The sequence below is a fragment of the Marmota flaviventris genome, chromosome 7, assembly GCF_047511675.1.
Source record: "Marmota flaviventris isolate mMarFla1 chromosome 7, mMarFla1.hap1, whole genome shotgun sequence".
NCBI lineage: Eukaryota > Metazoa > Chordata > Mammalia > Rodentia > Sciuridae > Marmota > Marmota flaviventris.
Genome location: NC_092504.1, coordinates 61,981,964 through 62,126,142, shown reverse-complemented (window position 1 = coordinate 62,126,142; position 144,179 = coordinate 61,981,964). Strand labels below are relative to the sequence as shown.

At 35.4% G+C, this 144,179-nt stretch overlaps 1 protein-coding gene and 1 non-coding gene across 3 annotated transcripts; one reads left to right on the top strand and one right to left on the bottom strand.

Annotated features, from left to right (window-relative positions):
* Positions 1-52,424: 52,424 nt before the first annotated feature.
* Mrpl1 (mitochondrial ribosomal protein L1) lies at positions 52,425-136,823 on the bottom strand. 2 transcript variants are annotated; one of them, XM_027939856.3, is made up of 9 exons: positions 136,567-136,814; positions 128,523-128,637; positions 117,852-118,110; positions 114,575-114,658; positions 113,319-113,390; positions 109,787-109,898; positions 96,124-96,230; positions 53,966-54,047; positions 52,425-52,619 (listed from the first exon to the last, which is right to left on the bottom strand). In XM_027939856.3, exons 1-9 carry the CDS (start codon positions 136,595-136,597, stop codon positions 52,501-52,503), a joined length of 981 nt encoding a protein of 326 aa, XP_027795657.2. In that variant the 5' UTR covers positions 136,598-136,814; the 3' UTR covers positions 52,425-52,500. The 2 variants fall into 2 exon arrangements, with proteins under 2 accessions (XP_027795657.2, XP_071470457.1); XM_071614356.1 differs by lacking the exons at positions 52,425-52,619; positions 53,966-54,047 and adding an exon at positions 86,958-87,779 and having other exon boundaries at positions 136,567-136,823.
* LOC114096379 (U6 spliceosomal RNA) lies at positions 98,673-98,775 on the top strand. The gene has a single exon (XR_003583418.1). It is a non-coding gene; the product is annotated as a U6 spliceosomal RNA (small nuclear RNA).
* Positions 136,824-144,179: the final 7,356 nt, after the last annotated feature.

The following is a 144,179-nucleotide window of genomic DNA, read 5'->3' as shown; positions in this document are numbered from 1 at the left end:
GGTTCACTTTTGCAAAATTGCCCGATTTTTCACAGAATTGAATAAAGTGAACATAATCTTTTAGTTATAATTCATTTGAGTAGGGAACACAGTGCCAAGGAATTCAATCTCCAGAGATGGGTATATGATCCTAGATTTGGGAAGTAATGAGGTGCTAGGAATTTTTTCTTTTACCTGGGGTACAGTTTTACACTTGCATTAATAATGTTTATAATGCCACATCTCCTTGGGTCCCACATCAAATGACACCAGTCCATGGAGGCCTTCCATAACTCTCCTCTCTGGAGCATTCCCCATCCCATTACTTTCTATTACATTACCCTGGTTCTTTCCATATAGCATTCATCACAGTGTGAAACTATTATATTTATTGAATGTCTTAACCTACTGGAGTGTAAACCCCTGAGAACAAGTGACTTGTCACCTTCTCCATTTCTGTATCTCCAGGGCCATTTCTGTGAGGGTTAAACAGGCTCATATTTGAATGTTATTGGGTTGAATGAATAAGAAAATAAACTTAAATTTTCTGCTACCCATTCAGTCTTTTTGATCTGGATCACAATATTGAATGTCTCTCCTTTGTTCCAAATCCCTCTTCTTTCAAGAATGTTTTGGTTTTTTGAGGATTTCTCCACCACCACTTGGGTACCAGGTATAAGTTCACTTAAAAACAACTACAGTCATGAGGTTAACCAATTATTTGCCCAAGATTTGAGGGTATTTGAGGATATGGGACTTTATGTGCTAAAACCATTAAAGTCCAGGAAAAGCCAGGACAAATTTCTTCCTCTACAGCTCACCTCTCACTCAATAGTTAACATTAATAATTTATTTTATTTTTCAACCACTATTTTTTGCATAAAAATTTCAGTGCATAGACAATTTTGAATTCAGTCCTTTCCAATTAATTTTATATCATAAGCATTTTCCCATATGATTAAAATGTTTCTTTAACATCTTTTTTAAAACTATTTAATAATCTACATTATAGTTTAGAATCAATGTAATGTTATTAATGTAATTAATGACTTAAGACCATAGACTCTGGAGCCAGATGGCTGTGTTCAAAATCCAACTCTGCCTTGGGCCTTTTACTTATCCTCCTTATGTCTTAGTTTCCTTCTCTCTAATATAGGAACCGATAAAGTATGCCTTATAGGGTTGTTTGGAAGATTAAATGGTTTCATATTTGAATGTTATTAACACTAATTATCTCTGTTTTTCTTGGTAGACTGTCATGGAGTGTGATAGAACATTCATAACATATCTAGGTCTTTGTTAGAACCTGCTTTCTCCCTCTATCTTTCAGAGGCATTACTCCCAAATAAAACTGTTGTATTCCTAACTCCACGTCTGCATCTTCTTCCCAGAGGACCCAAACAATACAGAAACTTTGCTAATCTGATATGAGAAAAAAGATATTTCATTATTTTAATTGCACTTCTTTGATTAAAGATACAGTTGAACATTTACTTCTTATCTTTATTATGTTCTGAAATATCTTCTTTTATTTTTGTTTTTCCTTCAATACTAGAGGTTGAACCCAGGGCCTTACATGTACTAGACACTGAACTACAACCCAAATCCCTTTTAAAATTTTATTTTGAGCTAGTCTCCCTAAGTTGCCCAGGCTAGCCTTGAACTTGTGATCCCCCTGCCAAGGTCTCTCTGATAGCTGGGATTACAGATTATACCATACCTGGCTGAAATGTTCCTCTTTTTGAATTGACTGTGTTCTTTACCCATTTTTGCTATTGGGATCTTGGTATTTTTCCTTGTCTGTTTGTCTGTATAAGCTCTTTATATAGAAAAGGTGTTAGCCCTTTTATGCTATAACTGGTTTTAATGTACAGAAACTTTACATTGTTGTATAGTCAAATGATAAATTATACTTTTTATCTTTAATCTAAAGCCAAGAAAGCACATTTTCTTCCAAAGATCAGAGTCACTTATAATCTCTCCTTATTTATTAAGAGTTTATATGTAGGGCTGGGGATGTGGCTCAAGCGGTAGCATGCTCGCCTGGCATGCATGCGGCCTGGGTTCGACCCTCAGCACCACATACAAACAAAGATATTGTGTCCGCCGAAAACAAAAATAAATATTGAAATTCTCTCTCTCTCTCTCTCTCTCTCTCTCTCTCTCTCTCTTTAAAAAAAGAGTTTATATGTAGGGCATCTAGAATAAATTTTCACACACAGTGAAATGAAAATCTAAATTGATTTTTTTCTATCTTACCACATCTCTCCAGACCATTTAGTGGACGATCTTACCCTCTCTGATTGATTTGGCGTATCTTCTAATACCATTTATTAAAATTTTATATATGCTGGGTTCATTTCCTGTTACATGAGTTTATCTTTTTGCTAACACTATATTTGCTAAATGACTAGTTTTATTATCTGTTTTAATATTTGCTACGTTGAGTCTCAATCAATAAACTTCCTAGGCTTCTGTACTTTTTTCCAAAGTGCAGTTATGGCACTTTAGATTGTGTCTATACAAAATCACTTCATCTTTCTCTTACTGTCCCAAGATTAGAAGATTTGTTATTGCTGAGGCTAGTGGCGATGATAATAATATAGAGAATCTCATAAAGCCTCTCCATAAAGGAGGAAAAACTAATTTGTGGAGCAGAGCTGTTTAAAACACGATACAAATGTGATTAGAATGGCCTCTTTTGCTTGTATAGGAGCCTGCCTGCTTCATCTTATTTTCTAGTGAAGAGCAATCCATGAGTCCATGGCCCAGAATAAAATAATAAGATTCCAGGACCATGTTATGATAACATGAAGCAAAGCTTCCTGGCGAACTCTGTAGCCAACAACATCACCTGTTCTGGACAAAGAATGCCATCAATATTCATGGGGGGAAAAGTAAATGGAAAAAGGATTATGGACGAGATTTGTTTGGTAACTTGTGTTGCCTCCACCACTATCTATTCATTAATCCTGGCCAGATTGAGCTCAGGAGGAAAGAGGAAGAAAGGGGAAATGACAAGGTGAACAGTAGGCAGGGGGATGCTGTTGAACCATGACGCAAAGGAAAGACCACCAACTCCAATTTTAAACCAAATTAAAGCAAGCTTCTATTGTGTACACAAAAGAGCTGATCAGTGACTGCTTCACCCAAAAAAACAGGGCCAGAGGACAGCGTCTGGTCTAAGGGCAAGGTGGGGTGTTATAACAAAAGTTACAAAGGTGGGTGTCTTGGGAACTTATAACTGACAGGGTTCAGGCAAGCACATTACAAGGGCAGATAGCAGGTTAATGATCTACATGGCTTAACATCTCAAGGTAGGGAGAAACTCAGATTCCAACATCAGAGTTAATGAGGAGCAGCTGGGATTTCAGGGAGGGTTGTTATCTGGTCAAGGAGAGCCGGGCACGGGTAAATTCAAAGCAAGGGCAAGAATCTCAAGCAAGTTTTTGAAACATCAAAGGTATGGTCAGGCCAAATAGAAATCTTAGTATTTTACAGTAAAACAGAAATGAACTTTTAATGACTTTGTGATGAGATGGCTCCCAATCTTAAAATGGAATTAGGCTGGGTTCATCAATGCCAACCAGCAGCCTGGCATGGATCCTAAATATTTACCCCCAGGAAAAATACTACCAATGAAAAATAAAAGGTGGAAGAGCTTGAAAGGACTTTGAAATTCCATTGTAACAAAAATCACCTTAGCCAACTGCAATTGTGCAAATATATTTTCATTCAAATGAAATCTGCAATTTAATTTGGGATATAATTAATGCTTTGTATTATAACTGGAATCTTCTATAACTAAATTTTTCTGTACTTCTATAGCAAAAGATAAAAGATGGTTTTCTTTTTTTTTTAAGATGGTTTTCTTTCTCCCCCACCCCCCACCTTTTTTTTTTTTGTCTCTGTTGCTTTTGTGCCTTTAAAATGAAATTTTTTTAAAAAAATGTGCAACTTTCAATTCACTCATATGGATAAATAAGAAAAGGGCAAATAACTCTTTGGACAATAAACTTAATAAAAGCAGAAATAAATATGTATCTGAGGCTCATAAAGTGAAACAGAATACAAGGTAAGGCTCTGTATTAGTGTTCTCCAGAGAAACAGAAACAATAGAATATCATAGATATATTACAGGAGAGACAATTGTCTCACAAAATTATGGAGTCCAACAGGTCCTACCATCTGCTATCTGCAAACTGGAGGACCAGAAAAGCTGTTGGTGTAATCCAGTCCGAGTTTGAAGACCTCAGAACTGGAGAAGCTGATAGGGCAACTCCCAGTCTCTGTCCAACACCTTAGAAGCAGAAGCTCCAGTGTCTGAGGTCAGGAGATGAATGTCCCAGCTCAGAAGAGAGACTGAATTTGCCCTATCTCTTCCTTTGTGGTCAATTCCGGCCTTCAATGGATTGGATGGTTCCCACCCATGTTGGGGAGGGTGATCTTCTTTACTCAGTCTACTGATTCAAATGCTAACCTCTTCCAGTAATACCATCACAGACTCATCAGAGATGTTTTACAGGCTCTCTGGACATCTCTTAGTCAAATCAACACATAAAACCATCACCCTGTGGATGAAGTTTTTTCCTTTTAACCAGCAATTTTTTTCCCTACCTGAAACAGCCACAGTTTTAAAACTCAAATGTGAAGGTAGTCCTTATGAGAAAGAGATACTCTCTGCTCTGGTTAAGGATCTTCCAGCATCCCCCAAGACTGTCAAGATCGGCAGGCTGCTGTAGGGTTGGGCCACAAAGCCACTTCCTTAAAACAATCCAGGAAACAGCTAAGCTCCAGCCTAGATAAAGAATTTTTTTGTATATGACTAGTGAAAAGTGATTAGACTTTGAAAGATTGCGTGAAGGTGGCATATTTTTATAACATAGGAAAACTAGTTCAACTCCTAGAAACAATGAGGCACCACCACCTCACCTTCTGATTAGATAATAAATTCAAGCCAAAGGAAAAATTACCTAAAAACAATTATTACAAATATTGCTTAGAACAGGAAGGGATGTTAGTCCTAGGTAAAAGTGATGTGTTTGAAAACATAAGGCATGCATTCTAGAAGAGGCAAATTAGCATAGTAATTCACAGCACAGATCTTTTTTTTTTTTTTTTTTTTTTTAGAGAGAGAATTTTTTTAATATTTATTTTTTAGTTTTCGGCGGACACAACATCTTTGTTTGTATGTGGTGCTGAGGATCGAACCCGGGCCGCAAGCATGCCAGGTGAGCACGCTACTGCTTGAGCCACATCCCCAGCCCAACACAGCACAGATCTTGTGGTCGCACAGACCCAGAATCTGTTACCTTAGGGCTCTGGACAATGAGTTTCTTCAGCTGTGAAGTGGAAATGCTAATTTTCTTACTTCACAGGCTCATTTTGAAATTAAATGAGATAGGCCTGTGAAGCACTTAGCCCAGAAGCAGGCCCTTTGTAAGTACTTAATCAATGATAGATATTATGGTCATCAGCCAAAGACCAGAGGAGGTAGAGAGGTTTTCTAGTCTATCCATCTGCTTCTAATTTGGATCACATTAAACACTTATAGAAAACAAAATGAATCCCTCTTATTTTTAAAGATAAAAACTAAAGAAAAGGAAAATACCTGTTGTTGTTTTTTTTACAGGAATTCTTTCTTACTCAGAAATGTTTTTTAGTTTTTCCAAAAACCTCTCAAGTTACAACTTTAGCTTATTTCTTCTTGGCTCTCATTACTAAGGATGGAAATCAGTCAACACTCTCTTTTGTGATCTAGATACTGTTCTTGACCAAAAAACGATCACTTGGTTCTCTTCTCCCTTTCTCATTCTCCTACTCTCCATCCCAAACTTAGAGCTAACTACCCCACCACTATCAACTCTCTGAGAGAAAATAAAGGAAATAATACACTTATTATAATAGGATTATAGTTTATAGTAGGAACATTCATTAATCCTAAACACTAGACAATGACTCCCAGATCTGTTTTACAATTTATCTAGGAATTGACCTGTACCACGAAGAATAATGGCAAAGTGAGCAACCAACTCAAAACAACAGGTGTTGGGTGTGTGGGAGACCTTGCCTTTTGGTTTTATTTCCCCCATCAGGTTTCTCTCTGCTGAAGTTAAGTTTCTGTCACATAATCCCTTACCCCTGCCCCTCCTCTCTGAAGAACCAAACCAAAGGGCGCCAAAGTCAAAAGTTTTCCCGACCAATCCCAGCAGGACACAGTGTCTGCTCACCCGTTCCTGAGTCACCCTGCCAATCAGCACCCACCACATCGCCTAAGCAACCCTTCTTAAGCTGAAGCTTGCAGGCTCAGGCTGCTGCTCTCTTCCTCTCCTTTCTTCCCCTTTGGGCAGCCCCCCAATAAAATCTCTTGGTTGAGTTTCCATCTCAGGTGAGTCACTCTCCTTTCAGTAAGGACAAAGTCAGACACTGAAGTGCCGCAGTCTGGCTGGGCAAAATAACCAAGGGGGGGGGGGGTGACAAGCAACTTGTTGTGAAGGTTGAAACAGCGGAAGCCACTTTATTATGGGACAGCAGAGGTATATATACTTAACTAATTACACACAGCTTAACTTAATTAACATCATCTAGATACAGCAGTCAGTCATTAAGGAATCCTCATCATCTTAATGACTCGCTGGCGTTACTTCACAAACCACTCCTCCTGGCAAAGTGCCAGGCGCCATCTTAACTTGATTGTGGCCCTCAACACTGAAGGAAGCTGAGTGTTATGGTTTGGATCTTAAATATCCTCCAAAAGCTCAAGTATTGTCCACATGGTCTTCAATATGGCAGTGTTCAGAGCGGGATGTGACTGGATCGTGAGTGCTATCATCTTATCAATGGGTTGATCTATTGATGAATCCATAACAATGGGACATTGGGAGGTGGAGGGAACTTTGGGAGGGGTCTACTTGGAAGGAATGGGTCACTGGGGAACTGTCCTTGATGTTTATATTTTGTCTTTGGCCTCACCTTTCTCGAGCCTCCTGGCCACCACATGTTCCACACCATGATGACTCCAGAGAAAGGAGTGAAGGTGGAATGCACAAAGCAAGGGAATATTATTCTTAATCATGAATACAAACAGACTGGACTCTTTTTTAAGGGCATAAACAATATAGTCTATAAGGTGAGTGTATCAATGTAAGGGAAAAAGAGAAGAAGTCATAGAAACAGTGTCTTAAGGGCAGCTGTTGTTATGAAATCTCTGGCTTTCCTTCTTCAAGGTATTAGATTTATTCATACCATAGTGCAAGATTTTCTGATTTTAAAGAACAGTCATTCAGATAAGTTTGGGCAAGGATGTGCAGAAATTAGTTAGAACCCTCAGATACTGCTGGTGAGAATGTAAAATGGTCAGCCACTTTGGAAGGCAGGCCAGCAATTCCTCAAAATGCTAAGCATGTAACCCAATAATTCCACCCCTAGGTATACACCTAAGAGAAGTTAAAAAATAACTATATTCTCACAAAAATGTGTACAGGAATACTCACAGCAACATGATTCATAATAGCCTAGTAATGGAAAAAAACCCAAATGTCCATAAACTGGTAAAAGGACAAATAAAACATGACAGACCCACACAATGGAATATTAGGCAATAAAAAGAAACAAAGTACTGGTGCATATATGGATGAATTCTAAAAACTTTCTAATAAATGGAAGAGCCAAACCCAAAAGGACATTTATATGAAATTTTTAGTACAGATAAATCCATAGAAAGAAGGCAGATTAGTGGCTGTTAAGAGGTCGGTGAGAGAGAGAGAGTGAGGAGTGACTACTAATGGGTATAAAGGGGAGTGATAACAATGTTCTGGAATTAGATACTGGTGATGATTGCATGACTCTGTGGATGTGTTTAAAAAGAACACTAAATTGTACACTTTAAAGGGTGAACAGTATGATGTGTGAATTTTACCTCACTAAAGCTGTTATAAAATGCATTTAACTTTAAAATAAGTTCTATAATACCATTTATGGGATGTGATGCAAAGCAGGAATAGAATAAGAAAGGAAACAACAGGAAGAGATAATTCATTGAAAAAGTAACAACAATTGTTATTATAACTTCAAAAGGCCTAGAAAGTATTGTTTTAATTCCAATCATCAAAAACTGGACTTGAAGGACAATGGAACAGAATAGAAGACACAGAGACAAACACACATGAATGCAATTATCTCATACTAGACAAAGGAGCCATAAACTTACATTGAAGAAAAAGTAGCCTCTTTAGCAAATGGTGCTGGAAAAACTGGAAATCCATGTGAAACAAAATGAAACTAGACCCCTCTTTCCCATCCTGCACAAAACTCAACTCAAAGCAGATCAAGGACCTAGATTAAACCAGAGATTCTGACCCTATAAGAAAAAAGTAGGCCCAACTCTCCATCATGTTGGCTCAGGAACAGACTTCCTCAATAAGACTCTTAAAGCAAAAGAAATAAAATCAAGAATCAATAAACGGGATGGCATCAAACTAAAAAGCTTCACAGCAAAGGAAACAACTAAGCACATGAAGAGAGAGCCTACAGAATGGGAGAAATATTTACCACCTACACCTCAGATGGAGCATTAATCTCCAGGATATACAAAGAACTCAAAACACTTAACATCAAAAACAACAACAACAACAAAAAAAAAAACCAATAAACAAATGGGCTAAGGAACTGAACAGACACTTCTCAGAAGAAGAAATACAATTAATCAACAAATATATGAAAAAAATGTTCAATGTCTCTAGCAATTAGAGAAATGCAAATTAAAACTATACTGAGATTCCATCTTACTATAGTAAGAATGTCAATTATCAAGAACACAAGTCATAATAAATGTTGGTGAGGATGTGTAGAAAAATGTTTACTCACAGTGCTGGTGGGACTGCAAATTGGTGCAACCACTTTGTAAAGCAGTATGGAGATTCCTCAGAAAAACTTGAAATGAAATCACCATTTGACCCAGTAATCCCACTCCTTGGCTTATACCCAAAGGACTTAAAAACAGCATACTATAATGACACAGTTACATCAATGTTTATACCAACTCAATTCACAATAACCAAGCTATGGAACCAACCCGAGGTGCCCTTCAACAAATGAGTGGATAAAGAAAATCTAGTGTACATATACATGATGGAATACTACTCAGCCTTAAAGAAGAATGAAATTATGGGATTTACCAGTAAATGGATGGAACTGGAGGGTGGGGAGGAGAAGTATAGAAATTCATTGGATTAGACAAAGGGGAATGAAGGGAAGGGAAAGAAGATGGGGATAGGAAAGACAATAGAATGAATCAGACTTAACTTGCCTGTGCTCATATCTGAATACAAGACCAGTGCATCTCTACATCATGTACAACCACAAGATTGGGATCCTAATTGGAATGGGTTGCACTCCATGTATGAATAATATGTCAAAATACACTCTACTGTCATGTATATCTAAAATCAACAAATAAAAAAAAAGGTCGGACTCTATCTGAAAAAGTGTCATGGAAAGGTTTCCAACAAATTAGAACTTATTTTTTAAAATATTTTTTTAGTTGTTGATAGGCCTTTATATTTTTATATGTGGTGCTGAGAATCAAACACAGTGCCTCACACATGCCAGGCAAATGCAATATCACTGAGCCCCAGCCCCAGCCCAGAACTTACTTTTTTAATAAAAGGAAAGATACCTTAAGAGAGGGAGCATGGGAGGAATAGATGAACTCTGGATAGGCCAGAGGGGTGGAGTGAAAGGGAGGGGGCATGGGGTTAGAAATGATGGTGGAATGTGATGGACATTATTATCCAAAGTACATGTATGAAGACACAAATTGGTGTGAATATACTTTGTATACAACCAGAGATATGAAAATTGGTGCTCTATATGTGTAATAAGAATTGTAACGCATTCCACTGTCACATATAAATTAAAAAATTAATTTTAAAAAAAAGATACCTTAAAAGTTTTTTCTTTGTCCCTCTCCTTTTTCTTTGATTCAGGTTTGAAGTTTAGATTGGCTTGGGTAAAATTTGCCGAGATCTAAAATATTCAGAAAAATTAATATTTGTCAAAGAGTATCTTTTATAAATTGCTATGTGTGATATGTAAAATCTCAAGAAATAGAAGTGGGAAATAACCATAGAATGGGGCCAGAAAAACTCTGCCTTTCTTGAAAATAGAGAGGCTAATTTTACAATGCTGAGTTTGGGATCTGGAATGCAAAACATCTCAACTTGGCACGTGGAATACTTTCTCCACCCGAGCTCATCACATTCCTTCCTCTATCTTCATGTTAAGGCTGGGTGAAAGGTTCATCAATTCTTGGACATTTCCCAAATTAGACTTGGATTTGTACCTAGGAGAACTTATAATCTTAGTTGTGCTTAGCTTATATCCAGTTCTCAGAACGTACAGCAAATCACTGTAACATTATGATAATGAAACACTGGCAGGTATAAAGAAGTGTCATTTGTTCTAGTCATAGTAAATATTTTAGAACAAATTATACCTGTTTTATGAAATTTCACTGAGAGAAAATTTTGTAAAATCAAAGGTATCATTGTTACAAATTTAAATAAACATCCATATCCACCACACTCTTTAGAAATAAAATCTACCCCAGTTCAGGACACTGGTTCCAAGACAGATCATCAGGAAGCATCCTAAGACCACTAAATATATCGGAACCAATTCAAATATATTCTGAAAAAACAAAAAGCCACAGTGGTGTAAGTATTTAGAGAGCAAATTTAAAGACCAATACTCCTCCAGCTGTACAAAGGGTCTAATTACTATGTTTCTTGGATCCCTTTCTCTGTTTTCTTCAGAAAATGATGCTCAGAGTGATTAGGTACATTGATCAAGATAATAGGGCAATGACTAGACTAAATTTAAACTCCAATTTTTAAAAAAATTTTATTTCAACTTCAGTATTTTTCTAGTCACCTCCCAATTGCCTCACATTATTTCATCTCCCTTTGTGTTTCCTTCTAGGGGACTCCTTGAATTCACCCTCAGAAACATCTTTCTTCACAAAAAGTAAATAAAATTGACCAAATTTATATCTTTTTTTCCCCCAAAGTGATATCTTAATAGGCAAAAAGGAACATGTATATTTTTTCACATACCTAAAAAAGGGTGGCCCATATTAGTTAAGCTAAAAGAGCAAATGGAACCACATCAGCTTTTAGGGAATAAATAAGGACCAGATGGTGTAATTGGGCTGCTGGGCAGAAACTGATATGGGATTTTTTTTCTTGAGTGATTTATTTTAATCTTTTATTTAAACAGCCCTTATTTTTAGATTGTTTGATTAACAGCCAAATTAGAAGCTCAGCGAATTTCTTATTGGGCAAGTTTAACTTTCCAAAAACGTCCTTGCATATCCACCACACTCTTTCGAAATAAAATCCACCCCAGTTCAGGACACTGGTTCCAAGACAGATCATCAGGAAGCATCCTAAGACCACTAAATATATCGGAACCAATTAAAAAAAAATTCTGAAAAAGAAAACAATAAAACAAAGTCTATGCTTCATATTGGCTGCTCTGATACACTCTTCCTGTTCTCCTAGTTTACTTTTCTTCTGTTTGTCAGTTAGTCAACTCCTGAGTTAGTTATTCCTAAACAATATTAGTCAACTGGCTGCCTCATATTCTTTCTCTTCCAGTTCATTGTTGGTGTTCATAAATTATATTGTAAGTCTAATGAGAATGAGTTTTTTTAAAAAAGGAAACAGTGGTGGTTTTATCAAAACCTTAAGCAACCATGAACTTTGGCAGACAAGGCAGGAGTTGAGCTCACAGAGAAATCAGCACTCAGATGGAAACTGAATAGGGCCAGAAGAAAGGGCAAAGATGCCCATCAAAGGCAAACTTGGTGACTATGGATGGAAAATCTTGAATGTGAAAAGGCAGAGGAAGTGGGAAAAATCTTTGGCTCCACCGTCACAGATTCCTGGAATTCACAGACAAGAGTGGAATATAGGCTGGCTCTGTGGCACACACCTGTAATCTCAGCAACTGGGAAGCCTGAGGCAAGAGGATCACAAGTTCAAGGCCAGCCTCAGCAACTTAGTGAAGCCCTAAGAAACTTAGAAAGACCTTGTCTTAAAATAAAAATTTTGGGCTGAGGATGTGGCTCAGTGGTTAAGTGTCCCTAGGTTCAGTCCCCAGTACCAAAGCAAAACAAAACAAAACAAAAAAACCATGGGATATTGCCTCACTTTCTAGTGGGTTAATGTCATTTCACTTTCTATGATCCAGACCTCCTATTTTGAGATAAGAATGCAGAACATACACATATGTAGGATTCCTCCTTACCTCCAATAGGTATGGATGTGTTTCTAAAGAATTACATTTTCACTAAATGCAAGATCTAAGCCCATCTGAGCATTCTATCCCTGGGACACAATAACTGGCCAGGCCAATCAATACCAACAACCCCAAGATCTGTCATCTCTCTTTGAGTTTTTAGGGGAAGAGGACTACCCCTTTGGTTGGACTCCTAAGGGAAACCAAAGCTGCTAATGAGGACATCCCATAAAGCCTAAGAATGGAGCTAATTAATATGTTAGAGAGGAGCTCAGGACTGAAGATGGAGAGGAACTGAATTCTGATAGCATTGTTTCAGCCTCAAACTCTACCCCAAATGAAGTCTCTGAATTTTTCAGTTTGTGGACCAATGAATTCCCCCTCTCTGATAAAAACAATTAATTTAGGCTGTACATCACAGGCAACAGAAAGAGTCCAAACTGGTATACACTTCATTTACACCAATGCCTTTGTGTAAACTGTAAATTATTCATACTTTCATCCCCTTCTGTTGGGAGATAACTTGCTGAATCTTTTGAACTAGTCATTGTGAGATATATAAATCCAGGCAAATGGAAGCAATTATTCACTTTGTGAAAGGTGAAACTGTGACGCATCACCTCGTCGCACCAGAGCATTTTTACTATCAGAACCCCTTCACATGCACATCCTTGACCACCAGTGCAACCACAAGTGAATTCAATCAATCTGAGGTCAGCAGTGCCCAGACTGTCACAGGCAGAGAGTTGTTTATTTATGTAGGCAATCAGAATGTAGTAATTAAGCCAAGCTGTAGATGATGTTTCACTTTATAGGCAATGTGAATCCATTTAGGAGTGAAAAATGCCAGTGATTAGGGACTAATAATGAAATAATAAGGTTATAAAAAATCAGAATGGAAAAACACCAGAACATTTGATTTAGGTCTTGAAAAAAAAAAACAGAGTCTTCTATTAGCTTCCTGTATGGGCTTCCTGTCTTAACTTTTTTGTTTGTTTGTTATTGTGGTGGTAATGGGTTTGGGAATTTTGTTCTGCTGAGGGTCAAACATAGGGTCTGATGCATGCTAGGCAGGCAATTTACCACTGAGCTAAATCCCCAGTCCCCTGTTTTAAGTCTTGATCACTTTGAAGACATCACTGGTGGAGAAAAAGGAAAGGATGTTTCAAAATATCTGTTAATTTATCAGTTAGGAAGCTTTCTGTAGCACAAACACAATTTAAACTGGCTTAGAGAATAAGGGGATTTATTGACTCATGTAACTAAACTTTTGAGTCAGTTTGAGGCAAAGGCCTGTAATATCATTATGGCCTTTGCTCCTTTCTCCTCTACCCTTAAGTCCCTTGGCCATGCCCTCCTTCTTGTATCAGTTTTTCACTTAGGCTGACTTTGCTCATGGTAGCAAGGTGGCAGAACTAAATTCTTTCTCATTTACATTGGGGGAAAAAGGGCTTCCCTTCAAACCATAAAACCAAATTATTAAGCTTTGCCCTGACTGGACTTTCCCTCTCTGAAGAAAAATTACTGTAGTCTTGGAGGTCACGTACCACAGTAATTTTAGGCCTGGGAAATAAGCCCATGGCTGACTCAATAACATACTGAGGGCTACACTAATGAGAAATCACCTGTAGAGATAGGGAAAAAATTGATCCCATTCAGCCACATAGCTTCTATCTAAAGTAAGATAATAAAATGGATATTGTAGAACCAATCACAATATATTCTATTACCAAATACCAGACCCAAGCTGAACGACAAGGTAGGCTAGCTGGGCAGTTTGCGTAGAGTGCCAAACTATAGGGAGTTTTCCCTGGAAATTCACCTAGAAGAAGAATATTTAGAGAGCTATCCCTTGTGAGAATCATGTTCCTTAAGCCTTGCATAATTCCAGACTAATTTTCCCACAAGAATAAATGGAAACTAGAGATAAATTCTCATAGCACATGCATCACCTGTCATTATTGCCTATTTTTACTTTAATGTTTGCTTTATAGTTTCTCAAGTTTATTTTTAGCATTTCATAGCATGAAATACTATACATATACAGTTTCCTCCAAAATTCATAGCCCAATGTGTTCAGGTGTTAGCATGTCTGACTTCTATTCCAAAGATACTAATTTTCAGGTCCATTTTCTTGTCTCAATCATTGGACCAAATGAATGCTTAGATGGCATTACTATTGAATACTAAAAACATTTTAAGTCACAATAACAATGAATGTTAAATTAAAAACAAACATCTGGCAATTCTATAATCCCAACAGCTTGGGAGGCTGAGGCAGAAGGATCGTGAGTTCAAAGCCTGCCTCAGCAAAAGCAAGGCACTAAGCAACTCAGTGAGACAATGTCTCTAAATAAAATACACAATGAGGCTAGGGATATGGCCCAGTGGTCTAGTGCCCCTGAGTTCAATCCCCAGGATAAAAAAAAAAAAAAAAATGTCTTCTCATAGCCAACATATTTGGTGTCTTGGATCACATCCCCTTAGCCCATTTCTGATCTGCAGTGATAGTCACAGTGTATATATATAATCTCTGCTGCTAGTTCCTGGCACAAAGATCCTAAAACCCTTGTAATTTTCCAATCAATAGGAGTGCTAGTTATATATTTTGTTCTACTGTTTGGTCTTTGACCATAATTACTGACACTAAACTCTAATCCCTTGGAATTTCCTGGGTGACAGGTATGTCTTTTATTCAAGCAAGATGATTCTTGGTGGGCTGATAGATAGGGGCAGTCACCAGAACATACTTAGAATCTTGGAACTTTGAGCCTCACCTCTCATCCCCTAGGAAGGGGAGAAGGGCTGGAGATTGAGTTAATGACTGATCATGCCTATATGATAAACCTCCACAAAAATCCTAAACTATAGGGCCCGGAGAGCTTCAGGGTTGGTGAACATGTGGTGGCACTGGGAGGTGGTGCACCCAGACAGGGCATTGAAACTCTGTGCCCCTTCCTAGTACCTTGCTTTATACATCTCTTCAAACTATCTGGCTGTTTCTGAGGGAGATATAGAAAGGCTTAGGCAGCCAGGACAAGATGGTAAGTGAGGAGGTTGGGGTCAGGGCCAGAACAAAGTAGCCTGGAGAGGGTCTTCTGATGAGGTCAACTTCCTGGCTAATGAAAGCACTCATAGACTCAAGTGAGGGACCCAATTAGGCAGACACTTCTACGCTCATGCTCCTAAGCAGGAGATCAATAGAAAAACTAGAACTGATGCATGGACAGATGGGGACACCAATCAATAATAGTGAAGAGGGCTTGAACAGGGGAGCAGATAGGAAAGGAGGAAATTCCAAAGACCATTAAAAAAAAAAAAAGGCCAAAATCCCACCGGACTCTCAGTTCTGGGGCCCTGTCTCTTCAGAGAAGTCTGGCTTTGTCACTCTGTCACAGTAAACCTGCCACTTGCTTGCTATCTCTATATCCTGTTCTTCAATTCTTTGTTGAATGGAGATTAAAAAAACTCAACATCCCTAGACAGTAAAATTTCTAATTTATTCTTAGGAAACCAGTAATCCAGTAAGTATACTGTTTTTCTGAGTTCTTGGGCCAGTTGAACAAATGATGGATCTAGGAGGAGATTGTGGAATTTCCAATTTACAACCAGTTGGTCGGATACATAGGTGACAATCTGGACTTGTGATTGACATCTAAAGTGGAGAAAGTCTTGTGGGATTGAGTCCTCAACCTAAGGGATCTAATGCTACCTTTGTTTAGAGTTAGAACTGACTTGAATTATAGAATACCCAGGTGGTGTCTGCAGAGTATGGGAGAATTGCTTGGAGTGGGAAAACCCCCTATGTGTGTCTGGTGTCAGAAGTGAGGTATTAAGAGGTGAGAGGAAAAGCAATGATATTTTTTACTTCAAACAGTGTGGCCTGTCTTCCCATTTTCTGTCTCAGATTCCTCTTTGAAATATGAAGCTACAGGTACCTAATTGGCCTAAAGGCAAAGAAAGTCAGGAAATTTAGTAGACAATAAATATTTGTTGCATGAGTGAATGCTAGAGTATAATTGCCATTTGACAGCCTTGTCAGTACATGAACAGCAGGGTTCTTGCTATGCACTAAGGGGCATATATATTTGGAACTTGAATTACTTGGGATATAACAGTGTTGCCCAGTAGAACTTTCCACAATGATGAAAAAGTTCTCTATCAGTTCTGACCAGTACAATAGCCACTGCCCACATGTAGCTCTTAGACACTTGAAATATGACTGATATAAGTAAACAACTAGATTTTTAAATTTTATTTTAGTTAATTTGTACTTTAAAGAGCTAGATGTGTCTGATAATTACTATAGTGGACAGCACAGGATAAGAAATGGCAAATGCTTCCACAAAAGTCCTCTTGCTCCTTGCCACATTAAGCTAAAAAAGTGTTTATTTAGTAATGGTTTGCAGGTACACAAAAATATCAGCCTACCTGGGAAACACATATTCGCCTAGAGCAGCCCCATGCTGGTGCCATACAAGGATTTTCTTTTGACTCAGAGACAAGACCTAGACAAGTCCTAAAACAGGCAGGTGGAACCAAGCATTTGTTCCTTGTGTGATTATATTGGTGTCTGTTTATGATGAGCTCTGAGCAGGCTTCACTACTGAATTTCTCAGGCTTAGCTTAGATAGAGGATGTGATTAGAAATGCATGTGACAGTTTAAATCCAGCCCTTTCAGATTCATTTACATTTAAATAAGAAAAAAATGCTGCTTTAAAATAACCATTCATGTCCAGGAAAACATCTTTAAGTCCTTTATTATTTGAAAAGGTCCTTTTTACTAAGAAGAAAAAGGAATATGCATCTTGTGCGGTTGTCAGCCTTCAGGTTGCAAAGACTGAAGCTCTGGTTTCAAAGGAGTTTCTAAACTTGGTGACCCCTGCTTCCCATCACTAATAATAAAAAATGCTTTGTGTGCACACACCTTGCTCTGTGTGGTTTAGCAGATAGGTCACAGGCAGGCATCAGGTGCTCAAAGGTTCTATTCTGAGCTATCTCACTGATTCAGACTCTGACCTCAGGAAAATTGGTGTAGATTTAAAACCAAGGGCTCCTGAGTGTACAATCAGACTGTGTGCATGCTACCGACTTTGCTTTCCTTCTCGAAATTCTCATATCAGCACTTCTGACTTGGCGTTCATGAAGCAGGTTGGAGTATAGCCATATATCATCTTGACCAGCTCCTGAGGCTTCCCAGGGACCACTTTCTGATATCACTTCCCAAGAGATACATCATTTCTCATTTCTCCTCTCCCATCCTCCCTTGCTTTCCCCATACTTTTCCATAATGATTGCTTATCGTGTACAGATTTAACCAGACAGATTTAATACCAGGGTAGCTGTGGTATCATTTCAGATCTTGAGAGTGCAAATAATTGCAGTTATGGAAGTCTGGAATACACAGTCTCATTCATGAACCTGCTTGAAGCAGCTGAACACACTGGTGACACTGTTTGAAGGAGAGGATATGATCCCTGCACAACTGCAAATGCCCCAAGGGCACAATGATACTTTATGTGCCAGACCCAAATCCTCAGTTTCACTGCATTCCCTACAGTCCCTCCAGGTTGCATCTGCTTATGAAAGTTTCCTCTCCTGGGCCCCTTTCTGGATGAAATCTACTATAGGTTTCCAGGTTTGTTATTGGGATTCATTTGGGTCCTAGGGAACTTAAAAATGAAAAGGCCAGTGTGGCTGACAGCAACAAGGAAATTCTGTTATACTTGTGCAATCCAAAATTCACACAGGAGTCAAGAACAAAATGGTTCTTATAGCCAGTTTCCAAGGGCACATTTTTTACATTTAGATTTTATAACTATGGCTTTCACTCTGTGTGAATGAGTTGCTACTGGAGGGTTTTGGAAGAAGAATGACAAATTAGACTTAACTTCTAAAGTCCCTCAGAGACCCAAACCCAAAGCTGCTGGGTTTGGGTCACTGAGTACTATTCACCCCTATATTTCCCATTGCTGTTTCTGGCAGTAAACTTTATTTTTGCTCTGCCTGCTGGGTCCACTTCCTCTCCTCACCTCCCACAACAAGCTCTGCTCCTCCATCTTTGTCTCCATATCCCACCTTAGTCAGGAAGGCAGCTATACCTGCTGACATAAGCATCTCTCCCTTCTTGGCCTGTCTATTGCAGTGAACATAACCACACGTGGCTGACTCCTAATCAACCTCAACAGTACATTAATACCTTATTATCTGAAATCAAAGTTGGACTCTGTATTTGTTTGACTTAGTAGGGAATTTTCACTATTTTCTCAGAGATTCTCTGGCCAGAGTGACCCCAATCTGTGAGTATTTCTCTCACACTGGTATACCTTGACCTCTGCTGAGCTTGTCAAACTTGCTTCTCAAATTTACATTCTCTCTTGACAGATAAGGATGCACCCATAACTCTCTGTATGTAAAAACGCCCTTTTGATTTTCACTTAGGGAAAAATAGCTGAAATAATGAATTATTAAAAATTACTCTAATAAAATTATAGAAAACCTAGAAAATACAGGTAGGCTTAAATGGAAAAAATACTTGTAAACATGTATACCCACCAATGAAATGGAAACACATTTTCCAAAATACTATCTATCTACACACATGTATGTATTCTGTTTTTTTCACTTCCTATATAAAATGAGCATTTCCCCATCTTGTTAAATAAGTGATTTTTAGTGGCAACATAGGATTCCACTATGTGGTTATATCATTATTTAATCAATCTTCTACTTAAGTATTTTGACTGCTCACAGGTTTTTGATCTTGTAACCATGTTAAAACAAATCCTATAAAACAAAGCGTAAACACATATATCTGAATAAATTTCTGATAATTTCATTCTATTAAATTCCCATAAGTGGACTTACTGGGTCAAAGGATGAAAATATATTTAAGACATGTTGAGACTCTAAATGAAAAGTTCAAATCCCAGGAGGAGCGAAAAGAGTCAGGAGAGGATTGATCAGTTCCTCTCATGATCTCCTGACCAGGGGCAGGAAGTGAAGTTGAGATAGGTTCTAGAAGCCCCTAGGTAAATAAGGCCTTTAATCATTTCAACTGATTTCTAAAGACCTGCACCTGCCAGAGCATATTAATCAGAGTTGATGAAGCAGCTTCAGCTATTAGGGGCAGCAGATGGATAAACACACCTGGCCTCACACTGTTGCTGGCTTCAAGTTCTCCTTTAGAATGAGCAATGGGCTTCAGGCAAAAATGTTAATTGTCTTCCATCCTTCTTGTTCTCTCAGTCCATACTGTGAGACACCAATTGACCTTTGCTCTGATTCCTAATTACATTTTAAGATTATACTATACCAAAGAACAGCTATTCAATGGAAATGAGAAATCTGTAAAGCATTTATATTATATAGATCCAGGAATGGGTGGGAGTAGCAGATTGCTCAGGTATTTGCAACATCAGCAAAACAAGGGGAGTAGGATTTTATGCAGGCATATCAGAGCAGAGAAGCAGAGGGTGATTTTTTTTCCTGGAAGTTTATATGACAATCACCTTATGAGCAATTATTCTCTTACTACCATATATTGATCTTCATAATACACCTGTGATGTAAATCAAAAATACTTGCTCTTTTCCAGATAGGGCAAAGCACACAAACAGATTCTTTTCATTTGTCTCAAATCAACTATGTGTGCAAGGTTCATTTCCTTTATTTGATTGCCTCCTATAAGCTAGACATTGTGTTTTGTTGATTTGCAAAGGTGATAAAAACAGAATCTCTTGACCTTAAGGAAGGCAAAATCTTTTCACGGAAGCAAAGTTCTGCTAATGTGTCCAAACGTGTTTAGAGAGTAATAAAAGCAGCAATATGTTAAGAAGGAAGTAAACTAAACAAAGCCTTGAAATCAGCATTTGTGTAAACAAAAACACCAGATAGACTAGGAGGAAACTGATATCTGAAAAAATGATACAAATGTGGATTGAATGCATAAATCCACTCCTACTACTGAACTCTAGCGATCAGATGCATTTACACCCAAATCAAAGCTTGTAAAGTTGAGTACTCTTTAGATCCTCTTCCAAAGCAATAATTACTCTTCATAAAAGCTCACAGTAAACACCAATTTCCATGTAATTAAAATCAGTGTCTTTGTTTGCATAATAGGAGAATGAATGCCACATCATACATGATACTGGTCCAAGAAAGATTCAAATGAGCAGATCTGTTTACAATTATAAATGCCTTAGGGAAATAATCAACCCTAGGTAATGTAGTGATAGACTAAAGAGTTTGTGGATTATTTAGACAATTTTCCTCCTCTCCTTTTAATTCCCCATGCTGCTTGGGGCTTCCCCAATAGCTATTTACTACTTTCATCTGGGCCTATAAAGAGGCAGAAAGGCAGAAGTCCAACATCAGTTTTGCAACTCTATAATGGTTCTGATGAAAGAGTTTGTTAGGAGACAATATTAAAGAATATATAATTGTATAATTTTAGAAAAATATCAGAGAATTTTAATGGTCATGATAGCTCCAGGCCTTCTGCCCTGGAGAATGGAAATTTAGCTGTTGCTATCATTAAATATGTATAAGTTGTTTTCCAAATTTTTAAAATGTCTAATCACTACTTAAATGTAAGCTATGTGTATTATATTTTTGTGAGGAATCCAGACAGTTCAGAGCCCATGCTTAAAGGAAACTGAATGAGTGTCACTGTAACAAAATATTTTTATGTAATAACATTCTCTCTACTGGAAAACAGCTGAAGCAAATCCACTGATGAGAAATAAATGGGGAAACAAAGCGGTATGGTATTTCCAGAGCTAGAAACACTGACTCCTTTAAAGCCCTCGGTCATTCTGACTTTGTTTCTATTTATCAGGAATGAGTGTTGAAGAACGAATCATGTTAGTCCAATAGATGCCTGCAGGATCAATAGGCGCTTTTGCACCGTACTTTTACTTGATGTCTATTGTCAGAGAGGCTGGCTTACACAGCAGAACCATGGCCAGAGTAGCACTCCTGCCATTGAGAAGCAGTCTGCTCTGGCTGGATTATATATCTTACATTAGAGATCAGTTTTTATTCATCTTCATCTCTGATGCTATCTCTGGTGGAAGAAACAAGGCTCAGAAATTTGGGATTCCCTAGCCATCTGAATTGGCTGTCACTGTGGTGGTATGAGAGTTTCATATGTAAGCAGATGCTTGACTCCTTCGAGAGATTGGTTCTTACAGTGCTTGATCAAAGTGAGTTACTATGTCCACACACTGATTGCCAGAACTTAATGTACCATGACTCCATTCACATATCCCATGGAGCCATTCACTTCATGCTGGCTGACTGTCCATCCAAGAAAACAAAATCCCTGCCTCAGCATTGCCTTGTAAAGTAAAACCTGGAGTGTGGGCTCCCACTTCCCCCTTCACTCATTTTGCAATCTTAGTAAAAAGGAAGGAAATGCATTTCCCTTTCCCCTAAACTGTCGAACTCTGACTTTACAGTAAACCTACCATGTTGTCATATAATTCCAAATGTCTCAAACTCGCAAAGAAAAACCACTGCAAAAATCTTGGGGGTTGGGGAAGAAAAGGGACTTCCAGAGAAGTCCTTATAGCAGACCTTCATGTTCACCTCTTCCCATTTCCCTTCTCCCTTACCTTTTCCAGCCTCCCTTGCAGCATGGTGAGGCTCAGTACTGGCCAATGAGACCTAGAGGGGATTTGGGGAAAGCTTTCAATTTCCTCATAAAAGGAACAGACATGGCTGGCATAGTGTTCTTTTCTTCTTGCCTTGCACTTGAGTGTGATGCCTATAGCTACAGAAGTATCTTGTGAGTACACATAAGCTGACATTAAATAATGATTGCGTGGAAAATACCTGGATTTGTTGATGACATCCTTGAGTCCCTGCGCCAGCCATGGATTCTCTTTGGTTTATAAAGAGAAAAATAAACCAGTTTGCTTAAGTCACTATGAGTTTTTTTTTTTAACCTGCACCCAAAAGCATACCTAATTGCTGCAGTGCTGAAATTAATGGCTTGCTAATAAATCAGACAAGTCCATATTAAAGTCTTATAGCTAATCCTAATAGTAATAATTCTAGTAAGGGGCTAAGGGATGCACCTCAGTGGTAGAGTGCTTGCCTAGCATCTGCGAGGCCCTGGGTTGAATCTCCAGCACTAAAAATTTACAGTGTCAATAATAATAATTTTAGTATGTTTATTTGGGTGCTTTAGTTTTCCTATCAGTGAGCATTCTAATACACCAGTCTCTTAGTCTTTCATTTGCACTATGTTAATAGCATCTACCTTGATTCCATGAGTGCTGGCAACCATGGTGTATGAGTGTTCTCAACATAAGCAGCTTCCACCCTGCGACTCCTGTGAAACAAGCTAATCTCCCATCTTCAACCCTGCTCCATCTGGGCTATTGAGAAATGCTGATAAAAATAACCCAGCTGTGTAGTGGAGCCACTGAATATGTAGAGCATCTGTGTGAGGTATCCTAGCTCACTCACTAGCTGCCCTTTCAATACTGCTCAGCAGTTCTGCTAGTTATTCTTGATCATTTTTTTTCCTGCTTTCTATATCTACTCTTTCAAATCCTCATTATTCTCAAGCTCCCATCATCTCTTTACATTTTACAGAGAAAACAAAGGTTTTCCAGAGGGAGGTCCCCTCTTGTTCAATTCATTATATGAGGAGACCCTGCTAGACAGAGCTACCTATATGCGTGTGTTCTGGCTCCCAGCCTTTCCTTAGCACAGCTGCTCTCTATCTTCCATCTCTTCTTCTTTGTTGAATCTTCTAGACAGACTATAAATATGCTTAATTATCTTAATAAGAGAATATAAGATGAAAGAAAAGCACCTCGCTTCACCCCGCCTCTCACCACATGCCTCTTCTTCCTCCCAACGTCAGTTTCCTGGGAAGTACATCCCATGGTAGATATTCTCCCTGACTAGACTTTCCCAGCATTCCTCTGCTCCTGTCTAAGCTTTCCAGTTTGGGGTTCAGCCCATTTCAATGCTTGCAGGGAGCCTTCCTATGCATTCCCAAATGCAGGCTCATCCTCCTTGCTAAAGTAATGAGTTCAGATAACCCAGTTTAGTTGCAATTGAAATTTCCCTGGCCACAGGTCAGAAATTGGATCAAGATAACTTTTGGTTTTCATTCTTTTAAAAAAATCTCCAGGGCTAGGGATATGGCTCAAGCGGTAGCGCGCTTGCCTGGCATGCGTGCGGCCCGGGTTCGATCCTCAGCATCACATAAAAACAAAGATGTTGTGTCCGCCGAAAACTATAAATAAATAAATAAATAAATATTTAAAAAAAAAAATCTCCAAAAGGCCACCCACACACCCTCTCCCTTTCTGGATCTTGTGGTATTGTGAGGTGAAGTCTGAAAAGGAAACCAGTGAAACAACACTATGGAAGGCAGAATTATGAGATGAAAACAAACATTTTAAATAACACTGTTCAGCATAACACCTGTCCTCTGAATCTTCTAGTTATGTGAACTAATGAACTCCTTTTTATTGAATTCAGTTTTCTGTTAATGGAAATCAAACAAACTAATAAACAAAAATCTTCCATTATAATGTCTTGTCTATCGTACCTCATATTTTTTTCTGCTTCCTTCTCTCCCTGTGTCAAGCTTTATTGGCCTTCTGCTTAATTTTACCATATGGCAGTTAGCGAGTTTCTTGGACTTTAATTTCTTTTCTATTGAATATGTTGATTACAATGCCATTAGAATGCTAGTTGTGGACTGGAGATGTAGCTCAGTGGTAGAGCGTTTGCAAAGCATGTGTGAGGCCCTGAGTTCCATCCCAGACCTGCAAAGAAAAGAATTCTTGTTGTAATATGAAAATTGAATCACCTCAGTCCTCTGCTTAGAATGCTTCATGCATCCCCATTGTACATGAAATAATATTTAATCCCCTAATTCACAGTCCCAGTCTGGCTCTTGTTTGCATGTCTAGACATTCTCACCACTCTTTCTGGACATACTACATTCTCACAATTTTGAATTACATGTATATAGCTTCTGTTTTAGTGACTCCGCATCTGCTATTCCCTTTATCTGGAATCTAGTACTCATTTCCACTAGGTGAATCCATATTCATCCTACCCCAAATTTTTTTTTATGCAGCTTACTACAATTTCTCCCCATTGTCCACACATAACTATTTCCACACAAAACCAAGTTCTTCCAAGGCAAAGACTGTTTAATTTGCCTTAATAACCTTTTGCTTAGCAGTGTCTGACATGATAGGTCCTGATGTTGTTTGAATAAATAAATAAATGAGTGAGATGTGAAGACTGAAATTTTACTAGATTATTTTTGGATCTTCTATGTGATAAATAGTTAATTAAAATAATCCTTAATATGTTGACTAAAGCCCTTCAGAAGTCTTCTCCCTAGACCTTAGTCCTGTGAGAAATTTCATAACTACCACAGATCATTGGTTTTGACTGACTGGAATGCTTTTCAGCGACTCCACTTTTTTTCCAGGATTATTCCTTGACCAGAGAGGAAGATATGCAATCTATGTTTGTTTCCACACACATTTTTTTTTGGCAGGGGATGGGGTGGGTCACTCCCAAGAATTAAACTCTTGAGCAGATACACTTTGAGAAGTGTTTTTTTCTGTGGTATTAATCCAATAGTTTGGTAGGACAAAAGTCAAGTAGAATTGCATCAAATGTATGTGGTTAATTGGGCAGATTTAAAAGAGATTACTTAGTCATTTCTGTCAAGTAGTTGTATTTTTCATACCCAGCATGCCCTAATGCAAGCCTAAGCATATTTTCGGCCACTTCAATTCTTTCTAGAATTTGAGGTGAGTAGATAAAAATAAAGGACTGATTTTCTGTAAATAATTTACTAATGATGGTAAAGAGCTCCTGGAAGTTCATAACAAAGAAAAATTCTAAAGTTTAAATACAAGGTAACTGAGGGTCTAATAAAAGATCATCTCTTGGAAACAAAGTTTAAAAGACAAAGATAATTTTTCAAGGCATTTATTAAAATTGAGAAAAGGCACAAATTAGGTGGGTTTTTTTCCATTATAAATTGCTTATTCAGTTGAAAAAATATGCAAACTCTTAGAGTTCCTTTGGTATGTTGACTCAAAAAATAAGTTGGGTAATAACACAACCTGTAAGAGGCAGCAGATGGCATAATAATTTCCCTTACTTAGCAACTAATATGTTATCCACCGTGGGCACTGTCAAGATTTCCATACTAATGTACAGTACTAGAACATTTAGCAATAGGAAGCCCCAACTCCTACAGTCAAGGGCCTGAGTATAAGTGTCAGGTGTTACATAAATAGCAGCAAGCCATATTTAAACAAAAAGAGTTCAGACTTAGTTTTAAATTTTCTTTAGATTTAAGATACTTTGAAATGCCATGGCTTTTAAAACCCAAGTTATGCCATCATTTTGTATTTATGCCATCTATTTTACAAAAGATGTTGAATCTTTTTTTGTTGAAACTGGATCTTCTTGTTTTTCTCAAAAACTTCTGCCATGATAGAGGGGAGGGAGGAAAACGTAATGGGAAAAGCACCGGACATGAACTATCTGGTTCTTAGGCTCGCTAGCTGGGTGACCTTCAGTAAATACTTAACTTCACATAGTCTCTATTAGCAAATTAATAAAAACATCAGTCCCACTCACGTCACAGTGTTGTCATGAAGACCAAAACAAACAAGTTTCACTAGAATATTAGTTACATGAAAGTCAAGATTTTTATCTTTTATGGTTCACTGATGTATCCTTAATACCTAAAGGACTGCCTAGAACATACTAATCTCTTGACAAATGCTATCAAAATGTTTTGAATATTATAAAGATGTAATGAATTATATTTAAGGCATCATTATTATTCTCTAAGCCAAGGAAGGCAGCCAAGACTGAAAGAGTGAGATGATTTGCTCAAGTAATTTAGTAAATCGGAATGAGGTTAAAACTGAATTTGGAGGCAGGTCTCTTGATATTTTATTTGGTCATTCAACAAATTTTTGAGGTTAAATACTATATGCCAAGTGTAGTGCCAGGTGCTGGATACATGGGGGTAAAAATATATACATGGGAGTTGGACATGAGACTTAGACATTAAATAAATGAACACAGGAGTGAATACACACAAATAAACTGTAATAAGTGCTATAAAATTAGAAGAATATCTGATGAGAAAACAACAGGTGAAGGTACCCTAGTTTACACCTGGACTAAAGGTTTAAGTTAAAATTAATCTTTAAAAAGCCAGTTCACTCTTTTGATGTGATGTGTATTTTTAGAGAACATTCATTCCTTGTTTTATTTATTTATTTATATATATATATATATATATCATTATTTCCATCATCAAACTATGGAAACAACAAAATTATCTAGAATTAATCACCAAAGACACATCTATTATAATTAAAATTTGGAAAAACAATAACAGCACTAGTCACTCATCCTTGCCATTACAGTTCTCACAACTAGAAGCTCAATGATTATTGACCTTTATATTAATATTAATATTTTATAAAACTAAATTCGATTATGAATAAATTATATTATTTATACATATAAATTATTTTTATTAATTATTTTTGACCTTTTTATTATGACCTGTGCCTTAAGTTTCAAAATATGGCTTTAAAAATATATATGATGGAAGGCAAGATGGCAGAGTAGAGGGTACTTTCCAAGCTGCTCTGTGGCACGAGACCAGGAAAGCAGACAAACAGCTTCTCTTTGAGGTCAATGAGAAAAAAAAAATACTACTGAGATTTAACAGTGGACTCTCAGAACAGCCTGTGGTCAGGTCGGAGAGGGGTCTAAGAAAGCCTGCATTCCAGGAGGCACCGTGGCATGTCTTGAAGCAGAGAGAATGGTGATAAGGAACTTTGTCAAGTGAATCCAGAAGGTGAGGTGCACTTTGTTTTCACGTTAGAGGGACACTGCACATCACCTGGTGCCCTACAGAGAGCTGAGACAGCTGCCATCTTTTCCGGTTGAGCAGCCCTTGAGTGTGTGTAGAAATCCAGGCACCAGACCTGTGTAATTCCAGCTGGGTTGGAAAACTTGACCTGACAGAAGTCCTTCATGTGACCCAAAGTGTGACTAGAAAACCAGGTGAAATTCAGGCATGGAAAGTGTTACACCCAGGGAATTAAAGACACTCAGACCTGAGAGATCCTGGGTACCTCTCCCAGGATCTCTTGCTGTTCACAGGACCAGTTGGGGACTGGGGGTGGGGGTGGATGTCACAAAGGACTGGCTCCTCCTTGCCCCAGCAGAACCTAGGGGAGATTCCAACCATACAGATGCCCAGTGTGAATCAGAAGCTGGATTCTGGAGGTGTACTGATTTAAAAGCTTCACCAAACACCATGCCACAAAAACACCAGGAGTTTAACTAGACCAAAACCCTGCCTCTAGGAGCTCCACATCTGGGAACCCCTTTCATAGAACTCTGTAGCCACCCCTCTATGAGAGGAGGAGGCAACACCCTCCAATCCACCCCACTTCATACTGCTGGGAAGGGGCAAAACTGACTAGTTCCACAAAAGGAGAAAGGAATTGACAGCCTTCAACAACTACTCTGGTGTGCAATACATACTTCAAGAATAAATGGAAAAAAAGAATGGAATAGATTTCCCGATTTCTCTTTTAGTTGATTCATCACTGATGTGGAAGAACACAATTGATTTATGGGTGTTAATTTTATATCCTGCTACTTTGCTGAATTCATTTATGAGTTCTAGAAGCTTTCAGGTCATTTTTTGGATCTTCTAGATATAGAATCATGTCATCAGTAAATAGGGATAGTTTGAGTTCTTCTTTTCCTATTCATATCGCTTTATTTTCTTTCTTCTGCTAGTTTCTCTGGCTAGAGTCTCAAGGACTATGTTGAAAAGAAGTGGTGAAAGAGGGCATCCTTGTCTTGTTTCAGGTTTTAAAGGGAATGCTTTCAATTTTTTCTCCATTTAGAAGGATGTTGTCCTTGGTTTGGCATATATAGCTTTTACAATATTGAAGAATGTTCCTACTATCCCTAGTTTTTCTAGTGTTTTGAACATGAAGCGATGCTGTATTTTGTCAAACGATTTTTCTGCATCTATTGACATATCATGTGATTCTTTAAGTCTATTCATGTGATGAATCATGTTTATCAATTTCTGAATGTTGAACCAAACTGACATCCCTGGGATGAACCCTACTTGATCATGGTGCACTATCTTTTTAATATGTTTTTGTATGCCATTTGCCAGTATTTTATTGGGAATTGTTGCATTGATGTTCCATCAGGGATATTGGTCTGAAATTTTCTTTCCTTGATGTATCTTTGTCTAGTTTTGGTATCTGAGTGATACTAGATTCATAGAGTTTGGGAGTGTTCTCTCCTTGTCTATTTCATGGAATAATTTGAGGAGGAATGTTGTTAATTATTCTTTGAAGGTCTGATAGAACTTGACTAAAATTCTGTCTGGTCCTGGGCTTTTCTTTGTTGGTAGGCTTTTGATAGAGTCTTCAATTTTATTACAAGAAATTTATCTGTCTAAATTTTCAATGTTTTCCTGATTCATTTTGGATAAGTCATATGTCTCTAGAAATTTGTTGATGTCCTCAAGATTTTCTATTTTATTAGAATAAAAAAATTTCAAAATAGGTTCTGATTATCATCTGTATTTCAGTGGTATCTGTTGTGATATTTCCTTTGCAATCATGAGAGAAGTGTGTTAATGCCACCCAGTATTATTGTGTTGTGGACTATTTGATTCTTAAAACTGAGAAGGGTTTGTTGGATGTACATAGATGCTCCATTGTTTAGGGCATAAATATTTAGGATTATTATATCTTATTAATGTATAATTCCCTTATGCAGTATGAAATGTCCTTCTTTGTCCCCTCAAATTAACTTGGTTTAAAGCCCACTTTATCTGATATGAGAATAGAAATCCCTACTTGTTTACAAGCTCCATGTGAATGATATTTTTCCCCATTCTTATAAGTTTAGCCTGTGGATGTCTTTGCCTATGAGGTGCATCTCTTGGAGACAGCATACAGTTGTGTCTTATTTTTTAATCTAATCTACCAGTCTGTCTTTCAAATAATGAATTTAGGCCAGGTATTTTTATGTTATTGTTGAGAAATCATTTTTATTACCAGTCATTTTGATTATGTCTGGTTTTTATTTCAAATTAGTTTGAATTAATTTCTCCTTTGATTGACTATTCTTCTAGTGTAGTTCCTCCCTTTGCTGGTTTTCACTTTTATTTTTCATGAAATATTTATTGAGTATGTTTTAGACAGTGCAGGATTTCTAATTGTGAATTCTATTAGCTTGATTTTCATGTAAAGTTTTTAGTTCATTATCAATTCTGAAGATTAATTTTGATGGGTATAGTATTCTTGGCTGACATCCATTTTCTTTCAGAGCTTTTAGCTTTGAGGATCTGGCTTGAGAAATCAACTGAGATCTAGATTGGTTTCCCTCTGAAAGTAACCTCATCGTTTTTCTCTGGCAGCCTTTAAAATTCTACCCTTATTCTGTATGTTAGGCATTTTCATAATAATGTACCTCGGTGCATTCTGTTGTGATTTTGTATATTTGGGGTCCTGTAAGCCTCCTGTATTTGATTTTCCATTTTATTCTTTAGGTTTGGGGAATTTTCTAATATTATTTCATTGAAAAGATTATGCATTCCTTTGATTTGTATCTCTGAGCCTTCATCTATCCCAGTAAATCTTAAATTTGGTCTCTTCATGTTATCCCATATTTCTTGCAAGTTCAATTTGTGGTCTCTTAACAGCTTTTCTCCATAATGAACTTTATTTTCAGGATTATATAGTCTGTCTTTATTGCCTGAAATGCTGTATTCCAAGTGGTCTAGTCTGTTGGTGATGCTTTCCAATTGTACTTTTTTTTATATCTTCATTTTATTTATTTATATTTATGTGGTGTTGAGCATCAAACCCAGTGTCTCATAAATTTTAGGCAAGTGCTCTACCATTGAGCTACAACTGCAGCCCTTCCTTTGGATTTTTAATTGGGTTTATTGATTCCTTTATTTCAAGAATTTCTGCTTGATTTCTCTTCATAATCTCTCTTTATTAAAGTGATCTTTCACTTCCTGTATTTTTGCTCTGATTATACTTCTTACATCATTCTTTACCTTGCATATCAGTTTAACTATGTACATTCTGAAAGTTTCCAGTAACCCACCATTTGGGGGGAGACAAATAATAACAAAAAAACAGTGCAAACAATATAAGCATTAAATAAAAATTCTTGTGTACAAGAATTAGTTGTCACAATAAATAGAAATTATATGATCAGTTATTACCTACAATAAAAATAGTCTTTTCAATGTTAGTTGTCACAATAAATAGAAATTATATGATCAGTTATTACCTACAATAAAAATAGTCTTTTCAAAGAATGGCGCTGAACCAGAAGGATGAAGTTGGACCTGTAGCTCACACATGCAAATAATTAACTAAAAATGGATCAAAGACCAAAATGTAGGAGCTTAAAACTAAAGCATGCTTAGAAAAAAACACAGGTGTTAGTTTTCACTACTTTAGATTAAGAAAGGTTTTCTTAGATAAAACACACAAAAAAAGAAAAATCAGATATCACCAAATGTAAAAATGTAGGACTGGGGATATACTCAGTGGTAGAGTAATTGCCTAGCATATGCAAGGCCCTATGTTTAATTCTCAGCAGTGCAATTTAATTTTAAAAAAAGAAAAAGTAAAAAACTAAAAATTTTTGTGCTTCAAAAGACACCATCAAGACTGAAAAAGCATAGGGTGGTATCTCAAAGGTAGAGTGCTTGCCTAGTGTGTCTGATGCTGTGGGCTTAATTCCCAGAAGCATTTTTTTTTAAAGTGAACATATTAATTCTTCCAACCCATAGACATGGGATATTTTCCCACTTGTGTCTTCTTGGTTAAATTCATTCTTTAGTATTGTTTTTATGCTATTATAAATGGGATTGTTTTCTGATTTCTTTTACAGATAGTTCATTGTAAGCGCATTGTAATAAAAATGCTACTCATTTTTATATGTTGATTTTTTCTACATTTACTTATAGCAATTTCTTGTTGATGTCTTTAATAGAATTTTCTGTATATAAGATCATGTCATCTATAAATAAATACTATGTTACTTTGTGGGGGTACTGGGAATTAAACACAGAGATGCAATATTACTAAGTTACATACCCAGTCATTTTTTGTTTTTATTTTGAAACAGGGTCTCATCAAATTGTTTAGGGCCTTGCTACATTAATGAGTCTGGCCTTAGACTTGTAATCTTCCTGCCTCAGCCTTCATTCATTGAGATGATCATACGATTTTTATCCTTCATTCTGTTAATGTTTGGTATCACATTAATTAATTTGTTTATCTTGAATCCTAGGGATAAGTCTTACTTGATCATAAAAAAATGATATATGGAGTTTGGGGGGATAGCTCAGTGTTTGAGTGTTATCTAGCATGTGGCAGGCGCTAGACTCAGTTCTCAGCAACACATTCCACATATACACACACTCCACACAAATTGTATAGAATCATTTCAACATGCTATTGAATTTGATTTGCTGGTATTTCATTGAGGTATATGATACTTTTAATATACTCTTCAATTCAGTTCACTAGTATTTTGTTGAGGATTTTTGCATCTTGTGTTTTGGGGGATATTATTTTGCAATTTTCTTACATTGTCTTTGCTGGCTTTGGTATTAGAGTAATGCTAATTTCATAAAGTGAATTTTGAATTGTTTCCTCATCTTTGATATTTTTGGAAGGATTTGAGAAAGATTGACATTCCTGAAATGTTTTGTAGAATTCAGTGATAAAGGCAGCAGGTTCTGGGCTTTTCTATTTTGAGATTTTTTCCCCCTAATTCAATCTATTTATTCCTTATTGGTTTATTCAGATTTCTGTTTCTTCATTCAACCTTGGTAGGTTGTATGTCTCTAGGAATTTCACCATTTCTTATTATTCAATTTGTTGGCATATAATTGTTCATAGTAGTCTCTTATAATTCTTTGTATGTCTGTGGCATCAATTGTAATGTTTCTTCTTTCATTTATAATCTTGTTCATTTGAGTCTTCTATTTTTCCCCCTTAGGCTACTTAATGGCTTGTCAATTTTTGTCTATCAAAACAAATTCTAAGTTTCATTGCTATTCTAGTTTTCTAGTTTCTACTTAATTTTGCTCTCCTCTGAACTTTAATGTTTTCTTCCTTCTGCTAACTTTAGGTTCAGTCTTTTCCCCCCTAATTTCTAACGCTATGTAGTTAAGGTATTTAATTTACATCTTTTTTTTTCTTCAGGTAGGCATTTATTACTATAAACTTCCCTATTAGAAATATCTATATTACCCAATGTGATCTATATATTCAATGTGTTCCCTGTGAAAATCCAAATAGCATTTTTCACAGAAAAAAATGTTCTCAAATTTTTGTTTTGTTTTGTTTTAGTAACCACGTATGGCTGTTTATTTCATACAGGGCTCTCTGTACAAAATATTTACACATATTCTTTACAGAATAAATAAGTCACCTGAAGGTAAATAGTTAATGCTTTCTCCTCAGTGGCTAGGGAGAATCCTGGTGTGAGCAAAGCTGCAGCGCACACTTTCTCCTTAGGCCACAGCACAGGCAAACATTGCTTGCTTCCTGGGATCCAGAGTTGTGGCCTTGGGTGGTCAGCAGCTCCTGCACCTCTTGCCATCGCTGGGTTTACAAACAGGCTTGCGTGCTGCAGCTAGAAGCACAGAGCTGTTGCCATTTGTAAAGATGGCAAGAGGGCAAATGTCCTCAAATTAATATGCAATCACACACACACACATACACACACACACACACACACACACACACACACCCCAAATAGCCAAGATAAAATGAGCCAAAAGAACAAAACTAAAGACATCATACTACCTAATTTAAAAATATATTAAAAAGCATAGTCATTAAAACAGCATGGTATGGTAAAAAAACAAACAAACATGTAAGTCAATGAAATAGAGAGCCCAGAAATAAATCCTTGCACTTAAGGACACTTGATCTTTGACAAAAGTGCCAAGAACACACAATGCGAAAAGGACAGTATCTTCGATAAATGGTACTGGGAAAACTGAATATACACATATAGAAGAGTGAAAGTAGATCTTTATTTCACACCATACGTAAGAATCAACTAAAAATAGATTAAAGACTTAAATGTAGGTCCTGAAACTGTAAAACTTCTAGAAGAAAAAACAAATGGGGAAAAGTATCCTAACACTGCTCTGGGCAATAATTTTTTTGGATAGGACCCAAAAGCATAGGCAATAAAAGTAAAAATAGCCAAAACAGGATTGCATTAAACTTAAAAAAAAAAAGCTGCCCAGCAAAAGAAGCAATCAATGTTTATAGCAGCATTATTCAACATAGTCAAATAAAAACAACCCAAATGTCCATCAGCTGATGAATGTACAAAAGGTGATGTATCCATACAATGGAACATTATTCATCAAAGAAAATAAAAGAAGTTCTGATACATGTTACAACATGAATGAACTTTGTAAGGATTATACTCCATGAAATAGTCTACATATTACCTGAATCTTTTGTGTAAAATGTCCAGAAGAGGCAAATTTACAGAAATAAGAAGTGATTTACTGGTTGTCTAGGGTTGGGGATGGGTCTATTGAGAAAAAAGAAAAGTGACTGGATAGGGTTTGTTTTTTTTTTTTTAATGGGTTACAAGATTATTCTCAAATTCATTATGATGATAGTTGTACAATTCTGACTATACTAAAAACATTGACTATAAACTTCAAATGGGCAGATTGTGCAGTTAAGATGTATAGCTGAATTTTTTTTGGTCTTTTACTTTGCATTTATTACTTATATCAATTCACTTCCAGAGATTAACACACATCCAGGAAAGAGTAAAAAGGTCTCATATCAGAGAATGTGAAAAAGAAAATGACAATGCTATTTTAAAATAACTATAGTTACTGGGAGAAATCTAAACACCCCCTCTAGCTTCACTTGCTCTTGGTTGATTTATCAGTTGTTGAACTTGAGGTCTCATGGCTGGACAATATATTGTTAGTCTCCTATTAGCTTTGCTGTAGATAACACCTCCAATGTGTGGGATATAATGATAATGGTTGCCTAGGTTACTCTTCAGGAACCTGAAGGCCATTTTTGCTGAAAACACTGACTTTTTTCAATTCAGGCCTGCAGATGGATTTGGCATCTCTGTCTTGTATAGCTGAATTATATCTTTAACTACCATAAAGTTTTTGGCTAAACAGAAAATAAATAATAAATAAAAATCAGTAAATCAAAGCTGCTTTTAAAAAATTATTGATAAAGTAATAAATTTCTAGTGGGACTGGCCAAGAAAAAGGAAGACATGAGTTACCAAAATAGAAATAAAATAGGAGCATCACAATAGCTATTATAGATATTAAAAGGATAATAAAGGAATATTTTAGACATACTAATTCCAATCAGTTTGACAACATACAAAACAGATCAATTTCTTGATAGTCAAAAACTATATAAAAGAAGAAATATTTTTAAAAATCTGAATGATTCTGTATCAATTAAATAAATTGAATTAGTACTTTAAAATATTCCCACAAAATACATTCTACTTCCAGAGGTATCACTGGTGAGTTTTATCCAACATTTGAGTAAGATACAATGGTTATCTTACAAAAGTTTAACAAAATAGACGTAGTATTTCCCAACTTATTTTGAGGCTAGTATTATACTGATACCAAGTAAAGCTATTACAAGAAAATTAAAGATCAATATCTCTTTTGAACCTAACTTTAAAAGTTTCCAATAATATTATCAAATCAGAATTAGCAACATATAAAAAGAATAATGCATCATGATCAAATGGAATTTATCCCAGAAACAAAATCTTGGGTTAACCTTTGAAAAATAAACAATATAGTTCTCCATGTTTAAAAACTATAGAAAAAAAATCCCAAACCAACTGTTCCTATAAATAGATTTAGAAAAAACATTTTATAAAATTTAACACCTATTCAGGAAAAAAATTCTGATCATATTAAGATACAAAAGAATTTCCTCAACATTTGTCTCTCTGAGAGTCATTAAAGAAGACCCAAATAAATTGAAAGATATACTATCATGGATTAGAAAAATCAATATTGTTAAAGTATCAGTTCTCTTTAAATTCAAATATAGGTTCAAAGAAATCTCAACTAAAACTATTTTTTGTAAAAATTGACAAGCTGATTCTAAATGGTATTAAAGAGTACAAATAACCTAAAATAGCCAGAAAAAATCATGAAAGGAAAGTTGAAGTGCGCTTATTATCTGATATCAAGACTTACTATAAATTATGTAATCAGGATTGTTTGGTGATAATATAAGCTTAGGCAAATAGAACAGTGGAACAAATTAATGAATTCAGAAATCAACCTACATATATATGTTCAAATGATTTTTTTAAACCAAGATCCAAAAATGGAGAAGTAGATGGTCTTTACAATAAATGATGCTGGGACCATTTGTATATAGTTTGATCATTAAACCACTGAAAAATTTTATATGAAATGCATCATAAACCTAAAGTAAACATTAAAAGTTATTAAAAATATAATAGATGAAAACATAGAAGAAAAATTTAGTAACTTTGGAGAGGGAAAACATATCCTAGATAACACAAAGCGCTAAGTATGCAAGAAATATTCAAGCAGACTTTATGAAAATTATAAAATTCTGCTTATTTAAAGATAAAAAATGAAAAGTAACAATTAGAGGAGAATATTTGTAACATACATCTTTGACAACTGACTTCAAATCAGATTATATATAAAGTATTCTTGCAATTAAAAAAAAAACCAAAAATTTTTATGAGGGCAAAAGATTTAAATAGACATTTTACTAAAGGAAAGAAAATAGCCAATTAGCAACCCTCCCCCAAAAAAGTTCAACATCATTAGCCACCAGAGAATTACCAATTAAAATCACAATGAGATGCCACTGTACACCCACTGGAATATCTAAAATTAAGCTAAAAATTCTAATTATTTCTGAGGATATGAAATCATTTCAACTTTCATATGTTATTGGTGGGAGTGTAAAATGGTACAACCATTTTGGGGATCTATTTGGTTGTTTCCCTGTGAAATTAAACATATACTTACTACACAATTTAATGTCTAATTAAATAAAACAAAGGTACACCAAAAAAAAAAGCTTCTACATGAATATTCACAGAAGTCTTACTTACAATACCCCAAAATTGAATATAATGCAAGTTACCTGTGAACAGGTGAATGGGTAAATACCTTTGGTATTCTATACAATTGAATATTTCTGGTTTTTTAAAGATTTTTTTTTTAGTTGTAGGTGGACACAATACCTTTATTTTATTTATCTTTTTATGTGATGCTGAGAATCAAACCCAGGGCCTAACATGTGTTAGGTGAGCGCTCTACTGCTGAACCACAATCCCAGCCCCACAATGGAATATTTCTTAATGACAAAGAAAAATATCCTGTTGATACACATAGCAACATGGATGAATTTCAAAAACATTAAACAAAAGAAGGAATGACACAGTATGATTTTGCTTTCTTCATTTACAGTGTTGAATTTTGCAGGCAGTTAAGTTTCCTGCCAATAAATTTGATCCTTTTAAGGTAGCTTTTAAGCTTTTTGGGTGGTGGTCTAGAGAAAATTTTATTATAAAGCTCTTTTAGCTCTTTCTAAGGCATGACTGTGGGGTATCTACTGAATGCCCAGCATTTTTACTGAGGTATTGCTACACTGATATGGAAACTCAAATGTCACTCAGCTGTATTTAAGCTTGGCAATTGTTCAATTTTACAGTTACCTGGTAATTGCTTTTTTTTTCTTTTTGCATTTTTCATTGTGCATTATAGTTGTACATAATTATGGAATTCATTGTTGCATATTTGTACATGCGCATGATAAAATAACATAATTTGGCAAATATCTTTCCCCCATATTACCACTGTGCCTTCCCCTCTTCTCTCCCCTTGATCTCTTTTCTCTACTCTTCTGATCTCCCTTTGATTTTCATGAGATCCACTCCCACCACCTTTCTTTTCCTCTTTCCTCTCTAGCATACACATGTGAGAGAAAGTATATGACTGTGAGTTTGGCTTACTTCATTTCACAAATGTTCTCAAGTTCCATTCATTTTCCTGCAAATGACATCATTTCATTTTTCTTTATGGCTAAATAAAACTGCTTTGTGTATACATACCACATTTTCTTTATTCATTCATCCATTGATGGACACATAGGCTGGTTCCATAGTTTGGCTATTGTGAATTGAACTGCTGTAAACATGGGTATGCATATATCACTATAGTTCACTGATTTTAGATCTTTTAAATAAATATAATAGAATAGGATAGATGGGTCATATGGTGGTTCCATTCTTAGTCTTTTGAGGAAACTTCATGCTGTTTTCCAAAGTGGTTGTAGTAATTTCCAATCCCATGAACAGTGTCAAAGTGTTCCTTTTTCTCCACATCCTCTCCAGCATTTTATTGTTTTGTTTTTTTTTTTTTCTTGATGGCTGCCATTCTGACTGAAGTGAGATGAAATTTCAGTTATGTTGATTTGTATTTCCCTAATTGCTAACAAAGTTGAACATGTTTTCATATATTTGTTGGCCATTTGTATTTCTTTTGAGAAATGTCTGTTTAGTACATTTGCCCATTTATTCATTGAGATATTTGTTTTTCTAGAGTTAAATGCTTGAGTTATTTTTATATTCTATATATTAATCCTGTCAGAAGAGTATCTAGCAAAGATTTTCTCCAATTCTGTAGATTTCTCTTCACATTGTTCCCTTTGTTGTGCAGAAACTTTTTAATTTGATGCCATCCCATTTATTAATTTTTGGCATTATTTCTGGAACTTTCAGTGTCACCCCCCCACACTGGTGCATAGACCTATCCACAAGTATGGCTGTATGCTGGACCGGTAGTCAGTGACGGGTATGATTCAATTGCAGTGGTATCAACCTAAGACAGGAGGCTGACACGCCTAAAGGTCAGTTTTCCGATATGTTGATGTGTTGATCCTGTTTTCTTGTAGTAGTTGCATAGTAGTTTCTGGTCAACTACTTAGATCTTTTATCCCTTTTGAGTTGACTTTTTGTGCAGAGTGAGAAATAAAAGATCTAGTCTCATTTTTCTACATAGGATAACGTTTTCCCTGCACCATTTGTTAATGGTATGTTTTTGGCACCTTTATCAAGGATAAGATGACTGGTCCTTTTTCAATATCTCTATCTCCTTATTGACTTTTTCATTCATATCCTGTACTGATTTTGTTAATTCATTTGGTTGTTTTTTTGTTTTCTTGGAATTTATTGATCACTTTTATATTCATCTTTTGAATTCTTTATCTGATATTTCATTCACTTTAATATCCTTGGAGTCAGTTGCTGGCAAATTAGGGTCTTTAGGAGGCATTGTGTTATCTTATTTTTTTCATATTTTTTGTATTCCTATGTTGGGTTTTATGCATCTCTTGGGATAAATTCTCTTCCGCTCTTATGTGAGGGCCTTTTTAAGTAACAGCCTTCTCTTGCAAAGTGTCCTATAGTGATCTAAATTGAGAACCCTCATATGTGTGGTATCAATAACTTTTGTGTTAATTTCCTCTGTTTTTGCTGTAGCAGTGGATACTCATGAGTGGTAACTGAGAGCAGCACCTTCCAGCCATTCCTTCTAGGGACTTAGACATTAGTTTGGGATTTTTTGTTTCTTCTGTTCTTTGTATTAAAGTATAGCTGAAGTTTGAGTGTGGTTGATTTGTGTGTGGAGCAAAGTGAACTGCCTCTTGGTTGGATTTAGTTCAGCAGCAGAGCCTACCCTGTGAACTTGTAGTGCCCCTGTCCTTTCCCAGCTCTTCACAGAAAAGGGGGAAACAAACAATAGCAACAACTGAAGCAAATAATATACAACATTAAAATAAATACCCATGTCCAGTATGACAGCCACAATGCTAAATATTACAAAAACAGGAAAGGTGGAGATCAGCAGTTGCCCACAGTAAGATCAATAGCCATGAACTAGATAGGGCATTAAAGAAGACAGCAGGTGTCAACTAGGACATTCACTGAACTAATAACTGCAACAACATGAATGACTGGGGCAGGAATTATCTAAACCAAATAGTTCTAAAAGATGGTAAAAATACAATTCATTAAGAGAAAAAGAAAATAGGAAGTTAAAATAATTTAAGTTTTGAATGTTCAAAATGTGAACCAAGAGAATGCAAAAGAGAGGGTCTTTAGGATGCGTTATGTTGGTTGTAAGGGAGAAAATGGTGGGGGAGTAGAAAGAACAAGAATTTGACTGTTAGTGAAGAAAAAAAGGAAAAAAAAAAGAGAAACAGAAAAACAAACCAAAGCCCCTAACCCTCAAAAGACAAGGAAAAATGACTATTATACAAAAGTATAAAAAAAGAAACAAATACACACACACACACACACACACACACACACACACCAATCAGCACAGAAAAAGAAAAAAGATTCCTAATGAAAAATGAAAAAAAAAAATCTCTCCATAGAGGTAGTCAAAACAGTTGAGGAGGATGATGGTCACTAGGTCCAACTGTCCTTCCTTGGGTGATTGACGTGTGTGTGTGTGTGTGTGTGTGTATGTGTGTGTGTGTGAGAGAGAGAGAGATTGTTAACCCCTGTTCTTTTTGTGTTGCTCACTAAGCTGCCAGCTGGAGTGGGCTAATATAGAAGGTGGATGAAATAGCTCTCAGCTTCCCTTCTGGGCAGTATAAGGTAGGACAGAATGGGACGTACTGTGGATCAGAGTTTTGTCAGACCAGATTGATGCACTACTCGAGTGGGGCTGCTGCAGAGTTCTATGAGAGGAATTCCAGTTCTTTTCAGACCTTAGAGTTTTGTTCTGGAGAGATCAACACACCCCTAAGGGCCATGCAGATATGGATCTCTGCTGGAAGTCTGGCTCTCCTGATCCTTCCAGGAATTCTACTCCAGGGCAGGGAAACCAACTCTTCACAGGCCTCACACACTCTGCTGCCCATGAATGTGGCGGCCCAGGCTCAGTCCCAGAGTGTATTCACACCGCCTGTTCAGTCTCCGGGCACTCTTCAGCTGATCACATGAGCTGCCAGTCTCAAAGGGAAAGCAAGTTTCACTTCTGTTTTTCTGACTTGAATTCCCTTGTACAGTCTTCTCTGTGCCTGTTTCACTCACATTCTGCCAGGTGCCTGCTAAGGCACACAGTAGGTGCTTGTAGGGACTGTATGGCAATGTTTGACTCCTGGGCTTTTGCAGCAGCAAACTGCAGTGTGGACTCTTCAAGAGAGTTCTCTGTCTCAGTTCTCCACTTGCCAGTTGAGAAACAGCACTTTTCAAACGCTAGTTTGCTATGCAGCCTGAGTCAGCTAAGTTTAGGTTGCTTTTCTGATCTACAGGGTTTTTAGTGCTGAATTTGTCCTTTGTGTTTCCCTTTGTGTTTTCCCTCCTCTGTATGGTGAACCAGCACTGCTACTGCTGCTGCAATCACCTTGGCTCCAAGGTACTCTTTCATTCTTTGTTCAATGCACCCAAATTTCTGAGTCTCTAAGATAGACTCCAACTATCCGGTATTGAATTTCAGTGAATTCAGTATTTCACCCACCTACCTGAGAAGCAGTACTTCTGCTGCTTGAATCATGAGCCATAGAGCATCCGGAAATTAGAACTTCCTTTAATCTGCCATATTGAATCTTCCAGTAGGTCACTTTGGGTCTAATCTTGTGACCCTTCACTCTATACACGTGCACCTTGGCACATAGCAAGATAGTCAGTGCAACCCTATGCAGGTTCCTGGAGCTTCACTGCATTTCTAGCTCCTGCATTTCTAGTGCTAGGCTTTGTAAAGTGAGCTGCTCCAGCTTTCCCCAAATCTGTTGTCAGTCTCTTCTCTATAGGGACTTCCATGCTCTCGCTGGTCTTCTGCTTTCCTGTGCTGATCTGCAAACTGACTCTAGACAGAACGCAGGGCATGTGTATGTCTCCTCTCATTGGTTTCCATTTATAAAGAAAGCACATACCTGCACTGCATGTTTTCTAATATCAGAAAATAGTGCATATATGTATAGTTCATATATTCTGTCTGGTCTTCCGATTGTTTACAGGTAGAGGTCAAGTCCAGTCCAGGTTACTCCATTATGGACAGAAATAGAAGCTAGAATTTTTTTCATCTAATTTGGTTTTTTTACATGTTGAGGTTCACCTCAAATGTAAAAAATTACCCTAGTATTTATGATAACACAATTGTTTAGATTAGTTTATAAGGTTTCTTCATTTATTTTTTTTTATTGGTTGTTCAAAACATTACAAAGCTCTTGACATATCATATTTCATACATTAGATTCAAGTGGGTTATGAACTCCCATTTTTACCCCAAATACAGATTGCAGAATCACATCGGTTACATATCCATGTTTTTACATAATGCCATATTAGTAACTGTTGTATTCTGCTATCTTTCCTATCCTCTACTATCCCCCCTCCCCTCCCATCTTCTCTCTCTACCCCATCTGCTGTAATTTAATTCTCTCCCTTGGTTTTTTTTTCCCTTTCCCCTCACAACCTCTTATATGTACTTTTGTATAACAATGAGGGTCTCCTTCCATTTCCATGCAATTTCCCTTCTCTCTCCCTTTCCCTCCCACCTCACATCTCTGTTTAATGTTAATCTTTTCCTCATGCTCTTCCTCCCTGCTCTGTTCTTAGTTGCTCTCATTATATCAAAGAAGACATTTAGCATTTGTTTTTTAGGGATTGGCTAGCTTCACTTAGCATAATCTGCTCTAATGCCATCCATTTCCCTGCAAATTCCATGATTTTTTCATTTTTTAGTGCTGCATAATACTCCATTGTGTATAAATGCCACATTTTTTTTAATCCATTCATCTATTGAAGGGCATCTGGGTTGGTTCCACAGTCTAGCGATTGTGAATTGTGCTGCTATGAACATCGATGTGGCAGTATCCCTGTAGTACGCTTTTTAAGGTTTTCAGGGAATAGTCCGAGAAGGGCAATAGCTGGGTCAAATGGTGGTTCCATTCCCAGCTTTCCCAGGAATCTCCATATTGCTTTCCAAATTGGCCGCACCAATTTGCAGTCCCACCAGCAATGTACAAGTGTACCCTTTTCCCCACATCCTCGCCAGCACTTGTTGTTGTTTGACTTCATAATGGCTGCCAATCTTACTGGAGTGAGATGGTATCTTAGGGTGGTTTTGATTTGCATTTCTCTGACTGCTAGTGATGGTGAGCATTTTTTCATGTACTTGTTGATTGATTGTATGTCCTCCTCTGAGAAGTGTCTGTTCAGGTCTTTGGCCCATTTGTTGATTGGGTTATTTGTTATCTTATTGTTTAATTTTTTGAGTTCTTTGTATACTCTGGATATTAGGGCTCTATCTGAAGTGTGAGGAATAAAAATTTGTTCCCAGGATGTAGGCTCCCTATTTACCTCTCTTATTGTTTCTCTTGCTGAGAAAAAACTTTTTAGTTTGAGTAAGTCCCATTTGTTGATTCTTTTCTCTCGCCATGCACAAAAGGTAACTCAAAATGGATCAAAGAGCTTGATATCAAATCAGGGACTCTGCACCTGATAGAAGAAAAAGTTGGCTCCGATCTACAGATTGTGGGGTCGGGCTCCAAATTCCTTAATAGGACGCCCATAGGTTTCTTCATTTATATTACCTGATTTGATCCTCACAATACTGGGAGTTTAAAAAGGTGACTTTTAATATGACCATTTTTTTGGCCAAGAAGATTGAGGCTTAGAAAGGCCAGTGTATGCTCAGGTAACACTCCTAGTAAGGCTACAGTTGGAACTGGTCTTCCTTTCTTCCCTCTTTCCCCTCAGCTTTTAATTAGCTTTTATTTTAGGTGTTAATTATCAGCTTTTCATTGTGGCATGGCCAAAAGTTTTAAAGTAACCCATCTTTTAGTTTTCCAATTCAAAAAACAATTCCTAATTCACTACCACTAATAATTCTTAATTATAACTTCAAGTGACAAGCTATTATCATGCTATAATATATCATGACCAATACATTCTACAACCTTAGACTTTGAGATCGATCCTACCCACAGCCCTGAACCTGTTAAGATCATGCTTAATCTGGTATCTGTATCATCTTTCCTTCCCAGTCAAGTCACTTCGCCTAAATATTGTAACCTATAAAGCCATAGCAACCATCTCAGAATTTTGCCTAGTCCAATATTTTTAAATGATGAGAAAATGAAAACAAAGGAAAAAACGTGAAACAAAACCAAAGCCAACTCCTCAATCTGAATAATTAAGTAATAAATAGACTTAAATTATAGCTTTCTAGTAATGAGTCACATTTTGGTCACTCTAATTTAGGGCCAACCAACAATGGTAATACTTGAGAAAATTATAAGACTCAGCAAATTACCTTCTACCTTAAAGTACAGAATGAAAAAGATTGAGTGATTGAGTGATCTAGAAAAAGATTTGTCAATACCAGGATTGAACCCAGTGTCACTCTACCACTGAGCTACATCCCCAACCCTTTTTGTTTTTAATTTTGAAAGAGGGTCTTGCTAAGCTGCTCAGGCTAGCCTCAAACTTGACATCCTGTAACCTCAGTCTCCTGAGTCCCTGGGATTACAGGTGTGTACCACAGGGCCCAGGTGAAAAAGTGTTTTAATCTTCCATCACACTTCTAACCCACAGTGTGACTGTGGAGTATTGAAATGAGGGGGAAAAATCTGACATTGTATATTGTATTATATGTATTGAAATATAACCTTGAAGTCCATAAATATGTATAATTATAGGTCAAATTTTTAAAGAACATTTTTTTTAAAACCTTGAGACCACATAGAAACCTGTAGGAAGGAGTTTGTGACTCATACCATCTGTGAAGTGCCTGGTTGAAGATGGGGGATGATAGAGCATGAGCCATGAATTTGCAGTTTCCACTCTACATTAATAGCAGTAATACTTGAATTGCATAATGTACTAGAAATATAATTTTACAAACTTATGGATCTCATATCACCAAACATTGGAGTTTAGATATAAAGAAAGGGTAATTTTCAAAACCAGATCCTATAGTCTGGGCATCCTGACCAACTTGACAAACAGCCCTTTATTCCCAGGATAATCCAAACAAAACAAAACTTGTTCTCCAAACAAGACAGTAACTTGTTGGAATGAGAAAATAACTGTCTTCTTCTATCACAAGTCTTTTATTTTTTAAGAAAAAGTTATTCTGTGAGTCCCATAAAACTCTAGGTCACTGTTACAGTTAAGATATTGCCCCCCAAAAGGTCATGTGTGAGACAATGCAAGGAAGTTTGGAGATAAAACAATTGGTTTATGAGACTGAACCTAGTCGGAGCATTAATCCCTGATAGGGATTAGCTGAGTGGTAACTATAGACAGGAGGGGTGTGGTTGGAGTAGGTGATTCATTGAGGACGTAGTTTTGGAGTTTGTATTTTGTCCATAATGAGGAGAACTATCTCTCATGGCTTCCTGGTGCCATGGCCTGAGCCACACTTTCCTCTGTCACACCCTTCCACCATGATGTTCTACTTCACCTTGGGCCCCAAAGAATGGAGTCACCCATCTATGGACTGAGACCTCTGAAACTGTGAGACCCAAATAAACTTTTCCTCCTTTAATATTGTTTATGTCAGGTCTTTTGGTCGCAGCAATAAGAAAACTGACTAAAACAATAACCATATTATGACTTTAATCAATGGGGTGTGATATACTAAATTCTATCTCCCCCACTAAAGGGATTTAGAAATTCTCCAAACATTACTAGACAGTGTCACATCCAGCAAAATCACGAAAATAAAAAAAATTACAAGCCAATAATTGGTAAGGATATAGAAAATAGAATTAGGATATAGAATATAAATTCATTAATCTGTATACTTACTGTTAGCTCATATTTTAAAATTTGTGTTGTATGTTAATAAAATACTTCTTTACTGGGCAATATCAACATTATGTATAGCTGGGCTGGGGCTGTAGCTCAGTGGTAGAGCACTTGCCTCGCATGTGTGAGGCACTGGGTTCAATCCTCAGCACCACATAAAAATAAAGAAATAAATAAAGATATTGTGTCCATCTATAACTAAAACAATATTAAAACAAACAAACAAACAAACACACAAACAAAAACAAAGTACAGTTACACAATAGTTGGGCTCTCAAGTGTGTGCTCTGTGCTCTTAATCATATTATACTATTTCTAATAATCTGCCTTAGAAAATTACCTGCTCATGCTCATAAACAAACACATAACAATTACATTAAGCAAAATGAATATTGGAAAAACCCTAACTGTCAACAGAGGACTGATAAAGCAGGATGGCATTAGTACTTTATAACACATAGTATTGACTTCATAGACTCATAGAAGTCATTTAATAAATATTCAAGGAATATGTCGGTCAGAGTTTTGTTGCCTCTCCTATCATTGTTTCTTATTTCTTTCTTATATTTTTCTTTTCTTTTTCTTTTTTGGCAATTCTGGGGATTGAATCCAGGCCCTTACACATTTAAGACATGCGCTCTACCACTGAGCCACATCACCAGTTGTCTCCTATCGTTGTTTCTAACAACCACTTTGTGGAGAGCCATCCTCACGCGTGACTGGGCGACTCCCGGTTTGGGTCTGAGGCTTCTGGCTGTGTCGGAACTCTCCTGATGAGAGAACCCGTCCGTGTGGGGGTGTGACTGACCACTGACCCCGGGGGCCCAATCACTGACCCTGACCTTGGAGTGCGGCCCCCCCCAACCTTCATTGGATGGAATTCTCCCCTGAATTTCTTGTTCCCCAATAAAAGGCTACTCCCTGGCATGCTCTCTCTCTCTCTCTCCTGCTAGCCCTGAGTAATCCTTGCTGCCCTACGGGTGGTTTGAGGTTGGAGCCAGAGAGGGGAGCCGTCTCGGACCTGGTCATAGAAAAAGGTAACTGAGTCTGTGTGTTTATTTCGATCTCTGCTAGCTAACTTTTATGCCAAGAACCTCATTAATGAAACCAATGCACAGGCTGCATGGTGGACCACTTCATTTGGTAAAATCATCTCAGTATTCCTCTGGGAAATATCTTCTACTCTACTACACGAATTTTTCTTGAGATTATCTCTTCTGCCTTTTCCTGCCAACGACTGGGCATGTAAACTGAGCCATGTGGACTCTCCTCTCTTAGAATTTAAATATCTTAGGGTTTGTTTCGGTTTTGAGACAGGCTTTCTCATATTATGTTGCCCAGGCTGGACCTGCATTTGCAATTCTCCTGCCTCAGGCTCCCAAGTAGCTAGGATTATAGGCATGTCACTATACCAGGCAGATTTAAATCTTGAATGGAGTGACACAAGGTCTGAAAAAATTCAACAAAACAGTTACTCTTTGAGAGGACATTCCACTGGTTTCTGCAAGTTAGATCTCTTGGGCTGCTGCGCTTCCTGCACTTTCTAAGGACCAGTTAGTTGTTTGGCTTTCCTTGGAGTCTGTGACTCACTTCATATCCTTATAATACATTCCTTCTCTAGTTAAATCAGTCAATTTCTGTTGATTACAGCTAATGAACAATAACCGATTATGTTGTATATGAATACTCAATAAAAAGTTCACTTACTACTTTGCAAGAGTTCACAGCATTTAAGTTTTGCTTTAGTTTGTGCCAGAATTTGCTTCCCTATAAGGTCTATATTAGTACTGTTTACATCTGTTTCTGAGTCTTCATGGTATAAAAGTACTTTATTCTCTAAATGGCACATACTTTAAACCTACTATCATTCTTCACATAGTAAAATAATTTGTTTTCTCAAGTAAATTACATATGACTATTAAATACCCCCACTAGAAAGACTAAAAGACAATTTTAAGTGTTGACAGAGATGGGGAGAAACTGGAATACTCACACATTGTGGGAGGGAATGTAAAATGATACAGCCCCTTTGAACTGTGGCAGTTTATATAATTTGTACATTTATTTAACAGTTTTTTCATAAATTAAAAAAATAAATATAATTACTTACTATAATGTCATCCCAGGCAATAATACTATTTTAGCTTTCATCACCATGACCAAAAGACCTGACAAGAATATTTTTGGTTCATGGTTTCAGAGCTTCAGTCCAAGGTCAGCTGACTCCAGAGCTCTTGGTCCCAGGCGAGGCAGAACATTATGGTGGAAGGCCATGGCAGAGGAAAGCTGCTCAGCTGATGACAGGAAACAGACTGCCCTGCTCACCAGGGACAAAATAAACTCAAAAATGACCTACTTCCTCCAACCACCCTATACCTGCTTAGTTACTGCCAGTACATCCATATCAGTGGATTAATTTACTGATTAGATTATAGCTCTCATAATCTAATCATTTCACCTCTGAACATTCTTGCATTGTCTCACATATGAGTTTTTGGGCAACACCTCATATCTAACTCATATTAGATGCCAATTGAAATCATGATCGTTATGTGCAGGTTATATTTTTTGTCTTAGTCAGTTGTTGCCAGTGTGACCAAAAGACCTCACAAGAACAATTTTAGAGGAGGAAAAGTTTATTTGAGGCTCACATTTCAGAGGCCTCAATACACAGATAGCCAACTCCATTGTTCTGGGTCCAAGGTGAGGCAGAACATCATGGTGAAGGATGTGGAAGAAGAAAGCAACTCAGGGCATTGCACAAAAAGAAGCAGAGAGAGAGCTCCCTTGACCAAAACCAAAATACATACCCAAAGGCATGCCCACAGGAACCTACTCTCTCCAGATGTACCCTACCTGCCTACTATTACCATCCAGTTAATCCTTTTCAGGCTTAATGTACTGATTAAGACTTTTATAACTGAATCATTTCACCTCTTAACTTCCTTGCATTGTCTCACACAAGCTTTGGGGGGAATATCTAATATCTAAACCATAACATTTTTCTACCAATACAATGAAGACATATTTAACTATTTATTTATTTACTTATTTTGGTACTAGAGATTTAAACCCTACCCCAGTCCTTTTACTATTAATTTTAAATGTGAGTCACTTCTTACCTAAATTCATTTTTTTATACCATGAATGGTATACATATTGCTCTTTGAGGAAACACTAGGTTGTTGTATTTAATCTATGATTTTATATAAATTAATTTTCATCAAAGCAACAATCAACTCAGGAAACAATTATACAAAGCTTTATGTAGCACAAAATGAGACGCAAAGTGTTAGACTTTTCACTGAGCAAATAGCTTTCTTTTCTTCTGTCAACCAAGTGACTGAGGAGCTAGAAATGTGGGAATCCTCCAGAGCCAAGATGTTTCCCTTTCTACTCTGCATCTAACCTGATCATAAACATGTAACTTTACAGGGAAAGGAGACTTCCACATAGGAAGAAAGAAAAAGAGACATGCAACAAAAATGCTAAATTGTTGTTTTAGGGGGTTATGGGTCATTGAGTTCTTTCTTTAAATCTTTCATTATGTTCATGTCTCTATTCACCAATTTTTATGTAATGTGCTTCTATTTTTAAAAATAAACAATATAGTAAAATCTTTGTTCTTTTGAATACTGTTAGATGAAGATACCCAAACATATTTTCTATTCCTTATAAAATAAATATCTAATTTTATATTGACTTAAAATTTTTAAATTTCTCATTTTTTATTGATTATATCTTTTGTTGCTAATTATGTTAATACACACTCCAAGTTTAAAAGTGCTAGAAGTAGGTATATTGTCATTACGTGAAAAAAATAATCCAAAGAAACTAAGGAATTAGCTTGGCATGATGGTATATACTTGTAGTCCCAGCTAGTTAGGAGGCTGGGGCTGGAGGTTCATTTGAGCTAAAGGTTAAGAACTGCCTGTGCAGTATAGCAAGACCCCATCTCAAAAATAAAAACAAAAATAGGGCTGGGGTTGTGGCTCAGTGGCAGAGTGCTTGCCTAGCAAGTGTGAGGCACTGGGTTCAATTCTCAGCACTGCATATAAATAAATAAAATAAAGATCCATGAACAACTAAAAAATATATATATTTAAAAAAACATAACCCTCAATAGCCCAAGCAGAATAGAAAAAACAATGGATTTTTTTGGTAATTACAGCTTGACTACTTTTAGAACTTTATAGGTTAAGAAATATGTGACATTTGCTTTAATTACTATAGCAGGAATGAGGGGTGGTAGGTAACTGGAAGGAACTGATGAAAACAGAACAATAACAGAATGTTGTTAATTGCAGAATGTGGGTGATATGTAAACTAGTATTCATTATTTAATTATATACTGTGTATTTGAAAAATTATTTAATAAAAACAACTTTTTAAAACTTTCAAATTTACATTATTAGAAACCTAAAACAACCTCTGTAACATGCCCAAAATAGTAAAACATAAAGAAAAAAGTTCACTCCAAAACAAAGCTCCCAAGTGGTCTATAAAAATTACTTTTGCTATTTGTAGAGTGAAGTGAAAAATCAAGAAGTACCCAAATATTAAAAGTTGTATGAAAGGCAATTATCGCCATCTACTGGACACTACTTGCTATAAAAGTTTTGGAAAAAAAAATCACTGAAATAAATATACCCATTCTACTCAAAGTATCTAGTTTTTAACAAGGTATTAAATAATACCATCAAATTCATGTTCTGCTATGTGCATATATTAGTAATGCTACTTAATAATATCTTATTACATCACTTCAAACAGTGTAGAATGCCACCTGCTAAAAGATGTATCATAAAATTTTGGTTAGAAAGCACATTGGTGCCACTATATGACATCTTTGTCTTACTTCAGGTCACAGAACTTGAGTTGTTTGTTCACAAGGTTAGAATTCAAGAATTTAAACTATTTTTACATAATTAATATACCAGAAAGTTAGAAACTAATTCTAGTTCTTAAGCTCTTTTTTTTTCAGCTCAGTTTTTAAAAACCTTTATTTATTATTATTTTATAATTTGGCTGTTAGCATATAATAGTAATTCTTAATCCTGTTAGTTCAGAAGCACTTGCAGAACTTTTAAATAAACTGATGTTGGCCCCAAAGTAAGAGATGTTTTTATTTAATCCATGGTTAAAAGAAATATCAGTTTATACCAGCCTCAAAGTATGGTCCCTGAACCATCATCAGCAGAAACAGCCAGTTAGAAAATAAAAATTTCAAGGTCCTCCCCATATTGCTGAAGCCTAGTAATTTATGTTTTATAAACCCTTCAGGTGATTTGGATGCAAACTAAAAAGTATTTCCTATAAAAAAAACTTTTGTCTTTTTTTTTTTAATATAGGATTTAACTCACTGTGCACTAAGAAGAAAATATTTAAAATGGATTTAATTTATTGTCCTCTAAGAGTAATACTGTGCTTGCTTGCACGCCTGTAATCCCATCTCTGGAGGCTGAGACAGGATCGGGGATTCAAAGCCAGCCTCAACAACTGCGAGGCACTAAACAACTCAGTGAGACCCTGTCTCTTAAGTAAAATACAAAAAATAGGGCTGAGGATGTAGCTCAGTGATTGAGTGCCCCTGAGTTCAATTCTTGGTCTCCCCCCCCCAAAAAAAAAAAACCCAAGAGTAATATAGTAGAATTCTACTATTTTTCCAGAAGCATGCCACTATAAACTTTCAACAAGTTTCTAGTTAAGACAATTTCAACAAATGCTCTAATAGAAGAGTAGGGAATGTTCCTGTCTAAAGAAAGCTTATTTTTATGGTTTATTTTGATTCACAAGGCACCTTTCTAAAGACATGAGACCTTTATCCACATCAGATCTTTTCACCCTGGAATGCCACTTCTAGAAATGAAGAGGAAAATAAATTATATTCTAATGCATGGCAAATAATGGATGGGGGACTCTGAAATCAGCTAAATGCTTATCAACTGGGGGAATGATTCCATGAATCAGAATATCAACAGGATGAAATGTTGCTCAATCACCAAAATGATACTTTTCATATGAGATTTTAAATAATATAGAGAAATGACTGTAATAGCCCATGAGACTGAAAGCATACACTGCCTGCACCCCCTCCATGCACGCGCGCTCTCTCTCAATTAGAAACAAGGAAGTACTGAAATATTAATGCTGGTTATCCCTGGGTAGTAGTATTATGAATAATTTTTTTTACATTTACCAGTGTTTTAAATTTTTCAATAATGAATATTCTCCACTAATCAGAAGAAAAGCTATAAAAAAAAATAGCAGAATTCTTGGGTTGGGGGTATAAACTCAGTGGTACAGTCCTTGACTATATGTATCATGCACAAAGCCCTAAATAAATAAAATAACACAGCTCCTACTTTATGATTTAGGATCTTTAAGTAATGATTAATCAAAGCTTTCAGAAGATGGTAACCAGAGCTGGGGATGTAGTTCAGTGGTAGAGTGCTTGCCTAGCATGCACAAGGCCCTGGGTTCGATGCCTAGTACTGACAAAAAATAGAGGGGGGACGGGGGCTAAAAGAAGAAAAAATGCCTTAGAATGAACACTTTCCACATTTTTTTCTTTAAAAAACAGTTAAGTTTGTTAAAGAATATCATGTGAAGTAAGCCAATCCCCCAAAACCAAATGTTTTCTCTGATAAGTGGATGCTAATCCATAATGGTGGGGCAGGGATAGGATGAGTGAAGAAACTCTGAATGGGGCAAAGGTGGGGATGGGTCATGCAGGTAGGAAAGATAGTGAAATGAGACAGACATCATTACCCTAGGTACATGTATGATTGCACAATGGTGTGATGCTACTTTAGGTACAACCAGAGAACTCAATTTGTGTATAATGAATCGAAGAACATTCTGCTGTCATGTATAACTGATTAGAACAAATAAATGAATTAAAATTATGAAAAATGGTTATGTTTGTAATGTAGGTCATGACTTGGCCATTCTCTGCCTTGTGAGAACCAAGGATGTTACCATTCCCTCAGGTGTTTATGGCTCCAAAGGAAAGTTGTTGTAAGCTAGAAACTGCTGTTATATCTACCAATATGTAAATGTGATAAGAGTTTAAAAAGTAGGTTCAGAGAAAATATTTCCTTAATTTTGAAACTGTATAAATTTTCAGTGTTAAAATTTACTTCTAAGTGCAATGTTCAAGAAATCATAAGACATCAAATGTAGAAATTATGCAGTTTTATAATTTTCTTTGTTGTTTCTTAATCCATTGAAAAGAATTTCACAATTCAACACTTTTAGGCAGCTTCTTGGTTACTTTCCTTAGTTTCTACTTCTTTGGGCAGCAATGGATCAATCTTTAGTAGCAAACCTTCACTTGTTGAGCTACGAAGGAAGGCACGTACCACAAAGGGACCTAAAAACAAAGACAAGAATCAATTTTGATTTTTATTCCATAGATTCCTAAGGTGCGAATACAAATAAACAACAGGAAACCTTATAGGACTCACATCATATTTTCACTTGAAAAGTACTAAGTTGGTGAGTAATATTTTAAATTCTAAGAAAGGATAGATTCATTTCTAGAGTAGAAGACAAAACTAGCTGTGCTAGAGATTTATCCTTAAAACCACACACTCACTAATAATTTATTTCTTTCTTCCAGAAGATGATCACCTAGAATTTATTTTATTGCAAATTCAACAGTGAAGGGAGCAGGTGGTGATATTTACATTTGATGAAAATACTCTAAATATTTAAAACAGTCTGCACAGATGCTACCTTTCTGTTACCAAACAGTTGGTAAAATTCTCTAAAAATTAAAAAGCTTTTCACAAGAACAATGTTAAGAGATTTCATTTTAAATGACACAAAATAAAAAATAAAATAACAGCACTACTTTGATTTACTGTCTACCATTCCACTTCTGCTATAGTCTCAGAGGATGCTATACTGAAATCAAAGTTTCTGTGGAAGATAAAAATCCATAAACATACAATGACTAGGTACTATGGCCATAGAACAAATGAAGTGTTTAACTCCCAGAGAACATTAAAAAGAAAACAAAACAGCTTATGATTGTGCTTTAATTATTAATGTAGTTATAACACTAACCTGACAAATTTCTGTCATGGTTAGCCTATTAGTGAATAGTCAATTAACTAGCCAATTAACTATAATGGATCCTGGCTTAGCTTCAGCTATCCATGAATGAAGTTTGTCTGAGGAAGGAATCTGAAAGAAGCAATGCAATGATAAAGGTGCCAGGCTAGCTGTGTTCTAGTTTCCACATCTTGACCAAGTCAGTGATTCTCTATGAATCACCTATTTATAAGAAGTGACTTTCATAACATGACAAAAATGATCTTTCTTTTCTAAAATAAATAAATAAGAAAGCCATGTACTAATGTCAGAGACAAAGTCAATGATCTAGCTTCAAAATAACATTTCTTAAATGACTTTTGTTCCTATTTAATACCATTATAAGTTTAAGGCAATCTGTTTTCTTTCAAACTTTATTACATTTAATGATAGAAATAACATGGAAATGTGTAAATGTATTTGTATAAGTGATAAAGAAGTCCCTCTCTAAAAACTATGACTCATTAATAAGGTAGTTAGGAATACTTTGAAGAAGTAAATTTTAATTATTTAATTCCTAGAACATGTATTTGCATATTAATCTACTTGTTTTCCTAATATTTTATATTTTTTAAAGTATCACAGTGCTATAGGGAAGTCCACCCTCAGCACACCACTTACCCAAATTCAGAGGTCTATGTTTACACACTTCATTAATAACTGCTTGAAGATTGGTAGCTATCTGGTCACTTGACATATCCAACTGAAAGAAAAATATGTGTATAACATTAATGGTATGAATGTGAGAAGATGACACCATTTGAGTAACTGTATTAGTATTTATTCTGGATTAGTATGATTAGTATTTATTTCAAGTATTCACCTAATGCAATTATCCTCCCCCTCCCCCACAGTGATGCTGGGGATGCACCTCAGGAACACTCTATTACTGAGCTACATCCCCAGTCCTTTTTATTTTTTTATTTTGAGATAGGGTCTCACTTAATTGCTGAGGCTGGCCTCATATTTGCAATCCTGTTGCCCCAGCCTCCCAAGTCACTGGAATTACAGGGTGCATGGTGCCCAGCTGCAATTAACTATTAAGAAACCCTATTTTGAAAGCAAAAACTTCCATACTTCTTTTGAAAAGCTACATTTTATATGTTATATATAAAGATTTAATTTCCTTATAGAATGTATTATAGCAAAGTGTTTTAAAATTTTTCAATTTGAGGTTCCTTGATTTTCAAGTAATTTCTACAAAGCATATCTTGGATACATATACCATTCCCCATACACACCTCAAGGAATTAGTGTTATTTTCTTAAGGTCATTTGCTGATTTATTTACAAAAAAAATGTTTAGAAATTAATGCATTCATGAGTTCAAAATATAGCTACTTTACTACATGCATTAAGGAAATACATATAGAGATATTTTTAGGATGCTGAGCTAACATTCTAATTTTTAAAACACTCTAACCAGGCAATACCAATTATCTTGCCATTTAGCAAAACTACAATAATATATAATAAGTCCTATTCATAAAACTCCTAAACCCAACTTATATCCTTGAAAAGCCCATGCTTCAACAGAATTTTATTCAGCCATAAAGAAAAATGAAATTTATGCCATTTGCAGGAAAATGGATGGAACTAGAGGCCATTATGCTAAGTGAAATAAGTCAAACTCAGAAGGTCAGGTGATATGTTTTCTCTAGAAAGGAAAATCTCAAAAAGAAAAATCTCAAAAGGAGATTAATAAAGGAAAGGGACCAAGGGGTAGGAGGCAAGAGGGAAGGGGGAAGTGGTAGGAAGTATTACTGGGCAAATTATATTATTATATTGTGTGCATGTATGAATATGTAATAACAAATCCTATCAATATGTACAACTATAATGCACCAATAAAAATGTGGAAAAAAGACCACGTTTATTAATCAAATTCAATGAATGTTATTTGTTTTAAATATACCAGTTAAACTCAATTATAGTACATTCAAATGTTAAGAGGATTTGGGTTGTGTGAAATGAATTATTTTCTAATATTTTATCAAAAACTTATAATAGCATAACAGACAAAAATCATACAGTGAAATAGTTAAAGTTTAAACAAGATTTCTATTTTCCCATGATTGTGAAACCATTATGAGAAACGTGCCATGTAAATATAAGGAGAACCCCTCCTGGAAAAAATTATTCTCTTATCATCATTAAACAACATTTATTCAACACACACTTGGAATGACACAGTACCAAACCCTAAATGAAAGTTTAAACATTACTGAAGGAATTCTCACTTCATACTAATCCATAAGTGAGAGTTCTGAGAGGAAAAAATTCAAATCACTAGTTAGTTTATCCTGTAAGTCCACAGACCTTGCAGTCTTTAAATATAATGAAGCAATCATTCACTAGCAGAGAAGACATCTTCCACACTCTACATGAAAGAAAAGAAAGAGCTAAAGGAGTCCTCACCTCCTTTCAGTGTTCTTGATTCTCCACTATACCTCAAAGTGTCATTCTTCCTATTACCAACTAAAGAGACCATCATAGCTTAATAAGTTCCTTTATTTTTTGTTAAGACCTTAGCACCTACCTTAAATTTGGAAATAGACAGAAAAAGCAATTATGTCCAACATATCTTTTTTAACAGCTATGGTCTATACTGTTATACTATATATACTAAACTTCTCAAATTTTTTAAGTATACCTTTTACAGTCTTATATTGCCATTCCCATAGAAAGCCAAAATAACACATGCTATAGAAATACAAAACTATTAATTCTCCTGCAACTTTCATTATTAAGATTCCCTCAGTGACTTTAAGGGTTTTGGGGGGTTCTGGGGGACTGTACTGGGGACTGAACTCAGGCCTCCATAAGCTTTGATTCTGAACTATACCACTGGACCCTTATTTTAAGTTTCAAAAAATATAAAAATGTTTTAAAATATAGTTTACACTTTTCTCCAAATTTTATTAGCACCTCTGATCTTTAGTACTGTGCCCTCTACTGAATTTTAAAATATATTTATAAAGATAATACTTCACTTCATTTTTGTTTTAAATATTGTGCAAAATTATGGAAAAGTTACATATTTTATTGGTATTACTATTGATTATTTACTTAGCTACTGATGGAAATCAGTAATGATAACTTACGTACAAAAATAATATATATCCCTATATCGGTTTCATCAAAATTTACATGGGAGGGGCTGGGGCTAGGGCTCAGTGGCAGAGCACTTGCCTAGCATGTGCAAGACACTGGGTTCATTCCTTAGCACCATATACAAATAAAATAAAGGCATTCTGTCCATCTACAACTACAAAAATTTTTTTTTAATTTACATGGGAAATTTACTTGAACTGACTATAACTCAGGAAAACGACATCTGCAAAATTCTCAGCAATGATAAGCACTAAGCAACTCAATGAGATCCTGTCTCTAAATACAAAATAGGGTTGGGGATGTGACTCAGTGGTCAAGTGCACCTAAGCTCAATCCCCAGTACCCACTCCCCACCCCCATAAATAGTCGTAATACTATTTATGTTTAGCTAAAATGATCATCCACTGCAGGGCATAATCGTTATTTCTCATTCTGTAGCACAAATTTTTCAAAAGACTGTTTTTTTAGTGAATCCTACATTCTGCTTAACATTCCTTAGAAAAGATTTTTTTTACCAAAAATGCAAGGGTTGAGATTCTGGATATAAGTGAACTCTGCCTCTATCTCATTGCTTTTAAACTCATTCTTCTCTTTCCATGCAATTCATAACCTTTACTTTCAAAAAATTTCTTATCATTCTAACTAAAAAATTGGTCATTCTTTGTCCCTTTGATATGCATATGTTATATTTCATCTCAGGGCAAAATTTAGTCATGAACATGTCCAAAGCAGTAATTTTAAAACTCTTTTAGGTCATCAAACCTTGCTCCAGAAGAATGCACATAAAAAATTTAGCCTATGCTTTTGATCTTTATGAATTCTCTGATTTAAAAGAAAAGTAGAGAGAAAAAGACTTACTAGGAAAGTGTCTTAGTTAAAAGGGATCCCTGGGTCAGACTTTGAGAACCACCAATAAAGAGGTAAGTTTGTTCAACTATTTTGGAAGACTATAAACTACAGTGTAAAAAATAAAAATGATATTTAAATTCTACATAGGATAGAACTTTAAAAAAAAACAATATAAATGATTTTAAACAATACATGTTCCTTCTAAAAAGAACAGTTTCTGTCACTATAATATCCTGATAGTCTTTAGATGACTGATCACCTCTAACTGGAAAATGAAGAGACTACTGCTTTCGATAAGTACCTGTTTAACTACCTGACCTCCAAAATCCCTTCCAAATGCAATATTCTAAGTTATATTAAGTGTGGCCTAGCAGATGGTTTCTGCAGAAAGGCCAATACTCAACCTCTGTGACTTCCAACAATCTAAATCAAGAAAGAGAAGAAAATCCATGTTTCCTACAGAACATTAAGTAGTAATAATAATAATTGAGTATTGATAAATAATCATTATAATTACATATGAAATAATTATAATTGATTATACAACTCTACTTATTGGGGTACTTACTCTGGGTCAAACTCTGTTCTACAGAAACTGCTTAGCTACAATTTCATATCTACATAGATATTCTTTCATTTCTTCCAAGAACTCTATGATGTAGCTATTATCATATAGCACTTAAATGTTTCATCTTATCTAAAAGCACATGTATGGTAAGAAGTTGGCCTATCAGCTATGTTCGTGAACTCTTCAGGCAAGCAAACATTGATAAATTTCATTTCCATCACTTGCTAGCTTGTAACCCTGAACACAACTACAATGTATTCTGATCCTTACAAAAAATGACTATTTGACTGTCTGAAAAACACAAATGAGTTTGTTGGAAGCTAAGGGGAGGAAAAGAAACTATATTAGACACTGGAAGGAGAAGAACATTCAGATGAAAACTATGATTTTTCTTTCTGCCTAATGAATCCTTTACCACTTTCCTAATTTTTAGATGTTAACATCACATAATTCAGCATATTTATTTAGTTACCACTCTTTGTCAAGCAACAATGCTGTAAAATAGATACGAAAGAAGGGAAGATTCAAACCCTACCCTCAGGAGCTTACTATCTAGTCACTAAAATATAACACAACAGGTGCTATTCCAAATGAATAAACACTTACAGGGACACAGAAGAAGAAGTAATTGGCTTTGACCAGGAGGGCTTCACAAAGAATATTTAAGCTGAATTCTAAAAGAGGAAGAATATTGAAGAACAAAGAAAAATTTCTAAGCAGAAAAACCAGTATAAGGTGACATGAGGTAACCATGAGGTAACTCACTGTATTTAGGGACAGCATTATTGAAGACTTCTGGACTTAAGTGCACGCACAAATGCCACTTACATAATACAGGTCATGCAGAATTGGAGAGCAACCACCCTATGTGAGAGAAGCAGTAGCTACTCAGGGCTAATAGACAATTGTGATGAAAGCTATGGGGCTGGTGTCATTATGGCTCCTGATTTTTCAAAAAACAGGTCAAAATTTGGATTTCTATGTGATGTTCAGTTTTTAAATATTCAAGTTTCAATAAAACAAAACAAAATCACTATGTGGGTCCAACAAAATAAGTCTGGGGGGCCAAATACAGCCTGCAAGCTATCAATATGTAACTCTGGTCTTCAGGTTGCACCACTGAAAATAGCAGAAAATACTAAATTTGAACCTGAGAAAGTGACTTAAGACTAGATTGCAAAGGGTTCTAAATGAAAAATCGTAGGATATAAGCTTCTCATCAGCAGTGAAAAGATATTAAATGTTTCCTAGCATGTAAACAGTACATTTAGTCCGTTATTGAAACAATTCTAGAGAAAGGGTGTAAAACAGGAGGGTTTTTTTTGTAGGTCAGAGAGTAAATATTTTAGACTTTGCAGGCCGAATGAGCTCTGTTACAATTATTCAACTCTGCTGTTATAGCACAAAAGAAGCTATAGACAATACATAAATAAATGAGTATAGCTGTGTTCCAACAAAACTTTATTAAAACAAACAAACAACAACAACAAAAAAAAACAGGTGGATAGCTGGATTTGGCCCACAGTCCATCCAGTTTGCTCATCTATAGGGTAGTGAATAAACTAAAGAATGTTGAAGGAAGTGAATGAGCAAAACCATAACTTTTTACTAGGTCAAAAAAGACTTTTGGTTTGTATTGTTTCATTTAAAGGAAAGTTTTGTTGGATGCTGATAGACTTTTAGTTTATTACTATGCATCTATTATGCAGATGAGGCAAAATGTTTCATCAGGCTAAAAATTGCACTGCCATTTAAAAATAACAGTAGAAAAAATGCTTAGCTACAATTTCAACATCTGTTGTAAATTTAATGTGTGCATTTGAAACACGTTTCTTTAGGATTTGTGACAGGCTATAAATCAAAAGCAAAAAAAAAAAAAGTACATTTAGTGTCCTATATTCTAAAAGAAGATATCAATATTAAGGCCATTAAAAAGGTCCTATTATAATTAACCCCCTTTCCAATTAGAAGCAGCAAACAACAGAGGTGGCAAGAATCCAAAGGGCTCATATGTAGAAACTGGGGGAGGGGGAGAGCACCTGTAAGAAGGGGAGACTGGCTGGTGGAACACATGCTAAATGAAGAACATTTAACCCATAAGAGATGGGCAGAAAAGTAAAAATAATCGTAACAGTGACCACAAATACAGACAGATAAGCAGATGCATTTGCATTGTTCCTCTTATTCTCTTTCCCTTTACTCCAGAGGAATTAGCCTCAAAAAAAGCACCTTAGTCAAGGTACCTTAGAACTGAGCATTCCAAGGTCTCAAGAGTAGAAGAAGGTTGAAAACCAAGTAAGTCCTCCCCACTTTGGGTAACATGAGCCATAAAAGCCTGGCTCCAAACAGAACAAGGGAAGACTTTGGTTGTGAGATTAGTATTTTTGAACTGGATCAGCTGCACTTCCAATTACCAACAATCACTGGAACTATATGAACTAACAGGCCTGTGCCTAACAAAGAAGGGAAATTGTACAAGACACAGTTGGAAGCAGAAAATGGAAAAATCTATTTCATGGTTTACTTCACTAAATTCAGACTTTTCAATAAACATTTATACCCAGAGACAAAATGCTTTTTCTGATAGGAGAGAGATGTGGATTTATAGTCATAGAAGTGATGTTTACAGTAATGAGATATTAGAATGCCCAAAAGGTATAAGGTTGAATAATTATGATTTATCCAAATAGCCCAGTATAAAACAGCTATTAAAATGATACTTTTACAAGAATTCTAATAACATGAGAAAACGTTTAAGATACAGTGTTACAGGAAAAAGAATATATAAAACAATATATAATAGCAATTACATAAACAAAAATTGCATGTACAGAAAAAGAGCAGCAATGAAAAGTACTGCAGCTTCACCATAATTTCAGAAATTCTCAATGATTTTTATATTCTTAATTATACTATTCAGAATTTTCCAAATATTTTATTATGTACATTTATTACTCAATTAAAACATTACTTTCAGTTTAGCATTCAAATTTATAAAACCAGGGCTGAGGGTGTGGCTTAGTGGTAGAACATACTTGTCTAGCATGCACAAAGCCTTAGATTCAATTCTCAGCACTATCAAAAGAAATTTTTAAAGGAAAAGTATAAAATCAAGATACTATAAACTACAGGCATGCTTTATTTCTTCATAAAGAAACAAAGCAGGGTTGGGACTGCAGCTCAGTGGCAGAGGGTTTGCCTCTCACATGTGGGGCACTGGGTTTTGATCCTCAGTAGCACATAAAAAATAAATAAAGACATTATATCCATCTACAACTAAAAAAATTTAAAAACGAAAAAGAAGCAAAGTAATAGGACTTACTCTCCCTGTTGGTACTGGGGAATAGACTCAAACCCCTACCTGACCACCACAACTCACAACAAGCTTTATGTTATTACATGTTTTGATACTCTTTTTTTTTTTTGGTACCAAGGATTGAACGCAGGGCACTTAACCATTTAGCCACATCCCCAGCCCTTTTAGTTTGTTTAGAGCCTTCTAAATTGCTGAGGCTGGCTTTGAACTTGCAATCCTCCTGCCTCATCTCCCAAATCACTGAGATTAGAGGCATGTGCTACCACACCCAACTGTTTTTATACTTTTCAGATTATACTTTTTCCCTTTTGTTGATTGGAGCATTATAATTATGTATAATAGTAGGACTCATTTTGCCATATTCATACATACAAATAATCAATCTCATTCCCCAGTATACTCCTTACCCTCCCCTCTTCCCTCCCCAGTTCTGCTTGCTCTACTCCACTGATCTACCTTCTATTATTTTAGTTAGTGTAATAATTATACACACATACACATACACACACACACAATTCATTGTGGTGTATTTATATATGGACATAGCATTATTTGGTAGATTTCATTTCTTAGTACTTCTCAATGCCATTCCTGCTACCTTCCCTCTTGACCCCCTTCTACTCTATTGGTCTTCCTTTAATTTTTGTGAGATCCTTTTCATACTTTTATATCCTCCCTACCTCCACTCTCTACACTCTTTACTTCCTTTGGCTCGTGGTTTCAGAAGCTCATGGCCAACTCCAGAGTTCTGGGACCAAGGTGAGGCAGAACATCATGGTGGAAGAGCATGACAGAAGAAAGCAGCTCAAGACATGACAACCAGGAAGCAGAGAGAGAGCTCCACTTACCAGGGACACAATATAAGCCTCAAAGTCTTGGCCCCAATTACCTACTTCTTCCAGCCACACACTACCTGCCTACAGTTGCTGCCGAGTTAATCCATGTCAGTAGATTCATCTGCTAATTAGGTCACAACTCTCATAATCTATTCATTTCATCTTTGAACATCTTTTTTAAAATTTTTTTTGGTTGTTGATAAACCATTTATTTGTTTGTTTGTATGCAGTGCTGAGAATCAACCCCAATGCCTCACTCATGCTAGGCAAGCACTCAACCACTTAGCTACAACCCCAGCCCTGAACGTCCTTGCACTGTCTCACATGTGTGCTTTGAGGGACACCATGTATTCAAACCATAACAAATTAGGTTTACTAGTTTATGTATATTAAAACTAGCCTTTGCATCCTTGGGATGAATACAACTTGACTGTGTGTATAATTTTAATATGTCTTTGAATGCAGATTGCTAATATTTTATTAAGCATTTTTGCATCTAATGTTTGTCATAGATATTGGTTGTAGTTTTCTTCTGATGTGTCTTTATCTGGTTTTGATATCAGGGCAACACTGGCTTCATGGAATGAATTTGGGAGTGTTCCCTTCCTTTCTATTTCATAGAATAATTTGAAGAGAACTGACATTTGTTCTTTAAAGGTCTGGTAGAATTTGGCTAATAATTACTGGTCCTGGGCTTTTCTTTGTTCAAAGGCTTTTTATTACTATTTCAATCTCATTGCTTATTATTGGTTTCTTCAGGCTTTTTCTCTTCTTGGTTCAATTTGAGTAGGTCATATGTGTTAAAAAATTTATCAATATTTCCTATATTCTCCAATTTATTAGATTACAAGTTTTTAAAATGGACCTCTATTTTTCAGCAATGTCTGTGGTAATATCTCCTTTTTCATCTCTAATTTTGATGATTTGTGTCTTTTCTCTCTTTTGGTTAGTTTGGCTAAGAGTTTATCAATCTTGTTGATCTTTTCAAAGAACCAACTCTTGTTGCATCAATCCTTCATATTGCTTTTATTCTCTATTTTACTAATTTGGGCTCTTAATTATTTTCTATCTTCTACTGGTTTTATAATTTTTTTCCCTTCTTTTCTAGGATCTTGAGATATAACATTTAATTGTTTATTTGGGATCTTCTTCCTTTTTTAAAATGTAGATATTTAATGCTATAAACTTTTCTCTTAGAGCCATCTTCATGGTGTGCCAGAAACCCTGGTATATTGTATCACTATTGTTTGATTCTAGGAATTAAAAAAATTTTTTATCTCATTTACTCTGTGATTCATTGTTCATTTAAAAGAATAATGCTAAATTTCCATGTGTTTATATGGTTTCTATTTTTTTCTTGCTGTTGATTTCTAATTTAACTCCATTATGAAATGATAAAATGTACAAGATTCTATCAATTTTTTGTGTGTTTACTAAGACTTGTTTTATGACCCGAAATATGGATTATTTTGGAAAAAGTTCCATGAGTTACTGAGAAGAAAGTGACTTTAGTTGTTGTTGGATGAAATATTCTATAGATGTCTTGTTAAGTACATTTGATTTATAGCATTATTTAGGTCTGAAATGTCTGTTTGGATGACCTGTCTAATGATCAAAGGGGTATGTTAAAAGTACCCAGTATTATTGCACTTCTGGAACTTGATATCAGTAAGAATTTGTTTTATGTAATTACATGCAACAACATTTGGGACATAAAGTTTTTCTATCATATCTTTTTATTGGTTGTTCCCTTTTACCAGTATGTAGTAATTTTCTTGTCTCTTGTGATTAATTGTTGCTTGAAATCTGCTTCATCAGATATCGCAGTAGTTACTCCTGCTTGTTTTTGGACAGCATTTGCACTGAATCTTTTTCCATATTTCTACTTTCAGTTTGTGGATGTCATTTATAAGATGAGTCTCTTGCAAACTGCATATAGTTGGGTCTTGTTTTTTAACCCACTCTGGCAGTTTGTCTTTTTTTTAATATTTATTTTTTAGTTGTAGTTGGACACAATACCTTTATTTCACTTATTTATTTTTATGTGGTGCTGAGGATCCAACCCAGGGTCTCGCACGTGTGAGGTGAGCGCTCTACCGCTGAGCCACAACCCCAGCCCCAGTTTGTCTTTTAATTGGAGAGCTGAACCCGTCTGCATTCAACATTATTATGGGGAAATGTTTATTATTTCCTGCCATTTTGGTTTGTTTCATATGTTTAATCCAGTCTTAGTTTTCATTTATTTAACGGCTCATCATGAGAGACTCATCCAATTGAGAGCTTGGGGTTTGTTTTTGAGTTCCTCAATGTGTAAATACTTTTTGTAGTGCTGGCTTAGTGATCAAGAATTCCTTTAGTTTATCCTTATTGTGGAAAGTTTTTGTATCCTCTTTGTTTCTGAATGATAACTTTGTTGGAAATAGCAATCTTGGTTGGCAATTGTTTCCTTTCAGAGCTTGGATTATCTCATTCCAAGCCTTCCTGGATTTTAAAAGGCTGAGCTAAGAAGTCAGAAATAAATCTTATAGTTTACCTCTAAATGGAACCCAATATTTTTCTCTTGCAGCCTTTTAATATTCTATCCTTATTCTGTTAGGTATTCTGATTATAATGTATCTTGGATACAGGTTTTTTTGTTTTTTTTTTGTCTTTGTCTATTTGGGGAATCTATATGTGTCCTGTATGTGGATGTCCGTCTGATTCCTAAGGCTTGCGAATTTTTCTGCTATTATTTCACTGAAAAGGTTCTTAATGTGATCAGTCTGTATCTCCATGTCTTCTTCTACTTCAATGACTCTAAGTTTGGTTTTGAAATACTGTCACAGAGTTCTTGTATATTCTCATCATGGTCTTTTTTTTTTTTTCTTAACTGCATACTGAGTGTTCAAGTTCACATACCCTGTCTTCTAAGATTGAAGTTCCGTTTTCTATGCAATCTAATCCATTAGTGATGCTTTCAAGCAAATTTTTTATTTGATTTACTGTGTCTTTCATTTCTAAGAGTTCTGACACACATACATACGTAAAAGAAAAAGAAAAAAGATTCTTAATGAAAAATAAAGGAATTGTTTCCACTGGGGTGGTCAAACCTGATGACAAGGATAGATGTTCGCTGTCCATGCCATACTGCCTTCTCTTGCCTCTTGGATTATGTGACACTATAGAGACAGCAAGGGCTGGGGGGTTGTGAAACCTGTCCTCTTTGTGTTGCTCACCAAATTGGCTAGTTATAATATCTCTCAGTTTTCCTTCTCACCTGTATACAGTAGGACAGAATGGAAAGTACTAACAATTGGATTTTGTCCAGACAAAGTCAATGCTCTCCCAGGGCAGGGATGATACGGAGTTCTAAATGAGAAGCTCTAGTGGCTGGTATTTAGTTCCCATCATCTTCTGAAATTCTGTCAGGTGGTATCTGCTCCAGAAAGATTAAATTAACACAACTTCTAGCTAGGTAGATGCTGATCTCTGATGAGCATGCAGATCTTAAGGGCCTTCAAAAGAACTCTGCTTGTGGGATTGGGTAATTAACCCTGAATAGTTATTACACACTCCACAGCAGATGAATGTGGTCTTCCAGGATCAGACCCTGAGTGCAAATGTGCCCACCTGTCCAGCTTCTGGACCCTTCCCTGGATGATCCTGTAAACCACTAGACCAAAAGGGAAAGCAAGAAACATTTCTCTCATATCCCTACACTGAATCCCTGGGAGAGCAATCTTCTCGGTGCCTGCCCTTAACTGTACCACACTAGTAGCAATCTGGACCCCATGGCAGGCCCTTGCTGGCACAGCCTGCTGGTATTTTCTATGATCTCCTGTGTTCCCACAACAGAAAGCCCCAGCACTGCCACTTCAAGATGACTACTTACCTCAGCTCTCCACTCAACAGCCAAGAAACACAGAGCCCTTTTCAAACATAAGCTCACTACACTCCACTGACTCAGTTAAGATCAGATTGCTAATGATCAGATTCAAACTAAAAAGATTTCCTCAGCAAACGAAACAATCAATGAGTTGAAGAGAGAGTCTCCATTTGGGGAGCAAATTTTGCCACACGCATGTCAGATAGAGCACTAATCTCCAGGATATATAAAGAACTCAAAAAACTTAATACCAAAAAACCAAATAATCCAATCAGTAAATGGGCTAAGGAACTGAACAGACACTTCACAGAAGAAGATATACAAGCGATCAACAAATATATTAAAAAAATGTTCAACATCTTTAGTAAATAGAGAAATGCAAATCAAACTAAGATTTCATCTCACCCCAGTCAGAATGGCAGTTACCAAGAATTCAAGCAATAGTAAGTGTTGGAGAAGATTCAGGGAAAAGGTACACTCATACATTACTGCTGGGACTGCAAATTGGTGCAACCACTTTGGAAAGCAGTGTGGAGATTCCTCAGAAAACTTGGAATGGAACCACCATTTGACCCAGCTATCCCACTCCTAGGTCTATACCCAAAGGACTTAAAATCAGCTACATAGCTACACCAATATTTATAGCAGCTGAATTCATAATAGTTAAACTGTGGAAGTAACATAGATGCCCATCAACAGATGAATGGATAAAGAAACTGTGGTATATATACACAATGAATATTACTCAGCATTAAAAGAGAATGAAATTATGTCATTTGCAGGTAAATGGATAGAGTTGGAGAATACCATGCTAAATAAGCAAAGTAAGCCAATCCCAAAAAACTAAAGCCTGAGTGTTTTCTCTGATTAATGGATGCTAATCTAACATGGCAGGGGGAAGAGGCATGGGAAGAATGGAGGAACTTTGGATTGGGCAAAGGGGAGGGTGCAGACGGGTACTGAGGATAGGAAAGATGGTGGAATGAGACAGACATTACCCTAGGTACAAGTATGATTGCACGAATGGTGCGTCTCTATACCATGTACAACCAGAGAATTGAAATGTTGCGCACTACATTTGTGTACGATGAATTGAAATGCATTCTGATATCATCTACAAATAAGTAGAACAAATTTAAAAAAAAAGAATAAAAACAACAATAAGTGTTGCCAAGGATGTGGGGGGAAAGGTACACTCATACATTACTGGTGGGACTGCAAATTGGTGCAACCAATCTCAAAAGAAGTATGGAGATTCCTTAGAAAACTTGGAATGGAACCACCATTTGACCCAGCTATCCCACTCCTCCATCTATACCCAAAAGACTTAAAATCAGCATACTATAGTAACTCAGCCACATCAATGTTTATAGTAGCTCAATTCACAATAGCTAAACTGTGGAAGCAACCTAGATGCTCTTCAATAGATGAATGGATAAAGAAACTGTGGTGTATATATATACAATGGAACATTACTTAGCATTAAAAGAGAATAAAATTATAGCATTTGCAGGTAAATGGGTGGAGTTGGAGAATATCATGCTAAGCAAAGTAAGCCAATCCCCAAAACCAAAGGCCAAATGTTCTCTCTGATAAGTGGATACTGATCCATAAGGGGAGTGTCAGGGGAAAAATGGAAAATTTTTGATTGTGCAAGGAGGAGGGAGGGGAGAAGAGGGAGGATGGGGGTAGGAAAGATGGTGGAATGTGATAGACATTATTACATTAGATATATGTATGACTGCACATATGGTATAATGCTAATCATGTACAGAGAAATGAAAAGTTGTACTGCAATTGTATACAATGAATCAAAATACATTCTGTCATATATACCTAATTAAAATAAATAAATAAATAGACAAAGCAGAATTCTTAACACTTGGTGACAAACCTGAGAACATCTAGAGAGTTCTCAATGTTTCATGTTTCAAGATGTTGTGGTTGATTTTTCAGACTTTTCAAACTATTTCCATTCTGCTGATACTATAAACTGCTTTATTTATAATTCCTGTTTGTATACTATTTCATAATGTTTTTATATTATCCGTAAAAAAAAATATTTAAAATGCTAACAAATGTAAAGGAAAATAAAAATTATCCAAAAGCAAAAAAAAAAAAAAAAAAAATCCAGACTACTACTCTGTTCCACAGACTCTCCTATGCTAAATTTGTTTACTGATTCTCTTTCTGTCTGTGTCACCCTTCCCTTCTGAGGTAAACTGTGTGATTTATATCTCCTCAAATCAGATAGGAAGGTTCTCCTCCCTCAAAGACACATATCTATATCCTCCTCCACAGTTGATGTGACTACAAGGAGATAAGTCTGTGACTAGAGGGCTTCTACTGGAACCATGCCCACTACCAGGTTTCAAGCTATGTTGAGACTAGGCCAGGTGACAATGGAAGGGGACAAAATGTTGTAAGGAACAGATGAGGGAGGGCACCGAAGATAGCAGGGAACAGTTTTATTTGGCTGCAGCCAGGTTCAGAGGGTACAGCTTTTGCAGTAATCAATTAATCCCCTGAGTTCAGGTTGTTTCAGAACTTTATACCCAGTGTGTAAGGGGATGGGCTCAGAAGTTCAGTCTGCAGAAGTTTACATAAAAGCAGCTTTTTCTTTCACTGTTCTGGGCAAGTTAACCCATCAAGGACAACACCTGAGAAGTATTAGTAATAATTGAGTCTGTGCTAAATAGGTTTAAAAAGTTTTATGGCATAGTAAAAGAATAAATAAGATTACAGTTGAATGCTTAAACACCATTAGAAATCAACTTTTACCACTTGAATCAAATGTATGAAATATGATATGTCAAGAGCTTTGTAATGTTTTGAACAATCAATAATAAACAAATAAAAAAATTAAAAACAATAAAAAATAAATGCAAAAAAAAGAAATCAACTTTTAAAAATCTACTAAAAATGTGTTTAATATAAACAACTGATTTTTAATTTTCTTCTCCCCTTTCTTTCCTCCCCCTGCCAGCTGTTACCATGGAGCCCAATTGGTAACTTCTCTTATCTTAGAAATGTAGATATATCTGTGAAGCTCCAGCTCAAGGTCAGAGGCCTTGTTAAAGGATTTTTTTTTTTTTAATAATCACATTTTGCATTTGCAAACACACTTTTACAAACTACTATACTATAGGAAAAGGGGCATCCAGCACCTGGATTGATGATCTCTTCCAGGCCAAGTAAAATAGAGCAACAGGAAAATAGGAAGTTACTACATTGAACTCTTTTGTAGAGACTCTGTTGCGGATAGTACTAAAATCAATTATGGTGAAGATTTCTGGAAAAGCTTAATTAAGATTTTCTGTGGAGGAGGGGGGTGCCACTACAAAATGACAAACTCACTATCAGTTTGGTGGTACTTCAAGGTCTGGGTTTTGTCTCCAATTTAATACTATTTAATTTTCAGAGTCCTCAGTGAATTGTTCTATACATTCTGTCCATGTTTTATAATACCTCCATTTAGTTTAACAAAGGGGTGTACTGTGATTATGCCATCTTACCTGATACAGGAACTTGCCAGACTTATGTGTTATGAATTTATATTTTAGGATTGGCAAACTCTTTCTGTGATGGGTTGGACAATAAATATATTAAGCTTTAAAGGTCCCCAATACGATTCTTTTCTTTTTCTTCTTCTTCTTCTTTTTTTTTTTTTTTTTTTAAGTAAGGCCCTTTAATAGACCTCCCCAAGCTCACAGGCTATAAAAAACAAGACATGGAGCCATTATTTGCTTATATGTTTTTAGAATACAGTGTTTCCTTACAAGTATTTGGAAACTTATTGACACAGACAACTAGTGGTATGAGTGAGTTATCCCTTATGTAACTGAGAAATTAATACATTTAACAAAATCTATAATGGAGGAAGAAGGATCCTTTTAGGTAGAATATTTTTTTCTTTTCACTTTTGCTGCTGGAGATTGAACCAAAGCTCTCACTAATACTGGGAAAGGGCCATACCACTGAGCTACTCCTCCAGACCTTAGAAGCAGTTTTGATAACTGCTTATGATAATGTCGTTTGGAAAATGTTCAACCTTTTGTCTATATTTAATAATTTATAATAGGGCCTTACAAACATTGTAGTGTGTCTACTATACATATTAATGAATGTTATAATTTGTTTAAATATAATAATAATGACACTCTGAATTATCTTTCAGATCCATTAAACTTCATCTAGATTAAAAAAAAAAAAAGAATTCAGTAAAAAAAGAATTCAGTAAAAGCTATCACATTTATCACTAGTTTTTTTTTTTCTTTTTAAAATAAAGCTAATGAAAGAAAACTATGTTTCCAGTATGTTAACAACTACTTATTAACAAATGTATTGCCAACAAAGGAGCTGGCAACCACTGGAAAACAAATTAGTGACACTTCTTTTACATGTTATGCTATATTTGTATTTTTCATCATTCTTTTGATCAATGATTATCACATTGTTGAGTTATTGCATGGAATAATAAGAAAAGCTGTTTCTCTCCAATGGTATGATTTTCCTTAGGCTATTTTTCATATATGAAAAGGGGGAGAGTCATACTATTAATCCCTCAAACTCTGGGGAAATTACCATTTGATTTTGTGACACTATGGGTAAGAAAAGTGGAAAAGAAAATAACTATTTTTTATTCTAATATTCCTTCTGGTAAGAACACTGGCAAAAATCTATCCAAAGGATATAACCTAAAATACTATAAAGATGAGTCATTGCAAGTAACTCTCTCTCATGATAAAGCATCAAAGATGGTGCTGGAACACAGTGATTCAGGATAAATAATAATTTCTCCTCTTGGCCCCATATCCCTGGAGATCTAAGATCTATTACCAACCTACTGCCTTTATCTTACATTCTACAGTATGTTTTCCTCTCTTTAATTCCCTTATTTATAACACAGCACACCAAATGTAAGGCACCAAAGTTAATAATTAACTGAAAGGAATAAAGGAAAAGAGGAGGAAGTCACATGAGTTAATGGGCTGCTGCCTTTCTTTAGTTGTTTATATCTAATTAATTTAAATTATACTTCTTGCAAGCTACTATTTCAAATCATGGACTTAGTTGCTTCAAAATAAGCCTTCAAATTCCATGACCTCTACTATCCACGTCTTGTTGTTAGAACTCTAATACATTCACTTTTCCTGTTCTAACATGTTCACTAAAACTGAAGGCCCTGATTTCAACACAAGATTATACTATGTTTATATTCTCTTGCCCTGAACTTGTTTATTTGTGTTACAATATACTTCAGCTTTTATCAGCTGCCAGGCAGATAGTATTCTTGCTTCAAAACAACTATTAGGCAAGCAAAACATAGTGATACTCACCTATGAATAGACCACGTCTACAACTTTAAAAAGAAGAAAGGGAAAAACAAAAACCAAAACCCATCAAAGACATTGCTTTAATTTTGAAGAGTTCAAAGCTCCAAATTCATATGAAACACAGACAAGAAATGCTGGTTAAATCAGGTCTTGGCATGATTTGGTATAAACATATATTTGTGTTGTGCTACCCAATATTTTTTTCCTTTTTAGAAAAACAAGTTTAGGTTTCACTTTCCAATAAATTATTGTTTACAAGTCCTCAATATCTGAATATCTGTATGACTGTAAAAGAGCTTTTTTTCCCCAATGTTATGATAACTTAAGGTCAAGGTTAGGCTATTACATAAATGCATTCACAATTTTAATCATATTAGATGATGTTTCTGTAATTTCTATTCCAATTGATTCAAGATTTTATGTTCTAATTACACATTAATAAATTAAAAATAGGGCTGGGGTTGTGGCTCAGTGGTAGAGCGCTCGCTTAGTATGTGTGAGACCCTGGGTTTGATCCTCAGCACCATGTTAAAAATAAATAAATAAAGGTATTGTGTCCAACTACAACTAAAAAAAAAAAAACTTTAAAAAATAATTAAAAATAATATGGTAGCATTTAAAAAAATAAAACAGTACAAGTAGAACAATTAGAGAAGATTAAGCTAAGTAAAGTTAGCCAATCCCAAAAAAACAAATGCAAAATGTTTTCTCTGATATAAGGGGGGTGACTCAAAGTGGGGTAGGGAGGGAGAGCATGGGTGGAAATTACCTCTAGATAGGAAATAGGGGTGGGAAGGAAAGGGAAGGGGAAGGGGAATAGCAAGGATAGTGGAAGGAGATGGTCATCATTATATAAAATACATGTATGAAGATGTGAATTTGGTGTCAACATACCTCATATACAGAGATATGATAAATTGTAGTATAAAGGTGTTTTAAGAATTGTAATACAAAAAAAAGGAGAGAGGCTCATGTATAATGGCATAATTTGGTGTGAACATACTCTATATACAGAGTTATGAAAAATTGTGTTGTGAATGGATAATTATGAATGTAATGCACTTCACAATTGTCATGTATATAAGAAATAAATAAATAAATAATTAACACCAAAAAATAAAAAATAATATTACACTCAGTTATAAGCATCCCTCTCCTCTTTACACATTTATTGTTAAATATTTTCCTTAGTGAACCACTGTATTGAATTGAACTGATTGGGTTCCTTCTACAAATATTAGAATGCCTACTAAAGGAAAAACAGTGTATGGCTTTTCTAGGACAGCTGCAATAAATTACCCCAAACTTGGAAAAATTTTTAAAAAATTTAAAAATAAAAAACTAAAAATAATATGGTAGCATTTAAAAAAATAAAAAGAACAAGTAGAACAAGTGACATTCCTATTTTAAGTCTATTGTTTTTAAACCAAAACTACACTGAGATTTCATCCCACTCCAGTTAGAATGGCAGCCATGGGGAATGCAAGCGATAATAAGCGTTAGAGAGGATATGGACAAAAAGAAACATTTGCACTGTTGGCAGGATAGTAAATTAGTATAACCACTATGAAAATCAGTATGGAGGTTCCTCAAAAGATGAGTAATGAAACCACCATATTACCCAGCTATACCACTTCTTAGAATATACCTTAAACAATTAAAGTCATTATACTATAGTGATACATGCATACTATCTTTACAGCAGCACAATCCACAATAGCCAAACTATGGAACCAGACTAGGTATCTGTCAGTGTATTCATGGATAAAGAAAATGTGGTATATATACACAAGGGAGTTTTATTCACCCATAAAGAAAAATGAAATTATGTCATTTACAGGAAAATGAATGGAACTTGAGAACATTATGTTAAGTGAAGTAAGCCAAACTTAAAAAATCAAGGGTCCTATGTTTTCCTTTTATATGGGAAAGCTAGAGAGAAAAAAGGGAAAGTGTGGGATGAGGAATATGGTGAAAATGAAAGGAAGATTAGTAGAGTAGAGTAAAGGGACCAGAGGGAGGGAGGAGGAGAGGAAAAAGGGAAATACTGGGGAATGATATTTGCCAAATTGTATTCTCATACTGTGTACAAACAAGTGTGTAACAAGGAATCTCACCACTATGTACAACTAAAATGCACCAATAAAAATATGGAAAAAAATTTTAAAGTATGTTTTTTCTTCATAATACTTTATTCTCTGTAATTGACTTAACAATTTTATAGTATAGTAGCAGGAACATGTTCTGTGATGTATGAAAATGAGAAAAGTAAGACTTTACTTGCTCACAAGAGAAATCAATGTTTCATAATAAACTTACTGATGTTGTTAACTGGAATTAGTAATAATTGAAAGTCTGTGCTAAATAGGTTTTAAAAGTTTTATGGCACAGAAAAAAAATTAAATAAATAAATTACAGTTAAATGTTTAAACATCATTAGAAATCAACTTTTAAAAATCTATTTAAAATTTGTTTAATGTAAACAATTGATTTTTAATTAAATGACATTATTAATGCAGGTAGCATCTACCAAGGTTTTTTTTTCCCTCAGTACTAAGGATTGAACTCAGGGACACTTTACTACTGAGCTACATCCCTAGCACTTTGTATTTGTGAGCTAGGGTCTTATTAAATTTTTTTTTTCATGATAATTTTTTGCAAGTTTATTTTTTTTTATTGGTTGTTCAAAACATTACAAAGCTCTTGACATATCATATTTCATACATTTGATTCAAGTGGGTTTTGAACTCCCAATTTTACCCCAAATACAGATTGCAGAATCACGTCGGTTACACATCTACATTTTTACATAATGCCCTATTAGTAACTGTTGTATTCTGCTACCTTTCCTATCCTCTACTATCCCCCCTCCCCTCCCCTCCCATCTTCTCTCTCTACCCCATCTACTGTAATTCATTTCTCTCCTTGTTTATTTTCCCATTCCCCTCACAACCTCTTATATGTAATTGTGTATAACAATGAGGATCTCCCTCCATTACCATGCAATTTCCCTTTTCTCTCCCTTTCCCTCCCACCTCATGTATCTGTTTAATGTTAATCTTTTCTTCCTGCTCTTCCTCCCTGCTTTGTTCTTAGTTGCTCTCATTATATCAAAGAAGACATTTGGTATTTGTTTTTTAGGGATTGGCTAGCTTCACTAAGCATAATCTGCTCTAGTGCCATCCATTTCCCTGCAAATTCCATGATTTTGTCATTTTTTAGTGCTGTATAATACTCCATTGTGTATAAATGCCACATTTTTTTTATCCATTCATCTATTGAAGGGCATCTGGGTTGGTTCCACAGTCTAGCGATTGTGAATTGTGCTGCTATGAACATTGATGTAGCAGTATCCCTGTAGTACGCTCTTTTAAGGTCTTCAGGGAATAGTCCGAGAAGGGCAATAGCTGGGTCAAATGGTGGTTCCATTCCCAGCTTTCCCAGGAATCTCCATACTGCTTTCCAAATTGGCCGCACCAGTTTGCAGTCCCACCAGCAATGTACAAGAGTACCCTTTTCCCCACATCCTCTCCAGCACTTGTTGTTGTTTGACTTCATAATGGCTGCCAATCTTACTGGAGTGAGATGGTATCTTAGGGTGGTTTTGAGTTGCATTTCTCTGACTGCTAGTGATGGTGAGCATTTTTTCATGTACTTGTTGATTGATTGTATGTCCTCCTCTGAGAAGTGTCTGTTCAGGTCTTTGGCCCATTTGTTGATGTAGGCTCCCTATTTACCTCTCTTATTGTTTCTTTTGCTGAGAAAAAACTTTTCAGTTTAAGTAAGTCCCATTTGTTGATTCTTGTTATTAACTTTTGTGCTATGGGTGTCCTATTAAGGAATTTGGAGCCCGACCCCACAATATGTAGATCGGAGACAATTTTTTCTTCTATCAGACGTAGAGTCTCTGATTTGCTATCTAGCTCCTTGATCCACTTTGAGTTAACTTTTGTGCATGGCGAGAGGAGGGGATTCAGTTTAATTTTGTTGCATATGGATTTCCAGTTTTCCCAACACCATTTGTTGAAGATGCTATCCTTCCTCCATTGCATGCTTTTAGCTCCTTAGTTGTAGCTTTGTGGATTAGTCTCTGTGTCCTCTATTCTGTACCATTGGTCCACCCGCCTGTTTTGGTACCAGTACCATGTTGTTTTTGTTACTATTGCTCCGTAATATAGTTTTAAATCCGGTATCGCTATACCACCTGATTCACACTTCCTGCTTAGAATTGCTTTTGCTATTCTGGGTCTTTTATTTTTCCATATGAATTTCATGATTGCTTTATCTATTTCTACAAGAAATGCCGTTGGGATTTTGATTGGCATTGCATTAAACCTATAGAGAACTTTTGGTAATATCGCCATTTTGATGATGTTAGTTCTGCCTATCCATGAACAGGGTATATTTTTCCATCTTCTAAGGTCTTCTACTTCTCTTTTTAGGGTTCTGTAATTTTCATTGTATAAATCTTTCACCTCTTTTGTTAGGTTGATTCCCAAGTATTTTATTTTTTTTGAGGATATTGTGAATGGAGTGTTTTTCCTCATTTCCGTTTCAGAAGTTTTGTCGCTGATATACAGAAATGCCTTTGATTTATGCGTGTTGATTTTATATCCTGCCACTTTGCTGAATTCATTTATTAGTTCTAGTAGTTTTTTTGTAGACCCTTTTGGGTCTTCTAGGTATAGAATCATGTCATCTGCAAATAGTGATAATTTAAGTTGTTCCTTTCCTATTTTTATGCCTTTAATTTCTTTCGTCTGTCTAATTGCTCTGGCCAGTGTTTCGAGAACTATATTGAATAGAAGTGGTGATAGAGGGCATCCCTGTCTTGTTCCAGATTTTAGGGGGAATGCCTTCAATTTTTCTCCATTGAGAATGATGCTAGCCTGAGGCTTAGCATAGATAGCTTTTAATATGTCGAGGTAAGTTCCTGTTATTCCTAGTTTTTCTAATGTTTTGAACATAAAGGGATGCTGTACTTTGTCGAATGCTTTTTCTGCGTCTATTGAGATGATCATATGGTTCTTATCTTTAAGTCTACTGATGTGGTGAATAACATTTATTGATTTCCGAATATTGAACCATCCTTGCATCCCAGGGATGAATCCTACTTGATCATGGTGCACAATTTTTTTGATGTGCCTTTGTATCCGATTCGCCAGAATTTTATTGAGGATTTTTGCATCTAGGTTCATCAGAGATATTGGTCTGTAGTTTTCTTTCTTTGAGGTGTCTTTGTCTGGTTTCGGAATCAGGGTGATGCTGGCCTCATAGAATGAATTTGGCAGAGCTCCCTCTTTTTCTATTTCCTGAAATAGCTTGTAAAGTATTGGTATTAATTCTTCCTTAAAGGTTTTGTAAAACTCCGCTGTATACCCATCCAGTCCTGGGCTTTTCTTGGTTGGAAGTCTTTTGATTGCTTCTTCTATTTCATCTATTGATATTGGTCTGTTTAAGTTGTGAGTATCCTCCTGACTCAGTCTGGGCAAATCATATGACTTAAGGAATTTATCGATGTCTTCACTATCTTCTATTTTATTGTAATATAGGTTTTCAAAATAATTTCTAATTGTCTTCTGTATTTCTGTAGCGTCTGTTGTGATATTGCCTTTTTCATCCCGTATGTTAGTAATTTGAGTTCTCTCTCTTCTTCTCTTCGTTAGCATGGCTAAGGGTCTGTCGATCTTATTTATTTTTTCAAAGAACCAACTTTTAGTTTTGTTAATTTTTTCAATAGTTTCTTTTGTTTCAATTTTGTTGATTTCCGCTCTGATTTTAATTATTTCTTGCCTTCTGCTACATTTGCTGTTGTTTTGCTCTTCCTTTTCTAGGGCTTTGAGATGAAGTGTGAGCTCATTTATTTGTTGGTTTTTCCTTTTTTTGAGGAATGACCTCCAGGTGATGAATTTCCCTCTTAAAACTGCTTTCATTGTGTCCCATAGATTCCGATATGTTGTGTCTGTATTTTCATTTATCTCTAAGAATTTTTTGATTTCCTCCTTTATGTCTTCTGTAACCCATTGATCATTCAGTAACATATTGTTCATTTTCCATGTGATGTAGGATTTTTCCTTCCTTCTTTTATCATTGATTTCCAGTTTCATTCCATTATGATCAGATAAAATGCATGGGATTATCTCCACCCCTGTATATTTACTGAGGGTTGCCCTATGGCCTAATATATGGTCTATTTTTGAGAAGGATCCATGTGCTGCTGAGAAAAAAGTATATCCACTTGATGATGGTTGATATATTCTATATATGTCAGTTAAGTCTAGGTTGTTGATTGTGATATTGAGATCTATAGTTTCTTTATTCAACTTTTGTTTGGAGGATCTGTCAAATGGTGAGAGAGGTGTGTTGAAGTCACCCATAATTATTGTGTTGTGGTCTATTTGATTCTTGAACTTGAGGAGAATTTGTTTTATGAACGTCGCAGCACCATTATTTGGTGCATAAATATTGATAATTGTTATGTCTTGTTGGTGAATGGTTCCTTTTAACAGTATATAATGTCCTTCCTTATCCCTTTTGATTAACTTAGTCTTGAAGTCGATTTTATTCGATATGAGGATGGCCACCCCTGCTTGCTTACGAGGACCGTGTGCATGGTATATTTTTTCCCAACCTTTCACCTTCAACCTGTGTATGTCTTTTGCAATCAGATGTGTCTCCTGGAGGCAGCATATTGTTGGATTTGTTTTTTTAATCCATGTTACCAGCCTATGTCGCTTTATTGGAGAGTTTAAGCCATTAACGTTTAGAGTTACTATTGATATATGGTTTGTACTTCCAGCCATGTTTGATTATTTATCTTCTTTTTTTTTATTATTTAATTTAGTTTGTTTCTCCATGGTTAACTTTCCCCCCGCCCTCTGTTTTTATAGAGGCACTTCCCACTGATGGTTTTGGTTATTGTTTTTCATTTCTTCCTCGTGTAGTGTTTTGCTCAAGATGCTTTGCAATGCTGGTTTTCTGGCTGCAAATTCTATTAGTTTTTGTTTATCATGAAAGATTTTTATTTCATTGTCGTACCTGAAGCTTAATTTTGCTGGATACAGAATTCTTGGTTGGCATCCATTGTCTTTCAGTGTTTGAGATACGTTGTTCCAGGATCTTCTCGCTTTCAGCGTCTGTGATGAAAAATCCGTTGTTAACCTTATTGGTTTACCCCTGAATGTAATCTGCCTCCTTTCTCTTGTAGCTTTTAATATTTTCTCTTTGTTCTGTATATTGGATATCTTCATAACAATGTGTCTTGGCATTGGTCTACTGTGATTTTGTGTGCTCAGTGTCCTGTATGCATCTAAAATTTGTATATCCGTTTCCTTTTTTATTTCTGGAAAGTTTTCTGTAATTATTTCATTCAGCAGGTTACTCATTCCCTTGGTTTGAATCTCTGTACCTTCTTCTATCCCGATGACTTGTAGGTTTGGTTTTTTTATGTTATCCCATATCTCTTGGATGTTTCTCTCGTGATTTTTAACCAGCCTTTCTGAGTTCGCTAGGCTCTTTTCAAGATGATATATTTTGTCTTCATTATCTGACGTTCTGGCTTCTACTTGCTCCACTCTGTTAGTGATACTCTCAATTGAGTTTTTAATTTGGTTTATCGTTTCCTTCATTTCTAGAATTATTGTTTGATTTTATTTTATAATCTCTATCTCCTGATAAAGATGCTTAACTTCTTCTTTTATCTGTTTATGTAATTCATTTTCAAAGTGTTCTTTCACTGTTTGGATTTGCTGTCTCGTATCTTCTTTAAGGTTCCATTCCATCTGTCTAAGGTATTCCTTGAGTTCTTTATATGACCATTTTTCTGCTGACTCTAGGTCCTCCTGAATATTTAGGCTGTCCTTCATTGTTTGTACCCCTTTTCTTCCTTGCTTTTTTATGCTGCTCATGTTACTTCTTGTTCTGTTTGACTGCTGAGTTACTGTTTACTCTTATAAATTTATTTGATGCTTGGGGGGAAAGATATTAGAAGGGAAGGGAAGAAGTCACTAAAGAGAATGAGAGTAGGCAGGTAGAATTCAAGGAAGGGGGAATAAGAAAATTAAAAAGAAATGAAAAGACAAAAGAAACAAAAACAAAACACACACAAATAAGTTACAAAATAGAGAAAGAAAGAAAAGAAAAAAAATTTTTTTTTACAAAAATAATAATGATAATAAAAATAATGAAAATTTAAATAAAAAAATTATAATAATGATAAAAATAAAAAAAATTTTTAAAAATTAGAAACATTAAAAAAAGTTAAAGAACAACAACAAAAAAAATTGAAAATGAAAGAAAAAAAAATGATAATAATAATAATAATAAATGCAGTCATAGAGTTCGATTAATTTCTCTTCCAGTAGGTGAAGCTGTGCCCACTGGGTCAAGCTTCTCCTCTCACTAAGTGGGAACCAATCACTGTGTAGCAGCTCTTCCTCACAGACTGGGCGGGTCTCCAATCCTGAGTGCCTAGGGCCTTCTCTTGTGTTTCCTCAAGCCAGGCCGCGCTCACCTGTGACGCTCACCACAATACTGGCTACACGCCAAGTCTGCTGCTCCTGGGAGCCCTGTTGCGCTGGTTTCAATGCAGTTATCTCCTCCGCCCGTGACGTCAGTTCTCTGCCAAGGTGGTATCACATGTAAACGGTGACCGTTCGTTCCCTTTGCTGGGTGACCAATGCAACGGGTGGGTCCTGACTGTCTCTCCCAATCCCCGTTTCAATCCTGTGGCCACTGCCTATGAAGGCTCGGTTGGTTTTTACCTCTGAAAGTTCCTAAGGGCCAACCAGTTATTTCAGCGGGATTGTTAGTGCTGAGTCACGAGAAGCAGGCAAACCGGAGCTTGGATGCAGCCGATCCGGGCGGTGTGTGTGTTCTGAGGGGCCCAGACTGTACACCCCAGATCCACGTCAGCTCAGCATTGCCTAGTGATCCTGAGCAAACAGCATTTATACAGTTTACAGCTCCCTATGCCCGCGCAGTTGAAGAGGTCAGAGACTTGATCTCTCCCCGCCCGCTGCCATGTTAGATCCCCTCAATGATATTCATGTTGCCCTTACAGCTTCCTGGCATAAGCAAGTTCTTGGGATTATACAAACTGCTGCTTCTGTTTCCAGACCAGATTTCTAGAAATTAAACCCTACCGCCGTCGCCTCTTCCCCGGGGCCACGCTCAGGGGCGCCGCGCTCGTCCGCGACCGTAGCTGCGCCGCTGACCGGTGCCCAGCCCCCGGGGCCCAAGCAGCTGCCGCCGCGGCTCTCCAGCTCCCTCCTCTGAAGCACGGGTCCCCTCACAGGGGCATGCAGAACGACCCCAGAGCAGGCTCTGCCCGAGGGTGCAGCAGCGAACAGGCGACCCAGGCGCTCAAGGCTGCGGTCCAGCCTTTGGAGGACAGGGCTCGGCACGCAGCCCAGCTCCAACCTCTAGGTGCGGCTGCCGGACAATGTAGCCATAGCCATCAAGACAGCCGGCAGAAAGCAAATGGCGGCTCCCGCGGAGTGGATTTTCGGCACAGAAACCGCAGCCCAGCCAAGGATCCCAATCCACAAACTCTCCCTGTATAAAAAATATTCAAAAAAAAAAAAAAAAAAAAAGAGGCGGGGCGCACTGAGCTTTCTTTGCCTAGGGTACTTACAATCCACTGCTGATTACACATTCACCTTTTCTGCCCGGAGCGAAGTGAAAGAGGAAGCAGATGGGAGCAAAGCGGCCGCGGCTCTGGGCGGCAAAGCGTCCGGGAGCCAAGCGTCTCTTTTTCGATCTCTTTGTTCTTCCTGCTGCTTGGCAAAGTGGTCCGCTACAGATTAATGGTGAAAGGAGCTCTTACACGCTGTGTGAAATCTCGATTAAAGCCGCTGCTCTGAGCACCACGCTCAGCACTTCAGCAACCCCCGTGCGCCTTATTAAAATATTTCTGAGGCTGGCCTTGAACTTGTAATCCTCCTGCCTCAGACTTCCAAGTCACTGGGATTATAGGTGAGCCACTACATTCAGCACCAAAGAAACATTTTTTATTAGATATCACTAATCAAGCCAGGCACAATGGCACATACCTGTAATCCCAGCGGCTAGGGAGGCTGAGGTACGGATATTGTGAGTTCAAAGCCAGCCTCAGCAAAAGCGAGGCACTAAGCAACTCAGTGAGACCTATCTCTAAGTAAAATACTAAATGGGGCTCAGTGGTTGAGTGCACCTGAATTCAATCCCTGGTACCAAAAAAAAAAAAAAAAGATATCTTTAATCAAAATTGATTAAATTACATTTAAAAACTACTCTGTGATATACAACTTCCCACCAGTTCATACTAATTTTTCCATAAATTTAATCCTATTTTTCATGTCCTTCTGAAATGGAGGTGATAAACAAAGGAGGAAAACAAGAGTATTAATGAGAAAAAAGAGAGAAGAAGAAAACAAAAAAGAAAAATTTGAAAAAGTTATTAAAAGAGAACTAAAAGGAGAAAGTGAGGGAAGGAAATAAAGGAAGCCTAAACACAAGTATCAAAAAGAAACAAAATTTTTAATCATGTCACATAATTTCAGAGTCTAAGAAATGAACAACTATCACTTTAACCAGAGATAGAGTAAAGCTGGCACAAATGCCTTATATTATTACTCTACTAAATAAACCTCTTCTAATCTCCTGCTTAGAGGATGAAGCCTGGCTACCAGAGTCCTGGGAGCTAAGTCAAGGAACAGGGATAACGGTGGGAGATGAGAGGAGTTTCTCAGCACTTTAGAATACATATATTCATATAACCTCTCTATTCTCAATTCCTCAACTCCTTATTTCCCTCAGTCTAGAAATTCTGTTTTAATCTCCCAGTATCTGATGTCATGTACACACTATCCACATATTTATCCCATGAAGACAGGACTGCAGTATATCTTGGTAATGTTTATTTATCCACTACAAAGAATAGCGTCTGACTGTTCTTATTAGGCTCTCAATAAATAGTCACTGAATGCGTGCATAAGTCATGAATTCCTAATGAAAATTCTCACACCAAAGAAAAATGTACGAATGCATACACACAAACACTGCATACAATTTGAGGAAAATCACAAAATCTTGAAGTCCATTGTTAGCTCCATTGGAGTTTTCTGGGGTTAAGAACTTTTGCACAACTGACTTTTTATTAAAATAACAGCAAGTCAAAACTATTATTGATGAACCCAGCCTAATTCCATTTTAAAATGGGGAGCCATCTCATCACAAAGTCATGAAAAATTAATTTCTGTTTTACTATAAATTACTGCAATTTCTAAACTTGCTTGGAATTCCTGCCTGTGCCTTGAACTCACCTACGCCTGGCTTTCCCTGACCAGATAACAACCCTCTTTAAAACCTTAGTAGTGCTGCATAAATCCTGGCTCCCCCTGACCAGACAACAACCCTCTCTGAAACCTCATCGGCGCCTCATAAATTCTGATGTTGGAATCTAAATTTACGCCCTACCTTTAAAAATCATGCCATGTAGATCATTAACCTACTATCTGCCTTTGTATTATGGCTGTGTAAGTTCTCAAGAAAACCCCCTTTGCAACTTTTTGTACTATAAAACCTCGTTCCTGGAGAGCTGTGGTGCTGATCTCTAGCCCATGTTAGGAGAGACAGCTGCTGATAGCTCTCTTTGTGTACACAAATACAAGCTTGCTTTAATTTGATTTAAAATTGAATTTGGTCTTTTCTTTGCGTCGGGGTGCAACATTATTAGGTAATGCTATCAAGGAATGTATTGCCAATAAAATACATGACTCACGTTCTATATCAAAATATTTCTCCTCTGTGTGTTTAATACTGTTCTCAGAATGTTTTCAGCATGTACTTCTTTGAGGATATTTTAACCTTACAAAACAGAGAAATATTCTTTCTCAGGGCTTTCATACCTGTTGCCCTCTCCCCAAGAATACTTTTCTCCCAGGCAGCTCCACAGTTTATTCTCTGACATCATTCAGCTTCTATTCAAAATGTCACCTCTCAGAGATGTTTTTCCTTACCAAACCTATCTGAAATAGCACCTCCCCATACACACATCTCCATCATTCTGTCCCTTTACCTAAATATATAAAATCATATTTGCATATTATCTATATTCCCAAACTAGAAAAGTAAGCCGTTTGAGGACTAGGACTCTGGGTTTTCTCCAAGACAGTATATCATCACAGTTAAAAGCAGTTTTGGCACTCAGTAAGCACTAGGATATGTTTTGAGTGTATTCTGTGACAGAAAAGTAAGAAAGGAACAGAGTATTCAAGGAAGAATCAGTCCATGTAGGGCCACTAAAACTATTCTTTTGCCTTTACTAGCTTTAGTGTGATGCCAAGCTAAATTACTAAATAATAGGATGAATGAAAGGGAAAGGGTACTACAGAGGAAGTACAGGCAAAATAAATGGGAAAAAAGAAAGTTTGTTTTGGACATAACAAAAGCATATGCTATTTAACAGAAGTCAGACTTTTTGTGTATGTATTTGAACTTCTAACTCAAAAATCTAAACCTCAGGGTGCTCCCACAGCCAGGAGCTTCATTCTCTGCTTCGCAATTTTCCGATTTTAGAGATAAGAGCCTAACCAGGCTTTATGAAGCAACAGATTCCAAGAAAGTGTGTGATGTTTCATTTAACTTTCTGTCCTGAAATGTTATGAATACAGGTTAGCTTTTCTTTAGATTTTATTTTGAAAAGTATTGTCAGCAGGCCCAGTAGAACATGCCAATAATCCCAGTGACTCAGGAGGCTAAATCAGGAGGATCACAAGTTCAAGGCCAGCCTCAGTAACACAGCAATACTCTGCCTCAAAAAATAAAAAGGACTGGGGATATGGTTCAGTGGTAAAGTGCCTGGGTTCAATTTTCACACTAAAAAACAGAAAACTGCTGTTGTCTGTGGCCACACTACCCTGAATGTACCCAATCTCGTCTGAAAAGTGCTATGAAGACAAGAAGTCCTCAATGTTCTAAGATGAAATGAAGATAAAACATCAAGATTTCTGATTTTAACTTTTAGAAAACAGAAGTCATTTTACAAGCTTCACTTGTGTGTAAATGTATATTAGAAAAAGAATTTTCCTTGAAATGAAAGATTAAAACCAATAAAGGGATTAGAAATAAAGCAGCCCCTTTATAAACATGTTTTTTAAGGCCATATTTATCAAGTGTATAAAATTCCACCAAGTTCTTATGCTGATGGCCAAATACTTATAAAGGGGCCATAATTGTTTTTAAAAATGATCTGAAACTAAGTAGATTTCATAGTACAGTGCACCTATCAAAAAAAGGCTTAGGGCTGGGGTTGTGGCTCAGTGGTAGAGCACTTGTCTAGCATGTGTGAGGCACTGGGTTCAGTCCTTAGCACCACATAAAAATAAACAAAGGTCCATCAACAACAACAAAAAAATTTTTAAAAATAGGTCTAGTGTGCATTAATATGTACATGTTTTTATCTTTGACTTTCACCTTGACTTTCACTTTTTAAAACCCAAAGAATTTTCAGTTAGAATTGATTTAAAAATCAAAATCTAAAACCCATGAAAACTACATTAAGTATTTCTATATGTGAGTTTCTACTCAATTGATTTCAGACATAAAAGTTACTTGTTACATGGGTCTGAATATATATAAACAGGCAGCAAGAGTCATATAATTTATTATGGTATTAAAAAAAGAAAATGTTAATTACCCTGATTTTATCATTATGTTATCTATATACACACACATATTCAATTACAATACTGTGCCCCTTAATTATGTACAAATAGTATATATTTAATAGTAATATTAAACAATAAATTTTTTAAGAAAAAAAAACCTATTATGGTATTAAATCCTATGAAAGGTTAAATATACCAAATAAACACATTCTAAATTTTCCCTCGATTGAAAATCATAGTTCATGCCCTTTCCTACTGACAAATGTCTCCTACCACAAATCCTATATTTTATACTCTAGTAATTTTTTTTCTACTGGAAAGTGCTATTCCTGGAACTCTGCCACTCTCATCAAAAGAAACTGCAACCACAATGCTATCACATTTGTTTGCTTTTGAAATATGTGAGGTAATCAACATTAACAAAAAAGAGAGTAAGGAAAAAAAAAACCTTTAATTTTTCACAAATATAAAAGTATTAAATGTGCCACTGTGAAATGAGAGAGTCAATATTAATAGAAAATTAGAACTATTTGAAACAAGTCAAGAAAACCAATCAACATTGCAAGTGGCCTTTAATTAAACTTTGGAGTGTACCGGAAGAGCAGGCTGAAGGGCAAATTATCTTAAATCACACAGGAATCTATCACTGAGAAAAAACAAAGAATGTTCTAAGAGCCTCATAGCAGACATAAAATGAATTTGCAGTATGTTATAAAATACTAACAGATACTTTTTGAAAATTACTCCAAAGTATCTATTTTGACAGGTTTATGCTTCAATATTTGCAGAGTTTAATTTTCTTACATAATCTCAAAATATAAATCTAGCTAAGCACTTCTATAATAAACAGTGAACAAGATTTTTAATTATTTCATTTTGTTAAACTACAGCAATTAATATTTCACTTGTGTTATTTCACAAGGATTATTTGAAAAGTTCAGTGTAAATTGGTCAAATTTTGATTATTTAAATTGATACATCTTTTAGTAATTTCTAACTAATATCAGTTGGCATATTGTTTATTCATACATATGTGCATCCATTCATTCAACAGTTATTGATTGAGTACATACCTGCCAGGTACTCTTCTAGGAGTTGGGTACACAGCAATAAACAAAATGAACAAATATTTTGGCCTTTTATTTTCTTATTCTTTTTGGTTTCCTGGTTCCTCCTCAGTTGTAATAAAACCTTAACTTTCCCTCTTTTAAGCAAAATTTTAGCTCAGCACATGGTCATTCAGCTGCATAGTATAAAACACAGGTCATCAGCTAAGCCATATGACTAAGGTCTGGATAAGGATGGGAACAAAGGTGGTGAAAGCAACATCTCACATGCTTGAAAAACAGCTGCATACTCTACTTCCTCCTGCCCCCTGAATCAGTCAGACATAGTGGTCAGCATGCTTTAACCACAAAGAATAGAAAGGCTTAGAGATAACAAAAGAACAAAGGGAAGGAGCCTTGATCCTTAAATAACCCTGCAGATCAAAGCAGTCCTGAGCTGGCCATTTCAGACTCTGGAGAAAGTTAACTATCATGGTTAAGTCGCTGCTGTTTGGTTCCTTTAAAATAGCTGAATCAATATAGTTGTGTGGTAGCCCATTCTTTGTCTTGTATATTATTTTGAAATAAGAGTAATGACCCTTAATTTACCTGGAGTATATTTTTAAAGTCCTCCAAGAAGCCATCCTTGGCCTACTCCATGCCATGATTACATTAATCATTGCTTTTCTGTAACTTCTATATCTTACATATACATTTATATACTGCTATACTTATCACATGTAATTTACTTTTGTATCTATCTCCTCCACTAGGTGTGTCCTTCTTAAAAAGAAAAATGTCATGTCACCAGCAGTGTGCCTACTGCAATCAGTACTCAATAAATATTTGTTAAACAGAACTTATACATTAAGTTGTTCTTTGTTTCTTATTAGATTATAATGAGCTAATAATAATTTTTCTTGTTCAGAAACAAAAGTTCATGAGAAGTCATTATATGAGAATAATTTTTTAAATACATAGGATACACTAAAAGTCTCTGATATTTCATGGGTGAGACAAAATCAGTCCCAAATATGGGATAGGAAAGGTTTTATTTTCAGTAGTTAGAAAGGAATCTGCATTATAAACACTTTAATGTTTACAACACTTCAATGTAATCATCCTTCGGTGACCACGATTCTTGTTAATTTCATTCAGCAGGTACTAGTAAACAGCACATATGATACAGGTAAGTTATACAAGGTACATAGTAAAGGGAACCAACAGGAGACCACCCCCCCCAAAAAAGAGTGGTGGAGGATCAGAGTGAGCAGGGCTAAGAATGAGAATAGAAAAGGAATGAGAATAGCAGACAAGCCATTTGAGGAGCACATGCCTGTAATCCCAGCAGCTCTGGAAGCTGAGGCAGGAGGATCGCTGGTTCGAGACCAGCCTCAGAAACTTAGTGAGGCTCTAAGCAACTTAGCAAGACCCTGTCTCTAAAAAAAAAAAAAAAATTTAAAGGGCTGGGAATATGGCTCAGTGGTTAAGCATCCCTGGGTTCAATCCCTAGTACCAAAAAAAAAAAAAAAAAAAAAAAAACAGGTGGACAGATCAGACTCAGGATGTTCAGAAGAATAAAACAGATTACATAGCTATCTAAAATATGCAGGCATTAAAAAGAACATGGCATGGGCTGGGGCTATAGCTCAGTGGCAGAGCACTTGTCTTGTATGTGTGAGGCACTGGGTTCAATCCTCAGCACCACATAAAAATAAAATAAAGGCATGCTGTCCATCTGCAACTATGGGTTGGGGGAGGTGGGCATGGCAGCCCACATTAAAGCCCAGGAAGCCTGAGGAGAAAAAAGAAGAACATGGTATGGGTTGATTCTCTGAACTCCTCGCTCAGTTAACCCTGCCAAAAAGGGAGAGAGAGAGAGAGAAAAAAAGAACATCAGCAGGCAGATCTCTTCACATCTTCGAAGATATTCATGCTATATCTATATTTTCGTCCACTGAAAAGAAGGTTACGGGGGCTGGGGCTGGAGCTCAGTGGCAGAACGCTTGCCTGGCATGTGTGAGATACTAGGTTCTATCCTTAGTACCACATACAAAAATAAGCAAATAAAATAAAGGCATGCTGTCCATCTACAACCACAAAAAAAAAAAAAAGAAAGAAAGAAAGAATAAGAATGTTAAGGAACTGTATATGTGGCATAAAAATTTGCACATAAATTGATTTTTAAGGGTATTTATGTTTTATGCCTTAATATTTCTATAAGGACTAACCAACTATTAAGAGATGTTCCACAGGAAAACAACTGCAGGGGGAGACTTCAGTGTTTCCTTATATACTTTCATGAACTGTCTAAATTTAACCATGTACACATATTAATCTGAATTTTTTTAAATATCAAGAGAGTTATATGAGGACTGGGGTTGTAGCTCAGTAGTAGAGTACTTGCCTGGCATATGTGAGGCACTGGGTTCAATCCTCAGTACCACATATGTAGAAAAAGGAAGAAAGGAAGAAAGAAGGAAGGAAGGGAGAAGGAAGGAAGGAAGGAAGGAAAGAAAGAAGGAAAGAAGGAAGGAAGGAAGGAAGGAAGGAAGGAAAGAAAGAAAGAAGGAAGGAAGGAAGGAAGGAAGGAAGGAGGAAGGAAGGAAGGAAGGAAAGAAAGAAAAAAGAAGGAAGGAAAGAAAGAAGGAAGGAAAGAAGGAAAGAAAAAGAAAGAAAGGTCCATTGACAACTAATAATTTAAAAAAGTTATATGAATAACTGAATTGATTATTATATTGTTTTCTAGAGTATAAACATATTGATACTTTTAAAATTATTTACTATCTGAAATTATACTATTTAGATTATAAACATTGACCAGATACCTGTGTCTCAACTTCACTTTCTGAGAACCCATATTAGTTTCATTTCCATTTCATGCAAAGAGCCATTGGGGAAAAATGTAGGAGAAATACATTTTTCTTCTTTGTAGCCCTTTTAGTTTTATACTTTAAGATCTTTTCTTTAAATATGATCACTTAGCAACTTATTTTTATTTCCAGCCAATTATGATCCATGGCCAAGAGAGAAAGTAAATGTTGACATGACAGCAATATAACAGGTAAAAAACAAAATATTCCAATAATAACTTGTTCTTTCTTCATCATGTTCAACATAGTGTTTAAATGATTTTCACTGATAAAGAGTATTTGATTTGAGAGCACACAGAAATAACCAATTTCATGAACTATGTACATTTCAGGTACAAATTGTAGGAAAAATTTAAAAAACTAAATGAAACAAATTTATCTAACAAGTACTGCTGACAAATGTTACATACTAACCATCTAAAGGAGCACTTGCAGCTGGGGATGTACCTCAGTGGTACATCACTTGCCTAGCATGCACAAGGATCTGGATTCAATCCCCAGACATTAGTAGCTGAGTTCTAATCTCAGGTATTAGATACCCATTAGATACTAATCAAGAAAGATCATTCAACTGATTATATATATATCACTTTGATACAGAAGAAAATGTAGCTTAAAGTACTCAAGATCAATTTCATAATACCCTGACACTAGAACTAGATCTTGAAGCAATGTGGCAGTAAGACCCTTTACACAATCATAACAAGAGACATCAAGATGATTTAGCTAGATACAGTACCGCCCACACAGGCAAACAGAAATACGAAACTAATCTTTTGTTCACTCAAAAAAATCTTTCTATATTAGGGTTCATCAACCTTTTCTGTAATGAGACAGATGGTAAATATTTTAGGTTTTGCAGTTCACATCTATTCTCTGTAGTATATTCTTGTTTTGTTTTCCTTTGTTTTTGTGTGGTGCTGGAGATTGAATCCAGGGCCTTGTGCATGCAAGGCAAGCACTCTACCAACTGAGCTATATATATCCTAGCCCTCTTGTTGTTTTTTTACAATCTTTTAAAACAATAAAGACCATTCTGACAGGCTGTACAAAAGCAGGTCATAGCCATGACTAAATCTGGCCCACAGGCTGTTGTTCATTGATATAGTTCTTTTATCCAAAATGAAGAGGACCTTTAATAAGCATGTGATGTTGTCAGTGCCCTTATTGTACACTCATTCTTAATCAAATTCTCATAAACACAGGCTGCAAAACAAGCCAAACAAAAACCTCACATGCTCAATATTCCCAGTTGTACAATGAAAATAATATCACACATGAAAACCTTATTATTCTGCTTAAAAATCTTTTTAAAAAAAATTTTATTGCACCTCTGATAATTATAATAATAAAATTCATTGAACACCTGGTTTTGTATCAGATACCATAGTAAATAGTGTAATACTTTTTTTAAATAACTTATTGAGTTATTCTTGGCATACTGCACATTTTTAATAACTTTACTAAGGCATAATTTGCATATTACTCATCAATTTCTAATGTACAATTCAATAATTTTTAGTAAGTTTATCAAGTTGTACAACCATCACCATGAATCAGTTTAATGCATCTTCATCACCCCAATATCATCCCTCATGCACATTTACTGTTAATGCCTATTTCCTCCCACTCCCTTCCCAGGGAACTACTAATCTTTCCTATGTTTTTCTTCCTCTGGATATATCATATAAATGTTATCACGTAAATGGTTTCTGTATCTGGCTTCTTTCCCTGAGTATAATATTATTAAGGTTCATTCATATTGTAGAATGGATCCATAGTTTATTTGTTTTTCTATTATGAAGTGGTATTCCATTAGATGTGCTGCACTTTCTTAAAAGATGTAATTTACTAAGTTTTGACACATATATAATCATGATATCATCCACATAATAATCATTCATTTCCACAACTTACTGTGCCCCTTAATAATCCTGCTACCTGCCATTCTCTATCCACCTCTGTCCCCAAGGCAACCATGAGTTTGCTTTCTGTCACTATATAGAAGTTTGCATTTGCCATAATTTTATATAAATATAATCATACAGTATATATTTTTTTTCTGACCTCCTTTATTCAGCATAATTATTTTAAAATTCATCCATTTTATTGTATATATTGATCTTATTATTATTCCTAAAGAATATTCTTGTTTATGTATTCATCTATGATAGCTATTTAGAATGTTTCCAGTTTGGAATTTTTACAAACAAACCTGATATGGACTTTTGTTTCTAAGTCTTTGGACATGTTTTCAATTCTTGTAAATATCTAAAAGTGGAATGGCAAGATCATATAGTAGGATCAACTTTTTAAGAGAAGGACAAATAATTCACCAAAGAGATTGCATCATTTAACATTCCCGCAGTATCTGAGTGATCTAGTCCCTCCACATCTTAAACAACATGGTCAGTTTTTAAAATTTTATTCATTCTAGTATATGTGTACTGACAGTTCTTTATGGTATTAATCTATGTTTTCCTAGTGACTAAAGATGTTGAGCATCAGTGCTGGGGTTGTGGCTCAGTGGTAGAGCACCTGCCTAGCATGTGTAGGCACTGGGTTCAATCCTCAGCACTACAGAAAAATAAATGAATAAAATAAAGGTACTGTGTCCATCTACAACTAAAAAATAATAATAATAAAAAAGATGTTGAGCATCTTTTCATATGTTTGTGTTGTAGCTCCTTGGTGAAGTGTGTTCACATCTTTTGCCAAATTTTTAAAAATTGGGTCTCTTTAATGGGTTTGATAAGTTTTTTAAATATATTCTGGATTCATCAGATATATTCTGCCAGTCTTTAATTTGTCTTCATTTTCATAATGCTATCTTTTAAAGATCAGATTTTTAATTTTTATGAAAGGGCAACTTACCAATTTCTTCTATGGATATTTTTGGTGTCACATCTAAGAAATAATTCCCAAACCCAATTTTTTTCTTTTAGAAGTATTGTTATTTGAGGCTTTATATTTAGATTTTTGATATATTTTGAGTTAATTATTATACAGGATTTGAAATGTGGTTCAAAGTTCATTCTATTATATATAGATATCCAACTGTTCTGGTACATTTTGTTGAAGACTGCTTTATGTGTTTTTTTCACTAAAAATGCCTTTATACCTTGTTGATAATCAGTTATCCATATTTTTTTTGTCTTTTTGGGGGGAGGGGTCATCTATTCAATTGACTGTTTTTTCTCTTAACATCAATACCACATTGTCTTAACTGCTGTACCTTTATAAATCATATATATCTCCAACTTCATTATTTTTCAAAGTTGCTTTGGCTATCTTAGATCCTTCACATTTCCATATAAGCTTTAGAATCAATTTCTATTTTTTTGAAAATAAGTTTTGAATGGGAATTTGAGAATTTAATGAATCTATTGACTCCCTTGGGGATAACTAATATTTTACTAACATTCAATCTACTGATTCATAAACAAAGTACATCTTACCTTTTATTGGTATCTTTAATTTCTTTCTACTATATTTGAAGTTTACAGTGCATTCATCTTTCACATCTTTTGTCATATTTATCCTCAAGTTTTCATATTTTTATAGTATTATAAATGACATTCACTGTTTTTTGTTTCTAATTGTTACTGCTGTACAGAAATGCAAATGATTTTTATACATGGAGCTTATATACTTCAACTATACTTAACTCATTTCTTTGTACTTTTAGCTAAATCATACACTCTATAAATAATGGCAGTTTCACCTCTTCCTCTATTCTAGATGTCTCTGCCTGTTTCTTACTCTGCCTAAAATCCCATATAACGTTGAACAGAAGCATTAAGAACACATATCCTAATCTTGTTTCTAAATTTAGGAAGAAAGCAGCATTTAGTCTTTCACCAATAAATATAATGCCAGTTATTGGTTTTTCTTAGATGTCCTTTATGAGGTTAAGGACACTTGACTTTGGTGGTGGTGCGGGGTGGGGAGGAGGGAGGGGGGCGTTGTGCTAGGGACTGAACCCAGGGTTTCATACAGGTTAAGCACATGTACTACCACTGAGCAGTAGATCTAACCCAAAGGACACTAACTTCTATCCTTGGTTTGCTGAGATTACTTAATCAGCATTTGGATTCTGTCAAATGCTAGCTCTGTGTCTACTGAAATGATCACATGGCTTTGGTTTTATAATTTGTTAGTAAAATGAATTATAATGATTATCGAATGATAAACCAACCTTGTATTCCTACAGTGAACGGTACTTGATTACTGCTATGATTTGAATATGATATGTCCTCTCCAAAACTCAAGTTGGAATTTGACTGTCATTGTGACAGTGTTGGGAGGTGGGGCCTGTAAGGGGTAATGAAGTCATTAAGAGGGATTAATGCCTTTCTCATTGAAATGGATTCATTCTCCAGAGAGCAAGATGTTACAAAGCAAGTCAACTCCTAGTGTTCTTGCCTCTTCAACACATGTCTGTTGTCCTTTCACTTTTCTGCCATGCTGTGGTGTAGCATGAGGCCCTCACCAGATGCTGGCACCATGTTCTTGAACTCTCCAGCCTCCAGAATCATGAGCCAACGTAAACCTCTATTTAATATAAATCATCTAGTCTCAGGTATTCTTTTATGTGTGTGTCGGGGTGCTGGGAATTGAACCCAGGGGCAATTTACCACTGGGTTACATCCCCAGCCCTTTTAATCTTTGACACAGAATCTCATTAAACTGTCTGGTTGGCCTTGAACTTGCTATCCTTCTGCCCCAGCCCCCTGAGCCACTGGGATTACAGGTCTGTGACTGTAATTCTGGCTCAGTCTCAGATATTCTACAACAGCAATAGAAAACATTCTAAGGCAGCCATGATAAATTATACTTTTTATATATCACCGGATTTTATTTATTAAACTCAGTTTTAAATGTTTACATCTATATTCATGAATGATATTGCACTGTAGTTTTCCTTGGTTTTGGTATCAAGATAATGCTCATTGTTTTGGGCACATAGGTAAATCAGGTCCCTGTAACACATCTTAGCCAGAAGAAGTAAGTGTGCTACATAGTTATTATGTTATTACTTCATCTAATCATTCCTAGCCTAGGTAGTATTTGTCATTACTATCACATTACATATGGCAGAAAAGAGGAAAATAATCAAGACTGACAGCAAGGAGGCATAGTTCTTTCTAAACTGGAACTAGGACTTTAATCATGACAGCATGAATCTAAAATCTACTCTCTTAATCTCCTACTATACTATAATACGAAACTTGTACTCAAGAAGATTCTCTTTAAACATGTAGATTAATTTCTTTTTTATTGAGAAAAAAACATTTAGTCTCCAAAAGATCCAAGTACTCTGATCTGGAGCCCATGTCTTACTCTCTATAGTATTTAATAAAAAAAAAAAAAAAAAAAAAGTATAAAATGCCATGGTTTCTTACACTTTAAGTCAGGACCTATATAAACTATACTACTGAATATACTGAACTATTACTTGAGAAAGGATCTTATAAGGATATTCTATAGTCCCAAAACACCAACCCAAACTATTACAATAGTACTACAAAGGTACTACCCTTTTACAGTTTTATCTGATGTTTAACCACATTGTGAAATATGAATTATCATAGATATTCTACAGATGAGAAAATTTGAAAAGCAACATTAAGAAACTTGCTTAATATTCCTTAAATAGCATGGCAGATATTCAAACTCAGGTATCTACAGCTCAAAAAAGGCTCCTTAAATATCGTGTGTGTTTGTTTGTTTGTCAGATTCCAATATTTTCAACTCTAAGAAAAAAAAGAGGCACTGCCAAGGGCCTTTGGAAACAAAGAAATTTCAACATCAGATTCCAGCAGAGCTCAGGCCAAGTAAATTGGATCTGAGCTTTGATGATAATGTGGCAAGTAGACACTTCTCAACCTTTGACTGCAGTAAGCCTACTTTATTTCCTTTCTAAGGGAAGTTTTCCTACCATGAAACTAGCTGAGTGCTTTTTCTTTATTTCTGAATATCTTCAGGTGGACACAGCTCAATTCACTTGGATCACTAGCTATTGTGTATGATGCAGAATTCCTCTTAAGAGTCAAATGGAAGGAAAAAGAGAAAGAATAGCAGCAATTCAAGTTATTCTAGTCACAAAACAAGGTAGAATAGGGAAAAAAAAAAAAAAACCTGGATGCTTAAGAATATTGTCAAGGTCCAGATCCTACCTATTCTGCCTCATTTTAGCAGTGAAACCTTGGAAAAGTTTCAGACTCTATCGGCTTCTAAGTTTTGATCTATAAAATAAGGATGATAATTTTACCTCTCACATACTTAAGAATTAAAAGAGAGAATACACAAAATGTGTTTAGAATAGCACCTGACACTTGATAAGCACTTTTTAAAATTATGCTATCAGTATTATATTATTCCTATAATTATGGACAGAAAAAAATTACATGTTATTTAGAGATTATTTGTATTTGCAAATAACTTGTTTCTAATGTCTGTATATTGAAAACATCATTCTATAATTCTGACAGGTCAATATTAGTGTCCTAAAAATGACGTTGGAAATTGATTTCTAGTATCTTCTATAAGTAGGCAAACAACTTTGAAAACAAACAGAAATAACCAGAAGAGCTGGGCGCACTGGCACATGCCTGTAATCCCAGCAGCTTGAGAGGCTAAAGCAGGAGGATTCAAAGCCAGCCTCAGCAACAGCAAGGAGCTTAGCCAACTCAGTGAGACCCTGTCTCTAAATAAACTACAAAATATGACTGGGGATGTGGCTCAGTGGTTGAGTATATCTGAGTTCAATCACTGGTACAAAAGAAAAGAAAAGAAATAACTACACATAAATTATTAAGATAAGCAAATTATTCAATTCCATTATGTAGAATTAAATACCCACTATGTTCTCAGCATTATATAATGTTCTATAGAATACACACAAGATCTAAACCCAACTCTCAATATGCTTAAATTATTAGGGAACAAAAATACATACTTAGAATAGATAGACAAGGCAAAATATAAGCAAATTCTAGTGAATACCCAGTAACTCTGGATGGAAGAAGTCCTCAAATAAAGAATATGAATTCAATCTACTAAATTAAAAAAAAATTCCATGTGTATATTTAATGTCATTCTTTTTTAAATTTTTTATTCTAATTTGTTATATATGACAGCAGAATGCATTACAATTCATATTACACATATAGAGCACAATTTTTCATATCTCTGGTTGTATACAACATATATGCTTAATATTAGTTTCAAAAGCAAGTGCAAATGACTGGTATATTACAATATTAATAAATTATTAATAAATTAAACAAAAAAGGATTATTTAATGAATTTCCACCATAACTTACTGTGGCTATTTTGGTACTGAGAAAGTTCTCCCTTTCTTCATCTACGTGAATTTCATGTCCAGTTTTAAATAATTCAAGCATTTTAGGGATGTCACGGCCAATGGAATCTGGTTAAAAAAATAAAAAAACCCAAATTATCACTACATCTAAAACCATAGCAAAAATTACTGAATGTGATAACCATATATTCCATGTGAAGATACAGTAAATAAATTGTGGCAGACAGACTTTAGAGTGGCCCTTGTGGTCACAATTTCCTGTGCTCATGCTCTTGAGTGATTTCCTCCCACTGTGTGTGGATGAAGCCTGCAACTTCCTTCTCAGGTTATAATGTCACTTACTAAAGAAAAGAACAAAATCAAGGTAAAAACTGAGAATGTTCAAATTATACAGAAGATTTAAAAAATAAACTATATAACCACTATGATTTAGTCATTATCATTTTAACTCAGAGTTAACACAAAAAATGCATTTATATTTCAGTATACTGAAATACTAATATATGCATAAAAGTGTTTCTTTTTCTCTACATCTTTTCCAGCCTTTATTATTATTTGTGTTCTTGATGACTGCTATTTTGACGGTTGTGAAATGAAATCTCAGTGTAGTTTTGATTTGCAGTTCCCTAATTGCTAATGTTGTTGAACATTTTTTCATGTATTTATTGGCCATTTATATTTTTTTCTTGAGAAGGATCTGCTTAATTCATTTACCCATTATGAATTGGGTTATTTGACTTCTTGGTTTAAAGCTTTTTGAGCTCTTTATACATTCTAGATATTAATCTTTTGTCACAAAAGTGCTAGCAAAGATTTTCTCCTGAAGCAGGAAATTTTATGGTAAGTTTGTAAACTAAGAGGGATTATCCAGGAAAGCAGGGAAAATGAACAGTGTAGAAAGAGAAACAGTGTCTTCTTATAGGTGAGTGAAAGTGGAATTCGTTGCACAAATGACGAGAGGTGGCAGTTAGTAGAAGCATAGAGAATTCATTTGAAGTGACAGGAAGGAAGGCAGTGTTGTGGGTATATTTAAGTATCACTGAATGATTCTTGAGTTCTTGTACTAAGTACAAGCCTGGTTCCTATGAAAACATAACTTTAAAAGCATAGGTGTATGTTAAATATGAAGAAGTTTAAATAGACATAGTTTAACGAGGTGTTTCTTTTTTGTATACCACTATTAACATCTTACTGTTTATTGTTAAACTATGTCATACTGTTTAGTACTCAGTTACATCAGAATGTAATGAATATCTTTTCAGTATTTGTTCCATCTCTGTGTCCCTTATCTCTCAATTAGATTGTAAACTCCTTGTGGGTAGTTGCTTTTCTTCATGCTAAAGTGCTCTTGAACCATACTGAACAACTTCTCAGATAATACTTGGGAGTAATGTATGGTGAAGGTATGTTTGCTCTTCATGTAATCAGATTCTCACATTGGCTCATGAAGGGAACATTTGGCTTGAGGCACCATGGAAGTTTTGTCCCTCTCCTTCTCTCTTTTTAAAATTGCAGTACTGGGGATTGAACCCAGCGGCACTCTACCACTGAGCTACATCCCTACCCCTTTTCAAATTTTATTTTAAGACAGTGTATTACCTAGTTGCTAGGGTTGGCCTTGAACTTGCTGTCCTCTTGCCTCAGCCTCCCAAGTTACCATGTCCAGCATTAGGAAGTAGTGTGTCATTAGTGGCACATTGCTCACTATATTTCTTACCCTTCAAATATTTCACATTTTCTACACGTTTTAAATTATATTATATTGTGTACACATACAAATATTTAACAACAAATCCCATCAATCTATATAACTATAAAGAACCAATTAAAAATGTGAAAAAAAAGAAAATTTCCCATTTCCATACAAAATAAACTAGCCTCCTATGACTTTATATTGCTTTCCAGTTACTATCTAATACTCTTCTTAAGTGCATTAAGGTCTCATAAAAGTTGTTCATGACTTTTCCTCCATTTCCTTTTATGCGTATTCTATCAGGTTATCCTTCCCAGCATTCCACCAAGAATAATATTGTGAAAGTCACCAATGACTTTCACCTGGGCAAATCCATTAGCCATTTCTCAGTGTTCATATGACTTGACCTATCAACAGCAGGTCACAGAATATCTTTCCTCTTTCTATAACACCTTGATTTCTCCTCAAACACACATAGCTGGCCCATTGCTTTTTATCAACTTAGCCACCTTCATTTAGCTGACTTCTTCCAACATTACTATCTCTGGGCTCAGTAACCTGACCTATTATTTTATCCTTGCACACCTACCTACGTGATCTCATCCAGACATCTGGCTTTAAATACCAGTTAGTCATTCCTAATTGCAAATTTACATCTCCAGCTACAACATCACTCATGATTTCCAACCACCTATTTGATATCCCCATGTAGATGCAGAGAGTTAATTAGTGAGGTATAAATGTGACAAACATTTGCCAGAGAAATGAATAAATGACTTCATAATTTTGAGTTTAATATTATAGTGATAATGTATGGTAATTAAGTAGGAAAGAACAGAGTTTAAAAAATAAAGAATGTTTACTTTCATGGCACATATATTAAAACTGGAATACAGAAAAAGATTAGCATGGCCCTTGATCAAGGATAACAGGCAAATTTGTGAAGCATTTTGTATTCTGTATTCTGTGTTCTGTATTCTCCTAGAAAATGTTCTAGAATTTCTTGAACCTGGTTCAAAGTGAGTGCAACATCAACCCAAAGACAACCTTAAACTAGGCTTTAAGCCTTCAGTCTTTCTTCTAGTTAAGATCGTTGATAAACAAGACATGTCCAAAGTGAATAAGTCTGACAAATCAAAACTGAATAAAACTAATACTGAAGGGAAAAAAATATATATGCTTCTCTCAAAGAAAACTATCCAGCAGGAGAAAGAATGTTCCCAAACATTGGGATTTCTTCCCAAGAGTAAATTTCAACACTGCCTGAGAGCCTTGGCTTATTTTTATAAACCTGTGTGTTTGTATAAATTTTAGGTACCTATGGCTTCTCATCTGTACTCCCTGGCTAAGAGGTCAAGAGTAGTCAATGTTCACTTAAATCTATATTTTAAACTTCCTATTTGTACATAAATTCCAGATGGTAGATGCTGTCATATAATCTCACCACTGATGACCTTTGTATGTGTGGTCCTTGCGCCCCCTACAGGGCAAGCCAATTTTAACTTAGAAGAGGTGTTTTCCACTGCTTCTTCACCTTCCTGAAGGTGCATACCTTTACAGCTTCTCACAGTGTACCTTCATTTCTAATGTATCAATAAAATAATATTTTAAAAAGACAATGTTCTAGAATTTCTTGGCTTTTCCCTTAAATTTGGTTTATTTTCCATTTTAGATTATTTTTTGTGAGGAAAGGGACATCTGGCATTTAAGCACCATTCCTTGAAAATTTTATTATTTTTCCATATAATTTTGGCACCTTTGATGAAAAGAAATTGACAAATGTTTGATCCACATTCATCTATCGTTAATGCCATACAACACTGTTCTGATTACAATAGCGCTACGCAATGAAGTCTTTTGTTAAAAAATTTTTTTAATTGTCAGTTGGCTTTCTGGCTGAGGTTACATCAAGTCTAGAAGAAGTTGGGAATAACTCCATGTTAACAATATTATGCCTTTAAATCTATAGCTATAGTGTATGTCTCATTTACTCAGGTATTCTTCAAACTTTCAACAACTTTTAGCAGTTTTCTGTGACTAGCTCTTGCACAACTTTTGCTCAACTTAGTCCTACATATTTTGTTTATCCTCATGTGAAACTGTTTTATAAATCTCATCTTGTCTGTTAGTAGTCTATAGAAATGAGGTCGATTGTTGTGCATGGATCTTGGCATAATATATCTCTAAATTTACTCATTAGAAATCACAAGAATACCTTAAGATATCATCTGGAAATGCAGATTTCTTCCTTTCCCAGTATAGGCCCTTTACTTCACTAACCTCCAGTACAATGCTAAATGCAGGTGGTGAGAGCACAAATCTTTGTCTTGATAGTTATTTCAGGTAGAAAGCCTTCCACCTTAAGAGTCTCACCATTAAGAATGTTGTTTTTGCATAGTTATGTTTTGTCAAGTTGAGGAAATCCATTTCTATTTCTAGTATTTTCAGCATTCTTATCATAAACAGATGTTGGAGCTGGGTATGGTGGCACACGCCTGTAATCCCAGCAACTCAGGAAGCTGAGACAGGAGGATCACAAATTCAAGTCAGCCTCAGTACCTTAGCAAGGCTCTAAGCAACTCAGCAAGACCCTGTCTCAAAAAATAAAAGGTCTGGGACATAGTTCAGTGGTAAAGTGCCCCTGGGTTCAATCCCCAGTACCAGTAAATAAATAAACGTATGTATGTTGGATTTTGTCAAATGCTTTCTCTGCATCTAATCCTCTTTTATTCTATCAACACAGTATATTATACTGATGCTTGGATATAAAATCAATTTATTCCTAGAATAAATCTCCTTGGTTGAGATATATGAACCCTTATGTTTATATTGCTGGATTCAATTTGCTAATCCTTTGTTAAGGATTTTTGTTGTTGCTTCTATGCTCATGAGAAATAATGGTCAGCAGTTTTCTTATGATGTCCTTGTCTGGCTTTGATATCAGGGTAGAGCTCAGCACATAAAATAAGTTGGTAAATGGTCTTTTTTCATTATTTTCTAAAAGGGGTTGTAAGCTGGTTACATTGGCACATGCTTGTCCCACTCCCATTTCCCCCACTGCCCAGTTGGGGTCCTTCCCTGAGCTTGCTCCCTCCTTCCCTCCCTCCCTCTCTCCTCCTCCCCTCCCTTATTCCCTCCCTCTGTGCCCAATTGCTCAAAAATTTTAAAAAATAATAATAATAATAAAAAGAAAAATATTAAAATCTCCAACTGGACTTGATTACTATATTTCTCCTTTCAATATTGTCCAGTTGTGTTTCATATCTTCTAGGGCTCTTTTTAGATGAGTAGGTCCTATTAATAATATAGAATATCCATCTTTTATTCCAGCTAACATTCATCATCTAAAAGGTAAACCTTGTCTGGTAGTAATATAACCAAACCAATTTCCTAATACTTATTGTTTTCATGGTATATCTTAACCCATCATTTTACTTTCCCTTATTTATGTGATTAAAAATAAAGTATATTTCCTATAAAAGCATGTAGTTGGATCACTTTTATATCATCTTATAATCTCTGCCTTTTGAATGGAATGTACAGTCCATTTCCAAATGACCTAATTATTGTTATGACTGGATTTTTTATTTTGGTATGTATTTTCTATTTGTCTCATCCTGTTTGTTCCTCTGTTCCTTCTTTATAGCAAGCAACTTTTTGTTTTAAATGAAAAAATTAATATATCATCTTTATTTCTCGAACGTTCAGATGTTTTTCTTTGCTCTAGTGATCACAATGTGCACATGTATTTATTATAAATTATTCTGTTAATAGACAGTAAATTTGTGCTTGCCAATTAATCCTCCCTACCCACTTCACTTTGCAATATTATTGTCATACCCAAACCTGTTATACCTCCTGTATATCTCATTTTTTATTGATTTTTAAAAAAATAAACAACAGCAGAATGCATTACAATTCTTATTACATATACACAGCACAATTCTTCATCTCTCTAGTTGTATATAAAGTATGTTGACACCAATTCGTGTCTTCATACATGTACTTTGAATAATGATGTCTATTCATTGCATCATCCTTGCTAATCCCCTGCCCCCTCCCCTTCTCTCCCACCCCTCTGCCCTATCTAGAATTCATCTATTCCTCCCATGCTCCCCCTCCCTATACCACTATGAGTCAGCCTCCTTATAGCAGAGAAAACATTTGGCATTTGTTTTTTTTTTGAAATTGACTAACTTCACTTAGCATTATCTTCTCCAGCGCCATCCATTTACCAGCAAATGCCATGATTTTATTCTCTTTTTTTGCTGAGTAAAATTCCATTGTGTATAATACATATGCCACATTTTTTTTTATCTATTCATCTATTGAAGGGTATCTAGGTTGGCTCCACAGTTTAGCTATTGTGAATTGTGCTGCTATAAACACTGATGTGGCTGTGTCCCTGTAGTATGCTGTTCTTAAGTCTTTTGGGTATAGACCGAGGAGAGGGATAGCTGGGTCAAAAGGTGGTTCCATTCCCAGATTTCGAAGGAATCTCCATACTGCTTTCCATAATGACTGCACCAATTTGCAGTCCCACCAGCAATGTATGAGTGTGACTTTTCCCCCACATCCTCGCCAATGCTAATTGTTGTTTGTCTTCATAATAGCTGCCATTCTGACTGGAGTGAGATATCTTAGAGTAGTTTTGATTTGCATTTTTGATGAACATTTTTTCATATATTTGTTGACTGACTGAGGTTCTGAGAAGTGTCTGTTTAGGTCCTTGGCCCATTTGTTGATTGGGTTATCTGGTGGGTTTTTGTTTGTTTGTTTCTGTTTTTTTGTGCTTAGCTTTTTGAGTTCTTTATATACCCTAGAGATTAGTGCTCTGATATGTAAGGGGTAAAAATTTGCTCCCAGGATATAGGCTCTCTGTTCACTTCACAGATTGTTTCTTTTGCTGAGAAGAAACTTTTTAGTTTGAGTCCATCCCATTTATTGATTCTTGGTTTTAATTCTTGTGCCACAGGAGTCTTAAGGCAGTTGGGGCCTAATCCCACATGATGGAGATTAGGGCCTACTTTTTCTTCTATTAGACACAGTCTCGGGTTTAATTCCTAGGTCCTTGATCCACTTTGAGTTGAGTTTTGTGCATGGTAAGAATCAGGAGTTTAATTTCATTTTTTTGCATATGGATTTCCAGTTTTCCCAGCACCATTTGTAGAAGATGCCATCTTTTCTCCAATGCATGTTCTTGGTACCTTTGTCTAATATAAGATAACTGTAATTTTGTGGGTTAGTCTCTGTGTCCTCTATTCTGTACCATTGGTCTACCAGTCTGTTTTGGTGCCAATACCATGCTGTTTTTATTACATTGATCTGTAGTATAGTTTAAGGTCTGGTATAGTGATGCCACCTGGTTCACTCTTCCTGCTAAGAATTGCTTTAGCTATTCTAGGTCTTTCATTTTTCCAGATGAATTTCATGATTGCTTTTTCTATTTCTATGAGGAATGCCATTGGGATTTTGATCGGAATTGCATTAAAATATATATAGTGCTTTTGGTAGTACGATCATTTTGATAATATTAATTCTCCCTATCCAAGAACAAGGTAGATCTTTCCATCTTGTAAGGTCTTCTTTGATTTCTTTCTTTAGGGTTCTGTAATTTTCATTGTATAGATCTTTCACCTCTTTCATTGATTCCCAAGTATCTTTTTTTTTTTTTTTTTTTTTGAGGTTATTGTAAATGGGGTAGTTTTCCTTATTTCCTTCTCAGAGGATTTGTCATTGATATACAGAAATGGCTTTATTTATGGGTGTTGATTTTATATCCTGCTACTTTGCTGAATGCATTTACTAGTTCTAAAAGTTTTCTGGTGGAGCTTTTTGGGTACAGAATCTATAGGTACAGTCTTCTAGGTATATAATCATATCATCAGCAAATAGTGCTAATTTAAGTTCTTCTTTTCCCTGTATATCTCTTTAAGATAATATTCACTGGGCTACTCAAGACCAAAATTAGTAAATCATACTAGATTTCTTGCACTCCCTTATACCTTATATCTTTACTCCTATTAAGTCTAGCTCCTCAATAAGCCACAAAAGCCTTTGTTTTCCATCTTCATTGCCACTTCCAGATTCTTTTCTTTATCATCTTGTATCTAGGCTACTGTAATAGTCTCTTCACTGGTCTCTGTTCAAGTCTCATCATTCTCATTCAGCCACTTACACATTCCCTGAAATACTCATTCTAGTAAGAAAATTTTATCCTATTCTTTTGAGCAATGGTTTTCAATGGCTCCTACCTATACAGAAGATGAAATCTAATCTCCATGGAATGGCACACACAGCCCTCCATGACCTGGCTCGCTGCCTATCACTGTCTAACCCCATTAAACACCACTATCTGATAACATTTTATGTACTAAATGATAGAAAGCTACTTATAATTTCCTGAACACAACTGGCTCTCTCATAATTTTGTGCATTAATAAAAGCCATTTCTTCTGCCTGGAATGTATTCCCTATGCATGTTAGGAAAGCAAATACCTACTCATACTTAACTTTTCAATTAAACTGTCATCTTGTTTATATGATTTGAATCTACCAAGTAGTTCCTCAGTCCTTTAAGTACTTTGTACATTTCTACTAATACATTTACTACCCTTTAGTGTGGTGGTTTGTTCTCATCTCTCCTCTTTCTCAATGTTTATGTTCTTAAAAATAGGAAAGGTCTTTTTATTTTTCAATTCTCCATACTAAGTATAGTGGCTGGCACATAATAGGCACTCAATAATTATTCTTATTCAACAAATGAGTTGTGAAGGCAGAACTGTTATATGAAGACATGAGAAAGATTAAATTTTCCTGAAGTAATTGTGGAGAATGAATAGCAACTTTAGAAATAGTAGGGAGTTAATAATAACAGTGGCTCATATATAGTATGTACTTTTTATATACCTAATTTGTGCTAAACTCTGCATACATTATCATAAAAATACTATGGAATAGATGTTATCATGAAACCCATTTTGTAGATGATTGACTGGAGGCACAAAAATATTTTAAGTCTGATCAAGATCACAATAAGTGATACAGCCAAGACTAAGGGTGGTCTGTTAGCAATTATTTATTCTGTTTTTCAATACAACCAAATGTCAAACTGTCACTGCTCTAGGGCTTTGTTTTCCCTTGTTGCTATGTAATTGCTCTCCTCCTTTTCCACTTTCTTTTTTTTTTTTTTAATATTTTTTTCAGTTGCAGATGGAGACAAAATCTTTATTTTATTTGTTTATTTTTATGTGATGACAGGGATCGAACCCAGTGCCTCACGCATGATAGAGAAGCCCTCTACCACTCAGCCACAATCGCAGCTCTCCTTCTCCACTTTATCTTGTATGTGCTTTTATGTTCTGTTTTTCTTCTTTTTCTTTCCTTTTCTTTTCCTCTAACTTTCTCTATTCAATTTTCACAATGAACATAATCTAAACTAGATCATCTGGTATTTTACTAGGGAAGACAAAGAAGGAATAGTTAGAAAGAAGATGAGTTAGGATTGTACATACAAAAGAGTTCCAAGAAACAAGAGAAAACAAAGGACTGACCTTTGAATCTAGAAGAAAAAAAAAGATGTGTAATTATAATTGAGAGAAATATTTTAAATAAACTGTTGAAGAGAAGGTTGTGAGATAGAATAACATTTGTTAAGGAAATGAAGACAAGCAATCACTGTAGACTACTTATTTTAAAAACTAGCATTAAACAACAGAAAGAACTAAGATCACAGCTAAAAAGGACAGCTAGATCAAATAAAGGTTGGAAGGGCAGTTATATTTTGGTTTTTGTTTGTTTAACTAGACAAATCTGGGCATGATTAAATACTAAAGTAAAACCAGTTGTCTACTGTCAAAAGTCAAATTGTTCTATGACATTAAGAACTTCATGTGTCATGTTTATAGATATCATGTCCAAGGTTTGGCACATAGTAGATGATTATTATAAATACACTTATTCAAAAAAAATTACAAATTTTTTTATAATAAACCCAGGTTTCGGTTGCAGTATTTAATCCTATATCTTCTACCAACTGAATGCTGCACTAAAACGTTCATTCATTATACAAATATTGGTATACTATCTCTGTGTGCCAGGTACTATTCTAGGCTATGTGAACATAGCAACAAACAAACTTAAAATACCCTTCCTCTAATGGGAAGAACTGAACACATACTATAAACTTAAAAGTAGGAGATGCAAAGAGTAATAGGCCCTATAAGCAATAGAAAAGCATAATATTTACTATTAATGGAAGGAGCGAATAATGTTGCATATAGAATGGTCATGGAAGACCTCTCTGTTTAGATGTTATCTGTATAAGAAAATAAGTCAGGCAAATAATCAAAGAACACTGTGGACAGATAAGATAATAAACCCAAAGATCTGAGAAAAAAAAGCACTTAGAGGATAGTGAGGAAGAAGAAGGTAAACCTTCAGATTGAAGTAAAAGGAAAGAGTAACAGAACCAAATGCAAGATATCCATAGTTCACCTATAATTTTAACAGCACTTAATCATTTATGAATTCTTTCACACATAAATAATTTTTAAATTAATGCAAGGGGGAAAATTAGAAAAATTTCAAATTTATTACCCTGCAAAATTTGTTTTGTATTTTTCCTTATATAGCAATAAATTCTACTTATTTCAATACTGTAAGCAATAATCTGAAATACAACATGTTATTCAATAAGTTAAAAGTACTTTGAATTTTTGATATTATTAACATTCATGAATCTCAATTATGATACAACTTCCTTATAGAAAGCAGTGTTCTACTCAATAGATGTAAATATTCTCTCTGAACAATTCTACTGGAATAGCCAGTGGACAAGACTCCAAGCAGGCACAGGTGACTAATTCTAAGAGCTGCATGTTAAGAAAAATACACATTAGTGTAATTCTAGTTTTCTAATTGTATCCCTTTCTTTCTTATCTGTCAATAACTTAGTATGGTTTAAAATAATTCACCTAAGTGGGATATGTAACTCATTGACAGAGCACATGTTTAGCATGAGCAATGTCTTGGGTTCAATCCCAAGCACCAAATAAATTTCATTAAATAATTCAGCTGTTTCCATATATGTCGTAGTACCTACCACAGGTTAGTATACATAATGGACAACAGATTCCATTAAGTCAAGATATTTTTCATACTACTATTTTTTGTTTAGTAATGCTAAGTAAAAACAATAATAGAAATAAAATATTTTAGTATCAAAACATCTCTATACTACAGATAAAAGATTTTCAGAGGACATGGTTTGGGGAAAGCAAGGTAATTAGCAAAAGAAGCCAAATTTCTTCCAAGAAATTTTAAAAAACAAGTTTTAAATTTCTTTTTATGAAATAGAAATATTAAGAAAACATGGAAAATGTACATTTGAAAAACAGAGAATGTGCCTACAGTTATAAAAGCAATTAAAATAAAATGAATAAAATCTCAGCGTTAAACATGCTGTAAAATGTGCACTTTCAATGCAGACAAGATGGTTACACCCACTCCTATTAGAAAACTGAGACAAAATGGGAAACTAATGAGCTCAGCCGCAAGGGATTTATTTGTTTGTTTTTTAATTTCATTTACTTGCTCAAAACATAATTTCTATTTTACTCTAATGTCTTTTGTAGGATATAAGGGGAATCAAATGTTCCCAAATAAGAATCTGAATAAACTGTGAAAATGCATAATACAAGCTTCATAGTTCTAATGCACATCTACTATATTCTGTCTTAATATTTTTGACAGGTTAATCATTTGTCTTCACGTTTAAAGAACACAAGTGTTTTGCTAGGCTGATAAATAGATCATGGGGGTAAAAAGAAGTGCTGGGGTAGAAGAAGATCTGTTTTTTGAAGATGCATTCTTAAGCAAATGTGGGGACATATACTTCTGTACTGACCATGGTATGCGGAAGATGTGGTTCATTATGAAAGGAGAAATAAGTAAAGCCCACTGATCAAAAATAAACATTTTAACAGGAAATTTGCTATTTGGAATAAGGAAATAAGTTATCCTGGAAACCTTTCAGACAAAAAAAAAAAATTAAAAAACAGCCCTAAACATTGTGCTAACATCAGCAACTTTTAAAAATCTCAAAGCTAAATAGAATCCAAACAGGTTACAAAAGAATGGATAAAGTAGCAAAGGTGACAAAATTAATGTCTGTTTGAAAAACCAGTTCACCGAGCAAAGCAAGGAGCTAGATGAATAAAGATATATTCGGTATTCATTTTCAGTTTTAACTGGCTATATTTAGTACTGTTTGTTTTGCTCTGACTGGAGCTTGAATTTAATTAGAAACAAAAATATGAGTAAAATTTTCATCAAATTCAACTGCAGTTCTGTTTTAATTTTTAAATAATGTTCAATTTCAGGTCTTACTTAGGAAAAAAATGTAAATCTGATTCCATGACAACCAATAGTACTGTGATGAACATCAGTAATGAAAATGCCAAGCCCCAGTCCAATATCTAATACGGAAATGTGATTTAATGTAAGTTATGAAACATAAACACAACGACAGTACAACAAAAGAACTGGAGAGTCCACTGGAATTTGCTTAAGTTACAGATCATGATTAGTGACTAACATGTGTTAATGACTAACATGTATAAACAATTCTAGCTGGATTTTTTTTTTTTAGCTTAACTAGAATTGAAATTTGAAGAGAAATTTATGAAAGCAATTTTAAAGCACTTCTATTTACACTATAAAATTTTATTAAAAATAATTCCGATCTATACAGATACCCAACACCACCTAAAACAAGTGAACTTGTTTTTTCTCTCTCTCCGTTTCAATTAATGATACCACTTATTAGAAGTTCCTAGACTTAGAATTTCAGCATCTTTTCCCCCAGCAATCTATTCATTGTTACCTATTCACAAAGTCCTAATACTTCTGAGGTTTGTCCTCTTAGCTCCAGTCTCACTATGAAGACATTAGTTTAAATACCGCCTTTATTAGTCTCCTACAATCAGACCCAAACTGGTCTCCCTGTCTCTAGCTTCAATTCATCTTACCATCTTACCAATACATTTTACCAACTCTTGCCAGATTAAAGCTCTAAAGGACAGATCATGTCATTCTACACCTCAAAACTTCTAAGAGGTTCCTGCTTTAATAAAGAATAAAAGACCAGGCTCATTAGTTCATCAATCAAAGTCCTGCTCAATATAGCATCAATCTACCTTTCCAACATCACTCCCCATTATGCTCTTCTATTTTAATGTAGAGGTACTCTTCCCTATGGACAAAGAAAATTAATTGTTATTTCTTGGACCTGGCCTATAATTTCTACTTCCCTGATTAATGTACTCCTTCTGCTTAAAGTAATAATCCCAAACTTATCCAATTATTTAGGATACAGGGTACAGTTTAAATGTTACCTCCTTCATGATGCCTTCCCCATTCCCCACCTATATGTAAACTCCTTCAATGAACACCTACAGAACCTTGTAAATTCATCAAGTAATACCACTTTATAACATGGCTCTTTACAAAAAGAAACCTCTCTTACTAGATTTCTTACGGGAGAGAAAAACCATGAGGGGAAAATTCCTTAAGGTAAAATACCTGTAAAGTCATGCAGTCATATATACACACACATATATAAGTTAAATGCATAAATTAATGAGCATACATATTATATTAATAAAGAGGTATAAAAGTCAATAAAATAATATGATGACAACATACCTAGTGTAATATATTCCACTAATTTGGAGCTAAACTCTGATCTAAATTTTAAGAACCAGTACTGCAAAGTAACTACGTTCTCCTATTAGATTATCAATATTAATGTGGGGGGGGGATCAAATCTACAATTCTTATAACACAAAACTCAAACATCAGGACATGCTATTTGCTCTACATATATTATTAGCAACTTTGTTTTCTGACTGAACTAAATTGAGAAGAAACTTTTGACAGCATTTTGAAATAACAGAAAATTCTTCCTTACTTCTAGTAAGCTTAGGAAACTTTTTTTTCAGTTTCTTCCTTAATGGATTAAGCTCAGGCATTATTTCTGGAACAGCTACATAAAAGTCTACTTGAACTTCATCATCCAAAATCTGAAAATCAGGGGAAAAAAATAATCTTAGATTATCTTTTGAAAAACAAGTAATTTTCATTTTGATACAGAAGAGACATTAAGCACAATTTTTTTCTTCAAATTCAAGGACCTTATGAATGCACTTACCAATTAAGAAAACAATCAGAAGCAAAACATTTTCTTTTAAATACAGACACATTCATTTTTAACAAAATATTTAAAGGTTTTAATTTCTCCATGAAGTTGTGTTAGGTAAAAAGGCATTATAAGCTAGAATATAGCACTAAAATGTATACAACTCATATAACTTCACAAAGTAGAATTCATGTCTGTTAGAATTGAAGAAATAAGCTTATATTTTTGCAATAGATCACATGTAAAATTAATAATCACTAGGTGCCAAACTAACTAGCAACCAGTAGCTTTATAAATTTAGAGCATGGAGAGAGCTGAATCTATAATTATTTTCACAAAGAACTGAACTAAAATTCTCCTTGTCACCAATACCTAAAAATAAAAGATGTGGGGGGGCAGTCAAAGACAAGTTCATGCACAGTTTATTATCCATATTCTATTTCCATTTTCAGAGCAGGGGATTAATATTCAATTTTTAAAAGATTTTTTTTCATTGATTCAGGCAAGCACCTAAAGTAACTATTATACTACTATACTACTTAAAAATTTAATTGATTATAAAATGAAACAACTGTTTAGAACAATATTGCCTGGGCAACAAGTATTTCAGCAATTTTTGTTTGTTTTCTGTTTTTGCATAAAATCCTACCAAAATATGCTACTCAAAGCCTTGGTTTAGGGTTACATGGAATCCAAAAAATTTGAACTTTATAATAAAAAAAAGCACTGATTCTTGAATTTTATCTTTCTGTTACCAATATTTCATTTTACAAATTCTTTACTCCTTAAATAACATACCATGTTCTCCTTTACAATAATAAATGAGTACTTCTCAAGTGCCATGAATTCTGCTAAATATATTACATGATTTAGTTCATCCAATCTTTACAACGACTCTACTAGGCAGGTACTACTATTGACCACGCATTCCAGATAAAGAAACTGAGGGCTTAGGGAGGACAAGTTAGTCTCTGCACTCCTCAGAGTGAGAGCCAGAATTCAAACACAGATAATGTGATTTTAGAATCAGGACTCTCAGCCTTGGAAATAGGAAAGCAGAGGCAATTTTGAAAATGTCAAAAGAATTGTATGTAAATTTTCTACTTAAAGATTTTCCAAAATTAATTCTGTGTCATGTTCCTTTAAATTAAATTAAAGTTATGTTTGAAAGTTATGCTATAATTAACCTTAACCTTGAAATAATACAAATCTGTGGATGGAAATCATGCTCTTAGAGATAAGTAAAAACATGAAATTACTTTCAAAGTTCTCAGAACCAAGCATATTTGTGATATTACAAAATAAAATTTAATAAAGTTCTTATCTAAGAAACAACTGAAAAATTAGTAATTTTATCATAGTTTACATTTTATAAGAGCTAAGTAATTACAGTACACTAATTCAGAAATATAGGAATGGGATTGGGGATGTAGCTCAATGGAAGAACACTTGCCTAGCATGCACAAGGCCCTAAATTCAATCCCTAGAACCACAAAAAATAAATTAGTTAATTAAAATAAAAATACAGGAATGCATTTTTAAAATTGCAGCCATGATACTATTTACACAACTATGTAGAATTTACTTCATAATCTGAATACCTTCTAAAAATAACATGGACACTCTTTTTAAAAGAGACTATGGGGTAACTTGCAAGAATACAGTGATTAAGATTACTTAAACAAATGGCACAGTCCCTTTCATAACAGATCCACCACTGAGGTCCCTAAAGAAAAATGCTGGTACCTGTAAGTTTTATGTATCAAATAACTTCAAAGTGTATTTGGTTTCCTTATTTGGATTACTTTTTCAAATATGCTTCCTCTGCTGAATTTATAAAATACTTTCTGTTCCATTACCATTTCTTCTTTGATAAGTAACTTAACTTCTTAAAGTTTGAGAATTGAAAGAGTGGCTATGATAGCTCTACTAGATACCTTGTGCTTGCAGGAGAAAACAGATGAAAGGCAATATACAAATGTAATATGAATAGTCTCTGACTTAAGAAACCAAGCTCCACTCTTTTTTTTAAATAAACATACAAATTAAAATTGATAATCTAAAAAGAATTGGGTACTAACCTCCAACTTGGTCTAGAATCTTTGTTAAAGTATATTCTCTTCCTAATTTCTTTTAGTTCTTCTCCCAAAACTCATTTTTAAGACTCCATATAAAAATTTATAATCTCCCACAAATTTAGAATATTATTGGAGTGGGAAAAAAATAAATTACCAGCACTGCCATACATTCCAAAGGATGAGCCCAGATAAAAGTTCCCCAAATGAAAATCTGGATACTGAACAAAGGATACATTTTCAAATCACTTTTTCCTATTCTGCCTCTCCCCCCTAAAAAAAAATCCATAATCTAAATGATTATCTTTAGAAGAGGAGCTTTTAGGGAACATTAAAGTATCATTTGTATTTCAGAAATAGCTATGTGCCTATTTCCATCTTAAAAAAAAAAAAAAATGCTGTTCTTTTCAAAAAAACACTCCACAGGCTCTGTTATTTTCTACAGGCAGCTACACAGTCATTTGTCAGCTACCATGCTGAGCCTCTGCCACTCAGAACTGAGTAGGGAGTAAAAGTTAAGAGGAACCAAAAGCACTATATTATAGAGGTCAGATACTAAGCTTTTTGATCTATCAAGTGAATCACTCCAAGAAAGCAAAACAGATATTTGATCTTCAGAAGATGAATAGAGCCAGGCACAGTGGCATACCCATAATCCCAGCTACTCAGGAAGCTGATGCAGGAGGATCACAAATTCCAGGTCAGTCTGGTTAACTTAGCAAGACCCCGTTTTGAAATAAAAAAGTGAGCCAAGCGTGGTGGCACACTCATGTAATCCCAGCAATTCGAGAGGCTGAGGCAGGAGGAATACAACTTCCAGGCCAGCCTCAGCAACTCAGTGAAATGAGGTTCTAAGCAACTTAGAGAGACCCTGTCTCAAAATAAAAAATAAAAAGGGTACTAGGGATGTAGCTCAGTGGTAAAGCACCCCTGGGTTAAATCCCTAATACCAAAAAAGAAACCCTGATGGACAAAAAGGAAGAGGGGTGTATCCTGGACATGACAAGAAACCACAAAATAAATCAAATATAATCAACATCATTTTGTTTTTTCTTACCTTGATTTTGAGATTGAAAAAGGAAAGTTTTTCCCTGCTCTATAAAAATCCCTACTAACAATTTATCAAAAGATATGAGCCTGGTGATTATGTTCAACATGTAATAAATCAGTGGATGGCAAAGATAACAGAACAATCTCTATAACTAATGAACATGAAAACAACACTATACCTTCTGAATCAGACTAGTTCCTCCTGCAAAAGCAGCTCCATTTTCTTCTGCTATTTCAATCTCTGATGCATTCTACCAAAACACAATAATGTGAACATCAATCTTTTTAACAACTTTAATATATTTTTTAATATTCTATCAGAAATAATTAGCATTCAAAATAAAAATCATGGTTTTATTTTGACATCAATTTTCAATTAAATGTATCAGTTTACAACATTCATTACATGTTTAATTTGTAGGTATTTAAAGTGCTTCTTGACAGACATATGATGAAATACACCAAAATGGCATATTAGAAACCAACTAAATGGTAGGTATTAGTTTTATCAATATATTACCTTTCAAAAGTAAAAGGTTAAAATATATTTAGTTTTGCTAACTTAAACAGAAACATTTTATAAACCAATATTAAGAGGGTAATTTTTTTCAACTTAAGAACTAAAAAAAAAAAAAAACTTACGAGGTGTCTGAAAATTTCAAAAGAAAAATAAATAGTATTAGTTATTTTTTTTTATAAAAAATGGTTTTATTGTGAAAATGTTTCAATCTCTTAGGTATCAAAGTTCTGTGACATTCCAAGAACTATATTCCCCACTTTTCTGGGAAGAAGTAAAGTATCTTCCTTGAGAGTAAGGCAGAGCAAATGAAAAATGCCTCAATTTTGAACTTTGTATAGAGAAGAATCAAAACATAAAACATACATAAACACAGTAAAACAAATTAACAAATCCATTATTAACAAAGAGATGTAGATGGATTACTACATTTGTTATAAACTTTTGTTATAAACATTTGCTATAAACTTGATTTCCTAACTTTCTAGATATTTTTAGAAGATGTGGTTTCTGAGGATACCTAGCACGATTTCCTAACTTTCTAGATATTTTTAGAAGATATGGTTTCTGAGGATACCTAGCACTAAGTGGTACTCTTGCTTTAAAATAATCCTCTTGTGTAAAGGAAGAAATTTAAGTAGTAAGAAGGAGTTACGCAGATAAATTGTATGGTACTCTTCAGTTTCTTGTGAAAAATATAATGTGATGTATTAGTAATGATGAGTGAAATTTTCTATTTGGCTCTATCTCAAATTAGTACCATAAATCCAAATAAGTCATCTGCTTTGAACTCTAAATGGGGAAAACAAGATGCTGATGAATACCTAAATTTTCTCTATTTATTCAGTTATTCAAACCACTGATTAATGTGATTTCTAAAATAAACGAAATGATACAAATAGATAACAAGTTACTCACCCCAGTAAATACAGCAACTTTATTGATTTCTGATGCAAATGGGTATGGAAAACTAATAACACTGGCAAATGGCTCCACTTTTTTCTAAACATACAACAGGAAAAACAATTATAAAAAGTTCATTTTTTTTCTATTATCTCTCACTTTCTATAAAAACCAGAACTGACATGGTTTTCATTCTTTGATTCTACCATATGTCATTAATCCAGAACCATTCTTTTGATTACAAATTAAAGATCAAGAAACTATATATCCTTTTTATGAAAATATAATAAAAATCTAAATCTCTCTTCCCAGCTCCATACTCCCTTAGCATCTGCTTCTCTCTCTTTATCACTTACCACAGTCTCTCAAATATTAAGAGGTATATCTGTATATCTATAAGCCCCCAGCACCTAGTATGATATTTACCATTTCATTGATATAAACAGATGTTTCCTAAATTGACTTAAAATTGTTAAAAAACATGTAATTTTCTGACACAGTCAAGAAAAATATGAACACAGCTATACAAAATGAACAACAGAAAATATCTAATTCATCTGTTTAGTAGGATACCCCTAATTGTCATACTTGCTCTAAACAATTAGGTAAAATAGATTATTTTTTAATATTTATTTTTTAGTTGTAATTGGACATAATTTTTTATTTATGTTTATGTGGTGCTGAGGATTGAACCCAGGGCCTCACATGTGCTAGGCAAGCCCTCTACTGCTGAGCCACAACCCCAACCCCTAGATCCTGTTTTGAAATAACCTGGATCACTATCAGATATTTTTTTTTTTTTTTTGGAAGGGAGCAGGGGGGATTAACCAGAAATCAAAAATAAACAATAGCATGCATTTGAGGCACTCTAATATGGGTAGAGATTCTACAGGGCCTCAGAATTAATCCACTCCATCATTTTGGCCAAGGGCATTTGTAGATCTAAGGCTCAGGTGTCTTAGGGAGACTACATGGAAACAAGTTCTAGGCCCTTCACAGTTTTGTTCAAGCCTTAAGGTTTGGAGGGGAAAAGGAGAGAGAAAAGACATTATTCTGCTAATAAAACTGAGTGAAAGATAACATTCTTTTGAGTAGAGACTCTTGAGGGGGAGGGGATTTGTTTTCTGACAAAAAGGATTTTTAAAATTTCCTTTTTTAAAAAATTTATTTATATGTGTGTGTGTGTGTGTGTGTGTGTATTGGGGATTAGACCCAGGGCTTACACATGCTAAGCAAGTACTCTATCACTAAGCTACATCCCCAGCCCTATTTAATTATTTAGTTTTGCAACAGAGTGTCACTAAGTTGCCCAGGCTGGTATTGAACTTGGGATCCTCCTGCTTCAACCTCCAGGATAGGTGGCATTACAGACATGTGCCACTGCACCTGGCTAAGAAGGCATAAATTCTTAAGCACATGTTATATCAGTCATTTAACTTATTATTGATTTGCATTCCTTTGCCATTAACATGTCATAACTGGTTTCAGTAGTAAAGCAATCATAACAGCATCCCCCAGGGAATACTGGCTTGTTGTGCACTCTATAAGAAAAAGAAAAGCTTTAGAATAATGACAGTACCTTTTAATGTCATTCATTTACAAATGACTTCCATATACAAAATGAAGCTTGTGTCCTACAAGACATTGTTACGAACTTCTTTAATGGTTAACTAAGAAAAGTATCATCTGTACTACAAAACTTTTAAGATAAAGAACTAAGAGTAAGGCTGGGTGTGGTGGTGCATGCTCTAATCTTAGTGGCTGGGGAGGGGAGGCCAAGGCAGGAGGATCTCAGCTCAAAGCCAACCTCAGCAAACGTGAGATGCTAAGCAACTTAGTGAGACCCTGTCTCTAATAAAATATAAAACAGAGCTAGGGATGTGGCTCAGTGGTCAAGTGCCCCTGAATTCAATCCCTGGTACCCCCCTCCAAAAAAGAACTAAGAGTAACATAACATACAAAATAAAAATTGTAACATGACTGGTATAAACTGTTTCTAATGAAAACTAAGAAATGAGATAAACCTTGGTTCAAATCTTAACTCTACCCGTGCTCCATAACCTTGAACAAGATACTTCACTTTCTCTGTTTCCTCTTCTGACATCATTATAGGATTAAATGAGAAAATAAGTGCAAAACATTTAGTACTGTGACTGATACACAGAAAGTTTTCAGTAAAAGTAATTAATAAGTACTAAATCCTTTACATGTATTATCTCATTTAATCCTCAGTAGAACCAAACTAAATATTTTATCTCTCTTCATAAAGAGATGGAAAAACTGAGACTTAAAGAGGTTAAACAATAAATCCAAAGCCAAAAAGCAAAGAAGTCCAGGGTCAAAATATGGTGACGGCGGGCTGGGGCTGTAGTTCAATGACAGAGCACTTGCCTAGCATGTGTGAGGTACTGGGTTCAATCCTCAGCACCACATAAAAAAACAAATTAAATAAAGGCACGATATCCATCTACAACTCTAAAAATTAAAAAAAATATATGATGACAGCATAATATGGGTTGGTTTATACTGTAATTTGACTCCATTGCCTATACTCTTAAACATAATGCTGTGCTGCTTCCTCCTAGGTGCTTGCTTTCTTTTGCTGTGCAGGTTGTTAATTTGTATTACAAAATTTAAATCTTCTAATTTGGCCCAAAAAAGACATTTTAGAAAATAAAATAAAATATCATTTCTAAAATGTTAGATTTTTTAAAGAGACGTTTATAAAATTTAGGGCTGTAATAGACCTCAATACTAACCTCAAGGTTTTCTCTCTTTTAGAGTTTTATAAAAGTCTTCTGAAGAAATCCAGGGTATGAACATAAAAAGCAGAGAGGCTCTGATTAAAGCATGAGTGAGGAGTTTGGTACCTAAGCCATGCAAACTTAGTCTCATCTAAGACTGTAAGGAATACATTTGAGCTAATCCAAAACCCTCATTTACAAAGAAGAAACATGATACCCAGATAGCTTAAGTTATTTTCCAAAGTTACAATGATATCTCAATTTTAACACTACTTTTGTTGAAATTTATACTAGTCATTCTTTAGGAGTACAGGAGATATATATATTTATCAACTCTCCACAGTGTCTTTAATTTTATATTTTCAATATTTCATATTTCATCTTTCAGACCTGGAAAATTTTAAAATTAACATTTTTTATGACACACTATAGAAAGAGCATGAGATTTTCTAAAAATCATTGTGGGTACAAGAATTTTAAAAACTAAGAAATATCAATTCATATAGTCACTGTTCACAAATAAACATATTTTAATTGGGTCTACATACCTTTTTCCCCAATGCCATATCCAGTGTCAAATCAAGATAAACCCCTTGCTTTGGATGAGTAAAGTCCAAAATTTGAAATTTCTTAAGTAACTGAATAGCTTTCTCCACCTCATATATCTGCCTTGGGTATAAGCGTTTTAAATAGACATCATCTTCAGGTTCACCTTCCATGTAGGAATATGATTTTATTTTTTCTATCTCGTCTTTTTTTTCATCTGTCGCTTTTTCTTTGGTATCTTTTTTTGTTTTCTTTGCAGGCCTTAAAAAAAATTATCAAGATCAGTTATATTAATATTCTAGGAGGTTTTTTTGTTTCGTTTGTATAGGGAATTGAACCCAGGGGTACTTTACCATTGAGCTATAGCCTTAGCCCTTTATATTTTTTTATTTTGTGACAGGGTCTTGCAAAGTTGCTGAGGACCTTGCTAAATTACTAAGCCTGGCCTTGAACACATGATCCTCCTTGCCTCTGCCTCCAGAACCACAAAGTTTACAGGTGAGCTTCACAATGCCTGGCCCTAGGAGATTTTTTAAAGACCAATCTACATAGGACAGAGAACACTAATAAAAGAAAGTATATTTAATTCAAAAGCATAGATTGCTTTATAGTTTTTCAAATTGAACAAATATTAAGTGAATTTTTCTACTGTTTACAGTCAGTAAAACTTAAATAAAGCATTGATATTGTTCTCCAGAAATTTACAGAGGAATAGAGAAGACAGGCATGCAAACTGATAATTTCAATTTAATGTGAAAAGTACTACGAAAGTGTTATCAAGGTCTTAGGAAAACAAACAACCTATTGTAGGAGAGTATAAAAGAGTGCTAGAAGAGATGACCTCAGAGTCAATTATTGAGGAATAAGGAAGTTAGCATGGATATACACCCCCCAAAAAGAAAACATGTCCACCCCAAAACTTGTACATAAATGTCCCTAGCAATGTTATTCATTAATAACCAAAAGAAATTAACAATCCAAACATCCAACAACTGATGAACAGATACATAAAATGTTGTATAACCATATAATGCAATGTTAATCAGCAACAAAAAGGAATCAAAAAAAGGAATGAAGTATTAATACCCCCTACAATGTGACTTAACCTTAAAAACATTATGCATTTATCAAAAATGGGCATATCAATAGAGACTAAAAGTAGATTTAGTGATTATCCAGGCCTGAAAGGGGTTGAGGAAATGGAGAGTAACTCTTAATGGGGATGGAGTGTGTGTGAAGAATAATGAAAATGTTCCAAATAAAAGTGATCACAGCAGGGTGCATGGTGCATACTTGTAATCTCAGCAACTTGGGAGGCTGAGGCAGGAGAATTACAAATTCAAGGCCAGCCTGGGCAACTTAGCAAGATCTTATCTCAAAATATAATTTTAAAAAGGCAGGACATGTAGCTCAGAGGTCCAGTGCCACTAGATTCAACACCTAATACAGTTTAAAAAAAAAAAAAAGTGATTAAGTGATTCTAATGATGGTTGTACACCTCCATGAATATACTAAAACTACTGACATGTACATTATATCTTAATATAACTGTTATTTTAAAAATAAGAGCCATGCAAAGAAACAACATAATAAAAATCACTGGGCCATGAAATAAAATGATATACAAGAGAAGCTATTATAAGTTCTATATGACAAGAGCAATGATTGTCAAACTTTTTCTATAAAGGAACAGGTAGTCAATGTTTCAGCTTTGTGAGTCATGTGGTCTTCTGTCCCAATGACTCAACTCTGCTCTTGTGCAAAAGCAGCCGTAGGCAATATACAAATGAAGAAAGCTATGGTCCAATAAAACTTTATTTATAGACAATGAATTTGAATTTCATAGTTTTCATGTATCACAAACATCATTGTTTTGTATTTTAACCACTAAAAACTGTAAAAATCATTCTTAGCTTGTAAGCTGAACAAAAATAAGTGGTGGATCAGATCAGACCCACTGGTTTGCTCATGTTTGAATTAAAAGGGCAAAAGAGAAGGCAGAACACTATAAAATGACGTTAGAAAATCTACATCACAAGGGCCTCCTTTAAAGGCAAAGAGAAGCCAGTGAACAAGAGGCTGAATTTCAAGGTTGAAATAAGAGAAATGGATCCAAAAGAAGCAGAATTGGAGACAACTAGAAAGCTACTCTCTCCCTAACTTCTCAAGGAGACATGAGAGCCTGAACAAGAATGGTGATGGTAAGGAAGCTGAAAAAGAGTGCAGAACAGAAAAATATTTACAAGGTAAATATTGAAGATAGGGGGCTGAGCCTGTGGCTCATGGGTAGAGCACTTGCCAAGCATGCGTGACACCCTGGGTTCAATCCTCAGCACCACATAAAATAAAATAAATATATTGTGTCTACCTACAATTAATAAATATATTTTTTTAAAAAATATTGAAGATAGGAAAAGGAGAAAGACAAGATTAAAATACTTCTTAGGTTAAGTGATGAGACATAGAATACTATCATTAACTAAGACCAGAAACAAAGAAACAAAACAGGTTTCTAATAAAGCAAACAGCTATAGAGATGAGTGCAGTTGGGATATACAGAGTTTGAGAAAAGGCTAGATTTATCATTTGCCCAATTTTTTTTAAACCTCCCTCTTCATTCTAGCCTCTTTGCTAAGTGACTTTGCAGTACCTCCCACTAAAGGGATATAAACATATTTCCCAGCACCTTGACTTAGCCCTGTGACTAGTTTTGACAGACAGAGTAAAGTAGAAGTGACAGTTTCTCTGTTCTCAGCTTTTCTCAGCCTAGGCCAGAAAAGGTTTCATGTTTTGACTAGGTTTGCTTTTCTGCCATTTTAACAAGAAGAACATGCCTAGACTAGCCCAAAGGTAGGAGGATGAGAGACAGGTAGAACAAAGCTGCCCCACAGAGCCCCAGGCTAGGGTAGACAATTCTCAGCTAACCTACAAACTCACAGATGCACAGCAAGCCCTGATTTCAGACACATTCATCTGACTCTAACCTGGGTCAGCTGACCCATACACAAGTGGGCACTGATAAATAATTGTGGGGAGGTTTGTTACATGGCAAAAGCTATCAAGGTACTTACCAAATACCTAAGAAATAACATTCAACAAGTAATGACAGGTAAGAGTTTGAAGGTAAGAACAAAACTGAGCATTAATTCAAACCATAAATTTTTAAATTAGTAAAACAGTATTCTAGAAAGATATGTGCATTCTATAGTAGGCACAATAATGCCCTCCCAAAGATATCCAAACATTTCTGACATTTTGCCATCTTAAGACATTTTGTTTATTTTAAATAGGAGACATCATTCCTAAAACAAGCTTTCCAGTCTCCCTCCTTCTCTTGGCTTCACTTCTCCCTTTCTAAAATCAGGTAAAAATGTGGTTTCTCCAGTTTGAAGATATTAGAATTTTGTGGAGTACTTCCAAGATTCTAATTCTGAAAACTTGTAAATACATTATCTTACATGGCGAAAGGAACTTTGTAGATGTGACTATGGTTAAGAATCTGAAGATGGAGAGATTATCACTATCTATGTGGGCCCAATCTAATCGCATAGGTCCTTAGAAATGTGAACCTTTCCCCATATCCAGCTATGTGGTGGGAAGACGATGACACTGGAGAAATCAAACATAAGTGGAATTCAACCTGACACTGGTTTGAAGATGAAGAGGGCACAAACCAAGGAATGTGGGCAGCTTCCTGAAGCTGAGAATGGCAAAGAAATGGATTGGCCCCCACACCCTTGAGTAAAAAAAACCATCAACACCTTGATTTTTGCCCAGTGCAACCTATAGTATTTTAGGTCAGGATTCTGACCTAAAGAACCATAAAATGAAATTTTTAAAAAAATTTATTTTAAGCCTCAAAGTTTATGGTAATTTGTATGGCAATAATAAAATGAGTATGGGGTCCTATAAAATTTATGTGAAAGATATGGATAGTAAATATTTTTTTAAAAAGGTCTCAAAAACCAATCTAGCATAATTTTATTCTCACTTTTAGCACTTAATAAATCCTTATTACCACCTAATAAGAGTATCCTCCCAGCTAATGAGCAATTCAACAGAATAGCAGATAATGACAATCCTCATTTTAATGGGGTGCAGAACTGATGACAAGTCTAAGCAAGTGCCCAACTGGATGGATTTAATATGCCTCAATAGCCACCTTAGAAGTGCTCCATAAAATCCTGAAATCTTCCAAACTAGAGAAACCACATTTTTACCTTACATTCAGTAAGGAAGAAGTGAAGCAAATACAAGATAGGAGACTGGAAAGCCTGTTTTAGGAATAAAGTCTCCTATTTAAAAATAAATAAAATGTCCTACCTACAGTCTCCAAACTTACTTTATATAAACGCTGATTTTCACTACTAAATTTTCAGTCATAGTTGAACCAGTGCATTTAATCTGCAATGAAATCTCCAGTGGCTGAAATATGGCTTTCTAAATTAATAAATACTTACAGCCAAGCACAATGGTGCACACCTGTAATCCCAGTGATGCAAGAGGACCACAAGCTCAAGACCAGACTAGGCAACATAGCAAGACCCTATCTCAAAATTAAAAATAAAAAGAGCTGGAGATGCAACTTAGTGGGAAGCATCCCTGAGTCAAATCCCCAGTACCACAAAAAATAAATAGATAGATATTTACAAAAACCAAAAAAATCTGATATGCAATGAGACTAAACAGTTACAGAGCAATTTATTTTATAATTATAGCAATGTTTCACAAAACATTTGAGGTGGTTCAGTAAAAAGTTTTAAGTTTAAAATGGAACATTGTTATTGTATAAATAAAGCAAAAATAGCATAACATCAATATAAAAGATCAAATAATACGCTCAGAAAAACACATTTGCTCAGTGGTAGAGCATATACTTTGTATATATGAGGCCCTGGGTTCGATCCCTAACACAGGAAGAAAGCAGGGAGAGAAAAATGCATTATTCAAATATTTTAAAAACTTCAATTGAACGAACTCCTTCAATAATAGTTAATCTTACAGACCTACTGCCTATTTTCCACAGCCTCCCTCCCCCTAGCAAAAATGTTTATCCTAATTCATAAGAATTACATTCAGAAGAACTTTGTTGTTCAAGCAATTGGGTGAGGCACTATCAGAAGCGTTTAAATATTATGATTTTCATAATAAAATAAATCATACTAGAAAGGTTTGGGAGAAGGTAGGGAAAAACACCTGGCAGTCTAAATCTAAGAGAATAGAATTTAGCTGCAGTTACCTGGGTAACTAAACCACACGGATTAAATGAGTAATAAGAGATTGTACTCAGCTAATAACTTTCTCCCTGCCTTATCTGTCCCCTAACTTCAAAAACATGAAAAGAAAAATAATTCCATGGTCAGACCTCATAAATAAGGGGAAATTAAAAAAAAAAAAAAAAAAAAAAGACCCAGTGCTATAATAAAGTTCACTTCAAGACCTTTGAACATCTGTGACTCCAAGAGACTAATCCACGTCCTTCCAATGCTACAGAATACTTTGCATTGAGGAATTCTAGGGGCAGGTGGGTTGGTGTTGAATTATACAACCTCTGTACAACGAAACTGAACCAAATGGAAAATGACTAGGGCATATTAATAAGATAAATTCACTAAACTCTCAGATGCTAGTTTATTCATTACCTTTGAAACCAAGCACATAAATTCTGTTTCTGATTAAAATGTAAAAGCTGGAAAGAGCATTAATAATGAGGAAAAAAGTGCATAAAATCAAAACTTTCCTTGATTTCATCACAGCTGAGATCACAGAGCAGGACTGCAGACTTAAAATCCAACAGAGTCAAACCCACCCTCATCCCCACCCTCACTCTGGTCTCTGCTATGGCAGGGCATGAGAGGAAAGGCAAGCAAGGAAGAAAAAAATTTAGGGCTAACATGACAATATAAACCCCCTAGGAGATACAGACACATAAGGGAGTTCACACTCAATTTGCAGGCCCTTTTCCACACTTCCACCAGCGCTCCCGGGAAAGACTGAAGCAGGGCTGGAGACAGACAGACTCCCCAGAGCATACAGGCAGGAGGAAAAGGTTTAAGTAAATATCCATTGTCTAAAGAGAGAAAGAAAAAAACACAAGAATTTTCACCTTTGGAGGCAGGACAGGAAAGAATCCTGAGCCCAGTATCTATATCAATATAGCCAGGAATGACCAGGAAACAGCCCCTCAGGAGCTGCAACAGATAGAAAGAGTTGGGAAGAGGAACAATAATGCTGAAAAACCCTCTCCGCAAGATATAGCCTCAACAGGCATACTCAACACTAAGGCTAGGTTTGGACCACAGAGAATGCCTCCGGCCTACCATCAACCTAGCAAGCACTGAGTAATAGGCAACAACAGTCTACTGCTAGGAGAGGAGCAAGAGTATGGAGAGTAAGACATGCACCTCCCCAGGGAAAGCAGAAAACTGAGCACGGAACAGAACACTGAGAAAAACTCTCCAGCAACACAGCCCCCATCCAAAGCCCAAAGTAATAGTTGGTGGTAACCAGAGCAACTACAAGACCAAAATCTTGTCAATCCCTACCTAGATTGACTCAACACTCTTGGCAAATCAAAGGCATGACCATTTTTTGGCATAAAAACTATTTCTTCAGTCTCTATTATTCTATATAAGATATTTGAAATTCAATAAAATATTTTTGAGATACACAAAGCAATAAAAAAGAACCAGACTCAGATGACCCAGTGATCTTTTTTTTTTTTTAAATCACAATCTGCAACTGGTAAGTAGGGAATAGATGCTGTACATACATGATAGATTGGGAAGATCAAAAATGACAGAAGAAGGAAATAAGCAAGCATGTGCATTTCTACCCTGTCTCAGATCCTGACAAAAAAAATAGCAATAAAAAACTATTTTTAGCATATTATTAAAGCCTGTACATTAAAACATAAAAGACTATAACTAAAATTTATGAACACTCTGATTCTCATTTAGCTACTGAGTAATGAGTAACTCATTAGCAAATAAGAAAAAATTAATCTGCTTATAAATTTTTGAAGCTTTTTAAAATACGCATATTTCTTGTGTTATGTTTATTAGTTTGGTAAAAAGTGCTTTTACAATTGTACTGGAGTAAAATTTGGGAAAGGCTGAAAATGAAAAATTTCTATAAGACAAATACTTGAAGATAAAATACTCTCAAAATAATTAATATCCCTAAAAACCAAATGCTCACAGAATGATAAACAGCCCAAAAGCAAAATGGGCAAAAGACATAAACTAGAAATACCCTCAAGAAATACAAATAAAAACTGATGATATCTAAGGTTGTTAGGAATGTTGAAAACTGGGCACTCTTCACTCACTGCTGTGTGGGAATGTAAACTGGTACAACAAGTACTCCTTCAACTCCTCAAAAACAATAGAATTTAGGCACTATTCACACTCAAAGAAAGTCTCCTATGTCTGCTAGCTCCCTATTCTTTCTATATTCAAGCCATATTGGGCTGTATTTATATCCACTGTCTTGCCTCTGCGCCACTGAAATACCTGTTTCCCAATTCCCCTGCAAAATTCTGTCTTTCAAAACCCAGCTCAAACATTTCTTGCCTACTCTTCCCCACGTAAAATTAATCGACCTTTTATGTGTAATCTCACAGCACTTGGGATTCCTCTAATACAAGAGTTAAAAACATTAAACTGAAGTTACATCATAGATCTGTGCTAATTTATAATAACTCTGTGCTAAAGAGTTCCACTTATCAACAACAAAAATAATGGGACATGAACAGGAAATTCAAAGTAAAGAAAAATTAAATGCTCTTAAACATATGAAGAGATACACAACTTCATTAATAATAAAAGAAATATCAATTAAAACCATAACAACATTTATTATCTATCAAACTGACAATGAGCAAAAATATTTGACTATACTAAACATGGGAAAATAGGCATTCTAATAAAACTTACTGCTAAGGACATAAACTAGCAAAATATCTATGAAGACAATTACCTATCAAAATTATAAATGCACATACCTTTGACCCATAATTCTATTTTGCATATTTTAAAGCTAATACTATAAATACTTTCATTATATTTGTTAAGATATATGATTGTACATGATTATTCACTTCAGGATCCTTTGCAGTGGCAAAAGATTAAAAAGATAAACATGTATCAGTATGGGAATAGTTATACAAATTATGGTACATTTGGATAATTAAAAATTTTACAGTTAAAATGACTAGATAGCTCCAAATGAAACTATTTCCAAGCTATATTTTTAAATGGAAGACGCAAAACTAAGATGTACTAAATATTTGTATAAATGTATAGTACACTACCACTTATACAAAAAGCAATATAATCACATACAAAAAATAATATAGTCATATACTTATTAAAAAAGGGGATCATCACAACTGAATGGCTAAAGGACAGAGGTAGGAAGACTGACCTACTTTTCACTACATAACCTTCATACTTTTTTAACTGCTTACCATGAATACATTATCTACTCACAGAATTAACTATTTTGTTTTAAATAATTTAAACAACAAAAAACAATTATTTATGTTGCTCTCAATTCATTATGAAATCTTTAAGGGCAAAGAACTGAACATGTGCCTCATCATCTTCATATCACCAACATGATATCTTGCACAGTGCCTAACATAGAAATGAGAAATGCTTATCAAAGTATGCTAAAGTGACTAGAGCCATAGCACATGCCTATAATCTCCACTACTTGGGAGGCTGAGGAAGAAGGATCACATGTTCAAAACCAGACCTGGCAACTTAGAGGTACCCTGTCTCAGAAATAAAAAGTAAAAAGAACTAAGGAGATAGCTTAGTAATAAAACACCCCTCAGTTCAATTCCTGGTACCACAAAAAGGATAAAGGGGGAGGGATAAAAGAGGGAGAGGGAAAGGGTTAGGGAAAAAGAGAGGGAGAAGGAGAGAGAAAAACAGACAGAGAGACAGAGAAAGAAACTACCTTGGCAAAGATAACCAGATACTCAATTAATTTTAAAGAAACAAAAAACATATTAAACAACTGGGAATTTACAGAATGTTTATTATGTGTTAGAACACTATACAATGCACACTATACCTATTCATTTAATCTTCATTATAGCTCTATGAAGTGCAGATTTTATACAAGCATTTTGCAAATGAAGGAATGGAAGGCCAACAAAGATCAAGTAATGTGTCCAGGGCTATCTGGCTTGATTGTGCTAGAGGAAAGTCACCAAAACTTTCCAAATTTTAGTTTTCATTTTGGGTATCCCATAATCTAAGGATTGTATTCCAGCAAATTTTGTCAAAAAGTTTGTCAAAAAGCTTTTTTTGTCAAAAATTTTGTAGATTGAACTCTATTTGCTTTTCAGAGGATACTCTCCAAAAACCACTGATTTAATTATTCCATACTAGCTATGAAGAGCAATAGCTCTGGAGTCAAACAATTTGGGCTGAACACCTTCCTCTAGCACATTCAAGCCGGATAACCCTGGGCATATTATTTGATCTTTGTTGGGCTTCCATTCCTTCATTTGTAAAATGCTTATATGAAATCTGCATTTCATAGAGCTATTATGAAGATTAAATGAATAGGTATAGTGTACATTGTATAGTGTTCTAACATAGTAAGCATTTGGTAAATTTTAATTATTGATAGTCTACATCTTCTTATAATTATCTCTGAGCCACTTCTTCAGCTTCAAAAATGGTGACATTATACAGGGAGACATTCAGAAAAAAGCTAACTACAACTATCTGTTACTATCTGTTTCTATACTTCATTAATATCAGTGCTACTTGGAGAGAAAAAGAATTAGTGCCATGTCCATCAACCAGATGGTACAAGACTAAAGCCTGGAAGTTTAACCCAGACCTGCCTTTCAGTCCCTTACCTCAGTAGGGAACAAAGCAATAATGCCATCAGGCTATCATACCATCGTTGAATTTAACCAGTCAATGGCAGTATGAATGGAGCAAAGGACTAAATTCTAATTCCAATATAAAACCAGTTCTTGCTTTTAGAAATCACAAGTTGGGGGGAAAAATTCATTCTTTGGGTTTCTACATGTTCAAATTCTACATAAAAAAAGGTATATTTATATTTTAATACATATATTATGGAAATCTGAAATCCCACTATAAAATAATGCCAGTAATCCTATAACACCTGCTAATAAAACATTCCTAAGAAGAAATAATTTAAAGAGCAGAAATAAAAACATATACACACAGAGTATACCTTAATTAAAATTCATTAACTGGAACAGTGGGTTGTGTTCTAAAACAGCCATGAAAGCATATGGAAAAGGCTTTCTGGAACTAAATTTCTTGGGTTCAAGTCATTAGCACACATAGTAACTCTGACCTTGAGGTAGTTACATAATCTATCAGTGCTTTGATTTTCTTCTCCATAAAAAAAGCATAATAACACTAGCTTTCTCATAGGATTGCTGTGGGGATTAAATTTGTTACTGAATGTCAGTGTTCAATAAATGTTAAGTATTACTGTAATAAGTCTTATCTTTCATTCATTATTATAAGGTCAAAGAAGCAGAGATGATAAACTTTTACAACCGTATGTCCCTGTGAATCTTTATGGAACTAAGCAAGTTTTTTTTTTTTTCTTTTTAATCAAACTTTTAAATAATAGTAAATGAAACAGTAATTACAAAAAATACTTACTTTGTAGCAGCAGCAGCAAAATGTCTGTTGGGCACTTGAATGTTTAAAGAACAAGGATAAAGAGACATCTGATAAATCATCTTGGAAAGATGACATCTCTGATGACATATCAAGACTTGAAAAGAAAAAACAAAAATATAACATTAATCATTATATTAAAATTCTTTACATTATAAAGATTAGCTTTTCCAAATCATTCAATATTTTGTGATCTTTAACCATTCTACAAAAGTCTAACAATAGAAACCACATTTCTAGAAACTAGATGAACACATTTTGGGGGGTAGTACTGGGGATTGAACAACTGAGGGGCACTTGCCCACTGAGCTGCATCCCCGGCCCTACTTTGTATTTTATTTAGAGACAGGGTCTCACTGAGTTGCTTAGTCCCTTGCTTTTGCTGAGGGTGGCTTTGAACTCACAATCTTCCTGTCTCAGCCTCCCAGCTGCTGGGATTACAGGCATTCACCACCGTGCGTGGCTAACCACATTTTTTATTCAAACAATTTTGTTATTTATTTTTAACTTAATCTGGTTCAGGCTCAACAAAATATGTAGGCTCTATTTTTAGGGAGTAAGTATTAAGTATCCCTGAATTTTTAAATAATTTACATTCATTCATTTCTTAATAGATAATGGATTCACAGAGTTGTCCTTCTGAAGATCAGAACAAAGTGGGTGACGTGCCCTAGCAGAGATCAATATTTGTAAAGTTATAGAAATCAAAACACTTTAGTAGTGGCACTAGTATAGAAAGGCAAATTAATAAAGCAACAAATAGTTCAGCCATAGATACATGCATATATGGATACTTGAAATAAAAGCGATGTTATTGCAAATCTCTGTACATTGAATTGAATCTAATAAGTTGTGCAGAGATAATGATTACCCATAAGGAAACAAGTATATTTAGATGCTACCACAATACACACACACACACACAAATCAAATCTAGATGGATAAAAGACTTACATAAATGCCAAAACTTAAAAAGACTTTCAAAATATAGAAAAATAACTTTATGAACTTTGGGGAAGAAATTATTTCACAAAAAAAAGCACTAAAATATGGCTGCATTAGTGTGAAGAGCTTGTTTATTAAATATTCTTTTTAAAAAAGTGAAAAGATGGGCTGGGGTTGTGGCTCAATGGTAAAGCACTTGCTTAGCATGCATGAGGCACTGGGTTCTATCCCCAGCCCCACATTTAAAAAAAAAAAAAAAAAAAACTAAATAAACAAAATAAAGGTATTATATCCATCTACAACTAAAATTATATTTTTAAAAAAGTGAAAAGTTAAGTCAGATATATGGGCAAATGCATAATTAACAAAAGATTAATATTTTAACAATAAAAGATAATTTAATAATATATGATCAACTGAATTGAGAAATGAACAAAACCAAGACTTCTAATTGAAAAGGAAACACAAATAATGCATAAATACATTAAAAATGCACAACCACATTAGTAACCAAGTAAATAAAAATTTAAAACCTAATAAATATCTTATATCAGTGTTACTTAGTGGTGATCAGGAAGCCTGTTATAGTTTGCAACTAAATTAAGATTACACCAACATATAAAACATTTATTTATTTATAAAACATAATTATTTAGTGTATTTGACAATATTTTTTCCACAAAATTTTCTCAAAGGAGGAAATTTTGATCTCATTGTGGACAGGTAAACAGTTTATGATCAGATAATAGATAATATAAGTAGCAACATTTTACATACTCAGATTGACAAAGCTTTAACAAAAAGTCACTGACAATATCAAGCAGGGATAAATTTTAGACAATGAAGATGTGTAATTGGAATACCACTTTGGAAAACAATATAGCACGACCCAATGACACTGAGCATGCACATCCCAATGATGCAACAATTCCACTTCTAAGCATGTCCCTTGCATCTGTGTACCAAGAGACATGAACAAGGATGATCATATCATTATTTGTAATAGCAAAACTACAGAAAAAAACTCAAGCAACTACAATAGGATGGATAAATACATTGTGGTATATTTCTATAATAGCCATAGAACTGTAAAAATAAACGAACCGTGCTACATAGTTGAGTTTCACAAACATAATGTTGAGCCAAAAAAAGCAAGTGGCAAAACCACTATTCAGTAGGCACAATTTAATCCCCAGTCATGAAAAACAAAAATTAAAATTTCCAACAGAAACTGCTACAGATCTACCAAACTGCTACAGACTAAAAGAAACCAAGTTACAAAAAAAAAAAAAAAAACACTATTTAAGTAGGACTACTATACCATGATGTCTGTATTATTTTAAGAGTCTTTCTGTATTATCCACTTACCCTTAGCAGATAACCTCATAGACCTCAGAGCTTCCTCAACTACATAAGAACTTAACCTGCATCTGTACTCATTCTCCAAAGTCTTGCCCACTACTACCTATGTTGGTAACAAAATGGAAACTAATTGGCCTCCTTTGTTACCTTACTCTTTTAATTGATACTGAATGGTTACATTGCACAGAAATGAGTGGTAAACTGCCTTCTCACCCAACTCTCATCTTCACCCTCTAGGAGATCTTATCCATCCTTCTAGTGTTTGCTTTCCTTTACAACCCCATTTCAACCAGGCCACCTGGATTACTACAAACTACAAACTCTTCCATTATTCTACTTTTGGCCCTCTCTGTTTCTTTTCCACCTGTTATTAGTAAAAAGGATCATTTTTTAAAGGACATCTGTCTCCATGTCCTTAAATCACTTGTATAGCACAACCTGGCTCTTTGAACAGAGTAAATTCTTACCAACAGAGTAAATTCTTACCAACATACTCTATGAGTTACTTCTAACCTATCAAACACCAAACTGCTACAGACTAAAAGAAACCAAGTTACAAAAACAAAAAAACAAAAAACAAAAACAAAAACACCATTCCTTCATGCTTACCATGCTTCAAATCACTCACCTCCTTTCAGTTACCTGAACAGTTACTCTGTTCTTTACCACCTTAGGATTTTCATACAAAATCTTTCTTCCCTCTGTGACATTCTTCCCTACCACTTTCCCTTCATATGATGAATTTCACAGTAATCTAGTCATGTTTCAGATATTCCACTTAAACATTACTTCTTCAGAACAGTCTCCCTGAAGACTCAGAATAGATTAGGTCTCTCATATACACTTTTTAAAAAATTTTTTTTAGTTGTCAATGCCTCGTACATGCTAGGCAAATGCTCTATCATTGAGCTACAACTCCTACCCTATATTTCTATAGCATTTTGTACTTTTCTTTCTCAACACATAGGATATTTGTATTAATAGTTGTCCAATTAATAGTTGCTCCTTAATAGATGGTAAATACTATCAATAAGAAGCAAATGTGTATAGCTTGTTCACCACTGTACCCCTAACCACCTAGCTCAGTGTTTGACAAGTGGAGACTCAATAAACAGCTGCTAAATGAATGAACAAATTAAAGCAAAACCTGGATTCAAACTATTTTAAATATTACCTATTACACCACACAAAGAGAGCGCCTTGTGTGTGTGTACACACACATATGTGTTCAGAAAGTTTTGCCAGGAACAATAGCAAACACCTATAATCCCAGTTCCTCAGAAGACTGAGGCAGGAGAATCAAAAGTTCAATGCCAGCATGGGCAATTTAGGAAGACCCTGTGTGAAAATTAAAAAGTAAAAAAAAAAAAAAAAAAAGACTGGGGATGTAGCTAGGAGGTGGAACACCTGCCTAGCATGCACAAGGCCCAGGATTCAATCTATAGTACCACAAAAAAATTAATAAATAAAAATTAAGTTTTATTGTAACACAGCTAGTTCATTTATTAACATTATTGTCTGTGGCTTCTTTTGTGCTACAATGACAGAGATGGGTACCTGCAAGAGACAGATGGCTTGTAAACCTAAAGCATTTACTATTCATCTCTTTACAGAAAATGTTTTCTGGTCCCTGTTATTTAAAAAAAAAAAACCCTCTAGTACCAGAAGTAGGTAGAGACAATGCTTGTGTAGGGCATTAAGCAAGACACCTATCAGTAAGGTAAGGAAATGCTCCTGCCAGAATTCCAGCCTAGAATATTTTATTTTGTCCAGGTGCTCTTCAATAGATGAATGTGATGTATATATATACAAAATGGAGTTTTATTCAGCCATAAAAAAGAATGAAATTATGGCCAGTAAGTGGATAGAAATGGAAAGCATCATGCTAAGTGAAATGAGTCAGATTCAGAAAAATCAAGCATTCAATGTTTTCTCTCATATGCAAAAGCTAGAACAAAGTGTGGGGGAGTGGGAGGGATCATATATCATAAGCATAGAGAGAAAACCAGTGGATAAGAAGGAAACTGAAGGGGAGGGAAAAGGGATGGGAAAGAAGAGGAAATGTAAAATGAATTTAACAAAATTATGCTATGAGCAAGTATACATATGCCACAGTGAATTCTGCCTTTATGTATACCTACAAAGCACCAATTAAAAATAAACAAAAGGAAAACCTGTAAAGGAAGAGGAATAGGCAGGAGGAAGAGAAGGAAAGAGGAGGCACAAGGGACTGAAATGGAGCCAATTAAATCTCATACATGTATGATTAAGTCAAAATTAGCACAACTATTATATATAACTATAATGTACTATTAAAAGCATAAAAAAATACTGTGCTTTAGAATATTGTCCATAGACCAAAGAGCAACCAGAAATTACAATATATCCCAATTCCCTCATAATTGTGCTTTTCAAAATGTCATATGATTGAATGTCAAACCTATCTGTGTGAAAATCCAGACTCTATTAACTGCAGCATTATTATGGTGAATAACTTGTATTAGGAATGAGTTTTTCAGCCTTAAAGATGGGTATTTGTAAAAATTGCATAATTCTTTGGTCATGTCTGTGTACCCCACTCAGTTGCATTTCTGTGCATTTGCTTAAGTACTTTCCAGTTCATCAGGCAGTTTGGATGAGGTTGTTTTAAAATACAACTGTTTGTATTTTAAAGGCTATGAACAAACAGGCACTGCAAGCAGAGAAAGCAGACTTTTAGAAGAAAAAACAAGTTTGCTACATGAACCACAGGGCACAATGCAAGGTATATATCAAAGCTGTTCTCACTTGAAGGGGGGACATTTTTTCTTGATGATCCAGGATTCATTCATTCACTAGCTCAACAATAAATGTACCAACAAAATATGTGCTAACACTGCCTTAAGCATTTAGGATACATTCATAAACAAAACACAAAAATCCTATTCTCAAAGTGCTTATGTTCTACTGGGAGGGAATACCAATAAATATAATATGGGGGATGGAGGGACTGCAGGATAAGATATCAAGTCAGAGGGAAAGTGGTTTGCGACTTTTAAGTGCTTAAGATTGGCCTTATTTAAAAAGGTGACATTGAGCAAAGATTGGAAAGAAGAAAGTGAACAGCACTAATACCTAGAAATATATTCCAGGTCAACCATCCCAAGGCAGAAATTCTTGGTGTGTTTATGGAACCATAGGAGTGAAGTGTGGAGAGGTTAATTAGAGAAGAAGTCAGAGAAGTTAAGCTGGGGATTAGGGGAAGAGGCAGGCACTAGATGATGTGGAAAACTATAGGCTAGTGCTGTTTAACAGAATTTGAGCCACATGTAATTTTAATTTTTTCTAATAACCACAATAAAAAAAAGAATAAAAACAGTGATATTAACAAATATATTTTGCTATAGCTAACCTCCCATAATATTATCATTTCATTATCAGTATTTAAAAATTAAGATATCTTACACTTTTTGTACTAAGCCTCCAAAATCTAATGAATATTTCTGCATGTTCTCACTTATATTCAGAAACTAGAAAAAGTTGATCTCACACAAGTAGAGAGAAGAATAGGGATTAACAGAGGCTGGGAAGGAGAGGGAAATGGAAAGAAGATGATAAATATGATCAAGGACCTAGTTGAACAGAAGGAATCATTTCAAATATTCTATAGCACAACAGGGCAATTATAGTTGGCAACAATTAACTGTATACCTCAAAATAACAAGTATAGGTGCAACCACTCTGGAAAGTAGTATGGAGATTTCTTAGAAAACTTGGAATGGAACCACCATTTGAACCAGCTATCCCACTCCTGGGTCTATATCCAAAGGACTTAAATCAACATACTAAACATCAATGTTTATAGCAGCTCAACTCAAAATAGCTAAACTGAGAGCAACCTAGATGCCCTTCAATAGATGAATGAATAAAGAAACTGTGTTATATATACACAATGGAACATTACTCGGAGAATAAAATTATGGCATTTGCAGGTAAATGAATGAAGTCATGCTAAGCGGAGTAAGCCAATCCCCAAAAAACAAAGGCCAAATGTTCCTCCGATAAGCAGATGCTGATCCATGATGGGGGAGGGCATGGGAAAAATGGAGGAACTTTGGGCAAAGGAGAGGGAGGGGCAAAGAAGGGGTATGGGGACAGGAAAGATGGTAGAATGTGATGGACATTATTACCCTAGGTTCATGTATGGCTGCACATACAGTTCGACATTACATTGCGTACAATCAGAGAAATGAAAAGTTGTGCTGCAATTGTGTACAATGAATCAAAATGCATTCTGCTGTCATATATACCTAATTAAAATAAATTTTAAAAAAGATTAATAGCATCAGGCAGTGATATTTTTGTTTTAAGTAAACAAGAAATCAAGATACAGAGTTAAAAGGAAATTAAGATACACAGTTTATTTCATGTATTAAATTATTGATAGGTACTCTTCTAGAATTCAAACCTCTTGACTGAGAAAAAACAATTTTATTGGTCCTTTTTTTTGTACTATACTTGAATTTATTTCAAGAAAAGAGGATGGGGAGAGAAAGAGGAATCAGTCCACTAATATAAGAAGGAATGACAGGTGAAATAGAAAAAAAAAAAATTAAGAGAAAGGTATCCAGGAAGCTAAGAGAAGAAAATGTGGCAAGAAAAGAATAATAACCTTTGCTTCTCCTTTTGATTTCTTTGGTTTTGTCTAATATCATGTGATTGCTGTCATACAGGGAAGATAACGCCACCAATCTCCTTTCAGTAATAATATACATTTTGGTTTGCTTACTTAGTAGTGGTCTGAGTCTACTGTGACCTCTTGCTACCCATGCTATCCCTAACTTTTGAACAACTATTCCAAGTAAAGGATGCTCATGATGACACAGCTTTCTTGTAAGCTCAAAGAGAAAACTGTAATGTTGTGTTTCAAAAAGCAGAGAGCAGGGCTGGGAGGTGTGGCTCAGTGGTACTGCCCTTACCTAGCGCTGGTGAGGTCCTGGGTTCAATCGCCAGCACTGCAGAAAATCACTGGTTTAGAAGTGCAAGCTTCAGTTCCTCCCCTACCACTTATTGGTTATATAAATCTGGCCACATACCAACAACCCAACAAAATCATCTCCCCCTTTCTATAAAATTAAGGGATAGGGTATGCTCGCTGTTGTCTCCGCCTAAAGACCCACCTTAATTGAATATACAGCCGTCATTCCAGCTAACAAATTGGACTTTATTCACTGCTGAAAAGAGTTGCTGAAATACCTTCCGAATGATATACGTTGGTCCAAATTAGATAATGTTTAAAAACTGTAATCACTTGAAACGATGTATCTAGACAGCAACAACAAGCACTCTGAAAACCGTTAACGCTTAAGGATGGAGGTCACTTAAGTGTACCACCAGTCTAAGGAGAACTCACTTCTTCACTTATCAAACTCCACCTACCCACTCCCCAGTCCACACACTGGAGATAGAACCCTGCCTTCCCCGCTGGTGGTTGTAGGGACTTCAATGATATATTCCCCCGCCAATCCGCCCTCAAGGTGACTGGCTTCAGAAAGGAATGAAACCTCCAATAAGGCTGCTTTTAAGTAGTGATGATCCTTCAAAGAACCTAGAGCCCAGAAAGTGCAAGAGGCGTGTCGAGTTCCTATACCTGATCCGTGCTTCGGGGACTCTGGCTTGCATTCCGCTGTAACCCAAGACTCAATGAACTATTTTCTCCCTAAGACACCCCACGCCTTACCTCTCCCGAGGCACCTTACGGCCGCCGCCATGTTGACCACTCCGGATTGTGTTGATGAAATTGGTCCTACAATTAAACTGGGGAGAATGAAAAAAGAGTTCCGTTCCGGAATTGGCGAGGAGGGAAGCGGTTAGAAGGAACAAGAGGAACAGGGCGGAGACCAAAACAGGCTTTTCTGCCGGCGTGGCGGTGTTGCTGTCACTCCTCGGTACTGCCTAGGACCCTCCGTTTAGAGGTTCCGGTACGATGGCTTAACCACCTTCAGGAAAATACGATCTTGTTAGAGATGCTGTAATTACTTTATTTTGTTCGGTTTTTTAAAATTTTTTATCCTACCTATATACAATAATTTTAATAGATCGTGAGGAAACCTAGGACCCAGCCTAAAATATTTTAAAGCTGAAGATCCCACCAGTTTCCTCAGCCACATTTCCAGCCTTGTTAAGAATGTCTTTAACCTGCCCGGCTGGGCCGAGGAGGTAGTTCCGAGGGAGACGCCGGCCTAGCAGGCGCGAGGCCCTGGGTCCGGCCCCAGCAGCAGAAATAAAAAAACAGATTCCGCCCGGCTTTTCGCCAACACCCAAGAGGAGGGAGATCCCACTCACTAACAAACTTCCTTTTTAGCTCAGCGCAGAATCAGCCGTAATAGTTTTATGTTGATCTAACACTCGGTTTTACATCCCTCCCTTCCCAGCCCTGCGAGCTGTGCCATCAGGATCAATTGAATAATAATACAGCATTTGACATTTATGTAACGCGTGCAGTTTTAAAATGGCAGATCTGAGACCTACGCTCAGGTTAATTCTAACCAAAAACAAGAAAACTAAATGTCATTTCCATTACGTCACAGCTGTCCGTGTGGTTTATCAAAAACAAATCTAATCACTGATTATATCACTTCCCAGTTTTAAATAAAACCCTCCAGTGACTGGCTATCTAAAGGCCTCTGCGTATCCCCTGTTCACCCCCAACCTAGGTCACACACACACACACACACACACACACACACACACGGGGTTTCTCACCTCCATGACTTTTTTCATTTTGTCCTTTTCGCTTGAAATATATTGTTCCACATTATCAGGTAACAGTATCAGGTTTTTTTGTTGTTGTTTTTGTTTTTCTTTTTCTTTTTAAGATTTCAGGTCAGACTTTCCTCATTGACGAAGGCTCCCTCCTGACTTCGGAGAGGGAATTATGGCCACCTCTTCCTGGTTTTATATAGTTACATCTAGTTTTGTTTGTTTCAAGCAATTTCAGAATATGATTTATATACCATAAAATTCACCAATATAAATTGTACCCTTCAATTTTTTTTTTTTTTTTTTTTTTTTTTTTTTTTTTTTTTAGTAAATTAGAGAATTGCACAACCATCCCAATGTATGCCACTGAGCACTTAGTGGCAGAAATCTTGTCATTCATTTTTGTAACCTTAGCACCTTTCATATAATACCAGACACAGGAGGCCCTCAATAAATGTTTGTTGAATAAGTAAATGTTTGTATGCATGAATTAGTGACTCCATTAGAAGGACAAGCCTGAAAACTTAACTTGCTTCCATGAAGTTGTTTCTGAAGATGGGCTATAATCAAAGTAGGAATTTCCAAGTGTTTTATTTTATGTTTATATAGATTACTCAGCAATATGAAGAATACGGTTTCTAATTTATTGCCTTTTCTTGTGAACAGCTAAGCAGTTACTTCAAAGATTTCACAACTATTTCTGATTGTTATTTTTCAAAAAATTTAACTGGGAATGGTGGCCTGTGCCTGTAATCTCAGCAACTCAGGAGACTGAGACAGAAGGATCACAAGTTTGAAGCCAGCCTGGGCAACTTAAACCTTGTCTCAAAAAACAAAAAGGAACATCACACTTCACAATACCTAAACTGTGGAACCAGCCTACATGTCCATCAGCAGATAAACTGATGAATAAAATGTGGTATATATACACAATGAAATTTTATTCAGCCATAAAGAAAAATGAAATTATGTCATTTGCAGGAAAATGGATGAAACTAGAGACTATTATGTTAAGCGAATAAGCCAAACTCAGAAGGTCAAGAGTTGTATGTTTTCTCTCATACGTTGTAGCTAGAGAGGGAAATGGAAAAGAAACATGGGGGCAAGGTGGGGATCTCATGAAAATCAAAGGGAGAACAGTAGAGAAAAGGAACTAGAAGATGGGAGGCAAAGAGGGAGGAGATAAGTGCTATGGAGTGATATTTGCCAAATTATATTTTTATGTGCATGCATAAATATGTAACAACAAATCCTATCAGTATGTACAACCATAATGCACCAATAAAAAATGTGGAAAGAGAAAAAACAAAACAAAAATTTGAATTTCATATAAACAACAAATAATTTTGTAGTATATGTCCCAAATATTACATGAGACATACTAAAAAGTTAGTTGTTGTTTGGATGAAATTTAAATTAACTGAGTCCCACCTTTTTGTTTGCTTAATCTGGGCATCATACATTGGACATCTTCTTGGGCACTAACCCTGCCAGCCACTCTGGTACTCCCCAGAGAAAGTGATGTGATGACAGTGAGATCCCTTTTCAGAAAAGTGATCTGATGACAATGGGAGATGGCATGTTGGTGGCAGTGAGAGAAATGAATAAAATATTTCATACTTGTTTTCAGGACCTGTCCCTTAAAGTCTTGGAATTCTCCAATTTCTTGATCTGGTCTTAAGATCAAAGACAGGCCTTACAGTTCTCTTTGGTAGGGCATATGTACTCTTTTAGATTAACCTTCTGGAACAATTTCTTCAGAGAGGGATATATCAGAAAGTATAGAAAATGTTATTAGGCTGATATAGTTTTTCTTCAGTTTTCATTGATTGTTATATTTAAATAAGTCACTCCTTCTTTTAACTATTAATTAACTATTAATACTACATTCCACATATTGATGAATGTTTCCCAAATTCTAGCTTCTGTTCTAAACATTTCACACAAGATACTTAAGGCCTATTGATTATCTGTGTTTTATGAAGGAGGAAATTGAGAATCAGAGAAGATGACAAACTTTCCCAGGGTCACATCACTAATGAATGAGAGAAACAAGCTGCAACCCAAGCCTTCTTACTACAGAGTCTTTAGAATAAAAATCTTAAAAAATAAAGAGTACTCATGATGTGGCTCAGTCATAAAGAGCCCCTGGGTTCAATCTCCAGTTACACACACACACACACACACACACACACACACTCAAAGAATTTGAATCTACCCTTATAACTTTCTTCCTTCTTGCTGTCCTTTCCTCCTGTTCTGTCTTTTTTTTTACACAAACGTGATCATCTGCCATGTTTCAAGCAGCATAAGTGGCTATGCATTGATGTGGTGAAAAAAGCCGACAGTCATCTGTCTTGTGATTCTTAAAATTTAATTAAATTTGAGGATGTATGCAAGTTCACCTAGACCATTTCAGACAAAGTAAACACCCAGATTAGGGATGCTGGTTCTTTGACTATACACGTCTTCTCTTTCTACAACTTAGGTCAGTTGGCCCTCATCTATAGACCTCTTTATGTCTCCTAACAGGAGAATTTAAACCTTTGGTTCTGGAACTCACAGTAGTATGTAGTAGTCCGATCATTAAAGCAATGTCCTGGATAAGTACAGCTTAACTGCCTTCTTTGGACACTAGAACTTGGCAGCATTAGTCAAGTGAGGTATGGAGTCCAGCTGCTTATATAAAACAATTCACAAGGAAATTCTTTAGCTTAAAGCTTTATAAAAACCACAGAAGGACTTAATTTTTAAAAACACAAAAATTCATACTCTGAAATGAGAACTCTAAGCCTCTAAATATTTGATACATAATGAAATTTTCCTCACTGAAGAGAGTCAGTGGAGCATTTTGTTTAAGTGGTTGTGCTCTGAAGCCAAACAACCTAGGCTTGAATCTCAGTATCATCACTTACTAGTTGTATGAGGACCTCAGTTTCTTTATTTGTGATATGGAGCTAATAATGAGATAACTACCAAGTTACTTACTTCAGTATCTGGCACACAGTAAAGAACTGGTGAGATTTCTTAACCAGAAAAACAAAATAAACTATCTGCTTATTTATGAATATGATCCCATACATGTGGGATGTCATTTTCTTCATATTAGAACTTTTATTAGTGATTGCAGAAAGTCTCCAGGCTGTATTTATTCACTTCCTCAAAGTTTACTTTAAAATGCAACTTTTTCCAGTTGATCTCTAAGAAGGTTTAGACTGTTCCAGGGTCTTGGCAAAATGCCAGCTGCCAGCCTGCTTGGCTAACTTCCCTGGGGAAAGTTTCTAAATATGTGCTTAGCCCTGTAATCATGTTGATCTGTTCTTTGCCTTCTTCAAACATCTTCCAGTCAATTCTTTGCAAGAAGAATCACTTCCTATTTGGAGCTCAGGTTGAAAATAGATTCTCTTATTGGACAAAAATAAGAAACTCTTAAGACATTTTTATTTTGGTAGCATCCATTAGATTCACTCAGGAACTTATTAAACTCAGTTAATGAGTTCCACCCCAAGGTTTCTGATCTAGTTGCTCTGGAGTGATAACTTGTGGATTTGCATTCATAATAGGTTCTCAGGTAATGCTGACATACTGGCCAAAAGACTATTCTTAGAAAACTGCTCTTTATTCAATATTATAAAACATCTGCATCCATATCTAACATTAACTTGAGGATGAATTGTTTCATTTAATAATTTCATGCTCAATATAATATAGGGAAAAGTTCCCATGTGTTACACATCTAGGACCAGTATCTACTCATTCTTATCTTCTCCAACTTTACACAGAAATTGCTATTCCTGTCAAGGTTTCAGCTTCCAAAAATGTCCACTGTCAATGAGGAGTTCCAATGCCTGTCTGCCTACCTATCAAGATTTAAACTATTACCAACTCTTAGAATCCCTCCCCTACCCCATGTACTTATTTCGGATTCTTTTTTCATAAATAAATGTCTAAAGTAATAGTTTCTTAGTCTTAAGTTTGAACATTCTATAATAGATTGAAACTCATTTTCAACTTGTCCCACACATCTAGGAGCTTCTCAATCTCCCCAAGAAACTAGTTTAATTCCAGATTGAAATAAGTGATGAGAACTCTCCAGTGGTATGCTGATAAAAGCTTAACTATGGGTATTCCAGTATAAAATAAATGAAATTGTAGCATTCTATACTGTAAACACTCACAATAATTGACTTCAAGCCACCAAACATAAAATCATCCAGTTCACATAATTCCTGACAATTTATTCCTTTGTTCTCACATGGCTATAACATATTGCTGGAACTTTCCTACTAAAAACCTTCCATAAACCAAACTAGATTTGTACTTCTTAAGATTTAATGTGAATACAAATGACCTGGAAATCTTATTTAAATGCAGATTCTGATTTAATAGATCTTGAATGGGGCCTAAGATTCTCATTTCCGACAGGCTTCTAGGTGACATTAATGTTACTGGTCAATGAACTATACTTTAAGGAGCAAGTTCCTAGAATACATCAAAGAGCAAAATCTACAGTTCTATCATTAGTCCCCACCAAAATCATAATGAGGCTTAATTCCTCAATGCTACAGGATTGGGAGGTAGGGCTAGTGGGAGGTATTTAGATCATGGGGGCAGAGCCCTCATGAATGGATTAATGCTTTTCCTTTCCAGGGTGGGTTAGTTATTGCAGGAATTCAGCCCCCTTTTTTCTCTCATACATGCCTTCTCTTCCCTTTTCTCTCTTTTTTAGGCTCAAACTTGCCCTTCTGCCAGAAGCCAAGCAGATGACAAGGGCATGTTCTTGGACTTCCCAGTGTCTAGAAATGTGAGCCAAATAAATTTCTCTTTCTAAATCACCCTGTCTCGGGTATTCTGTTATAGCAACAGAAAATAAACTAAGACACCATTTGTCCAAGGAAGGATTTGTCCATCCATACTGTGGCCAGTAATGGTGGCTTAGAAAGAAAAGCTGAACCAGTCATTCCTCTCATGAAACTGGAATTGGAAAAATGACAGTCTGAAAAATGTAGGTGAGATGATTCAAGCTTTTAAAGTCACAGAGTAGGGGCTGGGGATGTGGCTCAAGCGGTGGCGCGCTCGCCTGTCATGTGTGCGGCCCGGGTTCGATCCTCAGCACCACATACAAACGAAGATGTTGTGTCCGCCAAATACTAAAAAATAAATATTTTTTTAAAAAATTCTCTCTCTCTACGTCTATCTCTCTCACTCTCTCTTTAAAAAAAAAAAAAAAAAGTCACAGAGTAGATTTCAAGCTAAAGAAGCCTTGAAAGACAAGCCAAAAGTACCAGGGAACAAAAAGAATGAGTAGAGTTGCATGAATAAGTCAGTTACAAGAATGGAATAAAGTGCTGAGAAAAGCAGAAATAACATGAGAAAAGAAGAGAGTGGCCTTTGAGAGGAAGATAGCAAATGCTGCCTGAGAGGAAGATGGCAAATGCTGCCTCAGTTCCTGTTACAGTTTGAGCCTGCTGTATCACAGTCCCTCCCCTTGCCTTCTTCTGAGATCCCTATCTACCAAAAGTATCTATCTCTACAGTAACTTCTGTTTTCTTGAGGTAGCACCAGTGTATTTCTATATCTTCTTAAAAAAAAATAATTAAAGGGCTGGGGATATAGCTCAATTGGTAAGTGCTTGCCCTGCAAGCACAAGGCCCTGGGTTCAATCCCCAGCACCAAAAAAAAAAAATTAAAACTGTAGGACTCTAGTTATTCTGGTTATAATGTATGAATTGGCAGTTCTATTCCAGAATTAGTTGCAAAATCTTAATCCATAAATCCAAGATTTGGAAAAGTTTTTGGATATCTTCCATCTAACCTACCTCTCTATGGTTCTCTGATCAATTTCTGGCAACACAGTCTCAAGTATTTTTTATAAGGTAGTTCATTTCACTTTTGGTGAACTGTAATTTTTAAAAGGTTGTTGTATATATTAAAGCTGAAATCTCTGTAACATGGACCTCATTTTACCCTTTGGGTCATCCCATTTCCACATGGCAAATTTTCTGGAATTTGAGAATAGCTATTATGCCTTCCTTCAAATCTTCCCCTCACTTGGATAAATATGTTCCTATCCTTAATCACCCACACTTCTTCCCTTCTGTGGCATGGAGATGAGAAATTCTCATCTTCCTCAGAGCCTTAACAAGTATATACTCTAGTTTGTCTATCTTATAAAATGTAGTCATAAACTGAACAAAACATTCTATAGGAAAAATGAATGTAACCTAAAATGGCATTACCTTATTTGACTGTTATAATGGCTTCTCTTAGTACTTTGTAATTTCCTTACTTTTCCTCAATACTTTATTACTTATGACAAAAAAAATACCATGAATATCCCAAGTTTTGAAGTAAACTAAAAGATAAGGTTTCTTTGATCGACTTTTTGCTTTAATATTTCTGTATTCTAGAATAGTACCATCAACACACATATAAAACAAGTCTCATATGTACTTTTTAATTTCTAGTGCCTACATTTTAAAAAGTAAAAAGAAACAAGTAAAATTAATTTAAATAACTTATTGAGTTCAGTATATCCATGCTATCAGTTCAAAGTGTAATTAATACAAACATTATTGAGATATTTTATAT

What these genes read in the sequence shown, in the direction of transcription:
- Mrpl1 (XM_027939856.3), bottom strand. Translation starts at nt 136,597, where the DNA reads ATGGCGGCGGCCGTAAGGTGCCTCGGGAGAG. An exon ending in CGTAAGGTGCCTCGGGAGAG is followed by an intron (nt 128,638 to 136,566) that starts GTAAGGCGTGGG and finishes TTTCTTTTCAAG; the next exon opens with TCTTGATATGTCATCAGAGA. An exon ending in AAGTTGCTGTATTTACTGGG is followed by an intron (nt 113,391 to 114,574) that starts GTGAGTAACTTG and finishes GTGTTTTGGTAG; the next exon opens with AATGCATCAGAGATTGAAAT.